This window comes from Mangifera indica, chromosome 16, assembly GCF_011075055.1.
Source record: "Mangifera indica cultivar Alphonso chromosome 16, CATAS_Mindica_2.1, whole genome shotgun sequence".
Taxonomy (NCBI): domain Eukaryota; kingdom Viridiplantae; phylum Streptophyta; class Magnoliopsida; order Sapindales; family Anacardiaceae; genus Mangifera; species Mangifera indica.
Window position 1 is genome coordinate 1 of NC_058152.1, and position 110,592 is coordinate 110,592.

The 110,592-nt window shown below is 35.1% G+C and overlaps 18 protein-coding genes and 1 pseudogene across 34 annotated transcripts; 12 read left to right on the plus strand and 7 right to left on the minus strand.

Annotated features, from left to right (window-relative positions):
* The first annotated feature begins 19 nt into the window (after positions 1-19).
* Positions 20-10,203, plus strand: LOC123199354 (kinesin-like protein KIN-14E). Of its 3 annotated transcripts, none has more exons than XM_044614320.1 (24): positions 20-206; positions 335-553; positions 812-884; positions 969-1,100; positions 1,181-1,419; positions 1,548-1,875; positions 2,323-2,422; positions 2,507-2,688; positions 2,821-2,936; positions 3,139-3,241; positions 4,734-4,886; positions 5,114-5,260; positions 5,362-5,562; positions 5,956-6,120; positions 6,203-6,307; positions 6,460-6,609; positions 6,692-6,886; positions 6,981-7,107; positions 7,509-7,711; positions 7,810-7,992; positions 8,265-8,360; positions 8,487-8,684; positions 8,886-9,157; positions 9,664-10,203. In XM_044614320.1, the coding sequence occupies exons 2-24, from the start codon at positions 396-398 to the stop codon at positions 9,854-9,856; spliced, it is 3,819 nt and encodes a 1,272-aa protein (XP_044470255.1). In that variant the 5' UTR covers positions 20-206; positions 335-395; the 3' UTR covers positions 9,857-10,203. The 3 variants fall into 3 exon arrangements, with proteins under 3 accessions (XP_044470255.1, XP_044470257.1, XP_044470256.1); XM_044614322.1 differs by having other exon boundaries at positions 6,469-6,609; XM_044614321.1 differs by having other exon boundaries at positions 344-553.
* A 3,547-nt stretch (positions 10,204-13,750) lies between these two features.
* Positions 13,751-15,185, plus strand: LOC123199712 (annotated as a pseudogene).
* A 788-nt stretch (positions 15,186-15,973) lies between these two features.
* LOC123198794 (probable L-type lectin-domain containing receptor kinase S.5) lies at positions 15,974-19,359 on the minus strand. Its single transcript, XM_044613568.1, has 2 exons — positions 18,054-19,359; positions 15,974-17,003 (listed from the first exon to the last, which is right to left on the minus strand). The coding sequence occupies exons 1-2, from the start codon at positions 19,279-19,281 to the stop codon at positions 16,195-16,197; spliced, it is 2,037 nt and encodes a 678-aa protein (XP_044469503.1). The 5' UTR covers positions 19,282-19,359; the 3' UTR covers positions 15,974-16,194.
* A 1,687-nt stretch (positions 19,360-21,046) lies between these two features.
* On the plus strand, positions 21,047-22,232 carry LOC123199634. The gene is made up of 2 exons (XM_044614664.1): positions 21,047-21,200; positions 21,655-22,232. The coding sequence occupies exon 2, from the start codon at positions 21,657-21,659 to the stop codon at positions 22,080-22,082; it is 426 nt and encodes a 141-aa protein (XP_044470599.1). The 5' UTR covers positions 21,047-21,200; positions 21,655-21,656; the 3' UTR covers positions 22,083-22,232.
* Positions 22,233-22,762: 530 nt separating this feature from the next.
* Positions 22,763-27,297, minus strand: LOC123199633 (subtilisin-like serine-protease S). 5 transcript variants are annotated; one of them, XM_044614662.1, is made up of 12 exons: positions 27,092-27,297; positions 26,778-26,918; positions 26,604-26,698; positions 26,408-26,505; positions 26,162-26,320; positions 25,636-25,747; positions 25,015-25,543; positions 24,843-24,937; positions 24,513-24,755; positions 24,306-24,420; positions 23,842-24,028; positions 22,763-23,642 (listed from the first exon to the last, which is right to left on the minus strand). In XM_044614662.1, the coding sequence occupies exons 2-12, from the start codon at positions 26,880-26,882 to the stop codon at positions 23,080-23,082; spliced, it is 2,301 nt and encodes a 766-aa protein (XP_044470597.1). In that variant the 5' UTR covers positions 26,883-26,918; positions 27,092-27,297; the 3' UTR covers positions 22,763-23,079. The 5 variants fall into 5 exon arrangements, with proteins under 5 accessions (XP_044470597.1, XP_044470593.1, XP_044470595.1 ...); XM_044614658.1 differs by having other exon boundaries at positions 26,778-26,987; XM_044614660.1 differs by having other exon boundaries at positions 27,049-27,297.
* Positions 27,298-27,956: 659 nt separating this feature from the next.
* Positions 27,957-29,470, plus strand: LOC123198695. The gene is made up of 4 exons (XM_044613443.1): positions 27,957-28,120; positions 28,380-28,745; positions 28,820-28,936; positions 29,257-29,470. The coding sequence occupies exons 2-4, from the start codon at positions 28,401-28,403 to the stop codon at positions 29,332-29,334; spliced, it is 540 nt and encodes a 179-aa protein (XP_044469378.1). The 5' UTR covers positions 27,957-28,120; positions 28,380-28,400; the 3' UTR covers positions 29,335-29,470.
* Positions 29,471-29,621: 151 nt separating this feature from the next.
* LOC123198694 (vacuolar iron transporter homolog 5-like) lies at positions 29,622-32,535 on the plus strand. Its single transcript, XM_044613442.1, has one exon. The coding sequence runs from the start codon at positions 31,537-31,539 to the stop codon at positions 32,467-32,469; it is 933 nt and encodes a 310-aa protein (XP_044469377.1). The 5' UTR covers positions 29,622-31,536; the 3' UTR covers positions 32,470-32,535.
* Positions 32,536-35,951: 3,416 nt separating this feature from the next.
* On the plus strand, positions 35,952-41,234 carry LOC123198748 (diacylglycerol O-acyltransferase 2D-like). Its single transcript, XM_044613508.1, has 9 exons — positions 35,952-36,652; positions 36,739-36,813; positions 36,885-36,949; positions 37,446-37,552; positions 38,228-38,383; positions 39,341-39,427; positions 39,705-39,802; positions 40,507-40,594; positions 40,892-41,234. Exons 1-9 carry the CDS (start codon positions 36,483-36,485, stop codon positions 40,991-40,993), a joined length of 948 nt encoding a protein of 315 aa, XP_044469443.1. The 5' UTR covers positions 35,952-36,482; the 3' UTR covers positions 40,994-41,234.
* Positions 41,235-41,405: 171 nt separating this feature from the next.
* Positions 41,406-45,017, minus strand: LOC123198745 (protein FAR1-RELATED SEQUENCE 5-like). Its single transcript, XM_044613502.1, has 2 exons — positions 42,265-45,017; positions 41,406-41,775 (listed from the first exon to the last, which is right to left on the minus strand). The coding sequence occupies exons 1-2, from the start codon at positions 44,407-44,409 to the stop codon at positions 41,608-41,610; spliced, it is 2,313 nt and encodes a 770-aa protein (XP_044469437.1). The 5' UTR covers positions 44,410-45,017; the 3' UTR covers positions 41,406-41,607.
* Positions 45,018-45,108: 91 nt separating this feature from the next.
* Positions 45,109-48,445, minus strand: LOC123198746 (protein PIN-LIKES 3-like). 5 transcript variants are annotated; one of them, XM_044613506.1, is made up of 11 exons: positions 48,183-48,445; positions 47,837-47,996; positions 47,403-47,482; positions 47,178-47,302; positions 46,970-47,091; positions 46,665-46,874; positions 46,449-46,541; positions 46,260-46,360; positions 46,115-46,167; positions 45,821-46,002; positions 45,109-45,474 (listed from the first exon to the last, which is right to left on the minus strand). In XM_044613506.1, exons 2-11 carry the CDS (start codon positions 47,969-47,971, stop codon positions 45,466-45,468), a joined length of 1,110 nt encoding a protein of 369 aa, XP_044469441.1. In that variant the 5' UTR covers positions 47,972-47,996; positions 48,183-48,445; the 3' UTR covers positions 45,109-45,465. The 5 variants fall into 5 exon arrangements, with proteins under 5 accessions (XP_044469441.1, XP_044469439.1, XP_044469438.1 ...); XM_044613504.1 differs by having other exon boundaries at positions 45,817-46,002; positions 47,837-48,004; positions 48,183-48,431; XM_044613503.1 differs by having other exon boundaries at positions 45,817-46,002; positions 48,183-48,427.
* Positions 48,446-49,640: 1,195 nt separating this feature from the next.
* Positions 49,641-56,810, plus strand: LOC123199347 (AT-rich interactive domain-containing protein 6-like). Of its 2 annotated transcripts, none has more exons than XM_044614309.1 (13): positions 49,641-50,636; positions 50,858-51,818; positions 51,933-51,972; positions 53,207-53,259; positions 53,638-53,683; positions 53,895-53,993; positions 54,700-54,807; positions 54,914-54,956; positions 55,033-55,108; positions 55,250-55,316; positions 55,415-55,465; positions 55,919-56,011; positions 56,381-56,810. In XM_044614309.1, the coding sequence occupies exons 2-13, from the start codon at positions 50,866-50,868 to the stop codon at positions 56,480-56,482; spliced, it is 1,731 nt and encodes a 576-aa protein (XP_044470244.1). In that variant the 5' UTR covers positions 49,641-50,636; positions 50,858-50,865; the 3' UTR covers positions 56,483-56,810. The 2 variants fall into 2 exon arrangements, with proteins under 2 accessions (XP_044470244.1, XP_044470243.1); XM_044614308.1 differs by having other exon boundaries at positions 49,659-50,636; positions 50,852-51,818.
* Positions 56,811-57,471: 661 nt separating this feature from the next.
* Positions 57,472-62,687, minus strand: LOC123199485 (serine/threonine-protein phosphatase 7). Of its 2 annotated transcripts, XM_044614512.1 has the most exons (5): positions 61,940-62,680; positions 61,006-61,500; positions 59,580-59,726; positions 58,024-58,131; positions 57,472-57,847 (listed from the first exon to the last, which is right to left on the minus strand). In XM_044614512.1, exons 1-5 carry the CDS (start codon positions 62,447-62,449, stop codon positions 57,767-57,769), a joined length of 1,341 nt encoding a protein of 446 aa, XP_044470447.1. In that variant the 5' UTR covers positions 62,450-62,680; the 3' UTR covers positions 57,472-57,766. The 2 variants fall into 2 exon arrangements, with proteins under 2 accessions (XP_044470447.1, XP_044470448.1); XM_044614513.1 differs by lacking the exons at positions 57,472-57,847; positions 58,024-58,131 and having other exon boundaries at positions 59,629-59,761; positions 61,940-62,687.
* Positions 62,688-68,040: 5,353 nt separating this feature from the next.
* On the plus strand, positions 68,041-70,279 carry LOC123199788 (thioredoxin reductase 1, mitochondrial-like). The gene is made up of 2 exons (XM_044614845.1): positions 68,041-69,269; positions 69,951-70,279. The coding sequence occupies exons 1-2, from the start codon at positions 68,198-68,200 to the stop codon at positions 70,022-70,024; spliced, it is 1,146 nt and encodes a 381-aa protein (XP_044470780.1). The 5' UTR covers positions 68,041-68,197; the 3' UTR covers positions 70,025-70,279.
* Positions 70,280-70,574: 295 nt separating this feature from the next.
* On the minus strand, positions 70,575-74,744 carry LOC123199305 (3-hydroxy-3-methylglutaryl-coenzyme A reductase 1-like). Its single transcript, XM_044614231.1, is given in 5 exon segments — positions 70,575-71,405; positions 71,866-72,212; positions 72,306-72,487; positions 73,699-74,185; positions 74,188-74,744. Coding segments are annotated over 5 exon segments (1,764 nt in total). The 5' UTR covers positions 74,693-74,744; the 3' UTR covers positions 70,575-71,162.
* Positions 74,745-77,283: 2,539 nt separating this feature from the next.
* On the plus strand, positions 77,284-78,952 carry LOC123199513 (RNA-binding protein 24-A-like). The gene is made up of 6 exons (XM_044614549.1): positions 77,284-77,472; positions 77,548-77,674; positions 77,791-77,929; positions 78,550-78,586; positions 78,670-78,893; positions 78,943-78,952. The coding sequence occupies exons 1-6, from the start codon at positions 77,284-77,286 to the stop codon at positions 78,950-78,952; spliced, it is 726 nt and encodes a 241-aa protein (XP_044470484.1).
* A 577-nt stretch (positions 78,953-79,529) lies between these two features.
* Positions 79,530-85,941, plus strand: LOC123199306 (trafficking protein particle complex subunit 11). The gene is made up of 8 exons (XM_044614232.1): positions 79,530-79,604; positions 80,631-81,212; positions 81,293-81,416; positions 81,545-81,625; positions 81,736-82,077; positions 82,633-82,799; positions 82,884-83,716; positions 84,169-85,941. Exons 2-8 carry the CDS (start codon positions 80,686-80,688, stop codon positions 85,647-85,649), a joined length of 3,555 nt encoding a protein of 1,184 aa, XP_044470167.1. The 5' UTR covers positions 79,530-79,604; positions 80,631-80,685; the 3' UTR covers positions 85,650-85,941.
* A 1,700-nt stretch (positions 85,942-87,641) lies between these two features.
* Positions 87,642-94,370, plus strand: LOC123199307 (MORC family CW-type zinc finger protein 3-like). Of its 5 annotated transcripts, XM_044614234.1 has the most exons (17): positions 87,643-87,793; positions 88,102-88,134; positions 88,219-88,300; positions 88,530-88,683; positions 89,242-89,380; positions 89,581-89,974; positions 90,124-90,307; positions 91,039-91,140; positions 91,255-91,584; positions 91,656-91,739; positions 91,848-92,006; positions 92,383-92,466; positions 92,755-92,892; positions 93,365-93,477; positions 93,763-93,896; positions 94,164-94,256; positions 94,299-94,370. In XM_044614234.1, exons 2-16 carry the CDS (start codon positions 88,110-88,112, stop codon positions 94,253-94,255), a joined length of 2,214 nt encoding a protein of 737 aa, XP_044470169.1. In that variant the 5' UTR covers positions 87,643-87,793; positions 88,102-88,109; the 3' UTR covers position 94,256; positions 94,299-94,370. The 5 variants fall into 5 exon arrangements, with proteins under 5 accessions (XP_044470171.1, XP_044470169.1, XP_044470168.1 ...); XM_044614233.1 differs by having other exon boundaries at positions 94,164-94,370; XM_044614235.1 differs by lacking the exon at positions 88,102-88,134 and having other exon boundaries at positions 87,668-88,101; positions 94,164-94,370.
* Positions 94,371-95,357: 987 nt separating this feature from the next.
* Positions 95,358-99,858, plus strand: LOC123199308 (AT-hook motif nuclear-localized protein 10-like). The gene is made up of 6 exons (XM_044614238.1): positions 95,358-95,505; positions 95,623-96,096; positions 96,721-96,773; positions 97,966-98,097; positions 98,740-98,901; positions 99,195-99,858. Exons 1-6 carry the CDS (start codon positions 95,496-95,498, stop codon positions 99,426-99,428), a joined length of 1,065 nt encoding a protein of 354 aa, XP_044470173.1. The 5' UTR covers positions 95,358-95,495; the 3' UTR covers positions 99,429-99,858.
* Positions 99,859-100,505: 647 nt separating this feature from the next.
* LOC123199332 (RNA polymerase I-specific transcription initiation factor RRN3-like) lies at positions 100,506-107,953 on the minus strand. Its single transcript, XM_044614281.1, is given in 18 exon segments — positions 100,506-101,017; positions 101,376-101,560; positions 101,659-101,778; positions 102,030-102,057; positions 102,059-102,109; positions 102,412-102,495; positions 104,318-104,424; positions 104,609-104,677; positions 104,766-104,891; positions 105,384-105,494; positions 105,585-105,701; positions 106,417-106,575; positions 106,577-106,648; positions 106,735-106,806; positions 106,897-106,968; positions 107,278-107,402; positions 107,626-107,684; positions 107,797-107,953. Coding segments are annotated over 16 exon segments (1,722 nt in total). The 5' UTR covers positions 107,386-107,402; positions 107,626-107,684; positions 107,797-107,953; the 3' UTR covers positions 100,506-100,776.
* Between the last annotated feature and the right edge of the window lie 2,639 nt (positions 107,954-110,592).

Below are 110,592 nucleotides of genomic sequence, written 5' to 3' on the forward strand. Positions count from 1 at the left end.
ATCTGCTTCCACGACGCGAATACCGACAAGAGATCCGTGCTTTCTAAAGCGTGGAAGAAACAAAAACGTTTCAACCTTATTGCTACTGTCTTTAACCTTGGCAAATAGCCAAGTATAGGGAATGTCTGTTTCCTCTTCGGATCTCTGGATCTCTCTCTCAGTCTTTCTGGTAGAGTTCTGGGCTTTCCAGCTATTTGACTCTCGAGGTATTCCTTTCTATTCATTGTTTGAAAGTGGAATGTGTGGATCTCTACTCCTTCATTGCTCAAAATATATTTACCTGTTTGGATTTAGGTTTTTTACTTCCTTATTGATGAATGTTTTTACACTGAAGCTTTTGCAGTTATCATGACATAAAAGTATGAGATTTCTTCAACGGAGCTGATCATTGTACAATGACAATTGATGTGCAATCATCAATGGCGCAAAGTGTGAGAGCAACTGGATCTTCCTTTAGCTCTAGCAATGGAAATGAAGAAACTCCTTCCCATAATCCTGTTTCTGTTTCAAATGGGGATGAATATGATAGTGATGGCTCCAATTTTGCACCACCGTGAGTCTTTTCTCATATTGGTTTCAATTTGTATAATGTTATCTGTTCGCTGTTTATATGCCAGTTTTGGCCCTACAATTAACATGGAATCAAGCCTCAGCTGATTTAGCCGACCTTCCACCTTCACCATTTGTATTTTAGGTTTTAGTCAAAAGTTATTAGCTTTGAATAATCTCTTATCCGATTCTCATCTTTTTACAGCTGATGAATTGCCATATGAAGAAATTTCTATTAAGCTCAATTTTTTCTTCTTTGCAGTACACCTACAACGCTCTCAATGTCTATTCCATCAGAACTTGCAGGTGCTATACCGTTGATTGATCGATTCCAGGTGGGGTAAAATGTTAAAGTTAAAACTTCGTAGGTCACTTTTGTTGTATTGTCACGAAAAATTAATGTTCTTCATTCTTTACAGGTGGAAGTATTTTTGAGGATGATGCAGAAACAAATTCAATCTGCTGGTAAACGTGGGTTTTTCTCTAAAAAATCTGTAGGCACTCAAGTTCGAGAAAAGTTCACTTTTGAGGATATGCTTTGTTTCCAAAAGGTGGTTACATTTTTTCTCTTTTCTTTTGAAAATATATGATGTCATGTGTACAGACTCATGAAAGGTTATTGCTTTCACAGGATCCTATACCGACATCATTACTTACGATTAACAATGACCTGGTCAGCAGAGCAACAAAATTGTTTCAGATAATTTTAAAGTACATTGGCATTGATCCATCTGATCGAGTAACTCCACCGAGCTTAGATGAGCGAATTGAGTTTGTTGGGAAACTATATAAGCAAACTTTGAAGCGTGCTGAGCTCCGAGATGAACTTTTTGCTCAGATTTCAAAACAAACCAGGAACAACCCTGATAGGTAGGCTGAAATATGATTTTGTCAATAATGATCAATTTTGCATAGGTGTATAGTAGTTGCAGTTGGTGCTATAACTTATGTATTTCTTTTCTAGATGTTTGGTAAATTTATTGATTGTGATATTACAGGCAATACCTAATCAAAGCATGGGAGCTGATGTATTTATGCGCATGCTCCATGCCTCCCAGCAAGGACATGGGTGGATATTTATCCGAGTATGTTCATAATGTAGCACAGGGTGCTAATACCGATTCTGAGGTCCAAATCCTATCTCTGAATACATTAAATGCTTTGAAGCGTTCAGTTAAAGCTGGTCCCAGGCATACAATACCATGTCATGAGGAGATTGAAGCTATTCTAACGGGTAGAAAGCTTACAACTATAGTTTTCTTTTTGGATGAGACATTTGAAGAAATAACATACGACATGGCAACGACAGTATCTGATGCTGTAGAGGTACTCTCCCTCTTTTATTTTGATAATTTTAGTGTTTCTCACTTAATAAATATCCTGATTGGCTAATGTCAATACTTTTAATCCTTTAAAGCTCATTTTGTTTGGTAAATCAATATGTGTTTTTTCGTTACATAAAATGGTTTAAAATTCTTGCGACCTCAAGTAGAGAGCCCAATTGGTTAAGATGCCATCTGTCTTCTGGAATTAATTCAACAGATATGTTTTATAGGCTTGGTCTTCTACCAATGTCTGTCTGTTAGTTCATTCAACATACCAGTTCATGCTTTTCAGAGCCTTTATGAGCTTGTATAAGGAAGTAAAGGCATCTTGACTGTCAATAATGCACATTGTGTCTATTCTGGTCACCATCTGTTTTTTATAGGCCCACTTTTTGTCTTTTGTGTTGTGCAACATTGTTGATACTGATCAAATTCATGCCTGATTAAGGAACTTGCGGGGATAATTAAACTATCAGCTTACTCTAGCTTCAGTCTATTTGAATGCCGCAAAGTTGTCACTGGTTCCAAGTCACCTGATCTCGGGAGCGGTATATACTCTGTAAACTACTATGTTCTTCCTGGGTGAGATATTTATGATATTATTATCTAATATGCAGTTTGCTGTAATGTAGAGGAGTATATTGGGTTAGATGATAACAAATATATTGCTGATCTGCTGGCGGAATTCAAAGCAGCCAAGGATCGAAGTAAAGGGGAAATTTTGCACTGCAAATTAACATTTAAAAAGAAGTTATTTCGAGAGTCAGATGAAACTGTAACAAACCCAATGTTTGTGCAATTGTCATATGTTCAAGTATGTATTCTCTCATTGAAGAAGTATTGAGCAATTGAATTTAACTTCTAGAATGGTACATATGCTTTTTCTGGAACCTAGGTTAAATTTTTTACTATCTTGTATTTGGTGATAATTTTCATATGTTTGCAGTTGCAGCATGACTATGTATTGGGCAATTATCCAGTTGGAAGGGATGATGCTGCACAGCTTTCTGCATTGCAAATCTTTGTTGAGATTGGGTTTGTTGGTAGCCCTGAATCATGCACGTTAGTAGATTTCTTACTTTGTTTACTTTATAATGTTCAGCTGCCATTGCTGTAGGTCAAGCATGGTAGTTCTGTTTTTTTTTCCTTTTGTTATACTGGTATCAGAACTAAAAAAATATAGACATATTTTCTGGTGATTTAATTTGAATACCCGGTCGTTTTACATTCTTCGTTGTTTTTACTTTTCAAAGTTGTTTTCCAGTGATTGGACTTCTCTTCTTGAGCGGTTCCTCCCTAGACAAGTTGCAATTACCCGAGCAAAGCGGGAATGGGAGTTGGATATTCTTTCTCGTTATCGATCAATGGTGAGAAACAAATTCTGCTCACCTGTTCGCCATGAAGAGATCAATCAAATTTCAAGAAAGCTAGTGCCACTTTTATAACTATGCTTTTTATCTATTCATGATGATATTTTCCATGGAACATTTGAAGCCATTGTTATAACTTCCCTATAAAATATGAGTATGTTGATATTACATATTATTTTGGTAGGAAACTTCAGGTAAACATAGTAGTGGGAGTAAGAATAAGAGATACAAGTTTGATAGGAAACCTAAGTTAAGGTGAATGATAAAAATAATATATGTTGAAATTCTTTTGAAATTGAGGCCCAATAAGGATATCAAAGTAAAACAAATGCATTTTATCTCACATTATTCAATTATGTTTTCAAAATTCTTAATAGATCATTTATGACAAATGACCAAAAGGGTGGAGCACGCTCCAGACCCTTGTGGATTTTTTTGGCCTCTTTCTTTTTCCAGAAGCATCATTATGCTCCACAATGAGAGAACATGATTTCAGAAGTGCTGCTGAAGATTGGCTTCTTTGCAAGCCTTTGACCACAGCAGGCTGTAGCTGCTGAGCCATTAGATATGTTACATTGATATGATATAGTATGAGGTTCTTTTTTTAAAAGATTGTTGAGTACATAATTTGTTATTAATTCTTATTTTCCTTTTTTTTTTTTTGGTTATTTTTGTTCATAAACATAAACAATGTTTTCGTACTCAACTTAAATAAATTTGTTTTTTGTATTTAAACTAGATCTAGGAATATGACAATTGTTTAGGTACTTTTCTTTTTGGGGGGTGTGGGGGGGAAGGGAGAGAGGAGTGTTGTGGATAACTTCACCTTTAGCCTGCATTCCAAATTTCCCTGTCATTTTCAATCAAAAAATCCCTGTAACTTTACTATTTTTGTGTATAATTCAAAGTAAAGTTAGTCCATGATATTTCATTACAATGTAGTCAGCATTTTAAACTTTATTCCTCTGTCATGTTCTGATGCTCACAATTATTTTATACTGATAAAGTTATTGTGAGAGTTGAACCTGAACTTTGTGCTGCTTGACAAACTTTCACATATTTGATTTTGGGCGGAGTTTGACTATGCTTTGATGGCTGATGAATATGCAAGGTTTTTGTATATACCATCCCAAACCATAAGTTAATACTTGTTTGGTCTAGATAATTAGGCTTTCCTGACTTCTGTAAACATTAAATAGATTTTGTATTTAAAGTTCTTAAACATCCTTGAGTCTTTTAAAACTTGTTCAGAGTTGAAGATAAATTACTTATTTTCTGTTGTCAGAAAAGATAGAAGAGGCAAATTGATCACTCAATGGATGCAACCTAATTGGCCATAAATTTTTTCCCCTTATTTGTGATGGGCTAGATGATTTTTACTTTTTGTATGGCATGTTGGCCATTTTTCATTAGTGGTTCAAATTTTTGCAAGTTTTGTGTGTGTGTGTGTGTTTTCTTTTCCTTGATACATTGTTTTGTTGCCATGTAGGAGCATTTAACAAAAGATGATGCTAGACAGCAATTTCTGCGGATATTGAGGACACTTCCTTATGGGAATTCAGTTTTCTTTAGTGTCCGAAAGATTGATGATCCTATTGGACTTTTGCCTGGACGAATTGTCTTGGGTATTAACAAGCGAGGGGTGAGTCATAAATTATGTGGTATACTAATTGCAAGATTAAGATGTTGGCTTTCCTGATAACTTAGGTGTTGTCACCAACATTCTTTCCCATACTGTTTCGGTCATACTAACCATAAAAATGAAAAAAACTACATCTAAATGCATATAATATGTAAACATTGTAAAATTGTCATTATCCTCTTGTACCCAGCTTTTGGATTTTAATTTCTTTGAACATGTATTTCTAGGTTCATTTTTTCCGTCCAGTTCCAAAAGAGTATCTACATTCTGCAGAGTTAAGAGACATAATGCAATTTGGTAGTAGCAATACCGCTGTATTTTTTAAGATGAGAGTTGCAGGTGTCCTTCACATATTCCAGTTCGAAACCAAGCAGGTTCAAGCAAAGTGTTACACTTTTTATTTATCATGTTTTCCAGGCCTCTTAACCTTAATGTTATACTAAATCATAACTTTCATGTCTCCATTTTTATGCAGGGAGAAGAAATTTGTGTTGCACTTCAGACTCATATAAATGATGTGATGTTGCGTCGATACTCCAAAGCACGTTCTTCTACTAGTGGCTCAGTGAATGGAGATCACTCAAACAAATTTAAGCCTCCTAGCATGGAAGTGTTTGAAAAACGTGTGCAGGATTTATCAAAAAGTGTTGAAGAATCTCGAAAAAATGCTGATCGTGTAAGCCTTAAAGCGGAAAATTGATGTATTCAATTATATTTGTTATGGATTAGGGCCATATCTCACATAGCTGCGGTGATGGATTTTATATGTAGGGGGTAGTAGTTTTTGTCATCATCTTTTAGCTTAAAAGTACCACACGGTATTGAAATTGCATTTGAAACAGCTTTTATTTACTTATTGGGCAGTCCAATAATTTATTAGCACTTGCTTTTTATTTTAGGCACCCCAAATACATCTCTAAAATTTAATATCTTCTGGACCATTCTTGATTCATAGTCGAGTTAGTGCATATCTTAATACTCTCTTGTTCCTGTTTGGAAAATTTTTACAAAATTTGAGTCTGCTTGTGGAAATTTCATCTGTGATAATTTGCTGAGTGTGTGGATCTAGTTGTCAGAAGAATTGCATGAAAAGGAAAAGCAAGAAATCAAAATGCAAGATGAACTGGAGAGCTTGAAAGATGCTTTGAGAACCAAAAAGCAGAAATTGGCGGAAGTTGCAAGTGACCATGATAGACTTAAATTGTTGTGCCATGAAAAGGATACTGCTCTTCAAGTTAGTGTATTTATATCGTCGTATCATCACATTCATCAACCTTTTGAAGTCAGCTTTTTATAATTTTAGTCATATATTTCAGGCTGCATTGATGGAGAAGAAGAGCATCGAAGTGAGGTTGGGCAAGCTGGGAAATCAAGCCCTAGAGAGTCATACTAAAAAGGATTTGGTTGGAACAAACAGCCAGGTAGAAATTTGTGAAAATGGATATTATTGTATCCATATATAAATTTCCATTCATATATGGCTTTAATTCACACCTTCATGCTTTCATCTTGCATTATGGATTGGGTTTTACTATCTTATTTATGATATTAATGATTTTAAGCTGTGGATAAGACAATGCAGGCCTTGCGTAAGCTTCAGGACGAACTAAAAATTTGCAATGAGCAGTTGCATGCGGAACAAGAAAATGCGAAGAAGTTGTTGAATGATAAAATCATATTAGAGCAGAGGGTTCTCAAACTTGAAAAGAAAAAGGCTGAGGAGGTATTATTTTCAATCTTTGAATATGGTTTGGGAATTTTTTTTTTTTACTGAGAGTGCTGGTCATGATATGTATGTATTACAGATGGAAATTCTTGAGAAAAACTTTGAGGAAGATCGAAAGGCATTGAGTTATCAAGTGTTGGAACTTGAAAGAAAGTTAGAAGACACTACACAAGATTTGGCCTCTGTTCAGTCAACTCTTGCAACTAGGAATACAGATTTGGCTGTATTACAGAACAACCTAAAAGAATTAGAGGAATTGAGAGAAATGAAAGAGGTAATCATCTTCAGTAGTGCTCCTCTGCTGAAAGATAATTTTACTGCACTGTTTTGTTGTTCAATATATCTAATGTCTTCTTGCATGTCTTTAGGACATAGATAGAAAGAATGAGCAAACTGCTGCCATCTTGAAGATGCAAGGAGCTCAGCTTGCTGAATTAGAAGTACTTTATAAAGAAGAACAAACTTTAAGGAAACGTTACTTTAATGCTATAGAAGGTCAGCATCACTTATGATTAATATTTTATTTTGTTAATGGAATTAAGGTTAGTTTAATACCATTTTTTAAAACACTTTTTCTTTTCTAAATCTTACAATAGAACCCCCCCCTTCACATTTTCTCCAAGGTACTAGTATGAGGTGCATTTCCACTGTTTTTGTTCATCATCAAAGTTCCTTAAAGATGCAGTTCTATACACATTCCCTGATCTTGACAAGACAAAAACATCTATTCCTGGATTTGATTTTACAACAGTTATTCAAAAAGTAGTTTTGCAACATTTAACAAAACTAGCTTAAAATGTTTAATGCTTTTTTTGACAGTAAAGGACTGTTGCTTGAAACCTTCATATTCATCATTCCTCAATACCATCTCATTATAAATACTAACTACATGACAGATATGAAAGGCAAGATCAGGGTTTTCTGTCGTTTAAGACCTCTAAATGAGAAAGAGCTTGCTGAAAAGGAAAGAAATGTTCTTTCAAGTCTAGATGAGTTCACAATAGAACATCCATGGAAAGATGATAAGGCAAAGCAGCATATGTATGACCAAGTCTTTGATGGCTATGCCACCCAAGATGATGTCTTTGAGGATACACGGGCAAGTTTGATTACTTTTGATAATTTATATCTTATCATTCAGCATCTATACGTGGTAGCGTTTTAATCAACTCATATTATTGTATGTTAATAATGCAGTACCTGGTGCAATCTGCTGTTGATGGCTACAACGTTTGTATATTTGCCTATGGACAAACTGGATCTGGAAAGACATTTACAATATACGGATCTGAGATCAATCCTGGAATTACCCCACGAGCAATCACAGAACTTTTTAGAGTCATAAAGAGAGATAGTAACAAATTTTCATTTTCCTTAAAGGTGATTGGTTTAAATAGGTACTTCGAATATTAAATATAGATCTGAATTATTTATAGAAAAAAATGGAATTATGATGTGCATCTTAAATAATTCTGCAAAGCAGAATCATTATGTACTCTTGATTTAATGGTTATATAATTAAAAAAATTGACTTTACATTTCCCATTTACTTGATAGAATGTCATTTATTCATTTAAGTGACCATTTCATTTATATTTATTACGTATATGAATTTGTATTTGAGTACTTGATGAGGATATGAAATGTTATAGGCATACATGGTGGAGTTGTATCAAGATACCCTTGTAGACCTTTTATTACCAAGGAATGCAAAGCGTTTAAAATTGGACATTAAGAAAGATTCAAAGGTAATTTGTATACAAAGGAGTTGTATCAAGATACCCTTGTGAATTTGTATTTCTATGGCTTTGTTTATTTGATCTTGTTATGAGTTGGGAGCTGAATCCTTTTTTTTTTTTTTTTTTTTGGTTTAGGGTATGGTGGCAGTAGAAAATGTGACAGTGGTATCAGTTTCTACATTTGAAGAATTAAAAAGTATTATCCAAAAAGGATCTGATCAGCGGCATATATCTGGAACTCAGATGAATGAAGAAAGTTCAAGATCTCACTTGATACTTTCAATTGTCATTGAGAGTACCAACCTTCAAACCCAATCTGTTGCAAGAGGAAAGGTAACATCTATTATGGTGGCTTTTTTATTTGATCAAATCATGAGAAAAAAACTCTAAATGTAGGAACATAATGTTAATGAGAATTTATTTGAATTTCTTGTGATTATTTTAACATCTGTTTATGCAAAGTACCTATGGAAGTTGTTTATTGGATGATTTGTTTGGTTATTAACTTGTAACAACTTTAACATTCATTCACAGCTAAGTTTTGTGGACCTTGCTGGTTCTGAAAGGGTAAAGAAGTCGGGCTCTTCAGGTTGTCAACTTAAGGAAGCTCAAAGCATCAACAAATCCCTTTCAGCTCTCGGTGATGTTATTAGTGCTTTATCTTCAGGCAGTCAACACATTCCTTATAGGAATCACAAGTTAACAATGCTGATGAGTGATTCACTTGGTGGAAATGCAAAAACTCTTATGTTTGTGAATGTATCTCCAGCTGAATCTAATTTGGATGAGACTTACAATTCCTTAATGTATGTATCCTGCTCTTATTCTATCATGCTGCTCCTTTTTCTAATGTCTTATGATTGTGATACAACTCATGTTATTATAACATTTTTTGTGCATAAGAAGCCTTACCTAAATTTTACTAGGAATAATAAGTGTGTCCTAAAGGCAGATATTAGATGCAAATATTCACAAAATTTTCTTGTTCTAATGCATGGGAAAATAACTTGTTAACTTTATGTGACGAAATTTATTGTCCCTGAGGCCATCTTAATAAAAAATAATATAGTTCTGCTTCCTTATCTAATCTATGTATCCCTCTATGATTTTGACAAACATGGATTTTAGTTGGTAGCTCTGGATAGTGGTGTAAATGGAGTTTGTGATTGAAATTTTGTATTTAATATGTTAATAGTGATTCTTGAATTATCTTCTCTGGTAGTCTATCTTGTGGCATGTTATATTGAGGAGTAATGATCTTTTGTTATAAGCATTCTGTTCTAATCGAAATTGATTTTTTACTTGTGAATAGGTATGCTTCAAGAGTGCGGTCGATTGTGAATGACCCTAGCAAAAATATTTCATCGAAGGAAGTAGCTCGATTGAAAAAGTTGGTTTCATATTGGAAAGAGCAAGCAGGTAGAAGGGGAGATGAAGAAGATTTTGATGACATTCAAGAAGAACGGCCAATGACAGACAGGACAGATGGCCGCCATTCCATGTAGATGAAATTTCAGTATAAGAAGTGCTGATATTGTGAGTTGGTGGATATGGTTTTGGTTTCATCGATCACACTGGATGTGTGATAGCTAGAGGGCTAGAGTCAGTATTTTGATTTATTGGCTGGAGCGTTTAGTTGTATAGTTGGCATTCTTCATTGGGGTTGTACATATTTCTGATTCAATATTGTTGAATACATATGTATCTGAATATGACTTTTTATTTAGTTTTGAACAAAATTTCACGGTTTTAAATTGTAACATGGATGAAGGAAAGGGATACCTATGTAGTAGAAAATGAAATTGTGAGAAAATGAAAATAGGCAATCGCGGTATACGGCCGTTGGCAATCACATCTGTGCTGAGTTGTTTAATTTCTTCAGGAAGCTCCAAAAGTAGTCTAGCCATTTTCTTCATTGGGGCTTGTTACTTCCTCGTAGTTTGGTGTAAAGAAAAGAGACATCAGGGGCGTTTGGTTTAGGTTTTTTAAGATTACCTTAGTAATCTATCTTTTACTCTTTTGTTTGATTTGTCAGTAATAAAATATTACAGTAATCTTCTATTATCAATGCGAACGTAACAGGTAATATAGGTGGTAATCTGATTAACATTTTCACTTTAAGTATTTAAATTTTATTGAGATAATTTTGATTTTATTATGATTATATTATTATTTACTAATTTTTTGAGGCAAAAATAAATTTATTTTTAATTAATATGATAAATAATATAAAAATAATTAAAAATAATTATATTGAAGGGTATTTAAGTAAAATAATTTATCAGTAATCTTTTACTACATTTAACCAAACATAATAATTATTTATACCTATCAAATTTTATCAAATATAGTAATTATTTATATTCATTTAACCAAACATAATAATTATTTATACATATCAAATTTTATCAAATATAGTAATTATTTATATTCAGTAATCTTCTAAGTAATCTATCTTCAAGGTAATCTTTCTATTTTAATAATAAAATATTACTTAAATCAAACGTTAGCCTAGAGTTTTTATGTAATAACAAATACACCCGAAAATTAAATCATTGAATGAATCTATGTAGGTATCGTAATAATACAATAAAACCCTTTCTCTTAACAAGATCTAGGCACTTAAAGTGAATATATAATAAACTTTATTATATAACATTTGCATGATTAATCAAATTACTTCCTATCTGTCTTCTCTCCCCTTTACAGCTCATTTTTTAACTTCTCTAAAAACCATCAACCATCCATTTTTTGCTGAATATAACCTCATTTCTAAAGCACGTCATTCCAATTTTTTAAACTCATTCCCACAACAGCCACTCCAGCGAATGCAAAAACCCAAAAAGCATCACTATTTATACTCATAATACAATACATAAAGCTCACCATAACAACACAAACCAGTCCACACGTCAAAGAGGACGCCACAGGTGTAACATATCAATTAGCTATTAAGCCTACATCATAACACCATAATGTCTGCCAGTATTGACTTTCCATTATTTTCTTTTGGCCAAAAGGCTTATTCCCATTTAAGATAGTGAAAACTCAAATTCATACCTTCTAATTTTCAAAAATATAAACACACGTCTATAAACAAATTCTTATTAAAAATTTCACTTATGATTAAGGGTAAAACTATCACTTATTAAAAAAATTTTGAAAAACTAAATTTTTATTATATTTTCCTCCTCCAATTTAAAAAACTCATAATTTCTCCTAAATCCAAAGTTTAAAAAGTGATAAATACTCTCGTAAGGTTTTTCCTACTTCTCCGAAGTTGATTCACCATCTCTACCCATCGGTTGTCTTCCATCCACCTTATCTCTCCCTTAGGTCTCTCTCCCTTCCTTCTCTGGCCATCTTCGATCAAGACGAAGATGCATTGTCTTTGTCTTGATTGAAGACACATTGTCTTCATCTTGACTAAAGACAACAGAAAAGGGAAGGGAGAGTACCAGGGAGGGGGGATAGTCGATGGAGAATCATAGCTAGAAAAAAAAAAAAGAACAAACCCTAAGAGGTATTTATCATTTTTCAAATTTTGGGTTGAGAGAAAATTATGAAATTTTTTAATGTAGGGAGAAAAATATGATAAAACTTTATTTTTTTTATTTTTAATAAATAATAATTTTACTTCTAATGCTAACTAAGATTTTTAACAAAAATTTGCTTATGAATAAGTATTTGATTGTGTTTGAAAATTGGAGAGCATAAATTTGTGTTTTTACTATATCTTGGGTGGGAATAAGTCTTTTGACCTTTTTTTTTTCTATTATCTTTTATTTTGAGCAAATCTTAAATTTTATCCCTAGGGGGCGTTTGATTCTTGGTTTTTAAGATTACTTTGGTAATCTATCTTTTATTTCTTGGTTTGATTTGTCATTAATAAAATATTACAACAATCTTATTTTACCAATGCTGACGTGACAGGTAATATAGATGGTAATCTGATTACCACTTTCACATTATGTATTTAAAGATTACCAAAGTAATCTTGATTTTATTATAATTATATTATTATTTATTAATTTTTTGAGACAAAAATAAATTTATTTTTAATTAATATCACAAATAATATAAAAAATATTTAAAAATAATTATATTCAAGAACATTTAAGTAAAATAATTTATTAGTAATCTTTTATTACCTTTAACCAAACACAATAATTATTTATACCTACTAAATTTTATCAAACATAGTAATTATTTATATCCAGTAATCTTATAAGTAATATATCTTTAAGGTAATCTTTTTATTTTGATGATAAAATATTATCCAAACCAAACGTCCCGTAAACGGATTAATTAAACATCTCTCGGGTGATGCAGTAAAGCAGAAATACACATAAAAATATTGTAGCCTATCTCCTTCTCACGAATTATCTCTCCAACCCCTAGCTTGATTTCTCTCTTAAACGATTTAGTGAGTAAAGTAGCGTCTCAACGAGGCGGGCGGGTCATCAAAGCCAAGGAGTGGAGCAGGTGAGGTGTTTATGTTGAAATGGGGTTTTGGATCACAAGATACTAAAATTAGTAAATATAAATAATTGTTTTGTTTGTTTATATAGAAATATAAATATATTATTTTAATTTGTTATTTTTAAAAATTGTTGGATAAAAATAGTACTACATTTGATTAAACTAACTTGTATAAAGTATTTGTTTTGTGCTCTATATTGATAATATATTAAAATAGATTATTATGATAACAATTATAACCTCTAAATCAAACATCTCTTAAGTTTTTAAAAGAAAAAAAAAATGAAAAGAAACACTAAATTATTATTTCCTATTCAAACTTTACCCTAATGATAATTTTATATTTTTTAATGTGAAAATTTCGCTAGCATTAAATTTCTTATAAAATATGTTAAATTTAAAATATGGTGGTTAAAAACAAAAATAATAATTATAAAAACTAAAATTATAATATGTATGTATGTGTGTGTGTATATATATATATATATATTTGACTCACTCTGATGGTTGATTTGATTTTCAAAACTCCTTGTTAATGAGAGTTTGACCTTCAGCGACACATTTTAGCCTAAATCAACTTCCGAAAAACACACAAATTAAAACCCAAACAACAATTAGACAAAACAAAATACACAATAATTCAAACTTCTTTCAAACACAAATAAACTCCAATCAATTCAACTATTAAAACTAGTATTTGAGTTTAATAGATGAGTAAAAAATAGATTTCACTTTTGTAAAATTGAATTTCTTTTAATTTACAATTGATAGAATCTGGCCTTTTATCTTTTAATGTCAAAATTTATTAACGTATGTCAAATATTTGGGTGTTTTTTTTACTTTCGAAACCTTTGCTGTTCATTATTAATCTATAACATTGGTCAAAGAATGTTTGTCTTGTTAAAGCTGTCCAAGTTTGTACGTTATTCTACTGAAATGAATAACAAGGGGTTGCCTAATTCGCATGATAAATTTCGGCAGGTTTTCTCCAGAAGGAAAAAAATCAATGGGGGAGACTCAGACAAGAAGTATACCAACGATTGAACTTCAAAATTTTCCGGCGGAATATAAGAAACTGAGAAAAGCAACCGTGGAGTGGGGATGTTTCAGGATCGTTAACCATATGATTCCGTTGGCCCTGTTGTCGGAGATGAAGAAAGTGGTTAGATGTCTTCTAGAGCTTCCTGTAGAAATTAAACAGCGTAACACAGATGTGATAGCCGGCAGTGGCTATGTGCCACTCACCCAACTCAATCCTCTTTAAGAAGCGGTGGGTCTTTATGACGTAGCCTCATCTGAAGCTGTCGATACCTTTTGTTCTCAGTTAGATGCTTCTCCTCACCAAAGGTAACAAACTGCTCTGATCTGTACATATATATCGGTCGATATATCTCCTTCATCATCTGGCTAGGCCTTCCTAGTTCTTGCCAATTGATCTTTAATTGATATAATCCAAATTGCCTTTGTTGACACAATTTAGTTTCAAGCTTTTATGCATAACAGTTCGGTGTTTGAGTTGCATCATGATATCTGTTTTACTCTGCACTAATAAGCAGAGAGATGATAAGGATGTATGCTCAAGCAATACACGAACTAGCTGTGGACATTGCGGAAAAGTCTGGGGTTGATTGGTTACGTGTTTCAAGGTTGGCCTAGCCAGTTTAGAATTAATAACTATCACTTCACTCCCCAAACTGTGGGCTCCTTTGGGGTTCAAATTCATACAGATTCAGGTTTCCTTACCATACTTCAAGATGATGAAAATGTGGGTGGCCTTGAAGGGATAGCCAAATCTGGTGCATTCATAGCAGTTGACCCCTTGCCAGGCACCCTTCTTGTCAACCTTGGGGATATTGCTACAGTGGGAACATCAACCTTTTTTTTTTTAAATCTATTTATTTTTAATTTTAGTAATTATTTTCCTAATCTATGTGTGTGTATTGACATGATTTAGGTATGGAGTAATGGAAGGTTGTATAACGTGAAGCATAGAGTAGAATGCAAAGAAGCAACGGTTTGTGTGTCAATTACCACATTCCTCTTGGGACCAGTGGAAGCCCCAGCAGAATTTGTGGACACTGAGCACCCGCGCCTTTATTTACCAATTGTTTATGAAGATTATAGGAAGCTCCGGGTCTCCAAAAAACTTCAGGCTGGTGAAGCTCTTGCTCTTTTACGTTCGCACTCCTGAATTAACAAACAAGCAAAGTATATTGCCAGATTTTGGAACTTAAAACAACTCCTGAAATAAACGAATTGCGTTGGTGTTAGTAATTAAACTACAAGTTGGGTCTCCTCTCCTGTCTCTGTTTTATCATTTTATTTTAATAAGAATATGTAAGTTATAATGCTTAGGGTAAATTTTTACCTCAAAGCCTGCCTGGTTTTTCATCATGTTGATATCACGTAAAGTGTCATCTTCAATTATCAAAAATTATTAATTGGGAATGAACTGAAAATGATGATGTTTAATCTAAACAAGATTTTTTTTTTTTTTCCAAATTGTTATGCAATCAAAGCTCATCTTCTATCAAATTCATAGAAATAACTTTTAATAAATGACTAACCATTAATAGCAACTAAATAATATATCACCCATAAAGGTAGAAAACTTTCCTATTTTAGATCATATAAAATAATTAATGATAATTGTGAGATATATAAGACTTGATAGTTATCCCAATTTTCACAACATTCTCAATATTTGAGAGTAGTCTCAAAGTATGGTACCATTTTACCCTTCATAATAACAATTATAATTTAAAGACAGTTAATTTTACTTTTTACAATAACAATTATATTATTTTATCAAGATTACTTTATATATTATGATTTTCATATTTACACATGTAACCCTATCCACCTCTATAACTTAAAGATTGCACAGAGTTAGGAAGATTGACAACTTATGATGATACAAAGCACAAGTAGAATAAAATAGGTGTAGATAAATGAACTGTTGATGATTCATTTCTAATTTATTCCAAACAAACTAGGTGTTTGAATTGTTGATTCATTTCTTAGCATTCATTTTAAATAAAAAGGATAATAAAAGAAAATTAATAATGAAATTCAAGTAGAATAAAAAGCATTCAAATACCCAACATGTAAGTATTTTGTCATTAAACAAATTCTTAATATAATGTAATTTAATAGTATGTCATTATGGCAAAAGATCAAAGAGTAAATTAGATGTACAGAAAAATAATTTGATAATATCTAATGATATAATTATTTAATTTTCTTATGCTTCAAAATACTTAAATCACATTTCAAAAGGAGACAAGAAGAAAGGGAAAAGTTGAAATCAATAGGAGTCAAAAGGTACATATGCCCACCGCCTTCCCTTCCAAAGTTTCTGTCACTGTAAATCTTCTTCCCCTTGGTTGTAGTGGGGGGTCCAACCAGAGCCAGAGCCAGAGCCGGATGTCACATTAGATGTAGTACAACTAGTGCTGATGCTGATTGGCCCTGGCGTTGAAGGCCACACAAAAGCAGGCTTGAAGGGTGGAACATGAGGCACAGGCACAGATCCTGATATTATCTGAAGGATGGTCTGCGTACTAGGCCTTTCACTGGCAATAGGATGTGAACAGGCCAGGCCAAGTAACAGCAGCCTTTTTGCTTCCTCACCAACAAACTCATTAACCAGTCTCTGATCTACAGCTTCTAGTATTCGTCCATCTCCATGCAAAAACCACACCCAATCTACCAAGAGTTGGAAGCCAGAAATTTGTGTCCAAGGCCGCAGACCGCACACCACCTCCAATACCACCGCCCCAAAACCATACACATCCGACTCACAGAAGGCCTTGCCTGTGTGAAGGCATTCTGGGGCAATATACCCCATGGTACCAGGCACTCCCTCCAGCTCCGCATAGGAGGTGTTTTCGTTGTCCAAAGCACGTGCCAGCCCAAAGTCCCCAAGTCGAGCATTGAAGTTTGAGTCCAGCATTATGTTACTGGCTTTGAGGTCTCGATGCACCACTCTCTGGTCGTACTCATTGTGGAGGTAATGTAGCGCAGATGCTACTCCAGATATGATCTTGTACCTCACCTCCCACACTAGAGTGTTCTTTTCTTCTGATTCATAAAACAAGTGCTTATCCAAGCTCCCATTTGGCATATAATCATACACCAGAAGTAGCTTACCGTTCTTGTAGCACCATCCTATTATCAACTCATGAAAATACTTAATGAATATTGCATCCATAAATAATGATAAATGGAAATTTAACTGATCGCGCTTACAGTTGATTAGAGTGTGAATATTATACATGGGAAAAGGCCAATGTCCAACCCAAGTTTTGTTGAAATGACCAATATATATTTATGGGAGATGAAAAACTCAAATACCCATTCAAATTTTAATCTATTAGGACACCTTATATATTTTCTGTTAGGGTTAAAGCACAAATTTATCATTTTATTTATAATATTAAAATAATTAAAATTAAATCTCATTTTCCTTCTTTAGTTTGAAAAATTAATATTTTTCTTCTAAATTAAGTTTTAAAAAATTCACTTTTCCCTTTTTGAAATTCAATCACTTTCTCTAGCGATGACCGACCAACGGCAGATGAGTCATCGTCTTCTAGACAACAATCATCGTCCAAGTATGATGATCGTCGTCCAGATTTAGATAACATTTTGTCATCTATTATGGACAAACGCTAGTTGTTAATTCTCCAATCACGTCAATCGTCGGTGATTGGAGGGAAGAGTGAAGAAAAAATTAGAGATTTAAAAAATAAGAGAAATCACTTTTTAAAATTCAAGTACGAAGTTAAATGTTAATTTTTAAAATTTGAGAGAAAAATAAAATAAAATTATATATTTTTTAATATTATTATTAAATAATAATTTTATTTTTATATTTAATAAAAAATTTAATAATTATTTAAAAATAAATAAATATCTAAATTTTTTATTTACCATAAACATATTTTTAATAAACATATTTTTAAGAAAATAGTCATTGCCCTGATTTATATATATATATATTTATAATTGCATGTGCAAAGGTATCTATGGTAGGACCAGACCACTTCACAAGGACAAGCCTGACATAGCACAGAACACAAGACTTAGAGAGAGACTACGACATGGATTGAGAATATCTCGAGGAAAGGTATTTGACTGACAGCAGAGAGTCTAATCTCAGGGATTGGTTGAAATGTAAGTAAAGCTTACAAAAATTTAAAAAAAAAAAGCACTTACCTAAAAGGCGAACAAGATGTTTGTGGCGAAGACGATTGATGATGGTAAGCTCAGCTAAAAAATCATCTTTGCCCTCGAGGTTGTCCCTAGAGAACTTCTTGACGGCAATTTGGAGATTCTCCTTGGGCAGGACGCCTTTAAAGACCACACCAAAACTGCCTCGACCAAGCTTAAGTTTGTCGTCGAAGTTGTTCGTGGCCGTCTTGAGATCCCTAAAGCTGAACTCCCTTGGAGTTCCTGGGAGACTCTTTAGAGCACCCAGTATATTGGCATCACGCGCAGCCCCATTTTTTTGCACATAATAAACCAACCCTGCAGTCCCTATCACCAACAAAACCAATAAGGGTATAACGATTTCAAAACCCATCTTCACCCATTTGTTATTCCAGTTCCAACCACCGGGCAAATCTTCGACCGTTAGATTCCATCTGAGGACACAGTTGAGTTGTATGGCAATCCCCGTGGAAGCAGCAAAACCAAAATAGGAGTTTTGGTTGACAAGGGTGCTAAGGTCAAGATCCGCAGTCAGGACTGGCATAGGCGGCCTAGAAATGATAAGCCCCTCGCTACCCTCCTTCTGTTCCGCTATATACACCTCCAAAAACTTGTTAGCTCCGTCATACTGCACCCAGACCATATAGTATTTAGCACTAACAGGGGCGATCTGGATGCCAGAGTCAGACAAGGAGACGGTCTTTTTAGAGCGAACGCTATTGATGTCGAGACCTATATGGTTGTCATCAGGATCAAAATCTTGTTTACCAGTGTCGAGCTCAATGGCAACGATGCGGTTGGAGGGGAGACCATCAGTGGTGGAGTTGGTCAAACCAAGGTATTGACCGTGGCTGTTTGGTGGGAGATCAACAGTGGGGGAAATGAGGAAGGCAAAGCCTTCTCCGGGATGTGGAGAACTACTGAGGCGGAAGATGTTGATAAGAAAAGAAGAGTTGAAAGAAGCCAAGTGTGTACCTTGCCAAAGCTTGAAAGAGTCTTTGAAAAATACACGGCCTGACCTGTTGGTAAGGGTAAAATGACCGGCGGAATCAGGAGTGATTTGTAAGGCTCCATTGCTAATAGTAGCGGGCGATATGACTGACAAGCTGTTGTAATAGGAACTGTTGAAAGGCCCGAGTTCATAGTTATGAGTCTTAGCCTCGGATACGGGGATCCAAATCCCGACGACCACAAGAATTACGGTGGCAAGCTTTATCGCAGGAGCAGTGCTCATCGCAATGAATTGCCGGGCCAACTTTCTACAGTACACAGCATTTGTTATATCAGGCTGCTGTCTACGGGAATTATATTAATTTAACATTACATCACATTCACACCATTATATTGGCAAATCTTGAATTTTGGTCGAAAAAAATTAATATTAAGGACTAAACCTTTTATAGTTAGCATTTTGATCTCCATTCCTTATTTTTCAATAAAAATTCTAAAATATTGAGATAGGAGTGTTCAAATAAATATTAATCTCATATTAAAAACTCTTATTTTTAATATAAGAGTCAACCTATAATTATTATTTTTTCAATTCATAAGTTATATTCAAACTCTTATATAAAAAATATAGTAAGAAAGATTGGTAAATCCAAATTTAAGATCATTATATACATGTTTTTTATTTTTATATAATGGATTGTTGTATTATAAGAAAAATAATAAAATTGTATATACTTAGTTATATTTATCTAATTAAATACTATGATAATATATTATCATTTAATTAAATATTTTTTTATTAAAGATAAAGAATAATATTATATGTATCTACTTTAAGTATCTAATTATGTATAAATTTATATGTATCATCACATAATTTAGTGTTATTTTATCTTCAATTCAAAATCACTCAATAATGTAATAACACATATAAATATACACATATTTATATACTTAAAATAAATATATATAATTTTATTAAAAAAGAAAATAATATTCAATCACATATCTTTTATATACCAAATTAATACTTAAAACTAAGTGTTTATAGCATTGTTCTAAGATTTAAGGTAAGATTGTGACATTTCATAAGTTCTAGGTATTTCCTAGAGGTTTAGCATTTACGTTAAACTTTAAATTAGTACACTAAAATTAGATTTATGAGAGCAAATGCAATAATATTCTAAATTATGTGGGGTTTGTAAAAATTTTGTTAGTTTTTTTTTAAGGTTAAATCTATAAAATATAAAAACAAACCATTTTTAAAAGTTAACGAGAACCTTAAATTTTACATTAGAATGTTAAATTTTAAATTAACCCATTAACTTATGTAATTTGCATATTCACCACCAAATTATACTTTCTCCTGCTATCAAAATCACTTAACTCATGTTCTAAAGTTTAATATTTATATTAAATTTTCTTCGTGTTTATCATTAGGCATTAATATAATAAATTTCTTCTTGACCCCCTTATCTTATAAAATTTGCACATAAAATTACAAAAAACCCTAACTTAGAGATAATATTTCCATTGGAGATTGCTGGCTATCAAGCCTGCATTATTTTATATTTGACAGTGTTGCTATAATTAACCGTGGACTTAATACTTCAACATAATCAAAACATCAAATGATGTTTATATATATCCCTTTTAAATATTTAATTAAAAAATTGGATAATATAATATTATATGAATTAATATTATATTTTTAATTTAAAATCATATAATCGTATAATAACATATAAATACCCAATTATATTGTCAAACTAATTACTCATAAATTTTATTGTAAAACATTAATACATGGGGACATAATCAAGACCCAAAAAAAAAAAAAAAGTTGACAAGCTCAACTAATCCAATGCGTTTGTTTTTTAATTCCAGCGAAGAGTGACAAACATCCATCTCTTTACAGATAATTAATAAAATGAAAGCACATGATGAATGCAATGCAATGCAATGCAAGATTCTTTGATAAAAATACTGAAAATTCCATCAATTCTTTCAGATACAATTTGACAAGTTGAGATGGATAAAACTCATGACATGAAATTCTTACTGGGCCAAAGTCCAGTCCAATTATGAAAGCCCCAACTCTACTTGTCCTTTCATTCTTGCTGTAGCTGACCTTAGACATGATCATCTCAGTTCTCTCCATTCAATGATAAGTAGTTGTTTTCCTTAGCCCAGTTTCACAAGGTAAAATTTCTGCTTCCTCTTCGATTTGGTGTCCCGATTTTATGCTTGTATTTAATTTCAGTGGCTGTTAGGGTTCTTCCGTTGAATTGGGCGTGTTGATTTCTGCCGAACTTTGTCTTTCCTTATTCCACATGGAATTCGTTCCATGTTTGTTCTTTTATGAATCATCTATCTGTTTATATGTTTAAACTTTCCTTCCAATGGCCTTGCTGCTGTTTTTGGTATAATATTTTTTTAGAATTGAAATCCAGAGATTTGTTTCTTGGAAAAATTTTAACTTGCTATGCACTTTCTAATTGTGGGTATTACAAGATAAAGTAAGGACTGCAAATTATGCATATGTTTATGCAGTTAAGCCATATATATTAATATTAGAAGCTTTCTTTTTTTTTTTTGGTTTCAAATTTTGTGCTGTTGCCTATTAAAAGAATTTCATCTACATTAACTCCACTAGATATGCAAGACGGGAGCATGCCATCCTCTGATGAAGTTTTAAACCCCAAGCTACGGAAAAAGAAAATGTCATCTCATAAGGAAGAGATTCAAAAAGTGGAGGATCATCTGCCATTAAGAGCAGGGCAGAAGGTCTCCAAAAGAAACTTGAAGAATGAAGTCTCTTCTTCATTTCAACAACCAGAAAGATCCAACTCTGATTCATTGCAGGACTCGTCTACATCTGGAAATGAGTACCGGGTATTAAGAAGGAAATATTTACTGCTAGAAGAAGAAAGCTATGCATTGGGGAGAGAGTTGAAGGATGTTGAAGTTGAAGTGAAGACTCTTGATGATGAGAAGCATGCACTGTTGGACCAACTTGTTGTGTTAGAAGGTCTGATTGATCCTTTAGAAGTGCAGTCCCACCAGGGGCCTCAGTTTCCGTAGATCCTAATTTCTTTACCTAATCAGAGCTTGTTATGATTGTATATTGTTGTGATCACTGATGTTGGAAGATTTTCAAATTATTAGAATAGGAAAGAGGAAATATGTGAGTGTTAACATATTCTTTTTTATAAAAATATTGTTTTTGTATAATGCATGGTTCCTTTGATCTATTAGAAGCGAAGCAAAAACTCCAGCTGAGTTTTTGATGAAATGCTTTCACATAAATGAAGAGCTCCTGGCGATGTGTGTTATATGTATTCAAGATAGCTTAAACTCCTATTTCTTATTTTTCTTATTAAAAGGTTTGCACGTTAGAACTATGTCATCCTGGTTGGTCCTGTGGATTTTGTGTTTGTAGTTTGGTCGTGTTGTAGGCAGGTATATCCTCATATTAAGCTTCGGATAAGTAGGATCAAATGTCCAGAAACCATTTCTAATTGATGCTTACATCTTATGCTCCCCAAATTGTAATTGATTCATGGGAGCTTCATATCAGAGCAGATATGAAATTGATTATCACTTTTATCCGATAATATATATAAAGACTCACGGCTGACAATCACAAAAGTGACATGTGCTGGGTTAAAGCGGCTTGTAGATAAGCCATTGCTTGTATCATCCAACAGATGTACATGCTGGTGCTTCCTTAGGAACCCAACAAAGAGCAGAAAGAAATGATATGATACAACATGTAATGTTTCATTGCTTCTTATATGTCAATCCAAGAAGGTTCCATGCATGTACAAAGAAGAAAAGAAAATAGAAAACCAAAAATTAAAAAACCTCTTTCAAATCATATATCCTATTATATGTTTCTTGTTTGATGGATGAAATTTTACCATAATTCTACTACTTGTTACTTCCAAGCTCAAAGCATAACAGTGTAGGTAAACATGGATCTTGTTTGAACTTCATATCACTCCGCATCTGCATGTATGTATGTTGTATCTATACAGATCTCAAAGTTACTAAGCGGACAGGTACATAGTAAGCATTGTTATCTCATCAATCCCATGCTGGAAGGTGAAACCCGGACAACAAGAGAGCTAGTAACCCTTGTTTTTCTATTCTTCCATGACAAAAACCCAAATTTATAACCCATTGATGGTGAATTCAACTTGAAATGCACAGTGAAATTCATCCTTTGGCCATAGCTGTTGAAGATTAGTCGGTTCGGCACAACTGTAACATTAATTCCAGCAGGTGAAGACACTGTAGCTTTATAAATACTTCTTGGCTTCCCAACATTTGTGACAGTGCGTGTTACTGAGAAATTATCCTTAAGATTGGACAGTGTGATGGATGGATAATTAAGGTCGGATGCCGTTGTGAATGTCTGATCACATGTGCTATTGTCTCTTGTGATCAGACGGAGCAACTTCTCATCATAACCAATTGTGCATAGAAACACTTTATAATCTACTGGCTGCAGTTCATAGATGAGACCAGGATCAAGGGCTCTTCTCGGCTCCACAAAGCCTGCCCCATAGTCAAACGCATTTCCCTTTCTTCCTTCAGGATCTACTGTGATTGGTTTATGGTTCTTATCCAGGACAGTGGCTGCATTTTTCATCCAAAATGGAATGCGTAAATTTAGGGTTTTAGCAAAATGAACAGAGTTGTACCTTCAAGGAAGTGCATATAAGGTGGTTTGGCAACCCAAGAAGGTTTAATAATTTGAAAAGAAGTTATGATTGAGAGTAGGTCATTCAAGAAGCAATTCTAGAAAGAACAGGATGGCCTGCAACATAAAGCGTACCAGTTGTCATGATAGCAGATTTAATAGCTGCCGGGGACCATGATGGATGAACAGCTTTAATCAAGGTGGCAATTCCTGTCACATGGGGGCAAGCCATGGAAGTCCCAGAAAGAATGTTAAAATGTAGTTTTCCAACTGCTGGTGACCAAGCTGCAAGAATGTTCAATCCAGGAGCTGTGACATCAGGCTGCAAAGCTCAACAATCAGATCACTAAAACCACTGAAACAAACCATGAAAAAAAAAATCAAATTAATAATTACATGTTGGAGTCAGCAGAATATATAATTTCCTTAACAATTCAATTATGATTATGGAAATATCATTGAATGAGCTTAAATTCTCACTTAATCATCCATTGGAAAATAGGATATCTAATCAATTAGAACAATGATTTCAAAGTAAAAATTATAACCAGAGGACTTATTGGAGTTCCTGTTTCCTGATTCTAAATGGGAAAATTTACCTTCAAAATTTCTGGGGTCAAGGCATTAGGACCTTTTGAAGAAAACGATGCAATACGAGGTGCAGGTTGAGATCCTAATACAGTCTTTGCAGGGGAAATCTTAGAGATGGGTTTGCTGTTAAATAACAGAACAACCTTCATCAGAGAAACTGAAAGAACTTAAATACTGAATACCAAAATCTCGATCTACAGAAGTTTAGAACAAACCGTGTATGATTAATATAAGATAAAATCTTGTTCCCTATCTCCTTTCCAGTGATAGCCGAAGGGATCAAGAAGGGGATAGCAACATCCTTATCTCCCTCATCAATAAGAATCATCCCAACTCCACCAGCTTCTTTCACTATTACACTCTTTTCCAGCTTTGACTCAGTTGAACTCTCTGCATGTTGACAGACCAAAACTTTCCCTCTGGCCTTGGTACTATTCAAGGAACTCTCCAAACAGTAACTACAGGAACAATAGAAGAGCAAACAAAAAAAAATTAAGGCTTTCAGACATGGAAGTAGCTTTCACTTCAAGTACCTGCTGCTTCACCTGGATTGGTAAGGAGTAAAGTATCCTGCATTTGCTTCAGAAGCAGAGATGATCCTTGCAGAGGCATTCATTCCAAAGAGACTCAGACTTTCTCCCTATTTGATGAAAGAGAACCAATAAGAGGCTTGAAATACTAACAGAATTTCTTATCACGAAGAAAAAATGGCTGTACCGTAAAATTAACACCATTTCCAAGCATGATATCAGATGTAAAATCCCTGTCTGTTGAACTGGCAGCAATAGTGAACATCCATGGGGCAAGATTTGTTGCAGAGCCTTGGTTCCCTTCATTTCCAACTGAAGAAACCACCAAAATTCCACGACTTACAGCATGGAAGGACCCAATGGAGATGGCATCATTAAAATAATCTCCTTGGGGAGCATCAGGACCAAGAGACAATGACAAGATATTAACTCCATCTCTAATTGCATCATCAAATGCCGCTAATAAATCAACATCATAGCAGCCAGAGTCCCAACAAGTCTTGTATGCAGCAATTCTTGCCATAGGTGCACCTCCCCTTGCTCCTCCAGCTGCCAATCCCATATAATTCATGTTTGTCACATACCGACCAGCGGCTATTGAGGCTATATGGCTGCCATGACCAAAACTGTCTCTTGGAGATCTAAATGACACAGTTTCTACTATATCTTCTTCAGCTTCATAACCACTCATGTAGTACCTTGCTCCAATAACTTTCCTAACATTTTACAAACAAGGAGAACCATCATATAAGTAGTAATCCAATAAATGAATAAATGAAAATGAAAGAGGAATGGCTAAAATAAAAACCTGTTGCAAGAGGAAGCATTGAATGCTTCTCCTGACTGGCACTGCCCCTTCCATCTAGGTGGCACTGGAGGCATGTCAGCATCACAGAAACTTGGCGACTCAGGCCAAATTCCTGCATCAGTAGGTAATTATAATTAAACCCATAATTTGTGTTCTATTCAAGAAAAGAGAGCCCAATAAGAAATATTTTCATGTGGTGAGGCATACACATAGGAAAAATCGAGTGTTAAGTCTTAAAGGAACTAATAATTCAGTATATCAGAAAAAACACCTCTCTAGCCTATAAATTGCAACAATAATGTAAGATAAAAGCCTAAAAATCAACTTAACCTTAAGTAAAGTGGACATTATTCAGGAAAAATTGCTTCAAATTCCAACAGAGAGCATCAATTATATTTGCTTAATTATTACTAGAACTCCTAGGTTGTACGAGATAGAGACTGAAAAAAGGGCTTTATGCACATAGGCATTAAATGAAAGGAAGGGGAACTGGTCCAGCGCAAAATAAGTAGTATAGCTGACTCACCAGTATCAATAAACCCAATTATAAGATTGACTTGATTCTTGGTAGAGAACCCAGGAATCTCCATGGTTTCGTCACCCATAAGACCAATGAAATCCCACGAGTGAGTAGTGTGAAGCCTTCTTTTCAAATTGGGAAACACAGAGACCACTCCAGGCATTCCTGTCCATGAATATTATGTTCTTTTTTTTTTGTGTGTAAAACTTTGTCTGGACACAATAAAATAAGCGCGTAATTATAAAAATTTACCAGAAATTAGGGAAGCTTGGTGGTCTGTCAACTTGGCTGCGAACCCTCTGAACCCGTGTTTGTAACTATAAACATGAGATGCTTGTGCTAGCTCCATGCTTTTGTCACAGAGCACATATTTCACTAATAAATAAAAATAAATAAAAAGAGAAGAAGAACCAATAGCGTATAATTAGATGACGAAGAAAGAAAAAACCTTCCACCGTGAACAGCAGCAAGTATTTGGTGATCACTTCTCAGAGTTTCATTTTGGTCCTCGCCACTTCTGCTTCCCATATAAACTACATAAACCTGCAATGGAATGCAATGCAACAGTTAATCATGAGTCACCTAGATACAATATCCTCAAAAACTAAAACAAATTACACACCTTAGCTGAAAAGGAACTGCTAATTTGTGCAAGAATAAAACCCAGAAACAGAATATAGAGGCAACAGCAAGAATTCTTAAAATGAACTCCTCCAACGGAAACCATTTTATTTTTATCCTTTCCAGTGTTTCAGGCGCGGCCCTGATGAAGAAAAGATGTTTTCATAAACAAAAGAAAGAAGGTTGATGGTGGGTGCAGTATGGGGTGTGCCTGATATAAAATTAAAAAAAAAAAAAAGGTCAGATACAGTGCAATACCGCGCTACTAGTACCTAGTGCGGGCTGCAGATGAAAGAGAAAGAACGAGAGTTTTACTTTGCTTTTGAGATAACCAACGAGCAACATTTGACCCTAAATTCCGGAGACCGTTAAAATATTTATTGAAATGGGAAAAATCCCTTTGTCTGTTGAACAGTTTCACAAAAGCATGATTGAAGAGATTAGAGAAATAAATGCATAGAATCTTGTATGTGTTTTACATTCATAGTACATTTAATGCCAAATTCACATTGTTTAAGAGATGAAGGTGGATATGAATATCATAAGAGAATGAATATAATTTGAGATGAACACAGTCCAGTCCAGTCCAGTCCAGTCCAGTCCAGACCTGTCCTGTCCGGTCCAGTGTGATGATAAATGGAATCAAGTGCATCAGTTGAGTACAGGGAGCAATTGCGGTGTAACGGGATGATTAGTTGAGTCTAGGATCATGTGATGGTAATTATTATCAGAATCCATCATCATTCACATCATCATTTCTTTTATCCTCAATCTCATTGCTTGGCTTGTTCCACTTCATCTCAATCATTCTTAGAAGGCAATTCACTTCCTCTATTATTGATGAATAATGATCATTTTGATTGACTACTCACCCAATTCAATCATATTCTTTTCCATCTATCTTTTTATCCTTGTATAAGCAAACAAATGATAATAAAATTAACCTTGAATAAGGATTAAATTAAAATATTTATTAATAATAAAATAAATAATATTATTAAAAAATAAAAAATATTATCAAAAAAATAAATTAATTAAATATAATTAAAACACTAAATAAAATTCAATTTATTCAAATTTAGTATAAATTTAAACTCAAATCGAATCAGTTTGAATCTATTATAGTGCTATAAACCTTAATCAATTGTCTAAAGAATTTGATGAGTAAGGTGTGAATGAAGTATAAGATCAGGGCCCAATTACTGTCGTTTAGTTGAAAGGAGAAAAGAACAAAACCAGGATAATTTCGTAATACGTATATGTGGCTCTAGAGCAACACTCTTTCTCAGTACAGCTGCCTCTGTAATCTCTTTCTCCTTCCTCAGTCCATTGACAGCTTTACAGGTATCGTATTAGCTCTCTCCGTTTCCATTTTTGCTCATTTACCAACTTACGCTCTGTTTTTATTTATTTAACTAACAAGAGAAATTTCTTGGTTGAAAATATGAAATGAATAAAATTTCAATGCACAACTTCTTTCAATTCCCATCTTCAATTCATCGTAGTTAGCTTCCACAGGATGATGATAAGGTTTATTTAACTGGGGTTTAGTTGCGCCATCCAGTATTTGATGAAATTTTATTTTTTTATATATATAATTTAGGTCTCAGAAACTAGAGAAGGAATGATGTCTGCAACCATATGCCATTCTAATATATTCTGCTATTACACAAAGCAAGCTCCAGTACACCCAGCTGTTGGAATACGGATCCAAAATCATCTCTTTTCAAAAACCAACCAAACCCACCCCAAGAAAATTTTATCTCGTAAATTTTTTGTAGTTGCTGTAACGGAAGGTTCAGCTAAAGCAAGTAAGTCTGAAGAAACTATTCCATCTTGGGCTAAACCAGATTCGGATGAGCCCCCTCCTTGGGCTAGGGATGAAGCCAAAGACTACTCATTACAACAGGGCTTTGAGATTCCCTTTTATGTATATTTACTTGCGTCAACAATCACTGCAATTGCTGCTGTAAGCATTCCTCCTCTTAATCTTCACAATCCAAAATCATAAATTAATTGTTTTAAAAATTTTGTGATTTGCAGATAGGTTCAATTTTTGAGTATGTGAACCAGAAGCCTGTTTTTGGAATTCTCAACTCGGACAGCCTTTTTTATACTCCATTGCTGGGATTCTTTGCGATTACTGGCATCCCAACTTCTGTGAGCTCTTTTATTTCATTTCTCTCTTTTGTAGTTGAAAGTCATATATATTGACTTTGTTCCTATGAGAGTCAGGTATTAGACATTTAGTTACTTAATAGACTAGTGTCATGATTCTAACATTTTTGGTGGAGTGAAAATTCTGTATATTATTTTTGGCTAGGAGCGTTGGTCAAGAAAGAAACTCATCAATTCATAAAATGGCTATTAGTCTGCCAAAATCTATAAGAAAAAAAATAATTAGAAGCTTCATATGAATGTATGTTAATTATAATAGAACATTCAACCCTTTAATTCATCCATCTTGACTTTATGGGCAGGCTTTTCTTTGGTTCAAATCTGTTCAAGCTGCTAACAAGGAAGCTGAGGATCAAGACAGGAGAGATGGTTATCTGTAATATTAAATTCTCACTATAAGTTATTTAGGATCATTATCCCTGGGAGATGAATATTTCTCCTTAATTATTTGAAAATTTTTGTTCTTCAATTCAATATTTGCTTTTATAAAAAAGTATAGCAACACTTCATCACAAAGAACAGTCCACCAGTGAAGTTTAGCTCATATTTGGTAATCTTAGAAAGTCACTTCGATGGCTTTGAAAACCAGTCTAATCCAACTCTCAGGTCATTTCATAGAGGTAAAAAATGAAATATATTGGGCCTAAGAGAAAATAAATATTTTTTCTCATGCAAAAGAATACTGTGGCAGGTTATAAGACTATTCTGCTCATTCTGCATTATTGATGTTAGAAGAAATACTTGATTTACTGTGGTTTAAGGTTAATTAACCAAGGCTTTTGTAGCCTGGTACTGGGAGACCAAAAATTACTTTGAACTTCTTCGGCTATGATAGTGGGAAAGATTAAGAATTGCCCCCCCAAAAAAATGATAAGAAAGAAAGAACTAACCACTGATTGCACCACCTGTAGACCATTTTTTATGGCAGTAACTGTGGGATAGCTTTAAGGGCACATAAAAATCATGCAACCTTGTGCATATCTCTGTTAAATAAACTTAGTGAGGTTTACAGGTATCTTCTTCAAATGACTTAGGTTACAACTGGATGTTGATCATATAAACAAGCTTTGACTTGTTATAGATGAAGATATTGTATTATATTGGCAAGATCATCAGGTATAGGTGGTGTCTGTTTTCTGACAATGCTTAGTTATTCTTGTGCTTCTAGTTGATGGATGATTTATGGTATAAAAAAGGTTGGAGATGCAACTTCGTTGGACTATTGTATTCTGCAAAAGAAGACCTTCAAATATATTTGGGTCACAGACTATGTATTTAGGGTGATGAGAAGTACGTTATCCTTTCTGGCCTTACTTAAACTATCGAAGTGTAAAGATCAATTTCCTTCTGAAAGAGATTTTATATTTGGATGGGAATGATCTCTATTATGACTGTCTTAGATCTGATTAACATGGCAGAGAACTGTGGACTGGGAACATTTTTTTGTTTGCCAATATATTGCTCGAAATATTGGAATTTGTACAAGTGTATAATCATACCTAATGCTCACAATTGACAACAAAAGTTGGGGAAGAGAGGAGACAGTATTGGTAATTGTTGTGTATAAAAGATTCGGCAATTATTATCCTTTTCTTATATTGTGGTACTCCCTATTGCAATATTTTGTCTAATTCTTGATATGACATTTTGGTTTTCTTTGCAATCATGAATGGGTATATTGTGGATAGTGGCACTGCAGTGAGTAATTAAGCAATGTTACATATCCAAGTACATTATTATTATTATTATTATTTTTGTTTAATAGCTATCTAGTTTTTGCTTTCATTAGTATATTGATTTGATCAAATAAGTCATTTTATGTTGGAGGTGTTTGGTTGGTGCTGATCATTCCAATTCTTATTTGTTTTCATGGGCCGAACTCTTTTCTCATCAAGTTCATTTTTCATAGATCATATCGAGGTTTATGTTCATATACAATTTCTGAAGAAACAGTGAAGCTTAAATGAGAATCGGGTTCACGAGCAGTGAACAAGGAATGAGAGTGCATGCCTAGTGCTATAGGCATACTTTGGGAAGTTGAAGTGCCTGAAGTGATCAAATTTAAGAAATATAAATGTTTGAATGTAAGCTATTAATCACAAATCATTAGTTGAGGGAAAGTAATGTTATCAAACTGCTAGTAGGTTGAGCTCAATTGCCATAATGGTAGCAAATTTTAATCCAGAAGATTGTTCATAGTATAAGTTGTATGTAAAGGAATCTCTGGGAAGTACCTGAGATACGAACGAGGGTGAGCCTGATGTAGATGTTTAGAAATTGAGAAGAGCAAGTCGGCATAAATGCTTTAGGATATTCATAGTTAATTGTTCACTGATTCTACAGTCAGCTGGTGCCCCTTAGACCTCAACGTTCCTTATTATTCCTGTTTGTCCTGTATGGAACTTTTCACGATAACACCTAAGCATCTCTATATCCTAAGATCCCCAATTCGTTTGGATTGAATGGAATAGAGGGTCTCAGGGTCACTTTCACCCCCTTACACACATTTTTATATATACATCACCACGTGCCATGAGTGTGTCTCGACATCAGAAGCCACACTCCAATCAACCTTTTTTTCCATGGATTTCCCACAAACACTTCAATCTCAGATAGTTGATCATGAAAACTATCAAAGAAAGGAACGAGTGCGACTAGGTCAGTGGATACGAGCAGCTATTTTAGGAGCTAATGATGGGTTACTTTCCACAACAGCACTAATGCTTGGTGTAGGTGCAGCAAAGGAGGACCGGCGCTCCATGGTCGTCTCTGGACTGGCTGGAGCTGTTGCAGGAGCCTGCAGTATGGCTGTTGGGGAGTTTGTTTCCGTTTCAACCCAAAGAGATATTGAGAAGGCATCTGCTGCTCACTGCAGTTCAAAAACCAATACTGGCGGACAAGATGACCATGTAATCAAGCTGGAAATCACTGCCACTCCAACCACCATTAAGGAAACTAAAATAAGTGAGACAGATTTGGGCATCTCAAATGTGCTGACATCCACCAGACATATTTGTTGTCGAAAAATGTCACCAGATATTATTACTGAGTCCAGGTTGCCCCAGATTTTCTCTCCTGGACGATCTCCTATTGTGGAAGTGATCATAGAAGACTCTACTAAGACAAATATAACAAAAGTAACTTCTCCAGCAGTCAAATTGATTTCAAAAGATGCTGCAACAAATACTGTGCAAGTGTGCGAGGTAAATGGAGAGAAAGTGCTGCCTAACCCGTTCAAAGCGGCCATTGCATCAGCTCTAGCATTTTTGTGCGGTTCATTTGTGCCTTTGCTGCCGGCAATACTTTTTGCTCATTATCTCATCCGGTTTGTGGCGATTGCACTACTTAGCTCGATAGCATTGGTTCTTTTTGGGGGTTTTGGAGCTCACCTTGGTGGCTCATCCATCAGAATATCTGCCATGAGAGTTCTGTTTGGAGGATGGATTGCCATGGGAATCACTTACGGTTTGCTTAAGCCTTTTGATGGTGATGACGGCAGTCATGACAAGAATTAACATTATAAGTTGTTGTATTACATGCATTAAAGCGAAGAAGGTTGTCTTATATGGGTATTATATAATTTATCTTTGAAATGAATATTTCCATCAAATAATTTCATGCTTACTCTCTTTCTTTGGATAGATTTATTTATTTATTTAAAATACAATTCATCTGGAGAGGGCGGACTACAAGAATCAGGCCCAATTTTCTGCTTCCCATGAAAAACTGAACCGCAATTCACGGAAGGCCAAAAGACTATTTTCCATCCAAAGTATGCTGTTTTTTCAAATTTTCCTCTACTAATTTTGAAAGTCTTATTTATTCACCTATGAACGGTTAAAATTAATTAAGTTCGTTAGTTATATTATTTCTCTCCCTAACCCTAAAAACTGACAATTTTCTCCCAACCCAAGTTTTCTAAAACATCATTTTGCCCTCTAGGGTTTCCAATTTTCGATTCAATTTTTCGATGACTTTTCTTCCTTTTCGGCAACCTCCAGACCACGTCACTTCCTCTTCAACGCAACCTGTTGGAGAGAAAGAGTCATCTCTTGGACTTCGTCAAAGAGGAAGAAACGTTATTGAAAAATTGAAAACCCTAGGGGGGGAAAATATTGTTTTTGAGAACTTGGGTTAAGGGAAATTGTTAGTTTTTATAGTTTAGGGAAGAAAAATGAATTTAAATTTAAGTTTATTTTTAATATTACAAATAAAATGATGATTTTGTCCTTGAAACCGTTAATTTTAACTGTCCACGGGTGGGTAAATAAGATTTTCAAAGTTAAAGAGGGGAAAACTTGAGAAAATAACATACTTTGGATGAGAAATAGTCCTTTGGCCTTCACAGAACTATATGCATTGTGGTTGTGAACTGGAATGGTTATATGAAGAAAGAAAAAAAAATGTAAATAGTGACAAGGTGAAATTATCATTCTTGGAAGATACAATATCATGGAGCATCAAGAAAAGTCTGGTCTCTCAAGAGTGGATCGCCTTGATGGCTTGGTAGCACATGTTTCTTTAACATTTATTCATGTATTAATCTTATGTAAATCAGATTTGATGTTAGTCATATTGGTGCAGGTGCGGTTGTTGGAAGAAAAGCATTCTTCCAGTCCTGTGATCACAAAGCTGAAGAAGGAAGACGGGTGCTAGAGTTTGTCATATGCACTTGAGGAAGTGAATCATTAAGGCACATTGATGTAGCTACGTGTATGCACAGGTTGGTTTGCGGTTTGAAAGGAACAAGTTGAAAAAAATAGTTTGAAAAATTTTCAAACTAAGTCAAATCATTTTAAATTTTAAATCAAACTGAAAATTATGATTTGATCCAATTTAGATTTCGATTTAAATATATTAAAATTATTTACTTTTTAAATAGATATTATTTAAATAAAATTAATTGAATTATAATTTTCAAAAACATAATATAAACATGTAAAATATATATATAATGACAAAATAAATATGAAAGAAACAAAATATACATTTAATTGTTTATTAAAAAATTCTATCAAATATTGTTATATATATGTAAAATATAATTTACGATTTGATTTAATTTAAAAATTGCTTAAATTGGAAACTGTTTTTTAAAAATTTATTAACTCAAACTAAATCAAACTATGATTTTTAAGCGATTTGATCTAGTTATACGGTTGGAAGCACACCCCTAAATGTAGCGACTAATCATGCTCTGCTACAGGTTACCTACCATCAAAATTCATTGCTTTTACTCTGTAACAACATTTAATCAGTACTGCAGATGGTCATGGTGTTCAAATAAAAAAAAATTTCCCATTCAGTTGAGCCTAGTGATGGAAGCAGGAAATGCATCAAAATCAATTTCTTCTAAAGCTAAGATACGTGAAAAATCTCAACCAAAATAAGTTTTGCATGGTGACAGTCATAAAGAAAGAGCAGTAAACAAAGAAAGAACAGCAGAACTAAGTTAAGTTTACGAGGGATGTTGGTATGAATTGGAAGAAGCCAAAGAACTTACCTTGAATACGATTTGATTATGGGGTTTAAATTGTGAGACCAAGCATCTAAGAGGGCCTCCTAGATTTGTGAAAACTTGTAACCCCATCGTTAAAGCTAACGGTCGTCGTGTAGTATAAAAGGGTAGAAAACATCCTTTTCTCATCGAATTCTTCATTTTTGTTTTTACGCAATAAAACACCCCTCAAATTAAAAATATCCTTTTCTCATTGTCTGCTTAGGAGAGTGATAACGACAGATTCATAAATAAAATTTAAAAAAATCAAACGATAAATAAAAGTAAAATATAAATAAAATTTAAAAAAGTAAAAAATTAGATAAAAATAAAATTTACGAGACTCAAAAAAGTAATAATAAAATCTAGGCCAAAACACTTATTCCCACCCAAGGCATAGTGAAATAACAAACTCATATTTTTTAACTTTCAAAAATTTAAATACTCATTCATAAGGTAATTTCAGTTAAAAATTTCAATTATGATTAAAGGTAAAATTGTTATTTAACAAAAAAAATTAAAAACTAAACTTTTTTCATATTCCCCCCCTTAATTTAAAAACTCATAATTCTCTCCCTATTTTTTCTTAAAATTTTGAAAAGTAACAATTTCTCTCATAAGGTTTTTTCCTCTTTTTTCTGACCTTCGACTCTCTTTTCTCCTGTCTTATCTCTCCCTCCAAGCCTCTCTCTAACTATCAATCAATAGAAATTGTTTGAATTGGTGGTCAAAGAGAGGCTAGAAGGGAGAGATACGATGGAATGGAGGACAATTAACGGTCAAAGACGACAGATCCTTATTAGAGAAAAGAGGAAAAAACTTTAGAAAAAAAATTATTATTTTTTAAACTTTGGATGGAGAAAATTGCAAGTTTTTTAAACCTAGGAGAGAAAAATATAATAAGACTTTAATTTTTTAAAATTTTTTATTAAATAACAATTTTACCCCTAACACTAATTGAAATTTTTAACGGAATTGGTCTCATAGGTGGATATTTAAGTTTTTTAAAATTAAAAGGCATGAATTTTAGATTTTACTATATCTTGGGTGAGAACAAGTCTTTTGACCTAAAATTTAAAGGATTAATGCAGAATTTTAAAAAATATATCCATATTTTGCATGTGTAAAACTAAAATCTGTTCAAAATCTATTACATATATTAAGTGAAAATTTTTCCAAGTGAAGTAGCGCTCCTTGACTGCGCGTCAGTTCACCCTGCAGGGCGTGCCGAGCACATATTTGAAACCGTATTTTTCGTCACAAAGGATTTTAAGCACTAATTTTGATTGTATTTAGAGAGTTTGACACTTTGACCTGCAAGAACTATTTTTTACCGCATAACACGAAAAAGGCAGGAGGATGAAATGTGTTTGGACAAGGATGGCTTGGGATGGGAATGGGATGTTGATGGCAGTTAACTACTATTTCATCTCTTAATTCTAGATTTTTTATAAATGTGCTTATTTGTTCTTTTAATGCTTAATGATTAATGAGTATCCTCATAAAAAATCAAAACTTGTTATCAGGAAAAAAAGAACGATAGAAATTGATGGTGACAACAATGGAAGTTCCAAGTTAGCAGAAGAATCAAAAGATCCAGTCAACACAAACCAATAATACCTAAACAACTTCTACTGGGATTGTGGGCACATGGGTTCATTGAATAACAATCACATGGTGTGAAATCAAATCTCATCAATCAGTAAGTCGAATGAAGAGTGATAAATCTTACTCGTACAAAAGGGGTTAGATGGTGATGAGGTGAACGTGGAGGGTGGAGGAAGACGTAAGAGGAAACGATATGGTGGTCTGGCGTGTCGGTGATGAAGTTCACGTCTATTACTACTACCATTATTATAAATTAAAAACTGGGACCGGAAACCTCAAGAAATGGGCGATGACGATGAGGATTATAAAGGCGTGAAGGAAAAGGGAAAGTGGGTTGGGACTTTCTGAAGAAGAGTAATGAGTTATCAAGAATGTTAGTTGCTGTTGTGAAGTGGGTTTGAGTTTCAGTCCGACATTCAGGTGATGGCGCAGCAGCAAGAGCAACAATATCGGGAAGACCGAGGAGACGAAATATTTCAATCCAATATAATTCATTCCACTTTAGCTTTGGCTTTATGGCTGGGAGCTATCCATTTCAATGTCTTTCTGGTGGTTGTCTCCTTCCTTTTCTTCCCTCTCTCTATATCACTTATGTAGGTCCTCTCTCCCTTCTTATCATAATACTGATTTTAATTGATAATCTAATTTGCTATAATTCTTCTTCATCTTCATTCTTCAGCGTGTTTGGATTGCTATTGGTCTTTATGTTTGTGCCCATTGATCAGCATAGCAAATTTGGCAAACGCTTGTCCAAGTACTTTGAATCCCGTCAATTTCAACTTAATTTTCTGCTTATTTGCTATTTTTTTTCATTTCCATTCCCAGGTACATCTGTAAGCATCCATGCAGTTATTTTCCAGTCATTCTTCATGTTGAGGATTTCAATTACGGTATTCTCTCTTTACTTTAATCGTATAATCAAACTGCCAGGTGTTTCGTGCAAGAAGCATTCCCTCATATAAATTCAATGCTCAATTAATCATGGATTTTCATAAAACATCAAGCTGCTAAAGAGAGTCATACAAGATGTCGTTCAAAATGATATGGCCCAAGAGCTACAACTATCTCTGTACAATATCAAAGTGATACGTATACAACATCTACCATTCCAGCTAGCTTGCCGGATACTTCACAGATTTGGTAGCTGTAGGCTTCATTAACTCAAGGTGTAAACATCAGCAAAGGATTAACACAGGATATACATTAAAATTAGGGAATTATTGTTTGACCCAACTGCATACTTCAGGGTAATCATGGCCTGCGCTTAAACTTACTCAGTTGAGGCGCTTCATTTGAGCTGCTTTGAACTAGCAATTCACTCAAGTTAACTTTTGTTTGTAATAACTTCTTTTAGCAATTGATTGTCTCACTCTTTGCTTCTTGCAGTTTTTGGTTATGAGCCTTGTTCAGTTTGGCCAACAGGGGTCGTTTCACTTGCTGACCATACAGGGTTCATGCCTTTCCCAAAAATAAAGGTCGTTGCTAGTAGCGCTGTAAGATTTCTTTTCCCTATACTCTCTTAGATGTGTATGTTTCATAGAGCATTCTGATAGAACTCCAATTATCAAGACTTATCAGAGGAGGGGCAAAAAGGGAAATTCCACAACACTAGCTATGATAGCAACAATTGAAGATAAACATTATCAAGGTAAGTCTATGAAGCATAGTGAAACTTTTCAGGAAGCTCAAGATAGAGATAACTCAAAGAAGGGAGATAATGATAACTCAAAGAGGGGAGATGAGACTCATCCAGCAGTTTATTCAACTATAAAAAGGGGGCAGAGCAATGCAGAAGATCATCAGGAAATTACACAACAATTGGGTGGGGAAATTGGGGGCCTTCGGCCTAGGGACACTGGTTACTGAGATGGGCAGATCCAGTGTATTGTTTATTCTAATTATCTAGTTTCAGTCAATAAGCTATTGTATTCTGGCACCGCCATATTTAATAAAGCAATTGCATTAGTGTTCGGTCTTTACAATTATATCGTTGCACAAATTACATAACCTTTTCCAATTACACACTAAACTGATACACCTATAACATAACCAGTACACAGAATCCACTCCAGAATCAGCTCGGCAGGTTGCAGCAGTGTATTTCCAATCCAGGTTAGCATCACATTCATCTTCCATCTGTGACTCCTAAAGTGTATGTAAATCACTAGGTATTTTACACACCATTTCTGAGGCATACACGGACATGGTTGGGCCTCACACCAGCAACAAAGAAAAATTTCACTTCTCTGTTGGCTGCCGGTTATAGTTGCATCATAGTGCCTGGTGGAGTACAAGAGGCATTTCACATGGAGCGTGATTCAGAGGTTTCACTCTTTTAGCTTTTCTCTACTTTGACTTCTTTTGTATTATCATTCATTTTTGTGTCAGAACTTAGGATGTAATGCCTCTTGATACTTGGCATTGGCATCTTACCTGGAAAATTCAGGTGTCGTAATTTTACTGGGTTGGCTTAAGTTGTTTTTTTTTTTTATTGCTATTTTTATTAGCCTATTGCTAGTGGAACCTCCAAGGGGCTTACTTAACATGTATATGTTAGGCCACTCCTATTTGATTCTCCACTCATCAGAAATGGATTCTGGTCAAGTCCGGACTACAGGACAAAACCTTCCTCCTGTCGGAAATGTTCCATCTCCCCTGACTTCCCTCTACTCTCCCTCAATTGAATCCCTTACTTTAGCCAAATCCTTCTCTAATATCTCCATTTTTGAATTCCTCCTAGTATTTACCATAAACGTTGAACTCTCTCGTTGCTCTAATGCCACTAATAAGTACCTCTCTGACTTCCTCCAAAAATAGCCTATCAACATCCACCGTAAACCAGCCAACACTCCTTACCTGGAGATACACATTCAACACATACAAAAACCAACTAGCAATATCCCAGCATTTGGAGGAGTCGGTAGCTTCTACTACTCCACAGCAAAAAGATATTACTCACTCTTTTTCCCATCTCTTAACCCCTATATTAATCCTCTATTTCCTTCCTCTAAGTCTTGCTGCCACATTGCTTCAAAACCATTATCATCTTCAGCCGCTTCATTCCTGCCACGTGTGACTCCCTTTCCCTTCCTTCTTCTTGAATATACCCTCAGTGGCCTAACAGTATATCTTCCTCTAGAAGGAAAAACAGTGATTTCTCTTGGAATTACAGCTTTCTCTGTTTCTTTCAAACCACCCCATCAAAAACACTCTCATGGAACTGCAACTCCAAGTAATAGCTCTCGCTGTATTTATTATTTCTTTTTTTTTTTTTTTGGCAGATTGCCTTTCTTAAGACAAGAAGATGGTTTGTTTGCATAGCCATGGAGACGGGCCAAACCCTAGTTCCAGTTTTTTGTTTTGGTCAGGTATTGGTGCTATTTTTTTCTTTTCCTTTTCACTAAGCAGTATTTTTTCTAAGTTCATCTCCCCCGCACTGTTTTTGTGATACCAGCATTATTGTTGTTATGGTTATCTTCATGAATGATCATCCTATTGCCGGTGCTGGTGCAATAAATGTGATCACTTGCTGATTTTACTGGCCCTTTTAATCTATTTCTTACTATTTCTATCTGAAATTTTCTTGTATTTGTTCTATTAATCTTCTGATTAATTATATCTCTCTATCCCTGTTATGTGCTACAGTCATATGTCTATAAGTGGTGGAAGCCAGGTGGGAAGTTGTTCCTCCAGTTTGCTAGACCCATCAAGTTTACCCCGATTTACTTCTGGGGACTTTTCGGGTACATATGAATTCCATATATGTCTATGAATTATAACTATAACAATACCCTCATTTTGCAATTCATCATTTTGTAGTTAGCAAATGTCATCTGTACAAAAAATATTCATTATCATCGTACATCTTCCCTTGGTGAATGTTTTTGTAGTACTCCAAAATATTAATATGATATTGTTTTAATACTGGGTGGACTTTTAACTTTGATATATTGTTGCTTAGAATTTATGATATAGCAGCTGAAAGTCTTTCAAACATGGTGTTGTTTGTATTGCACATATAACACTCCATTATTCCCAGTCTGAATGTTGTTTTAGTCATCTCAAAGGTACATCATTCTAGCCAAAGCTTGTATCAGTCATATTTCCTTTGCATGAAATCTGGGGAGGCACAAGAAAGTTGTCAGTGCATGTGTTTCAATGGAACTTGAGGAACATTTTCACTCCCACTTTACCAAGTTTTGGAAGATTTTTCTTTCTTCAATTGAATATGTTTTCTATCGTTGAAAAGTGTCATTGAATCAAAAGGAAGCTATTGTTCTATCTAATATTATATGTAATTCTGTAGCCAATTAGAAAATATGTTAGGGAATGACTTGACGTTTTGGTTCTACAATCTCCACATTCTGTTCCGAGAGAATGTAGTCATATATTGGAGTTTAGGAGGTTGTCAGTTTCCACACCTGTATTGAATATGTGACTTTTGCAGATCTCCTATACCCTATCAACATCCAATGCATGTAGTAGTGGGCAAGCCAATAGAACTGAAGAAAAATCCACAACCTACCATGGAAGAGGTATTGATGCTACTACTAGTTGTTGGCTTAATGTAGTTTTCTTCCCTGAGAAAACTAACCATCCACCCAAACCAGAAAAGAAAATTAAATCATTATTGGATACTCTCCAATAGTCCCTAAAACAATAGCATGTTATCTACACCCACCCATGAGATGGCTGCTCTATGCCAAAACTAAATATGCCATTTTTTGATAAATTTGCTTCTCTTATGGCATTCTCACGAATCCATATCTAATTGAACACAACATTTGATAGTAACTCTGTATTTTGTTAACATTTCCTTATCACTATTGCAGGTGAATGAAGTACACAAACAATTTGTTGAAGCACTTCAAGATCTATTTGAAAGGCACAAAGCAGGGGTTGGCTATCCTGATCTTAACTTAAAAGTTCTTTGATCAGATTGTAGTTTATTGTATTCAATGAGCCAAGGAAGAAAGTAGAAGTTAAACTGTCCTAAAAAGTAGTTGATTTGATATATCAAATGATGGTGTGTGCCTTCACTGATGCTTTGGAACGAGGTTAGAGTGCACACATAACTTTTCCATAGTTGATCTGATAAGATTGTAAATACTTAGTGTGGATAGTCATCTTTGTCTACCACGTTATAACTAAAGCAGTGAACTTGAATTCCAGAAATATGCTCATCTCTACACAATTTACTATATATTTTTCTGCAACCAATCGAATCCTATACATCTACCAGACACTGCTCATACTCCTCAAAGGTCCTAATTCAAATGCCTTCATGCTGAATGGGTAGATTATGAGTTCTAAACAATGATCTATTAAGAAAAAAATATCAAAAAGGGTCATAAAAAAGGAAGGTCTATAAAGATAAGAAGGAGCATCCAACCCTACTTAACCCATTGCCTAGAAAGCTAGATGAGAAACATGACTAAGCAACACTATTGTTAACTGCAAATAATTGTAGTAGTGATTTACATATCTGGGATTTATGAGCAACAAGTTCTACCTCACTGCCGATGAAGACGGAGAGCATCACTAGATTTCAGTCTTTCATCCCAAGTTTGATGCTTTGAACTTTAACTGACAGCTGCAGTTTCTGCTCCTCAATATCTTTCAAAACTGAAAGCAAGTTAGCTCGATACAATTCACATTTCCTTTGTGCACGCTCAAGCTGTCGGGATAATTTTTGGATTTTCCTATCTTGGTCATCCTACAAAAATAGACATTGGCAATGAGAATTTATAAGAAGGTAGTAGTAAAGACATGTTAGGTCAAGCAGGAATCAAGAAAACAGAAGTAAAAACATTTTAAACTTCCTTAAATCGGTGAAGCAACCAAATCATATGAATAGACTGTTACAAGCTAAAAACTATCTTGCAGGGAATTTCCTAAAGTAATTTTGCCAACAATACAATCTCTTTGAATTCCAACAGTCTCTTCTAACTGTATTAGCTCACAGCTATATTATTACATTGGTTCCTATTTAGTGAGCAACCCTCTTGTCATTTTGTCTACCAACTAGAATGGTGTGGTAATAAAGGCTGCAATAAAAATTGATCATTTCCAGGCTGACTACTGTCTAGATTGAATCTGACAATTAGAAGACAAGACAAAGATGTCTTACTGTGCAGTCACCATTATTGCCTAAAGGATAAAAAAATATGCAGCTGATAAAGTAATGTAGCAGTAAACAACTTACAGCTGAGGCAGGTTGCTGTAGACCCCATTGATGATCACAGCTGGTAATATTTGTTTGACTTCCCTGAAACTGATGGTCTTCTCTGCTAGTTCTATTCGAAACAGCAATTATCCCACCATTCTTCTTAGCAAGTGCAACTTTATCAGAAGCCTCCTGCAGGGCGCCCATTACCACATTGTAAATATCTAGAGATTTAAGTCCATCATCAACTAGCTTAAAGGCCTCATGACGAAGATTATTGTATCTAAGTGTAAGAGATTCTTTTGAACTAATCAACAAATCACTGGTACGATCTTCCAATATCAGACCACTCTTGGCATTCCTTGTCCATCGTTTCATAACATACCGGGAGGGCAGAGTTAGAACATTTGTTACCCTAAAAACTGTCAATATGTGCCTACATAGGAGGCCACAAAATTCAAACAGCTGACAACTGCAAGACACTTTCATTTCTCGAACATTAAAATTAACATTATAAGATTTGTGAATCTCTCCAAATTTAGCAACCTGATATGTTGTGATTTCACCTTCATCCTCAACTTTTGTTGAGAAAGTTAATGTCTCAACCAACTCCTCCTGAAATTTCATGAACAATTTCCTTGTGTAAAGCTCAGCCGCCTGTTTCTCCATGGGGGATGGTGTTTTCAAAACTGGGGCAGTGTTTATGGTATCATAGTCTGCCTTGACTTCTTTCTCATAACGGCTTTCCAGAGCCTTCTCATACTGCTTAACAAACAGCTGAAGGGTTGTTGATGCATTGACATATCCATCAAAATAAGAGTTTATGCTATCACTGTGTTGAGTTATAGATATTTCAGCAAAGAATGTGTCTCTCACATACACCGGAACCCACTGCCGCCTATCAGCATAAATTGCTTGTAACCACTCATTGTCCCTAAGATCATATCTATCTATCATTGACAACCAACAAGACTCAAACTCTTCAACTGACTCCGTAAAATTGACACATTTGTGGAGCTCCGCTTCAAAATTGGGATGCTCTAAAAGCACATGAGAAAACTTCTCTTGGCATTCTTTAAAGATGTGCCACTTGCAGAAGCGGTGACGAGTCTGAGGAAAAACCTGGGTAACAGCCACACGAATCACTCGATCATGGTCAGTAGTAACTGAAACAGGAGGTCTCCCAGACATGGCCTCAAGCCATGTTTTGAACAACCAAACAAAGGATGCTTCCGACTCATTGATTAAGAGGGCACACCCAAACAAAATAGGCTGTCCATGATGGTTAACTCCAGTGAAAGGTGCAAAGGGCAAGCGATAGCGATTTGACCTGTAAGTTGTGTCAAAGGTAACTGTGTCACCAAAAAATGTATAGTTAGTCCTTGCCTTGGGGTCAGCCCAGAAGATATTGCTCATGCACTGGTCTTCATCACCTTGAACAGCATAGAAAAATGCAGGGTCTTCCAATTGTTTATTTCTCAAGTAGTCAAGAAGGAGCTGGGTGTCTCCGCCCAGAGTCCTCTGCCGACTGCTCCTCATGTAGTTCCTACAATCACGTTCAGTGAAGCCAACATTGATAATTCCACCATATTCTTTAATGAGAGCAGACATTATCCCACTTGGTCCAATTCCAGCACCTTGCAAAGTATCAATCAAAGACTTAGCTGAACCAGAGACATGGCGATGAGAACGAAGGCAATGAACCTTATCGGGGGGAACCAATTCATGGTTGTGTTCCTTAACAAAAGAAGAAACGACCCATCTACCAGAATCTTGAATTTTGACAACCAACATAGCCTTACAACCAACACGAGTCTCGGCACGAGGACGCTTCACTCTAGCATCACTTCCAGCTTTGTCTTTATCTTTATCTTTATCGACCCTAAACCCCTCCTTGGCGCAAACAAAGGACCTCTGAATGATGGCACCATCACGGCGGGAACGACGAGACATACTAACGCGAGTGCTGAAACCAACACGCCGAGCGTAAGAGTTGTAGAAGGCCTTGGCAGCCTCTTCAGATTCGAATTGCATACCCTCGAAAGGTTCGAGATTAGAGTCAGGTTGAGGTTGAGGTTGAGGGAGGGAAATAGAGAAGTGGGTTGAATCTTGAGGGATGAGGTTGTCATCATAGATGTTAATGCTCTCATCAAGAGTATGCATCTCCATTTGCATCAACTCCATTGGAATTAATCAATCAAAACCCAGAAATTAAATGAAATTTTAAAAAAAATTACAGAGAAAGAACACAACTGACCCGTAAATCCATAAACGTTAATCCTTCAGCAGTAGCTTCATTCATAATTTTTTATTTAGTAACTAGAGAAGTTGATTTGCTTGGGTCTTGCGTGTTTCAGTGGATATTTGCAGACTGAATCAGGGGACTGTACTGAGAAAAATTAAAGGAAAGAAGGACCAAAGTCTTCATATATGGATTGGAGTCAAACAAATATTAAATCATTCAATATTTTATTAATAACACCAATCCATTCTCATCAAAGGCTTCTTCATAATTTCCTTACTTAATCTGCTTAATTCTCATTAATAAGTTGAATCTAGACAGTCCAACTTAAGCTGGCAAGGGTTTATACAAAAGGGAAGAATAAGGGTTGGCTAAGAATATGAATTCGTTGGCATGTCAAACAAAGTGGAGAAAGTGATGAAAAGTCTTTAAAAAAAAGAAAAAAAGTGAATTTATGGATGAATTTCTGGTTTTGAACTTACTCAATTCAAATTTAAAATAGGGTTATTCCAGTTTAAGTTTGAATTTGTTTAAACAGAGTATGTGTGGATTAAGTTTAAATCAAACCCTAATTTTTAAAAATGTTTTCTTTTTCAATCTTAGGAATTAAAATTATTTAAATAGATAAGTCAAAAAAATGATGAAGTGCAAAGTACAACTTTATTAGCTTGGCAAACAACAATGATGAGCCACTAAAGGTTATCTCCTACCCTAATTCCTCATCTGCCAAGTGTACATCATTTTCTAACAGCCTCTTTCAATGCATTCCATTTTTAGAATGTTACTACACAGAAATACAATGTCTGGTATTGTTGTTTTCATTCATTTTTCTGCCACATGTACAGGATAATTGTTTTATAGTAGGTAGTCTACCAAAACAATTTAACTCAGAAGCCACATGTAGAAGGTTGTCCAAAGCGTAATAGCTAAAGCAGCCACAGCATATGTCCATAACATAATCACAGAGCATTCACTCTTACTACTCTGAAATAACTGGGTCATTGTACCTGCCAAGTTGTGACAGAAACAAAGAAACACTTAGTTCATTATAGAAAACTATTCATCCAGAAAGTAGGCTGTTCTGAGATGACATGCTTTAAACCACAGGGATGCCATATGAATGCAAAGAAACTGGGTCATTTCAACTGAAGCAAACACACAACGCTCCACAACCAAGCTAGTTGTAACATCCCAATCTAATTCATGCCCAACATCTCTTTCATATTTAATCGATGTGAAACTTGCATATGGGTGTTACATCAGCCACTCCAATTGCATCTAACTACAGTATAGTGGTACAAAGCATATTACATATAACTTTGCTATTGAGCAACAAGAAGTCATCGTACCTACATTCATTGCAGGTGGAAGAGTAAACTGAATCAGAAGAACAAATTGATATAATAAATCCGATCCCACCAGCCCAAAATGATGAGCAGCTTTAACTACAGCAACGCCCAAGAGAGGCAAGATTATAAACCGTACTGCTATAATCCCTATAATCACTGAAATACTTATTCCTGATCTTTTTAAACCTGAAAGCATAAATTTAACACCAGTTACTGATATTAAAATTTAAAACTTCTTCTCCCAGAAATCTTCATGGCCATCTAGTCTCAGGAAATGGAATCAAAGTTATAAAAGTACCTCCAAGGAGATTTGCTCCGATTATCAGGGTCATAGATGGAATTGATGCATCCCTGTTGATCAGATTGAATTTCCAGAGTTGAAGAATTTAGTGATCTTAAAGCCAGACACAATACACAAGAATCAAAATGCTAAAATGTTTTACCCCAGCAAAGATGCAGAACTGTAAATCACGCGAAGAGGAGCACTATCACCAACTATTGACTTTCTGATGGGAGACACTGTCCCAATGATAAATCCAACAGCCTTATAGAAAAATTATATCAAAACAACAAATATAGAAAAAACTCATTGACTGATTTTGACTTTTTTACGCAAACAGTTCTTGGCATACCGCTGCAATAGTATTCGGTGCGAGCACCATTTTCAGGTTTATCTTTGCTGCAACATTCTTAATTTGGTGGATAGTAGTATCCAGAAATGGGACCTGCCAACAGAAGTATCAAAATCATCTCATTTCAGAAGCAGCAGCATGTATGGCTAGTGGATATTCCAATATATATATGCGTAGGTTACAGGATTACAATACAAATTATTGGCATATCAATACCCCAAATATAGTGCTAGGCAGTCCATCTTGGTTTGCAGACTCCTCAGAGGCAGAGCCATTCTCTGAAGGTAGTAGTACCTCTGTGCAAGTCTCTGAGAATGTTTCCGAGGTTTCTCCAGAAGATTGTATGCTTGTAGAATCTTTAACATTCTTATTTGCATATATACCCATGATGACATACACGTATGTCCATATATAAATTGCTCCAACCTTATTTACGTACCATAAAAAATGCATGTTACTGCTGCCGTGAGACATATATTACAAGTCATAAAGGCAAGTAGAGAAGCAGAGAGAGATCATACTGCCATAGAAAGTGAAGCATAAGACTCCCCATAAGTGGAGCAGGTAGATGAATCTCCAAATGGGCTGTTTGACTCTTCACACACTGCTGGAACAATTATCAGAAGCAAGTTTCCCAAGTTCCCTGAGCACTCAGTAAATAAATCAGAAATTAAAACAACTTGGCTTATGAGGTGGTTAAGTGTAACCTAACCAATAAATGTAATGTACCAGCAGAACAGCAACCAATAACAAGGCCTTCAAGATGTGGAGGAGTGCGAGTGATTTTAATAAGAATCCAAGCAAGTGCAGACCCAATTAAGAAAGTGAGCAAAATATTCACTGGCATGAACCACCTTCAAACCAATGCAAGTTAACCCAAAAATAATCAATTACAAAAACGAAAAATGATACAGAATAGATACAACAAATGGTAATAGAAACAAGTCGACTCACAGTGTAGCCAAACTTTTCAAAGTAATAGTGTCAGAGAGGTTGGCAATGATCAGTGCGGGACTGAACACATAGAAAACAATCTGATCAAGTAAGAGAGCAACAAGTAGTTATATAGGATGTAAAGAAACAAGTATAAACAATTGTCCTAGTAGATATCCAATTACACGGGAACCCAAAATTCTTCTGTTTTGAGCCACCATAAAAAAGATCAGAGGGCTCATATGAAGCTACTGTGTTTCTAGTGAATTGTTTCTTCAAGAATATTTTTAAGTTATGATCATGTTTAGGATTAGGCAGCAGGCTCAAAGGCTTCTGACAAATATAATTCAGATAGCTAGCAAAGTCTCCGGGAGCTGGCATCTTCCTGAACCTGAATTCCTTATTCTAGAACAAGACAACGACTCTACGATTAAAATAAACTATAATTTACTTACATTATTTAAACTGCTCCTCGCATTTGGTCCCAAGAGATCAATGCGATCAGTTGCAAGCAGCAAGCCAATAGCAGTAATCAAAAGGACCTCGAGAACTGGCACTAATGCCGTAGTCAAAAGATTTAGGAACCCCATCGCTAAGCAAAAGTTCCCTTCCCAGCTGCGAAACTCCAAGCACACACAACCAGTAAGCAGAGTTCACAATATAAAATATGATGTGCAGGTTAAACTGAATACTACAAAACAACAATCATTACATCTATTATCTATAAATGCAGAGAGAACCAAATGGGTTGTAACATGAACATGTGCAAATATTGGTATTGGAGGCCATTCTTAAGCTTACATATGATGTGAGTTTCCAGGGGCGTGCAATTTCGCAATAGGAATATTAGTAGAAGGAAATTTATCCCTAGCTCTTACAAACTCGTGCTGTGCTTCTGTTCATATATATGTGTGACGCCATGAGCAGTTCCATTATGCAACTAACTCTTTGTGCACAAAAGATGAAGAATGGAATGATTGTGAGTTCATTACAATCTGGGAAATATTATTAGCAGCATATATATGCGCTTTCAACTAACAGTCTTCTCAGCTAGTCCAAGTGAAATATTGACTTTTCTGAATTTGATGTACGCCTTCTGTGAGTGGGTAAATGGCTGCAATTGAATTCATCTGTATACATTCAATGTCCGACATAAATATTAGGCAAAGACGTTGCTAGAAGGAGTTATGAATCTAGACGCAACAGACTTAAAGTTTGTTTTGGCCTTCTCGTTGTTAATCCTCTTAAATTATATTTGTCTGCTTCTGGTGGAGTTGGTTTTTGACCCAAAATAGAACCAGCGCAATTGGAGATTTATAGCCATGAATTATTATCATGGATGGAGGGACTATTAGGTAAAACAAATAAATTCCTACGTGCTTCTTATGGAGTAAGAATCAAAAACCACAATTGAATATAGCTTGACTATTTGTTTTTTTGTCCACCACGGCATTGGTATATCAAGGTCACAAACAAGATTAACTGATCAGAGCAGCAAGTTAACGTAAATACAAGTGAAAGCGCTAACTACATATTAAGATATATCTTACATCAATTTAATAGCCTCATATTCATATCCAAAAATGATTTGATTCAAATGAAACAGGTAAAGAAGAGTGTAATTACCAAATTCAACTAATAATGATTGAGAAGGCAGCCACAACATTTATTATATTATATACTGTATAAAACAAATTGATTTGCATAATGTTGTCAGTATAATGAATCCAAATGGTTGGGCGAAAAGTATTTTTTAATATAATTCAACTTTTGTTTATGATATTAATAGCTTTACAAAGATTATAAAAAAGAGCAATACTATGTGTATCTACTTTGGGTAAACAAATATATACACACTCATATGTGTTATTATATGATTGTTTATTGTTTTATTTTTAATTCAAAATCATCAAATCACATGATGACATATATAAATGTGTACATATTTGTATATTCAAAATAGGTAGACATAGTTTTATTGTTATAAAAATAGGTGTCAACCGTTTGGACACTTCATATATCTTTGTCCACTAGTCAAAGCACAAATAACTTCTTCCCTACCCAAAATGGGGTTTACTCAGTTGTTGAAAGTTCACATTGATCATCCTCTTTCCCTACCTCGCGATTGCATCAAAGAATGAAGTATAAACTTGGTTGTGGTCCAACGCTTGTTAATTGAACTGACCAGGCTAGAAGTCCAAAAGTTTTGGCCGAAAAAGTGTATCAATTCGGACCTGAACCAAGTTTGAACGCCAAAAGTATCATGGAAAATGTTATTTAGGCTAGCACTTGAACATATGTTGTTCAAGCTCGAATGACCAGAAACTAATCGCAGCCCAATAATGGTTGCTTTTTCAAAATGCTCAAGCTACCCAGTAAAACAACACCATCTTTTCCACCGGGTAAAAAGAACGCATTAACATTTGGTTCATTGACCACCAAAACCTCCCAATTCAAGCCATTTAAAGGAGCAGTCGCAGCTTTTAGCCCTCCCCCATGATCCTTCTTCCTAGCGTGCTTAACCAACTTATCATCAAGAAATTCATCTTCTTTACGCCAATCTCCCTCAAGATTCCTCCCTTCAACAGTCTCACACTAGGCCCTCAATGTTTCATGAGCTCTTCCCTCATGAACTCAGGAGAAGTATACCCCGTATCACTCCACACAGTCTCATGATGCAAGCTGAGGCGAATTCGTGAACAAGAACGTCACCGCATCACGTTATTACTAATACCGACGACTCCGTTTTAATCTCCAGCTAACTTGGCTTCTTCTCTTCTGCTCCAGATCGGTCTTTTGCGCCAAAACATTCCAGAAGTCAGTTCACTCTGTAACATCTCATGATTTAACCCTTTTACTAAATCCCGAATTGCATCATTCGACATCAATCCAATGCAATCATCCGAGATGAGAATCAAGAAAATGGTGTCGCATTACCAGTTCGAAGAACAAAAATAATGCAGCGGAACGGGAAGCCCCATAGATAGGAGCATAAATGGTGTCATATATCCAGATTTTATTTCGGGTCTGGGTTGAATAAGCTGGGCTCGGTCCATTAGGCCCGATTGAAATGACGTCGTATTGTAAACCGTGTTGAAATACAAAATGAAATGCACGTGTGCGTTATGAAAAGGGAACCGTCGTCCTCTCCTGTCGTTAAGATTCAAAGATTCAAGAGCGGAAAGGAGGATAAGTTAGGGTTTATCTGATCATCAACATCTTGAGGATCTATTTTCACTTCCTCAATCATCTGTCGTAAGTTCGCCAATTCAGCTATTAAATCTCACTGTCGATTTCGCTTCTATTTTTTTTTATTCTTCTTTCGAAATACAACTTAGGGTTTGTTTATTTCTGTAATGTAAACAAATTTTGCTATTATGAAACATTTCTTCAAACAGCTTGCATGCTTTCTCTTACTTTTATTTACGTTTAAATGCTGTTAACTTATGTTATATTATGTCATGCCTTAGTTTTAGACTCCGAGATGACTAGTAATACGTTAGATAAGGAGAACGAAGAACCTGCACAAGGTGTGCCTGTTTCTTCTAATAATGAAGGACAAAATTCCATCAATCCACAAGTTGAAGCTTCTCGCCCTGTGCCCTTGGCTGTCGAAGTGACTAACCCTGTTCTCCCTGAGGATCAGCATCCTCTAAATGGTACCAACACAGCTACTGATGCTAACAACTTTGAAAAAGAGTCCACTTCACATAAAGAATTATCAACCTGTGTTGCTTTAGGAGCCACTGGAGGATCAGACAAGCCTGATATTCAACTGCCTCATGTTGTTGTCAAAGCTGAGTCCAATGAAGCGCCTGGTGATAAACCCCAAGATCAAGTTAATGAAGTTCCTGATATAAAAACTTTAGCTCACGCCAATGAAGTTCCTGATGCTAAAACCGAAGTTGAAACCAATGAAGTTCCTGTTACTGTAACCCTAGTTGAAACTACTGAAATTCCTAATAGTATCAACACCGTTTCCACAAACTCTGAAGCCCCAAACAACGCCTTTCCGACTAGTTCTGAGCCCCCTAAAAACACCATTTCCATTAATTCTGAACTCTCTGTCTACACTGTTTCCTCAAATTCGGAGACCCCTGCAAATCCTGAGGCTGAACGTTCTTCCCAGGCACTGCAAACTAAATTTGAACCTGCTACACCTAAGCCTGATGTGGTTTCTGCTGACATAAAACCTGATAATGCAAATAGCACAGAAATCAAAAGTGAAGTCAAGAAAATAGAGTTGTCTACACCCACAGCAAATGAGAACTCCAACTCAACATATTCATTTCTCTTAGATGATAATTATGAGGGTAGTGAATCAGGGACTGAGGAGGAGCAATCTGCATTCATGAAGGAACTTGAAAAATTTTTTAGGGAGAGGAGCATGGAATTTAAGCCTCCTAAGTTCTATGGAGAGGGATTGAATTGTCTAAAGTAAGTTCCTACCAACTCTTACTTCCATAAATTGTTTTTTTATATATCAATTTCAATATCGCCAATTTAGACATTTCTATTTTGGGGTTAATGTAAATATTTATGGGAATATAGGTTGTGGAGAGCTGTGACTAGATTGGGTGGCTATGACAAGGTATGCACTGTAACTTTTATTTCATTTCACTGGCATTTAGTAATTTGTTGTTGTTTTTGTGTTGGTCAATTTTATAATTTTATGATTTAGGATATTGATTGAAACATTGCAAATGAGTAGTTTAGCCACTGTTTACAACATTAACCTTTAGGCTTACTGGTATTAGATACTTAGATTGTCAATAGGTCTCACTTCAAGTAACCATGTCATGCTATATGTTGATATACAAATAGCAGCTTCCTTGATGTAGTAACAATATTAATCTTTTTTTAAAGAGTCTTTTTTGCATTCATTTTCATGTTATGTGCTCTCTTTTTTAATTATTACATTGGGAAGCAATTAGTTTTTGCACAGAAATCAATTCAAAATTAGAAATCCTAGAACAAGGAAATTAGAAAAACCTGTGTACGACACAATTAAAAATTAAGATAAGGAAATCATCTTTTAGTTGTTTTGCCTTTTTTTTTTTTTTCGCTTTTCCTAGGCTTTATGTTAGATTTTTCACTGTTAATACAAAAACATTATTACTATTAATGGCAGACCCATTTTCTCAGTTTTCATTTCTCAGTTTAAAAAATTGATAATGAATGCATGCTTAAATTTGGAAACAGAATATCAAGTTTCTTATTTCATTTTCAAATTCATTTTTAAGAACAATAACTGTAAAATTAATATTGAACACCACCTAAGTTGTGTGCATCAGAATTATTTTTAAGTATGGCTCAAGCTCATTGATTTTTGGTATTAATTAGTCTGTGTTGAATGCTCATTTGATATTCCAACATGCATATGCACTTTTCAAGATAAAAACTTATATGGATTATGTTGTGTGAAGAATAGGAACTTTAATAATGAATTACATGGTATTATTATGCTTTGTAAGTAAGGTTGTTGGCAATTAAAAATGACCTGTGGCATTTTTATAAATAAGTTTAGATATCTTCTTTCCTCGGTTGAGAATGGAGATTAATTTTACTATGAGGTTTCAAGAATTTAATGATGTATTTACTAGGTTTCATCTTTCATGCTAAAGATAATTTTTATTAAAAACATTGTCTTGTCTGTCACAATGATTAATTGTGTTATTAGTTTCGTTGAATTGCTTGCTGAGGTATGTGATAATATTTGCCCTGACCACTATAGTATATTGTAGGAATTGATTTTCCTCCTTTTAATGCAAATGCATAATTTAGTCAAATTCTGTATAGAATAACTGGCTTCTGATCGTGGATAGGTTACTTCATGTAAATTATGGCGGCAAGTGGGAGAGTCCTTCAAACCCCCAAAGTAAGGAGCTGAATATGGTCTTGCTTTTAAATCTTGTTTTTGGCTTTCGTATGTGGATTCTATTGTGCAAGTAAATACAAGGTCTTGCTTTAAATCTTCATTATTTGGATTTTATACACTGACTCCATTATGTAAACAAATATGGCAAATAGCTCTTCTTATCTTTGTGTCAAGAGCAAGGAGTATTTTTGTAAGAAAATTGATTGATTGTTCGATGTTAAACACATTAGCTGTAAATCATTGATGAATATGAGACTTTTGGCTCAATCAAGTGTACTTTGTATACACTCCATCCACTGGTTGGAGCATGTCTCTATTACTAAAGCACTCAGCCCATCTACTAATCATATTTTTTCCTCCTTTTCTATCGCTGTGCAGGACATGTACAACAGTTTCATGGACATTTCGAGGTTTCTATGAGAAGGTGATCTTAAAGTCATGAATTGTATTGGACTATGTTATAAATGCTTACATTTTTGCATTTTATTGTAATTCTTATATTGCAATTACTTCACATCTTTCTGGGGGTGTTCTGGGGCAAACTATTCTTTACTGCTTGTTTACTTTCTTTTAGCTGCAATATTTTAAAAGCTTTCTTTCAGCTTCATACACTTATTGTTTATATATTACTTTAGGCACTTCTTGATTACGAGAGGCACAAGACATGTGGTGGTGAACTTAGTTTCACCGTAGCTTCTCAATCAGAGCCTATGAATATGAATATTGATAATCAGGTAAAATAAACTAAATTCATGAAGTACTGTGTGATTTTCCTATTTGATTGTAGTTGGCACATATTATGTCTCTCTATCTCATGAAAATATTTAAATTTATGAGAAAAGGTGATTTGTTAATGTTCTGATCCATGGGAAATGGTTCTCATTTTAGTCTAACTATTTCTAGTTCACCAATCTTTGCATAATTTATATTCTCCTGGAAAGGTAATATGTATGAAGACTGAAGAGTTAAATATAATGTTAGAAATTCACAAAAAAGAGCCTATGGTTGGGTTCAGGATATGTCAACGTTTTTGGCTAAAGAACTGTGTGTCTAATGGTCAAGGCTCATTATTTTCCCTTGGCTACATGTAAATCTTCTCATTTTTCTCAGATTTCCGTTGTATAGTCGAGATTTGCAAAATAAATAAAAAGAACTGTTTAATTGGCTGGTGTGAAAATATTTCAAATAGAAAAAATAGTTATGCTGAGGATGAATCCTGGTCGGCTAGTATTCAAACAGGTCCAAAATTATGTAACTGGGAAGCTTCTTGTTAAAGCCATTTTATCTATGAAATAACATAATAATGCCTTGACCTTTTTCAATTCTTACCTTGAGAGCCTGTTGGGGTAAACTGGATTGCAACAGATTCTGCTACTACTGCTCACAACTCTCTCTATTTGACTATTGTTTTCATTATTTGTGCATGCTTGTGGTAATTAGGCTTCAGGATCTGGCAGAGCAAGGAGGGATGCTGCTGCCCGTGCCATGCAGGGATGGCACTCACAACGTGTTCTTGGTAATGGTGAAGTCAGTGACCCTATAATTAAGGTCTGGCAATTTCAACTCTTACAAAAATAACATTCAATATCATTTTTATTTGCATTTGTCTTCTTCTCATCATATTATGTTGATGCTATTAATTTGTAATATGTAGGATAAAAACGCTATGTCCGTGCAAAAGCGTGAAAAGCAGCTTGGTATGGTCTTCCAACAGAATAATCATTATTGAAGTGTTGTGGTTGACAAATTATCTTATCTTGCCTATTGGATCAGGTTTACTTAAACGCAAGAAACCATCATACATTGAACAACCTGTGAAAGCTGCTCGCACCAAACCATCTAAGCCACAGTTGAGGCTCAGTCACATGTTTTTTTGGTTTTACCTATGAATATTTAAGTGTTTGTAGGAGGTGTCAATAGTGATACTTGTTAAAATCTCACTGAATCTGGTGAATTTATTTTCTTTTTGTTCCTCATTTGTCATTGCTAGATTGGACATAGCAATAGTTGATATTGGACAGCCGGCCGATTGGGTGAAAATCAATGTACAGAAGACTGTAAGTTTATATTGCTCTTGATTTAACCCGAAAAAAAAAAAAGGATAATTTCTTTATTTTAAAGTTTCTAATCTTTGGAAGCGAATTTAATGTCACAGAAAGATTGTTTTGAGGTTTATGCATTAGTACCAGGGCTACTCCGTGAAGAGGTTAGTGTTTGTACTCAACCATATGTGTCGTCTTCCCTATTGCTTGATTATATTCTGTTCCACCATGATGCCCTATGGATATAATGTTTTAGAAGCTGTTTTGTAATTATGAGCCAAAAGTTTCTCAAAATTTTTCCTTAAGGTCTGCTGGGTGGTTGTGTAGGTTGGTGATTGCCAATTGCTTACAATTGATGTGTTTAATCGTTATTCAGTATTGGCTTTACTGATGTCTTTAGTGCGTACAACTGATTGCCAGTTGCTTTATTTTTTTTTTCTTGTACCAATTATGAAGTCATGGCCTCCTAATAAGGTGGTGCTATTTATCTTGTTGTCTTTCCTTAATGTTCTTGTGGGCTTCCAGTTTACTCCATTGTAAAATGATACTTGCTTGATAAAATTGTTTGTTTCTTAATAATAAGTTGATATATTATATGTCTTGTTTGGTAAACTCAGGTGCGTGTTCAATCAGATCCTGCTGGACGGCTGGTTATAAGTGGTGAACCTGAGCATCCCGATAACCCTTGGGGTGTCACGCCCTTCAAAAAGGTGTTCATCTGTTTGACAACAATTATTAAATAATGTATTTTGATTATTGAGAATATCTCATGATTTTCAGAGGATAGATTGTGCACACCACATAAAGGGGAATATAAATGAAATAGCTGTTGTGGCCATTCTGGATCTAATTTCTTGATAACATACCCCCAGAGCTATGGCCATCAATGCATTTGGTTTTGACCGTTTTGAGTAAATAGCATTACTATGCCTTCCCACTCCCGATGAGCATTTTGCTGTGAAAGTGAACCCTTACATGGCTTGAAAGTGCAACAAAGTTTTTACTTGTTTTGTTTTGCTTTGTTTTATGTTTAGAATTGTCTGGAGTTATGTTACTAGAATTTGGTTTTTTGATGCCAGGTTGTGAGCTTGCCAGCGAGAATTGACCCTCATCAAACATCAGCAGTTGTCACACTGCACGGGCAATTGTTTGTTCGTGTCCCATTTGAGCCCTCGGACTAGTAGTTTCGGTCAATATCTGGAAGGGCATGAAGCATTTTAGCAGAATCATTAACCCTCGACAAATGTCCAAATTTTCAGTTAACCCGTGTATCCAATTTATACTAGTAGGTTAATGTAGTCTTGTCTGCCAAACTGATGCTAGTTAGTAGAGTCTTTTCTTCAGGTCTTCAATTGCCTTTCGCACGCATTTTATGTTGATGGAGACAGCGAAAGAGGCTGTATGATGTTATATTTTAAATAGTTAGCTTGCGCAAATTACTTGTAACTCTTAATTTGGCTGATGTTCTCACAAGCGTCCTACCTTCATTTATCACACAGTCTGTTAGCTTTGGTGGGTGGAAATGGAATTTGGTTCTTGAATGAGATTGATTTGGGAGACATTGAGGAAGGAATCAACTTAATATATAAATGAATTCAAGATAAATAAGTAATTATATTATTATGTAATTGAGTGATATAATTTTTTATTTTATTTTTGACTTTTAAATCAACCCAAATGTCCTATGCAATCGGAGTTGCACTCCAGATAAGTCAATTTTATTTGTTGTATGACAGTTTATTTCAATTTTACAATCTTACAATGGTAGCATTTCATAAGAAGTTTCATTGAATAACAGTAAATATGTAAGCTAGAAGTAGGGTAGGATTCAATCTAAAATGTTAAAAGTTCAAATCAATATTTGCTCAAAGTAGAACTCTTTCGCCATGATGGTATCACCGCATTGATAATTCTTTTTTCTTTTTTATCTTTAACAATTCTTCTTTGACAATCCTTCAACGATTATTCATCTTCAATAATTTGAACAAATTAAATAAAATCTCAAGCTAATTGTTCTAGATTTCAACCAAGTTTGAATTAATCCTTATTCAAGTTTGATTCAGTTGGAATTTACTCTTACAGCTAGGCGTGTCGAATGTCTATCCTACAGCTAGGTCTGTTGTATGCCATCAAAGAAAGGATTATCATTTCTCTAGGAAAATAATTCAAATGCAAAAACATATGCCAGATGAATAACAAAAAGATATTACACTTTCACCGAACTGTATTTTCCAGCGCAGTACTAGGCACCGAAAACAAGTGAGACAACCTCACAAAAGAAACAAAAATGTGTTTGAACCATGTTTTAAGCACAATTCTATGTTTCAATTGAAAGGAGCAGCTACCAAGGGAAATAAAAAATAAAAGTGCCCCCTTGAAGCAAATATAAATGAATGTACAATTTAGATATCGTTTTTACACATTTCATATCCAATGGAATAAATATTAAAAAACAAATAGAAACTTTATGCAGTGGTCTTCATTGATGCCAAATCCAACTCCTCATCAGAATCAATGACATCTTCAAAATCATAGTATGGTTTCACCTGCAACAGGGGATTACCCAATATTAAATATTAATCACATAAGTTTCTGCAACATCATAACATTCCAATCACTGAGCATATCATGTTAGACTAGTAACTGATAAAATACGTATGGAAAGCTGCCCACTTATAGTCAGGCCACTATCATTGAAATGCAACTAACTACAATCTCGTACCTCTGGTCTCGGAGTGACTGCTTCAAAAATATGGAAATCTGGATCATCAAAGTTAGGAGGACCCAAAACGATATATGCCGCTTTGTTTCTATACCTTTCTTCTGTTGCCTGTATAATAAGACAGATATTGTTATGGAATCTGTGTCAAAGGCAATTAACTAAAGAAATACAAGGATATACGAGAAGGGTGACAGGCTAAAAGAATAGAAGCACGCATGAGACGTATGCATGGAAATCCATTTTCCACTATAAGTTATGCTCTGCTCTTTAATTATTCAACTCAAATAGACACTAGTCAAGAGCTGAAGTCTATTGGTCCCAAGAATATAATAAATAGAAGAATCTCACTACATATACAAACTGATACGCTTTAATGTGATCAGAGAATTTAAATAAATCAGAATAGATGATATGTAAAGCATCTAGGGTTGCCACATCAGTTTGTAGGAAATAGTTTATAATTAGTTTGTATATATAACATTACTCTAAATAGAAATAAGAACTAAAATCTATCAGCACCAACTCTGAGTTCAATTTTGACCAATGATGTATATTTACTGCTGTAAGCACTTATACTTTTCTATATAGTAAGAAGCATCCACATCATTTCAGAATATGATAGAAAACTATACGGGTAAGAAATCATCATGAGATTGACAATGCACACCAAAGTTGCAAATAAAAAACAACATCACAAGTTACAAGTCAAAGGCAAATAGACTCAGCTTTCCTACCACAAGTACATGCACCATTACATATCTCTCTCTGTCAAGCCACCAAATTAAGGTCCTCAAAATATCTCATAGTCTAAGTGGCTTAGTCCAACCACACAATTCGACTCCTACCACAAGTCACAAGTCAAAGGCAAATAGCCTCAGCTTTCCTACCACAAGTACATGCACCATTACATATCTCTCTCTGTCAAGCCACCAAATTAAGGTCCTCAAATTATCTCATAGTCTAAGTGGCTTAGTCCAACCACACAATTTGACTCCTAACACTAGTTTAGATAATTCTTATAAACTGAAGGCTAACCGGAATGCATCCCCTTGTGTATAAGAGTACTCAAGGAGATTGCTTTAACTAGAACACTTCATTGCCCTCCACACAAGGGATCTATAGTCCATTACCATACATGTAAATCAGCCAACCATTAGAATCTCAAGCGAGTTCATTTATTCTTTATCACTATATATTGAAGGAAGCAACACCTATAAGTTAAAGTCCCAACTTTCAATCTGACATGGGATGTCTCAAAATATACATGTGGAAAGCTTCAAATGCTTAAGCCTGGCAATATGCCTTTATAACCATAATGCAAAGATTTTACTCAATACGGAAAGCCCAAACAAGATCTTAAAATCGCTCAACATGCTAAAGCAATTATATGAATTAAAATTCCAAGTGATATGCAAATGATAGTTATGATAGGAAAATGACACAAAAGGATTTAAGATAGAATACAGCAGTATTCATGGCATAAGAATTTTGTGTAGAAACTAAAATACAAATTAGTTTTAGCAGGAATGAAATTTATAATTAGACAATGAAAGTACCTGAAATTGTGGATAGTCTGGAGCACTAAACAGAGTAATCAACTTCCCTGATCCAACTTCATGATCTATGGTGTATCCATTATCCATTCCTGCTAAACCAGGCCTCTTTTCTCTAGCATCTGGACCTTCATGCGATCTGATAATTAACTGATGAAATAAGAATGACCACTGCAATATTAGAACTGCAAGTTTGCAACTCTATGCATCAGCCAGCTTCTTAAAACAGCTTACAGAGATCAGTAAAAATAGCAGAAGAGGAAAAAATATTTACAGTCAAGGGAATACAAAACAAACTATAGAATCCCAAGTTCATTTATCTCTAAGAAAATACATCATATTGCACAAAGCAAGAAAACACAAGAAGCAGCTTGAATGCTATGCAGTTGATAAATTATTGAAGAAGAAGAAAACGTTAGCTTCTGTATCAGGTAAGTCATGAAAGAAGGAAAATAGAAACTTGGACCATTCTAAAAAATTGAAGATACAAGGGCAAGAAGATAAATTTTAATGCAAAATTGTAGACAAAGCCATATATCCATTAAAATATATCAAAGAAACTTGCATCCACACATATGATTCTTAAAAAGTAATCGCCAGGCACTGCGGTTGCTACTAGTACAAAGACGTGATAATTTAATAAAATCCACAGCAGCAAGATCAACAATCCTTACAAACTAATCACTCATCTATATGTTAGCTTTCACCAAATTCATTATAAACAAATTTAGGCAATGTATTCCCCATATCAGGTTTAGGCTCAAATCAATTCTAGATCTAGAGATGTTGTAAAAATACTGACTTTAATTTCTCCAACCATCAAACCGAACTCTCTTTTTCTGATAAGGTCTCTGGCCACCGATAAATTTTGTTTAATATGTATCAATTTATAGAACAAAGGTACTTAGTTTCAGAAATTGGGTAGTAGATATAAATTTTAGGATAGCCACAATTATCACTTCACACTAAATCACCAAATTAATGTGTTACTTAAACAGGTGAGCTTCCTTCTAGAGGAACTTAAAGTAGATTAACAAAAAGGAACATAATCCATATACAGTAAGTATAAAGTTGATAAAACCAGAAGAAGCAAGAGTAAAGAATCAGATCACCAGCTACTTCATTTATAAATGGGAAATTTGGAGGCTCTGTATATGAATAATGATCAAAATATTAAGGTATCCTTATGTAAATAAGTGATGCATGTAGAAAGTTAATAGATCCTACAACATAGACCAAAGCTAATACACTTCACTTCTCCCCCACAGTTTGATTTTGCAAGTTATTGATTATGTTTCTTCAAGTATAACAAAATTGTCAAAAAGCGGTTCTAGAAAACTAGTTAAAATTAAAATTGCATGCCCAAGTTGAGAGATAACAAGTATAACAATATCAGCCTCAAAGATAAAATTTTGGATTTTGTCAATACCTTCAAGTCAAACTTTTTCAAGAAGTCCTCAGTGCAATCGGGTCCCCACAATAGGCCGATGCCTCTCTCCTTATTTGGTGAAAGACCATATTTCATTGAAGGATCTGACCATAGTACATCACCAGGAATCAAGTTCAAACCTTCCCATGGAGGATCAAGAACTGATCTCCGAGCTTTAGATAATTCCTCAAATGAACCAAGAGTTAAAGAATTGTCCTCGGGTCTAAGAGTTATCCGGCGGTTCTTCTTTCCTTTTGATCTCTTCGATGAAGGAATAGAAACACTGCGAAAAAGCCCCCCGTGGGCTGTATAAACATTTCCTGCTATTATAGAGGCCAAAGGAAGCCCTTCAAAGCATCCCAAACATTTCCGGTATACATGTTTTCCTTTATCACCATACTTAGCTAAAACTTCCTTCTCAAAGCCATAGACAGATGTGCAGTATTTAGATTCATGATTTCCTCTAAGTAGATACACTCTATGTGGCAAAAAAACCTTGAAAAAGATACAGTGTCAAAACTTATTTCTTGATAGCAAAAATTGGTTCAATAATTAGACAAAAGAAAAAATAAGAACAATATGTTTCACGGAAATTTAGTATATTCTTGATCATCAATGCATAAATAGTTGTCATCTCATGCACCATGGAAGAAGAATACATGTAAAAATATCTGTTGTATTAACTAAATAAATATGTTAAAGCTTTATATATTAAGTATTTAAATGAAATTTATTGATATGGCAACATATATGCAATGCATATTATATACTAAGATTTTCCCAAAAAATTTTGCTTTGACATTGTGGGCAGTGGCAGTGTGAAAATTATACTAGATATCCGGAGTATTAAAATGAAATATATTGATTTACACACATATTTGCATTGCAAAGAGGATTAGAAATATGAAACACAGAAGGATCTTCAAAATCATACCTTCCAAGCCAACAATAACAAGAAGGTTTCGAGACCCCAAGCGCCTCTGTCCACGTAATCACCGTTGAAGACAAAGACGCGATTTTCACAAGGAAAGTCAGCATCTCTGAGAAGAAAAAGGACGTCATGCAATTGCCCATGAACATCACCCACAACAACAACACTTGATTCGGGTTGAAGAGCGTCGATTCTCACACAATTAGGCTCTTTATGAAGAATCTTGGAAGCAGTGAGGACCAAGGTGTCAAACACATCAACAGGTAAAACGGAGGGAAAATCAGAAGGAGGAAGATTTTTAGACGACCAATCGAAGGTGAACATGAGATGCTCGATCCATTCAATTGATAGCTTTCCATCTTGAGGCCAGGCGAGAGGGATATGGGCTTGCTGGGACGACGGAGAAGTGTTTCCGTTTGTATTAGAGCAATCGACAGTGGCAGCGGTGGATAAATCGAGCGGAGGCGGATTGGAAGAATATTCCCCGAAATCCGACGGCGACTCAGAGGACATAATTTATTAAAAAAAAAAAAAGAAAGAAATTTGTATAAAACCCTGCACTCAAAGTAAAAAGAATGTCTACAATTGACTTAAAATATGAAATGGTTAGCTAGGCGGCGGCGGTGGTGGTGGCGGCGGTGAGTTGTTTCCAATTCCAACTTTTCTTCACACCACTTATCTCAATTCAAGTGTTATCTTTGCTGTTTGGCAATTTGTAACTTGTAAGTTTGCATTTTCTACTTGTATGAAGATTCACAGTAGCTTTTTAATTTAGCAATTGCATTATTAGGTTTTTTTGCTGTAGGCCAACAACCTGTGTCCCACCCAAGGTTTGGTGCAAAATCCTTTCCCGCCCAATAATTTTTAAAAATTCAAATATCCTCCCTTCTGTTAAATTTTGAAAAATCAAAATTCTCCCCCCCCCCCCCCCTTAGGGTTTTTGTAACAACCACCAATTATCGAAGATGATAACGATGGTAGTATTCTCTCTCCCTCTCAGCTTCCCTCTTAGTCATCGTCGATTTTCGATCTTCATCAATTGTCACCGACCAACGCATGGGTCTCTTCATCGAGCGACGAAGAGACCCATATATCTTTGTCGCACAACAATGCAACAATGAAACTAAGATCTATTTGTCGCTTAATGAAGAGACCTAGATCTCCTTGTTGCTCGACAAAGAGACCTAGATCTCTTTGTCGCTCGACAAAGAGACCTAGATTTGGGTCTCTTCATGCACTAGCCAATGATGACTAATGATGGTCGGAAATAGATGATGGTTTAGAGAGAAGCCGAGAGGGAGGGAGATTGCCGCCATTGCTATCATCTTCGGTCACCGGTGGTTGCTGCAAAAACCCTAAGGGAGAATTTTGATTTTTCAACCCCTAAGCAAATGTTAGGTTTTTAAACTTAGTAGGGTAAAATATGATTTATTTATAGTTTTTTAAATCTTTTTATTAAATAACGATTTTAACCGTAATAATAACAATACAATTTAACAAAAAAGTAGATATTTAGATTTTCAAAAATTATCGAGTGAGAAAATAACTTTGCATCAAACCTTGGGTAGAAAATAGTCGTTTGGCCTTTTTTTTTCAAAGTCTTGCACTATTAGTCATTACAAATATTGTTACAAATATTTGTAATATAGTTTAATCAAGGCCAAACGACTATTTCCCACCCAAGGTTTGATATTTTTTCAAATGTCCCCCTTTAACTATGAAAACACCAAACACCCACCCATGACCGGTTAGATTTAATAAAACCCTAACGCTCGAAAATTTTATCTCTTTTTGCCCTCCTAAACTTTAAAAACTAAAATTCTCCCTTAGCCTAAGTTTTAAAAAATAGCAGTTTCACCCTAGGGTTTGGTTTTGAAATCTCTGACAACCGTTTCGGCTCCATTGCCGACGGCCTCTCCCTCCCGAAGCAGCCTCTCCTTCCGGCGAATGCTTTCCTCCCATTTGGAAGCTCGATCGGCTTCGTCTTCCCCTTGGGAGACGAAGAACTTCGTTGGGGAAGACGACGGCTTCGTCTTCCCCGACGAAGTTCTTCGTCTCCCAAAGCGAAGACGAAGCCGATCGAGCCTCCAAATGGGAGGAAAGTATTCGCCGAAAGGAGAGGCTGCTTCAAGAGGGAGAGGCCGTCGGCAATGGAGCCGGAACGGTCGCCAGAGATTTCAAAACCAAACCTTAGGGTGAAACTGCCATTTTTTAAAACTTAAGCTGGGGAAAAATTTTAGTTTTTAAAGTTTAGGGGGGCAAATGTAGATTCTATTTTAGTTTATTTTTAATATTATAACGAAAATGATGATTTTACCCTTACCACCGTTAGGGTTTTATTAAATCTAACCGGTCATGAGTGGGTATTTGGTGTTTCTATAGTTAAAGAGTGAAAACTTGAGAAAACATCAAACCTTGGGTGGGAAATAGTCGTTTGGCCTTTAATCAATGGTTTTAGACTCGTTTTACATTTGCCTAGCTAGTTTGGAGTCTCATTGTTTACCATATGTTTCATTAGTATCTTTTGTATTTTGAGTCATTTTGACATTTTTTTGCCGTTAGACTCTTCTAATTTTGGAGTCTCATAACCACGATGTTGATGAAACACGCGATTATTTTGCTCGTACCCCAAAATTAGCAGACAGAACCAGGAAGACAAGTTTCTTCAAGACATTCTCCAAAATCAAGTGCAAACACATTATTCTAATTATTATGGGTAAAAGGGATCTTGGCATATGCTTCTCTAGTTACTGTATTGTTTCGTAAATTGAGTATGCCAATGCAGGCATCTTATCCTTTATCTTCCATCTTCATCCTTTCAAAATAGTTTCCCAAGATGTATTTTTTGTATCCACCATTTACATTGATTGATTGTAAAGTTAAGGTGATGAGGTTTGTTCTGTTCATGTGAACACAATCTAATTGGTATTAGAAAGGATTAAAAAGTGACTGATAAAATGACAGTCCAGAATTTCAATGCAACCCAAAATCAAGGCAACACTAGAAAATAAAAGTTAGACGGCCTCTGCAACTAACCCTTTTCCCTTGATATAATATATTTTGATGAATGCCACTTGGGAGTTCCTTTCACTCTGCAACATAGCAAGAGAATAGTTACCAGACAAATTTATGAAAATGTAGCTAATCAACCAGACAGAAATCTGATTATACTAGTGAAAATATGTAACTATTCTCAACATTAATGTTCAGCCTCTATACAAATGTTGGGTCTCTTCCATCCCAAAAGTTAGTTCAAAAGGGTGAGGTTTTTTCTCAGACAACTTAGTAATCCTTCTCTTATCAATACCCCACTTAATTCCCACCAATAAGGAATATGAAGTCTCCCCAATATGGGATATTTGCGCCCTACAGGAAGTAAGGGGTATGAAGCCTCCCTAATGTGGGATGCTTAATAATCCTTCCATCAACCTAAGTTTATGCCTCGTCGGGAGTAAGGTATATGAAGTTGCCCCGCAACTGGGCCTCAAAGATGAAAATTTACCAAAACTAGAACTAGAATAGGTTAGACGAATACCTTCTCTTAGACTTTGGACGGAATTATTTTAACTTTGGGTTCTCATACCACTTATTGGGTAAACACAAAGGTGTTATTAGGTCCTCCAACCTTACAAGCTAGATGAGGCTTTCCTCAAAACTTATATTTCCAGTCCCAACTAAATTTCCAAGCAACTTAGGATACTTAACAAAGAAAGTAGTCAGATTATAATAATAATGCAAGCTTGACTGATGGTGGAAACGTTGTAGGAGTGAAAAGATGAGAAATTAGTAGTATGCATCAGTGTGCAGGGAAGGCTGAAGAGTGTGGTCAAAAGTAAACATCTTGTTGTGCATTGTGCATCTGAAACTTCTTCAGGTTTTTCCTGCCTGCAGTGCCTGTTCCTGCCTACCTACTCTACTTTTCTTTCATAAAACAAGTTTGATAACCAACTAGCTATTCCATCTATATTTGACATCTTTTCCTATCCTCTTTCTTTCTAATTTTTCTTCAGGTTTCATCTCTTTCTTATTCAGGAATATGGATTCCAGGGAGCACCCACCAGACCACAAACACATATGAAAAGATTTAAAGCCGTTTCTCAAGTTAGACTTTGTATTATCAAGTGTAGTTTTTAATCATAATTACTCGTTTATCACCACAAAATCATGCTTAGATGCCAATCTAGTCTTTCTTAAATGCCCACTTTATTCACCTAACTTGAAAACAAACACTCAGCAGTTGCTTTTGTCTTGTCCCTTACGGTCCTACCATTACAATTATTGCTTAAACTTCTTAATCACACTCCCATTCCCATTCATTTTCCCATACCATTTAATGGTTAACCTCTCCATCACTATAAACTTCCAAATCCAAAGCCAAAAAGTCCTCCTTCACCCTTATATTTATATTCACGCATATAACAAAGAGAGAGACAGTCGTGCTTTTTTATATTTTCTAGCTTTCCAGAAAAGATGAGACACTTGAGCTACAGCAGGGTTCATGGATCAAGGAGAGGTTTTAAGCTCAACCCCAGAAGATTTTCAGTGCAAGGCCTACGTGCAAGGTTTGTATACTTGTTCAAGCTCTTAAGCAGGTGGAGATTTTCATATGGGCACGCTCTAAAACCGTTGAAGAAAGGCATCAACAGAAGTAACATCAAGAGAAATTACAGCAGCCGGAGAAGTTTAGTGGTGGAGATACCAGAGTCTTCCAGGCTCTCATCTTTTGGAGACACCAATTCTTTCTACTCAGAAGCCATTGCAGATTGTTTGGAGTTTATAAAGAGGACTTCTATTTCTGTGGATGAAACGCCGGATTAGTACCCTCCATACACACACACACACACACATATATCTTTTTCTGTTGTACATACAACAAGCTTCATTTATACATGTTGCAGCGTTTCTTTCTTCTTTCATTTTGATTTGTTTTGCTTTGTCTGGCTCATTCAAGGATGCCTGTAGTAGTGAGACTGCTTCTCCTTGTTCTTAGTTTAACATTTCTGTGAGATAAGAATGACGTAAATGAAAGTGCAATGTCAGATTAGATTTGTTTTTGCACTGAATCAATGAATATTATTTTGCATTGATGATGATGATGAATTGAAGCAAAGCAATGTGGCTGTGGGGGAGGCTGAGTTTTCATACAAAATAATCAAACTGCAATCCTCTGTGAGGCAATCTTGGGATGGTCCATAGACATAGTAGGTAGAAATTAAAGATTCTGAAAAAACTTTGAATTAATTACCACCTAATACATTTGTCATTATTTGACTAATAAAATTTATGTTCAATTGTTAATTGTAGAAGCAAAATGTCATAGAATCGTTTCGGCCAATCCCCTTTATGTAATTTAATTTTAGGTTGGACTATCTTTTTTTTTTTTTTTCCGGTAAATGCGGTTGGACTATCTTTATCATCCTTAATCATGTTGAATACCCACTTTTCAGATTCTCTAATGGACCATTCTTTCAACCCTAAACCCTAACATCTTGGCCCAGAGCCGAACAAAGCTTGCCGACCTTTTCTCTGGAAACCAGATGTTGATTTAGCCCAAGCAAGGCAATCAAATCCAAATTGACTTTCATGCACAATAAGACAATGGTTGATGGACAAAGAAAGCCATTCTTGTGTGGGTCAGCTTACCTCCCAAGACTTAGTCTTAGGTTAGTGTCTAGTCACTTGATTATGAGCACCCAATAGAGTGGCTAGCAGCGAGACTTGTCGCCTTGGCATGCAAAACTCCAAAGAGTGGCTATCCCTAAAATATAATTTTTATGTTTGTTTTCATTGCGATATTGTATGGCATAGACATCGTATGCTTTCAATTTTATTTTATATATATATATATATATATATATATATATATATATATAAAAGAATAATTATGTCATTGTGTTAGTATAATTTTCTGCGTCAACAATGATTATTAAAATACAAGTTAAAAAACGAGGCAAAGAATGCAAGGCTGCCTTGTGTTGTGACGAAAATAGAGAAGAACAAGGATGTGCCATTTCTAATCTTATACAAGGTTCTCTATCATTTTGCATTCCAATCGTTTCACAGGAAGGAACGTAATGAATAACGTAATACAGAGGCATGGAACAATGGGAATCAATCTGCACCATCAAGCTTTGAACGTAATGGAAATGCATTATTAATTCAACTCCCTGGTTCACATTTATTTATTGACCATCGTAGATGTCTAGAGAGGCTGCCTCTGAACCCCGTATATATATCACATAGGAGAAACATATCTTCAGTATGACCTATGCTGCAGAGCCCACCAAACTCAAATCGCTCTTTACTAAAGCTCGTACTTTTCTACGACTCGCAACAACCACCTCTGCCGCCGCCACAGCCGCTGCATCTCTTTCCTCTGCCGCCACCACCTCCTCTGCCATGGACGATCAATCATCAAGCCTCAAGACCAAAGTTTGCATTATTGGTAGTGGCCCTGCCGCCCATACCGCTGCCATTTACGCTGCCAGAGCTGAACTCAAACCCATCCTCTTTGAAGGATGGATGGCCAATAATATTGCGCCAGGTGGACAGCTCACCACCACTACTGACGTTGAAAACTTCCCTGGATTTCCTGATGGCATTCTCGGCATGGAATTAATGGACCGCTGTCGCAATCAGTCTCTCCGTTTTGGTACTGAGGTTTTAACCAAAACCGTCACCAAAGTGGATTTTAAGTCCTTCCCGTTTAAAGTCTTTACAGATTCCCAGTCTGTTTTGGCTGATTCTGTGATTGTTGCTACTGGTGCCGTCGCCAAAAAGTTAAAATTCACCGGTTCAGGAGATGGGCCTGGAGGGTTTTGGAATCGGGGAATTTCAGCGTGTGCGGTTTGTGATGGAGCAGCTCCCATATTTCGAAACAAACCATTGGCCGTGATTGGAGGCGGGGATTCAGCCATGGAAGAAGCAAACTTTTTGACCAAGTATGGATCAAAAGTTTATATAATTCATAGGAGGGATGCTTTTAGGGCTTCTAAGATTATGCAGAACAGGGCGCTTACAAACCCTAAGATTGATGTAATTTGGAATTCTGTGGTGGAGGAGGCTTATGGAGATGGAGAGAAGGGAGTATTGGGGGGATTGAAGTTAAAGAATGTGGTGACTGGACAAGTTTCTGATTTGAAGGTATCTGGTTTGTTCTTTGCCATTGGACATGAACCTGCTACCAAGTTCTTGGACGGCCAATTGGAGCTTGATTCGGATGGCTATGTTGTCACTAAACCAGGAACCACACAGACCAGTATACGTGGGGTTTTTGCTGCAGGAGATGTTCAGGATAAGAAGTACAGGCAGGCTATTACGGCTGCAGGCACTGGTCAGCTATCTCACTTTGTTCTTGCTATGTTTATATCAATCACATCATTTGTCAATGAGTTTTGCTCTAGTATATTTGTGATTGTATGTACAAGAGTTTACTGTTCCGTCTGCATAGGGCAGATGGCATACGTAAGATAGAACATCAGAACTTGTATGATTTGTACTATTCACACTATTGGTATATGCTAAAAGCCTTTATAGGTGATTAATGATGTCAATTTGGAGTGACTGCATTACATTGAGCTTAAATGATGCCCTGCAACCTGAAGTTTTTAAGATAATATTGACTAAGAACTTCTTGTTTTTGTTTATTTCACATTTTAGCTTCTAAGCTAGGGGCATTTGGCATTTTGAATATGCCATTCCATGTAGGCCTGAAGGTGATGAACGTAGTGCAGTGCAGTTTTAACCTTATTTGCTAACTCTCATACACATGATTTTGAGACACAGGTGTTATGTTTCATCTTGTGCTATAACCAATGAAACTGTGTTCCTTGTTAGTGGCATATTTGAATAACCGCTTATTTGTTATGTTGCAACTTTGTTGCAATACTCTGGGTTGACATACCAAACGCAATAGTTTTTGATGATTAGAATAGGCAAAATCATCTTTTCAAATGAATACATTGTGTTTCATCAGCTTGTTGAACACCTTCATTTGTTCTGTTTGACATTGTAGGGTGCATGGCAGCCTTGGAGGCCGAACATTACTTGCAAGAGATAGGATCGCAGAAGGGTAAGAGTGAGCCTTGACTGTAGATGTCCCAGGAGTATGGAAGCTTCTCTACTGACAAGCAAAGTTAAAGCTTTCTCTGGAGATATTAAAGTGTTGGATTTATTAGATGAAATGGACTTTTTTAAGTATTTGGAAAAATGGATTGGCCAATATGTCATGAACGTATGTTTTAGAGTGTAATTCATGGATGGAATCATTATTAGAACTTCATCTTTTGTGTGTTTTTTCCTAGTTGAATGAATTAAGATATTCTCATGAAAAGTTTGGATGAATTGGCTTGGGAAGGTTGTTTAACTCGTACTAGTCATGGGTGGCGAACTTGTAGACTATTAGATATTTTGTATAATATCTTTGGAGTCATATCTAATACGAGTAATACTATATATACAAACAAATCTCATTAACTTATTTTTATAACTTGATGTAATAATATGTGATTGAGTGGCTTTGAAATTAGAGAAAAAAATAAATAATCTCATTTCTTAATCACATATTATTATTTCAGTTTGTATGGTAATACATAGTTTTATTCTTAGTACTAATATAGTGCAGCACCATTAAGAAAAATTAAAATTTTCAACTGTAACATATATTTAGTTGCCGTAAATTAAGATAATGTACAAAATAAAATAGGACAATGAGCTATGGTGGGCTCTGGTAGCACAAAAGGGTGGCCAGCTTCAAGACACCAAAACACAATAGATCAAGATCTGATTACAAGATGCTAAAGAACTCAAACATTTTACAGCAAATTAAATGAACAGGGGAGTCATTAACCTGCATTTTATGATACCGGATATTGGGTTTATGAGCAAGACAGATTGAAATGTGGAAATAAAGACAAGCGAACAAGGTACAGCCAGGCCAACAACTCTCCTCCAAAATATATTGCAGGCTTTTTTCATTTTTTATACATCTTGAACCTCACAATCACATGCCATTGTACTTTAAAAAGCATGGGTAATTTACAGCACCAACTACTCAAATTGAAACAGGCTTTAGATGCTTATTTGGTTGTTTCCTAGCTTCTGTATCACACGTGCCCTTTTTTCTAATGAGCTCTTTTCCACTTACCTAACACAGCTACTACTGCTATTACTACTCTTAAAGTTGGCCATTCAAGTAAACAAGTGGATATGTGGATGTCCTCTCTCCCTAGGATGAAATATTAGTGATATCTTTACTAGATCTGTTGTATTTCATGTGACTCTTCACCAGCTGCCCAGCTGCAATAGCTGACATTAGAGATAGCTCCCCTGCCAGAACTGAACCAGCTACTATGCTCGCCAACACCCTTGAATTTGAACCTGGTTTATCTTTGTTAGCACCCTTTACACCAAGTAGGTTCAGGCAGGCTGACTGAGATGCTAGTTGGGTACCACCTCCAACTGTACCTACCTGATATAATATTATATTCATTCAAATTAAACTCATCTTTCTCATAACATCAGTACCTATTACTCATATTTATCATATAGATAATATATATGCAGAGAATCAGAGATTAATTATTCATAATTTTATGCAAACATGACAGAGTGGGTCAAAGTGTTCAGTGGAATGGACCTGACTGAGAGTTTCAAGGGATCTTGGCTTCAAGTTACTTGCCATTGAAAACAAGGCTTGTATTGTATTTCAATGTAATGGGACAAAATCTACCTGTATTTTTAATATATCCTGTTGGGATGACATCTGATTCTTTCAGTACATTTTATTCAAAAATTTTAGATCTACAGAACTTCTTGTTTTCTAATGAACATTAACATACTTTAACTCAAATGCCAATCTAGCAACTTCCATTTGATCAAATATCTCAATTATAAGCGATGAGATAGGAAGGAAATTAAGTAATTATTACCTCAACTGAAGGCATGGTGACAGAGATATGAAGGTCCTTGCCATCATTTATAGGTTCCATCATGGTGATGCAGTGAGAGCTTTCCACATTCTGAGCAGGATCCTGCCCAGTTGCTATATAGATTGCAGAGACTATATTGCTGGCATGGGCGTTGAACCCACCTAGAGCCCCAGCCACTGCTGATCCTGTTAGGTTTTTAAGCATGTTAAGGTCCACTAAAGCACCCACATTTGTCTTCAGTACTTTCTTCACCACTTCTTCTTTTATAATTGCCTCACATACTACTGACTTTCCTCGCCCTTCTATCCAGTTTACAGCTGCAAGTTTCTTGTCCGAACAAAAGTTTCCTACATAATTCCACACATGAATTAAATTCTAGTCATTATGTATAGTTTGCTAAAACAAGAGACTTGATGAAGTTGATAAATATATGTACATACCAGAGATGCCAATCACATCCATGTCAGGAAAATCATTGTTTAGGAAATGAAGGACATTTTGGACGCTTTTTGAGATCATGTTCATTCCCATGGCATCTCCTGCGCTGCAGCTGAACCTCATATACAGATTCTTTCCTGCTACTGCGCATTGAATCCCTTGTAATTTTGCAAATCTGCTGAATCTGCTTCCACCATTTCCAAAGGTTAAGATAAGATAGAAATCTGCATAAACAGCTATAATATAAAGGAAAATCTTACCAAACTTGTAATTATTCTAACTAAAAATTAAGAATAACCTATCAATATCAACAGAAAGAAATAAGAAATATATGAAATTGAAAGTTGGGCCAATACCCTTGTCAAAACTGAAGTGAGAACAAAATCTAGTTGAAGTGGCTCACCATAACAAACTGTTAGGATCTCAAGTGCAAGATATGGGACTTGGATCCCACATTGGAAAGTATAAGCAATTAATATGGGGTTTATATGGCCTTGGGCTCTCCCATCTCAATAGCTAGCTTTTGAGGTGTGGTTCTCCTAAAGTTCATATCATTCGGTATCAGAGTCATCACCATGTCTCCCAATTACAATTGTGTGGCGTGAGTGGTGATGTCGGCATTGCAGTGTTCCCCCGGGGCTAGTAGGGAGCTAGCGCACCGGGGCTGTGGAGCGTAGTGGTATGTTAAGATCCCAAGTGCAAGGTATGAGACTTGAATCCCACATTGGAAAGTATGAGCAACTAATGTAGGGTTTATATGACCTTGGGCTCTCCCATCTCAATAGCCACCTTTTGAGGTGTGGTTCTCCTAAAGTTCATATCATTTGGTATCAGAGTCATCACCATGTCTCCCAGTTGTAATCATGTGGCGTGGGTGGTGACGTCGGCATTGCAATGTTCGCCCGGGGCTAGCAGGGAGCTAGCGCTAGGGTTTATATGGTCTTGGGCTCTCCCATCTCAATAGCCACTTTTTGAGGTGTGGTTCTTCTAAGGTTCGTATTTTTTAATATCAGAGTCATCACCATATCTCCTAATTGCAATTATGTGACGCAGGTGGTGACGTCGGAATTGCAACGTTCGCCTAGGGCTAGTAGGAAGCTAGCGCACAGCCAGCCTGCGTGGGTGTCAGGTATGGGACTTGGATCCCACATTGGAAAGTATGAGCAACTAATGTGAGATTTATATGGCTTTGGGCTCTCTCATCTCAATAGCTAGCTTTTGAGGTGTGGTTCTCTTAAGGTTTGTATCACAAACTCTTCAGCGGCTAGACTTTAATAAAGTAATAATTTCTTTTTCAAATTCAATAGATTCAACCAGAGTTAAAGACTGGAAAGTGTTGAAAATGGTTTTACAGAGAAAGAAAAATAACAATAACGAAGGCAGTAGAAGCAAAACCTGTTGAAAACAGTAGCAAGAGTGTCAAAATTGAGTGGATCCTCCATGAAGAACTTCAACTCAGCAGCTCTTTTGGCAGAACCAAATCTTACAACAGGAGCTCTGGTCATTCCATCTTTGAGCAACACTGAAGTCGCTCCTCCTGAAGCGTAAATAGCTTTGCATCCTCTGTTCGTACTGGCCACCAAACACCCCTCAGTGGTGGCCATTGGCACAGTATACTCCTTTTCATCCAGCAACAAAGGGCCGGCTACTCCCACTGGGATCTGAACGTACCCAACTGGCATCTCACAACACTGACATAATATCGACTCATAATCAAAACCTTCTAAAGGCATTCCCTCCAAAGACTTCCCTGTCATTTTCTGCAAAGCCTCGCGTCTGATGGCTGCAGCTCTTTTACAATCTCCAAGCTTTGACTCTAGAGAGTATGAAGGAATAGTCCCGGATACTACCGATTTGATAATCTCTTCATCTTCCTCGGATAGGGTTTGCAACTAGAAATTGTAATGGGTGCTATACAGGGGTGATGATGAGGACCCACCTGAGAGGAGTCGAAGGAAGCTGGACAAGGTCCAGGTGGACGACTGTCTTCCTCGAGAACATATTGTTCATCATCAATATTATTAGTTTGATGATCATCAACAAGCCAAGCATGGTCTTCATGTGAAGCGGGGCGGGAAATAAAGGACTGAACGAAATCAATGCCAAAGAAAGCAAGAAGGTAGATGACAGAAGCAACCAAGCAAAACAAGGCAGAGATCTCGGAGAGGGACAAGACATGGAGAGGAGTTGAAGTATGAATCTTGTCACGCCATCTATGGAGAAGAAAGTAAGCAACAGAGAGGAATAGGATGAAGAAGATTCCGTTGGTTAAATAAAGAGGAAGTGGCAATGCGTCGGAGGCACGCTTGAATTTGACGTCCTCAGGTGGGTGGTGGGCATCAGAGGCTGAAGTCTTGGTGTTAGGTGAGCGGGGAAGGTTGATGTCCATGTGGGATAGATTTTAGTTAAAAGAGAGCAAATATTCGGGGTAATGAGAGATGAACAAGAGCTTCAGGAGCACTGTATAAATAGGGAAAAAACATTACAATAGCAAAGCATGGCGCGCTGGAGCTGGAGTTGGAGTTGAAGCTATAGCCAGAGCTGAAGCATGACCAGTGGGCAGTTTCTAACACCTTCTATACGCCATGCTCGCTACTATTAATCTCTGTGAATTCATATAAGAATAGCATTTTGCTCCTGTATGATGTTTATTCAATTTTTGTTATGCATATCATTTTAAATCGATCGGATGACCTTAATTACTTGATAAACATGCATCTATGTGATTCAACAACATTGTAAAAGTTTTTTGTGATGATTTTTCTGATAACAAAAATATTATATATGTAGAATTGTCTAGTGTAATCTCCACAGGTTAGGCGCAGTGTGGTGGTGATGAGTACTAGTTTCAGTAACATGATGAAAGTATTGAATTTGGGAAGAAAGGTTTTGGAATCTACTACCTTCTTAACAATTACTTCAACTATTTGGTCTTCTTGGCTTGGTAAAGTATTTGTCTTGCGATAGACACCATGCATATGGGCTGGTTATCTAAAGCTATCATGACAGCAGAAACAAACGTAGGAAGGAATCAAACAATGGTTATGGAAAAAATTGATTTGATCATAGATATATAAAATATTTTAGAGAGCGGGAGGAAGGACAAAAACAAGGGTGGATGCAATTCATCAAATCCATGACTTAATTTAAACAAGTCAATTTCGAGTTAAAACTTCAACCCAGCAATTTAACTTGTTTGTCTATCTGATATATTATTTATCTGTTTGTCCTCCAATAATATTGTTCACTTCGTTGGCGAGGTGATAGTATACAATAATTCAAACAAACTCAAATAGACATTATGACTTCGATCCAAACATGAGCTGACTTCAAGCTTTCGGTTTAATTCGAATCCACCCCTAAATGAAGATCAGGTATGCATGTAGTAAAGATTATATGCAATGAATGAATGAAATTTGACAAATGGGGTATTCATATCAAGCTCTAACTGCCTTATCACTATGGATTGTATCTATGACATCATCAGCAAAATCCATGAAATTAAATTACTGTTGTGGTTCTAGAACCAACTGTATAAATCATTGCACATTATTAAGCAATCAAACCTTAATTCTAGTTTAAATTGTTGACATTTAAAAATAAAGGAGCAATGTAATAATGCAACAATCATCAACATCATCTTTTATATATCACAGAAATGAAGCACACTGCAACCTCACAACAGACATAGTAATTGGGAACAACCTTTAGAGATGTTAGCTTTTTTATTTTTCTTTCTATGCATGCATATACAAGCATATAATAACGTTTGGTAGTAAAGAGGTTAGTTGTCCCCTATGGACAAAAAAAAATTTCTTACAAGCAGCGACGGAAATATATATCTTCCCACCTTGACGCAAAATGATCCTCCTAGAAATTTACTAAAAAAGCTTTTGCATTTTAAAATATAATTACATGAAAGTCATTCATATGAACTCTAATCATCTTATTTTCTACTCTTGTCTCACCACCGTCCTCTGCTACTCAGAGATCTCGGCGGCTTGCCACCTTCCTCCTTTGCTTAGATCTTTGCTTTTGAATCCAAACATTCAATTGGGAATGAGAATTCTCCGTTATCCTCTAACGAAGTGAAGGCAAGAAGGAAATCAATATTTTCTCCGTGGGGTAGAGATAGGTTTTTTAGCCATCCACGTAACAGTAACACAGAAATATTGGGAATGTTTCTATCTCATGGGGATAGAGATAAGGACGAAAAAAGGGAAATTAGACACTACTTCACCCCGCTGCCATTTCTCATTGGTAGCTAGATATCCTACTGATATATAAATTAAAACATAGTATCATTTTCCTTCTTTAGAAGACCTTGGTCACTAAGCTTTGACCTTGTTTTGGTGATTAACTTTATTATATAACTTTCTTAATCCATCTAATAATTTTGATGCTTGCAATTCTCACCTCATCAATGATCTAATCCCATCAATCGCAGTGATTTTGAAAATTATGAAACAGAAGCATTTGATTATACAAACATTGAACATGAGTCAGTTGACCAGCCTAATGGGTAGCGAGCAATGCCTGAATTTATTAAGAAATTAGTAAAAAAGGAAAATTGAGAGCGACATAATTTGTATGAATATGAATACGAAATAACGATGTTTGCTGACAAGGGAAGTACCCCATTTAGTCTCCTTCACCTACTTTCTTATTATTATTATTTGTATTCTGATTGATAATCTCAGATCATCTTTATCCACTTTCCTTTCATTATTTATTCATTCATTTGACGTTGAAATTAAAGAATTCTATCGAATTTTGGATTAATTAAGTAATATAATGTCTTGTCATGTCTTGATTTTTGATTTACGGAGAGATGAGAGTCCGAGTCTGACTTCTGGCAACTCTGATTGACTACCCAATTACCTTTTACATTATTATTTTTCTTTTTTCTTTCTTTTGAGTGTCGATCGTTCTGTAAATTTTTTTTTTTCATTTTTTTGGGTTTTTCGCTATGTTTTGAAGATGGCCTGTGGTAGTAGTAGTGTTGTTGGTGATGGAAGTGATGTAACTTATAGAAAAATATTCGTGGGAGGACTTGCCTGGGAGACTCAGAGTCCAGCTCTGCGGCGTTACTTCGAGCAGTTTGGCGACATTCTTGAAGCCGTCGTCATCTATGACAAGAACAACGGTCGTTCCAAAGGCTACGGTTTCGTCAGTACTCCTCTATTATTCCCTCACTTTTTAACTTCCAAATGAATTTAAGCTCATCGTTTGTACGGCTATTAGGTTACATTTCGTGATCCAGTCTCTGCTGAGAGAGCTTGCTCTAATCCCAACCCCTTGATTGATGGTCGCAGAATAAACTGCAATCTAGCCTACTATGGCCGAACCCGGCCTCCTCCACCTTTTCCAGGTACTCTTTTTTATCTCCTTGACCTAAATGAAAGTTTGCAAAGTTGGTGTTTCATAATTGGGGAAAGTTTAGTTTATTTAGTGTTTCATTGGTCTCATATGTCAATTTGGGGTCAGGCCGTTTCAGAACTACAACTACAATTCCTGCCATTGAAGGTATTCCCAACACACCGTCCAGCTATGGTGGAGCTTTTGCTCACTATCATCGACCATTTCCCTATACTTACCCATCTGGGTTTGTGTATCCTCATTACGGGTAAGTTCTTTTCAACTTCACAATTTGAGTTGTAGGTTTGGATTATGTATCTGTATTGTGTTCCAGCTTTCAAACCAATCCATTTATAAGTTTAGTATCATTCCATTCACATTTTCATGACGCCTGTTGCTATGTTCCTCCCCAACACTTTAACCCTTAACAGCTGAAACTAGTGATAGAAGTAGAACCCTTCTTTCAAAGTGTTTCAACAATTGCCACAATTTGTAGGGGTGGTTTTGAGGCCAACCAAGCCTGAATAATGGTCTGACCAAATTAACCCGAATGGTGAACAATGATACCAAAAAGAAGTAAAAGAGTCATCGGGAAAGAAGATTCATCAAAGGAGAAGAAGAATTGCTTGAGGAAAAAAAAAAATCTAATGTGATAAACACTGACAAATCATCAAACTGGAGTTTAGCTGTTGATAAAAAATTTTAACTCAAGTTCAACTCATTTAAGTTGAACATGGATTTGAGCCCAAACTGCTTACGCTCAAATTCACCCCCAGACAATGTTTATATACAGATTCAATTCATGATATTATAATTTACAATTTTCTAGTATTGTAAGTCTTTTTTCCTATTCACTTTATAAACATTAAAATCATCATTTAAATGCAGATACCTGCCATATGGCCCAGGCTATGGGTATCCTCAGGTAACTATTTCAAATGAAATATTGTATATTAAGATTTGAATGAGTATGCTTACTAATTTGCCAAATTGTTTCACTGTTTGCAGGATGTGTATAATCGTTATCCAGGTCAACAGTACCTTCAAGGATATGGGGGTCCCTCTGCTACAATCAGCTCTCCATACCCGTATGGACAAATTGGTCTTCCACCTCATCCGTCCACTCATAGTCATCAAAACATACCTCCATATCCAATGCCGGCTCGCAATTTGGTGCCTTATGGTGGCATTCCTACGATGCCATCACCATATTATGCTCATTCCATTCCGAGGTATCAATCATTGTTTCTTACTAACTGACTGTAATTTCTGTTTTTGAAGCTTTATCTGACATGAATTTGCAGTATCTTTACACGTTAAAATACAGTAATATAATAACATGTTAGGAAAGTGATGATGTCTTTGGAAGAGATTTGATTGAAACTAATCATTGTTCATCTTTTCTCTTAAATATGCTTCATTGTTAACATTTAGGAGGTTACTATGTACTTACTACATCTCGAATCTGTTTGTTTATACTTATGTTCATTCTATAAACATCTTCCAAGGCCGAGAGGGTTATTAGCAGGGGCAGATACAATCTGAGCTGCTCAGACTTGGATCGATGTTTGGCTAGGCTTAAATCCTCTTGCCGTGTTGGCATCAGCTCACTGGAAAATTAGCTTGCTGGTGATTCTTTTTCTTCTTTCTCCCAAATAACAACTTCTTTGACAATTTGAAAAAGTCGAGCTTAATCTCAATTTGACCCTTGTTTGGTTTAGCAGTGTTTCCATATTTGTTAGAGAACTAGAGCTAAAAGATATAAGACTTTCAATGGTTGTCTCTATTCCAACAAAAGTTTCACATACAAAACGCATATACATACTAAGAGTAATTTCTGTGTTTGTATTTTGCAGCAGCTCGAGGACACAGCCTATGTAGGATACACGACTTATCATCTAAATTCTTATCAGCTGAGCTTGATTCAAACTTCGTACATTCAGGTATAAATCATCATATTTTCTTTCTTGTGTATGTATTAGATTTTAATACTTTCATGTATAACAGTTAAGTATTAATGAATACAAATAAACTGTTATGTTATCACCTAATTGAATTATTTTAAATTAAAAATAAAATAAAAATTAAATCACCAATAAAACATCACTTTTTATATTCATTAGTATATATTTTTTCTAGGTATAGAATTACTATATATAATTGTTACCCATGGAGATAAATATCATTATAAAATGAAAAATAAAACTAGTATGAAGGGAGAGTTTCTCTTTTTATTTGGGTGTTGCAGGTTCATCAGGAATTACAAGATGTCAAGATGCACAACTTGGGAGATATATAGGAAAGTTGTAAATAATTATGTACTTTTTTCAAAAATTAATATCTTACGCTATTCAATGTAATTATATAGTATCATTATCATTGTAAAGTATAAAAATCAATTATTATCTTCTTTTTTGCCCTTTTTCGAAAGTATAAAATAAATCAATTTATTTCAATATTATTTATAGAAAAATTATTATTGATTAGGGCATGAGTGAAATACTAAATTGTGTTAGGTATAAGTTATAAGGCTTAGATTATAAATTTCAAATCAAATTTTGACATTCATCAAGATGGGTGGATGCAATCTAAGTCTGTATACATTGACATTGCTATTCAATTTAAATAAATTAAACTTAAACTGAAATTTCAATTTATCGATCTTAAGTTTAGCTTGAGGTGATATTTTGTCAATAATTCCTCTTCTTTTTTTTCTCTTTGACAATAATTTTTTTTATTCTTTTATGACTCTTCTTTATTAGCATTATAGAATAGGGTGACTCTTCTTTATTAGCATCATAGAATTGCCAATTAAATCGAGCCAAGTTGATCATTTTTTTTTGTTAAATTGGATTTGAGCGTCAATAGCAAAATCAATAATGGAAAAACAAGTCATTTATTTTAATGTTATGGGCTAAGGGTTATGAGCACGATGAATGGGCTAAATTGGGTGGCCTTACCTGGTCTAGATCTGCAAAATCCTTAAAACGAGTTTCAGGAGAAAGAAGGCGAAAATAAACGGAAATGGAAGATTACCCTGAGGAGTTGCGAACGCCACCAGTGAGTTTGGTGTCACTGGTTGGTTTTGCACAGCATCATCATCTCATCTCAACACACTTGCTCTCTCATCAACCGCCAATTAACACCTTAGCCTTGCCTGATTTATCCAAACTATTACTCTTATTACCCAAATCCAATAAGCCACCTCTTCCTGTTGACTCACAACCCCAAGGACAAGCGGGCATTCTCAAAAGAGACTGGCTCGTCAAGCATCGCACTCGAATTCCTTCCGTCGTTGCCCCTCTTTTTTCTTCCGATCAGCTCTCCGGTGATCCCACCAAGTGGCTTCAGGTCTGCTCCGATCTGGACAATCTCAAAGCCGTTATTCGTCCCAGGAACATCAAGTTCCTTCTTATTATTATCCTCAAAGATGGTGATGATATCAATGAAGATCGTTTTCTTGCTCTCCGTAGGCGTGCTGAATTAGATGCCAAATACATTCTTACCTTCAATCCTGATGATGCTTCTCAATTGCAACATTCTCTTAACAGGCATGCCGCTCTGTATTTATTTTTTTTATTTCAAGTTATTGTTACTAGTATCACACTGAGTTCGAAGCATTTTTCTTTAGGCTGGGGAGCACTTTTGCGGAATTGGCAAACATTTATTACAGGGACGAAGGAAAAAGGATTAAAACGCGAGTCGAAAAGAAGGGCATCAATTCTATTGATTTCAATATTCGTTCTTGCTTCAAAGTATGAATTTTTGCTTTCTTTCAAATCATTTCATTAAACTGCTTAATTTTGTTGGTTGTGTCTTCCTTTAAATGGGTGTTGGAATAAAGGATTACCTGATTGCTTATTTAAATATATTCTGTTGCTAGACTGCAGTATATGCAGAGTTTCGAAGAGATTGGGCTGAAGCTGTGAGGTTATACGAGGATGCCTATCATGCATTGAGGGAGGTATTTTTTCATTCTTGTATATTTCATTGCTGTCTCTTTCACTTATTATGCGATTCATAGCCGTAATAGAGATTTCTAATACTTAGAGTTTTTCTTGATTTTGTATACAGATGATTGGGACATCAACAAGGTTGCCTCCAATTCAACGCTTGGTTGAGATTAAAACTGTGGCAGAGCAATTGCATTTTAAAATATCAAATTTGTTGTTGCATGGTGGAAAGGTTAAAGAAGCTGTTACATGGTTCCGTCAGCACAATACTTCTTACAGAAAGGTTGTTGGAGCACCAGAAGTTATCTTCCTTCACTGGGAATGGATGAGCAGACAATTTTTGGTGTTCGGGGAATTACTGGAGACAAGCTCTGCTTCGATTCAAAACATTTCATCTCTAGTTTCAGGTACTACAGAAAGACCTTTGACTGAGTGGGAACTTCATCCATCTTATTATTATCAGGTCAGTAGCCATCTTTACCTTTCTAGCATCTTAGACTTTTATGTGTATTCTGCTTAAAAATAAAATGTATCTCTCTTTGTGGTGCTTATGCCATGTGTATTTAATTTCTTCTTTACCTCTCCAATTAGAGTAAATGCAAATTGCTTTATGGATCAATTCTTCCTAGGAAAATGTATGTATTTTATTGTTTTTATGCAGTGTCACTATTCAAATGTAAAGGTTCCTACTTTCTTGGCAATTGGGAGATCTTTGTTGGCTTGTGATATCCATCCCTTTGTTTAAGGGCTTTTTGTGCGTGTGTTTGATTAGAATATTACTGGAATTTACCAGGAATTCCAAAGCCTGAATTTGTGATTTTAACCATGGAATCTCTTGCTTACTCTCATTTTACAGACAATGTTATATTCAGTGCAAATGATTCAGCCACATATTATGCCACCCATCTGTCCACATGTATTGTGTTCAGTGATTAATCTAGAAGTTCATTTAACTATTTCGGTTAATTAGGCTATACTTTTTTATGGATCTCAGTCTCAACAATTTATCTTGAAACAGTTAGCTGCAAATTACTTGAAGGAGAAGAGATCATCTTTGGAACTTGCTCTGTCAATGTCAGAAACTTCTACTGAGATTGATGCTAGTGCTGAATCTGTTGTGCCTTCAGTTTATGTGGGTCAATTTGCTCAATTACTTGAGCTAGGGGATTCTGTTACTATGAAACCGTAAGTCTTAGAAGTCAAATATGTTCAATTTACAGTTTTCATTATTTTAAAGCAATATCTTATAATTTTTTTGTCTCCTTGCAGTCTTACAGATGAAGAGTACACTCGCTATGCTATTGCAGAAGGGGAAAGATTTCAAGATTCTTTTGAAATTATTGCTCTGCTCAAAAAATCTTGTGAATCATATGGTAATCTTAAAGCCCGTAGGATGGGTTCCTTTTGTGCATTCCAGATGGCAACCGAGTATTTTACTGTGGGTGATTTCAGCAATGCAAAACAACTTTTTGATGGTGTTGCAAGTCATTATAGACAAGAGGGGTGGGTTACTTTATTGTGGGAGGTATTGGGTTTCCTGCGAGAGTGCTCTAAGAAACAAGGTGTTGTGAGAGATTTTGTTGAATACTCCCTTGAAATGGCTGCACTGCCAGTGTCATCTGGTACTGATGCCAGGCCTTTCAGATTTAAAGAATATAGTCCAGCTGGTCCCCCAAGTTTCTCACAGAGAGAAGTCATACATAAGGAAGTTTTTGGGCTTGTCTGCGGGGAAGCAGGGTCAGCCTCAGTTGAAGACAATAATGCAATCAAAATTGGAGTTACTCCACTTCATATTGAGATTGATCATGTCAGTCCCCTTAGAGTAGTACTTCTTGCTTCAGTTGCTTTTCATGAACAAATAGTTAAGCCTGGTGTATCCACACTAATTACAGTGTCACTTCTATCACAATTGCCCCATACTGTTGAGATCAATCAATTAGAAGTTCAGTTCAATCAATCTGAGTGTAATTTTGTCATCTTGAATGCTCAAAAACCTTCATTTGCTGCAATGACCGATGAGGAACGGGGTCACCAAGTAGAGAGTGCTCCTCTTAGACTTGTCACAAATAAATGGTTGCGGTTGACATATGGCATCAAATCTAGTAAGTTAACTGTTCTGTTTCATCTGCATAAGCATGATTTCCTCTATTTACATGATCTAATTGAGTCTGATCCTGTAGGGGCTTACATTGAAAATTTTAGTAAGGCTTCATGATGTGCTGATATACCACCAGTTCATTTGACCCAGTTCTCAAACTGTATATACAACAAACTATTACCACCTTAGTTGATTTGCAACAGTCATATGGGTTTTGGTTTGGTGGCTGCTAAATATACTTTTATTGCATCAATTATCATCATTTAATGCAAGTAAATGTCTTCTAATTAGGAATTTCAAGTTGTTACGAATGATCCTGCTACAAATACAATGCTCACCATTCTAAAGCTCACTCATTTCACTTATTTTCTCCTTGCACTGCTGGTTGAATCATCAATAATTTTGTTTTTCATCCCTCAGCATCTGATGTTTAAAATGGCTTCTGTATTCATCCAGAGAAAAGTGGAAAGCTTGAATGTGTCTCTGTAATTGCGAAAATGGGACCACACTTCACTATTTGTTGCAGAGCTGAAAGTTCTGCTTCAATGGATGATTTGCCTCTTTGGAAGTATGAAGATCGTGTGGAAACTTATCCAACTAAGGATCCTGCTATAGCATTCTCCGGTCAGAAGGCTATCCAGGTTGAAGAACCAGAGCCCCTGGTAGATTTGTATTTAGGTGCTTCTGGCCCTGCATTTATCGGAGAGAGCTTCATGGCGCCTGTTACAGTGTCCTCCAGAGGCCATGACATCTACTCTGGTGAGTTAAAGATCAACTTGGTGGATGTAAGAGGAGGTGTTTTGTTTAGTCCAAGGGAAACAGAGTCGTCCTCTATGGATAGTCATCATGTTGAGCTTATCGGCATTGTTGGGGAAGATGAATCTCAGTTGGGTTCGGAAAAATTTGAGAAAATTCAGCAATCCTTTGGATTGGTTTCTGTTCCATTTCTGAAGAATGGAGACTCATGGTCATGCAAATTAGAAATCAAGTGGCACAGACCTAAACCAGTTATGCTTTTTGTGTCTTTAGGCTATTCCCCACTTAGCGATGATTTGAATGCACAGAAGGTCAACATCCACAAGAGCTTGCCAATTGAAGGAGTGAGCGCCATTGCGATAAGCCACCACTTTATGCTGCCTTTCCGCAGGGACCCCTTGTTACTGTCAAGGATCAAGCCCGTACATGGTTCTGAGCAATTGGCATCACTGCCCCTGAATGAAACTAGTTTGCTCATTGTTTCTGCCAAGAACTGCACTCAGGTCCCATTGCAGTTAAAATCCATGTCTATAGAGAATGAGGTTAGCGAAAGTGAAAGTTCATGTTCTGTGCAAGATGGTGGCAATGACCTTTTAAGACCAGCCCTTCTGGTGCCAGGTGAAGAGTTCAAGAAGGTATTTACAGTAGTTCCCAAGTCTGTTTCTTCGATGTGCAGGCTGGGAACAGTTTGTCTGAGATGGAGAAGGGACTCTGAGAGTGGTGATCCTTCAAGTTTTAACATAAAAGAAGCATCGGTTTTGAGTAGACATAAATTACCAGATGTAAAAGTAGAGTTATCACCATTAGTTGTAAGTTTGGAGTGTCCTCCTTACGCCATTCTCGGAGATCCCTTCACATATATGGTCAAAATTCAGAACCAGACACAGTTGCTTCAAGAGGTCAAGTTATCTTTGGCAGATTCACAAAGTTTTGTGTTGGCTGGGTCTCACAATGACACGGTTTTCATACTCCCAAAATCTGAGCACATCCTTAGTTACAAAATTGTGCCACTTGCCTCAGGTTCCCAACCACTGCCTAAAGTTACAGTGAGCTCAGGGAGATATTCAGCCGGGTTTCAGCCATCAAACACAGCATCAACAGTGTTTGTCTTTCCTTTGAGGCCTGATTTTAAGATGGATGATGTTGGTGAGAGAAGAATAGAGTCGATCACAAGTGAATAATTCCAGTCCCCGGTGGTGCAGCATGGAAGCCATTAGGGAAGTAATTGGCATGTTGAAGAGGGGAGCTTGAGATCCATTCCTGACAAAAAAGCATTCGGATTAGTGGAGTTACAGTGTTTTGCTTTCATAATAAAGTTTTGGTTCTGTTGGGAAATCATTTAATCAGATTCAAGTGATTGAAATGTTGGAAAGTGTCTGGATAGGAAATTTGTACAAGTAAATAGCTTGATAAACAACTGGTTTTGTTGTATTATTTACCAATTCAAGTTGTTTGGATACCAAATTTAACTTATTTATTTTTCATGAAATAATTTATGAATTAATCGAAAAAGCATTGTTTGAAAACCCAACCGAGACCATGGACCGGCTGGTCTGATCTTGCAAGGGTTGATACCATATCTCAAGGTTTCATCTATTAAGGAATATGCACCGTATGTCACTGGATCACATACCAATTCAAGTGATTTGGATACCAAATTTGATTATTATTATTATTATTATTTTAAATTTGAGAAACAAAGTGACTGAATAACATTTAATAAGCAAATATTTGTTTCAATTTGAATTTGAATCATAAAATTGTTGTTGATTAGTAAAATCATATAATTTATAAATTAACTGATAGATCATTGTTTTAAAATCCAGACCGTCTGTGTTTACAAAGCATGGACATTATATCACGAGACAACAACTTAGTAATTAAATTGATCTAATAAATAAAGAATATGCATCATATATATATATATATATATATATATATATATATATATATATATATATATATATATATTAATGTTAGTTTGGTTATAATTACCATTATACCCTTATTGGATATAATTTTATTGACATCACACATTACCAAACAAAACACAACTCTATTAAATTAAATACTTTCATATATTTATTTAAAGGGAGAAGGACTATTTCCCACCCAACTTTTGATGCATTTTCAAAATGTCACCCACGCCAGATAAAAATCCAGTTTTCCCACCCATGACCAAACCGCCGTCCATTTTTTCAGTTAGGAACAGGGGCAAAATCGTCATTTACTATTTAAAACATTAAAACTTTAAAATTTTACCGTTTCCCCTTTCAGGTTTTAAAAAGTAATAACTAACCCATCCTCAAAGTTTGAAAAGTTTAATTTCACCCCCTAGGGTTTGCTTCCTTCTCCGGCCACCACCGACGGCTGCTGCAATCGATCGATGGGAGATCTCCGACTACAAAGGACGACGAAGGACGACCCTTCGTCGCCCAGATCTAGACGACGAAGCGTCGTCCAGATCTGGAAAAACAGACGAAGGACGACGCTTCATCGTCCTTCGTCGTAGCGTCTGGACGACGCGACGAGCGACGAAGAGTCATCCTTCGTCGTCTGGGTGGAGCGACAAAGAGATCTCCGTCTCTTCGTCGCACCGTGCACCAGGAGAAGGAGATCTCCGTCTCTTCCTTCTTTGGCCACCACCGTCGTCGCACCAGGAGAAGGAGGAGGCAGGTGACTACGCCGGAGACGACGTCGGGAGATGAAGTTAAAGAATGGGGGTGAAACTGCTAGTTTTGAAAGTTGTGGGGGGCGACTGTTTTTTTGAAAAATTTGGAAACCCTAGGTTTGGGGGTGAAAATGTTAATTTTTAAAGTTTAAAAACTTTAGGTAAAGTGAAATGTTAGTTTCTAAAACCTAAGGAGGGTGAAGGAAAACCCTCACATCAATTTTGGGATGAATTTTACAGAGAGATATTTTTGTTATTTCATCTAACAAGGGTAAAATGGATATTTTACCCTTATACAAACAGAAACCATCCACATTAACAGCTCATAGGTGGGAAAACTAGATTTTCATCTGACATGTGTAACATTTTGAAAACGTAGCAAAAGTTGGGTGGGAAATAGTCCTTCTCCCTTATTTAAATCCCCTAACTAGTATGTATGAGGGAGACAGACAGATCCAAAGCGCAGGAGGGCAAAAGAGTAAATAACGATTGGGATGTAGGAGGATACTACAAGTTTTTCAGTTTTTAAATAGGGGCAAGACCACAGCCTCCACGACACACGCACACAAAACAGAAACGGAAAAATTACTGAAGGCTTTGTCGGTCGCACAGAGCCCTTCCTCTCCGCTTCTCTTTCCCTTTGTTTTTCCGACGGTCTCTTCTCTTCTCTTCTCTTCTCGTCTCTTCTCTACTCTGCTCTTTACCTTACTACATTTTTCTTCTCTTCTTTCATGTCAGCATCAACAAAAAATTCAAACCTCTTCTCTTCTCTTTTTGGCGGCATAACTCAACATCACTCCTCTTTTTCAGTTTTCTTTTCCCTTTTTTTCTAAAGTGCACTTTTTTTTTTTAACTCGTGCTTTCTAGGGTTTAGTTTTTCATTCTAGTTGCTTCACGCACGCACGCACGGTCGCTTGCTCGTCTCGCTTCCGAATTTAATGTTTCTTTTGTAAATGTCACAGGTTAAACAATGGGAGATCAGAACCCAAAAATAGGTTTCTTTGCCTTTTTTTTTTTTTTATGAATGTGTTGATTGATGTTAGATATCTGCATTTAAATTTTCATTCCAATTTCCGCAGATGCTTATACCCCTTTTATCATGCTTAGTAAAGATGACAAACCTATATGTCGAGCACAGTGCTTAAACCCTCCTGGAAAACTGTATGTATACTTTCTATGTTTATGATTTTGATCGACCAAAATGGATATTGCTACCTCTGCTATCATTGTAACCTACATAAAAATGGTGTCTTGCATCCAAAGTTATTTGTTTTAAGAGTAATAATACATTCACTAATAATGGCACAAACACGGGTACAAAATTGTTAGTACATGAATTTTTTTTTTTTTTAAATGCAACATGAACTCGCTGATGTGAAATCCTTAACAGGCCTGGAAGATGGCGTTTACAAAAAATTGTTCCAAAAACAGAATTACAATTCCTTGATCACTTGTCATATTTGTTCCTTTGCCCTGCACCTGAGTGCTCTCGGGATCAGAAAGAGTGGGTCAGGTTTTTGAAGTATCTTCAGAAAAACAACATGGTACACTGTTGTTGCTCCATTTTAATGATGTTTGTCATTTGTCTTAGGACTTCTATGTTGTCTCCTCATCATCCTCATTCGATTACCATTCATACAATTTGTTTCCCATTTTGACTGGAAAATTATGCTAACAAAGTTGTTTCCATCGTTTCCTCTTGCCAACCATGTGGGAAATCAAATTCAGGCTGCATTTAATATTTTGATGGATGAAAAAATTAGCTTTCAATTTTTTTCTTATTGGAAATTATAGTTTTTATAAGAATGCAATCGGCATAATATGTGGGTAATGTTGTGGTGGTGGTTCACTAGTTTGTTTATTTTACCTTTAGAAATACATACAATTGATCTTTTATTCAAAATGATCATGGTTGGTTTTAGCTGCCTCTTTTTTCTTTTGAATTTCTTTCTTTTTTCTGAAAAAAAAATTTAATATATCTTGTTGTGGAATTAAGACAAACCACTTGCAGAATATCATATATTGGTAAGAGAAAAATGTGATACTGTGTTTATTGTTTTTATGGAGAATAATTTATGAAGTTTTGAAATCATACTGTTAAGGTGGCTATTGCAAAATTGGAGTTCTGGACATTCTACATACTTCCACCCAATGAAGACTCTCATACTAGCCATGTTAGAGTTGCATATCAGATGGAGAAAATATGCCATAACTCTAATGTTCAAAGGCATAAGCAATCAGGTGACCCTTTGTATTCTTTTAAGATTTGTTGCATCCTTCAATGTTACATTGGTTCACTTGTCCTATAAGTTCTACCTTTATAATTGTTTGAGGAGTGAATACTTTTAAGTTTCAATGGTCATGGTGTGTTTATTCATAATCTCAATTTTAGACTGTCATGGATGGTTTTATCTTACAATATTTTGATCTGTGTTTCACAGTTGTGGATATTATGATTGACACTGGTGAGGCAGGTATTGTGCAACCACTTGCAAACAAGACTTTCATTACTGGTAGTCTTGGTTCACCGGATCAGATGGTCAAGGAGTCTACTTGCAGAAAAGAAGCATCTATTCCTATGAGAGCTTCAGAAGATAATTTTACTTTTGATCTCAAGTTGTCACCAGCAGTTGGAGATCACCTTGCTTGTGAGTCATCAATTGAAACTTGCAGCAGGACTAAGCCCTCTGTTTTGAAAAAGGATGGACTCTTGGAGAAAAATTATGTTAAGACAGACCCAAGTTATCTCCAAACTCTTGGTCAGGCACATTCTGGATGGATTTTTGGTGCCATAGCTGAGCTTGTTGATAATTCCATGGATGCAAAATCATCTAAGTAGGCACAATTTTTCTTGTCTTTATTTTTTTAATTTTCTGTTCATGCTTCTTTTTGTCCTTAACCTTGTGCACTATTTATATCAGAATTCAATTTGGTGATTGGAATTTTTCATTCAATAGGCTGGTTATTTTTGTGTGTTATGACAGATTGGAGATCTCTATTGAGGTCATATTTTTTAAACAAGCTGGAAGAAATATCCCAATGTTGTCAGTTATAGATGATGGCCATGGAATGACTCATCAAGATGTAGTGAGAATGACATACTTTGGGCACAAGCAACCTAATGCAGATGATCCAGGTTGTATTGGAAGATTTGGAGTTGGATTTAAGGTAGACATTATTATTTTGTTATCAGGATGTCAACCACAATTTTTTTATTTGCAAAATAATAACTGATGGTGTGTTTAATATTTTAACTCGAGTTTTCTCGAAGGTGGTAGGCCTAGCTTGGCATTATTGTGATAAATTTGGAATGCTTGCTTGTGTTTTATGTAAATTGTGGGGAATAATAACAACCTGGCTTTTTCTACTGATAATGGTTTTTTTTCACTTTATTGGTCATTGTATTTTTCCACTTAAACCTAGTCTTTTCATAGTTAGTTCAGTATGCTGATAAGTGAAGGTCAAGAAATGAAAAGGAAAAAGAAAATGATAGAATTGGAATTAATTTTCTCTTTTCATGTTTGATCTTAGTTAATCATAGATGATGGTAGGAGAGAGAATTATGAGAAAACTCATCACTGTTTTTGGCATTAGGTTTTACCTATATCTGTAATAGAAAACATTGTAAGCTTTTCATCAACAAATAAGAGTCAAACTCCTTCCATTTTATCAGGCTTGGAAATCTATTCTTCTCATGTCTTTTTTTTTTGGTCAGTTATTCTTCTCATGTTTGTTCCTCCTTGATTTGCAAAACCATTTTTGGACTAAAATTTAATGTAACTAAGTTATTTTCTTTTAGAATTATCGGTTTTAAATGCTTGTATGATTTTAATTGACATCTTCTAAATACATTGGATGATTGTGTGGTGCCTTATACTTATCTGGATATTCATTTTTAGACTGGAGCAATGAGGCTTGGTAGGGATGCTCTGGTTCTTACACAGACTGCTGAATCCCGATCTATTGCTTTTCTTTCACAATCTTTAAATCAAGGGAAAGATGTAAGCTACAATCTATTTTTATAAAATCTGTTCTTCTATTTCAAGTTGCTTTGATCATGACTATGAAGTTTGAATACATTTACATTATAATCATTTGATAAATTGATGCTGCAGAATCTTGAGATTCCCATAGTAAGCTACTACAGGAAAGGACAGTTCATGGAACTGGATACAAGTGTCCAGTCCGAAGCTACTGCAAAGTACAATTTGAAAGCTATTAAGGAGTTTTCACCATTTAACAAGTATTTGATTGGAGAAAAAGCTGGTTTCTTTCGTGATAAGCAGACAGGAACACAAATATATATATGGAATTTAGATGAATGGGGTTCAAACTATTGTTTGGAGTGGCAAAATGGTTTGAATGGTGGTAGTTCTTTCCACCAAGGTGACATATACATCCGTTCTAGGAGAATAAGGTCTCGCCCTGGCCAGATTAGTCAAAAGGTTGGCATAGCCTAGTTTCTACAGAATTTGAAATTAATATCTAGCTTACAATATCTCTTCTTTGATTTAAGGTTCCATTAGATTATTCACTTCGTTCTTATCTGGAAGTCATGTTCTTGGTTCCAAGAATGAAGATTTATGTTCAAGGGTCGCTGGTAATGCCTTTTACCTAGATCTCTTTTTGTGGTTTTTGGGTTTTTAGTTGCCATATGAGCTTACTGAAACCAGTTTTATTATTTTGGCCAAATACTTAACTTCAACAGGTTAGAAGTCGACCATTAGCAAAATCACTGAACAAAACAATTGTAAAAACTGGTACCATTATGGGAAAACCTGTTCATCTAACTCTGGGTCGCTGTCAGTTAGAATGGGAACAGATAAACTGCGGAATATTCTTGTATTGGCACGGCCGCTTAATTGAGGTGGGTTTAGGATTTTTTATTTGATTTTATAGTTAAGTGTTTGTTAGCACATGCTTTAGTTTGACTTTGAAGATTCCTCTTTACACCTGAATCCTCTCTAATCATATTGTGGCTGTTTATTGATCTGATTTACTCTGAAATTGTTCCCTGTAGCTTTTCCATTAACGTTGATTGATTAGTTTGCGTAGTTTCTCATTTCTCACTTTTTATCTTGCAGCCTTGTTTTTGGATCTCAAATATTATCCAACTGTGGCATCACTTCCTTCTTCAATTAAGCTCTAGCTTTATATTATTTCAGCTTGTCTTATTTGAAAAAGTGTCTGCTTTTGAACAGTTAACCTTCTTTATTAAGATATTGTTTATTGTACCTTGTTAGGCTTACAAGAGAGTTGGCAGCATGATACATAATGGAGATGTGGGTCGAGGCGTGATTGGTGTCATAGATGTTACTGACTTAATGGTTGGCTCTCTCCTCTGAACTTGTATTGGGCTCTTTTAGCATTTTTTATTTATCATATTGAATATTTGAACTTATCAATGTTACTGGCAGTAAGGGACGTTGGACCCTATTGTTTTGACATACTTGTTGAAAGATATTTACTGAGCAGAATTAGATTGCTTTGACATATGTTTATAGTTTGGATTTAGGTTTTTAGTTTGTTGCTTTCCAAACACATTATGAAATATCTCTTCTACATTTTATTTCTATATTCTTCATCTGTAACATTTCTTTTCTTTTTTGGAACAGGATGATGGGAATGGACGTGTTTGGGTGCATAATAACAAGCAGGGATTCCAAGATTGTGAACCTTATGCTCGACTGGAGGAGTGGCTGGGGAAAGTAGCAGATGAATATTGGGACACCTATTTTGATTCACTACAGTTGGTAAGTAGTTCTATCCTTGATTGCTCAGGTTTTCTTTTTCTTTTTCTTCTTGTGAAAGGAACACTTCAATGGTTGCATTTGATTAATATAAAAGCTTTCGGTTCCAATCATTACCTGTGGTAATGATTGCACTGTTGCTGATAATTTAAACATAAATGCCCATGAATTCCATTAATGGGGAATTACTTAGTACCTACGTTGTCAATCAGTCACCTCTCCTATGAGACTGTGGCACCTGATTATTGAACTTCAACGCTTCTCTGGATCTAAGTGTTCTTCTTCTTCTAATGTCATTTTAATTTCTGAAATGATTTATTGAGATTTAGGGAAAAGGATTTCGTTTTTGCTTAGAACTGCAGAGTTATCATTGTTTTTGTTTCAAGTCCTTTATCTGATAAATATGCCTTGGAGGATGTTTTTAAAGCAAGTGTACCTTTTTTTCTTGACATGATATAGGTTATTTTTCTTCCAGGGCAAGGGTACTGTTGTCTGCAAACCTGATCAAGAATGGGTACAATGTAACAAGTGTAGGAAGTGGAGAATGTTGGATTCTGATTTTAACACCAAGAGTTTGCCACTCGACTGGTATTCATGTTCATGTCAAAATAAGTTTACTTAGCATTATTTTGCTTGGATCCTTCTACCTCTTAGTTGCATTTGACATAGATTTGATGTCTATACTTGCCTGTCTTCTGAATATAACGCTACCAGTAGCAAAATCAATGGAAGTTGAAATCATCTGCCCCATTTTTATGGAAGGGTAGCATTGGCATGATAATGAGCATTATAGAAGGAAAGAATTGCATTGTGAAGGATATAATATAGTTTGCAATTTGTAATATATGAGTGTTTTGAATTTGATGAGGATAGGTTCTGTTATATGGAGCCCTTCAATGGAAAATGTGAAACACCAGAGGCAAAGGTTGACAGGGGAGTGATTACGGTGTCAACAAAGCGGAGTGGATATGATGAATTGAAAGATGATAAGTACGTCAAAATGGAAGGTATTACTGCTATGATAAATTAGTAAATATCAATACTTCATAAACAGAATGATTGGATACTATCGAATATAAATAAACTAACGTATTATCATATGATTAAATGAAATATAATTATTCAATCATATAATAATACATTGGTTTATTTGCACTTGTTAGTAGTCATCATTAATACATATAGTATTCCTTACTAGTAAAAGTTGGTGGTATTGAAACAGAAGATGTGATAGTGTTGGGTTACGTATGATATTTTGAATGTGGGGAATGCAGGGAAGGATGAGAAAGAGAAAGAGGAAGAGGCAGAGAAGCGTCCTTTGAAAAGAATCAAAAAGGGACTTCCAAGAGCCTGCAAGAAGGTTTGATTGTATATGTACAATATGAACCATTAAGTCCATATTATGTTAGTGTAATGAATATGATGTAGTCTGTTTATAGGATATGAAATTGCTCCACACCCACCTGGTTCTTTCTTGCAAATGGAGCTTAATTTATAATCTATATATATATATATATATATATATATATATATATATATATAACCTCCCAGATTAACTTGTGTGATTGTTATAAGGATAATGTGGCTATATTATCCTTACATAAAATAATCACTTCTTGAGGGTCTATAAAATAACTAGCAACATTAACTTAATTAAATATGATTTTGAGCTTGTATATTTTATCCAAACGTTAAACTAAACTTTTAGCTCTGTCAATCTTTTAACTCTCATTCTCATTAGTTTGGAATGTCATATTCTTGTTCTTACTCTTCACGCTATCAAAATCTTGGACAGACCGAATTCCCTAATTCATCTTCATTACCATCACTTTCCCAGAACAAAATCTAATTTCTTTTATTGAATTTGTAACATCTTTCCAGATTTCATATGTATACCCAACTATTTGTTTTTATTGTATCACTACTCTTTCTTCACTTTTCTTTTATCTATGCATAAAAAATTAATCAAATTCTACGAAAGAAACTTAAATTAATTTAACAGTATATTTATTATTACGTGATTAAATCTTTTTTAAATTAAAAATAAAATAAATTATTCAATTATATAATAATTCATTAATTTATTTATATTTATTATTGTATAATATTATCTATATATAAATAAATTTTATTAATTTATTTATATAAATTGATATAATAATATATAATTAAATAATTTTAAACCAATTGAAAAATAAAATAATTATATCATCTACTCATGTACTATCATGTTATTTTATATAAATAAAATTTATTTATTTAATAAAATTTATTATCTAGTTACATGACATATACTCGTTAATATTCCCCGATCATATCTATAATCTTGCTGGCATGATAATTGTGGGCTGATGTGAACAAAGTCTCGTAGGGGCAGAGAAGTCATAATACCAATATTTCCCTTTTTGGTCCCCTTCTGCTTCCCATTTCCCGATTTCCCATATTTTACAAAATAAGGAAATAAATTATAACCTTTTATTATTATTATTATTATTATTATTATTATTATTATAGACTTTTATTATTAAAAATTTTCTGCAAAAAAAAATTCTCACCGGCCAATTCATCCACTTCTTCTTCAAACTAACCCTAATCAATCTTCCTTCATGTTCTCAGGTAACCCTAAATTTCTTCATTTCCTCTATTTTCCTTCTTTTTCTTTTTCATTTCGCCGAACATGGTATCGAATTCAATAAATTAGGGTTTCAAATATTTCTATAATTTATAATGCAGATAGAGAAGAAGGTGAAGATATGAACATGGCGGCGAGCATGCGGTTAGCGTTCAGTGGTGACGGTGCTGTTGTTTACAAGCCAGTCATGCCAACTGATACTTTTCAACAATCACCACAACAAACTCCAATTGGAGACATCTCTTTCCTTCATCAACATCATCATCAAGAGCATCACCAGCCACCAGTTAATAGTCTTAGTGTTAGCGGTTCTGTTGAGTCGGCGAAGAGGAAACGCGGTCGGCCTAGAAAGTACGGTCCTGATGCTACTAACAGTAACACCACCACCACCAATAACAATAATAATAATAATAATAATAATAATAATGGTATCGGTGGCCTCAACTTGGCATCTCCTCCGTCTTCAGCCATGGCACTTGCGGTTACAACAGTAGCATCCTCTTCTTCAAATTCCAACAAGAAACCCAGAGGACGGCCACCTGGTTCTACTTCACGCAAACAGTCTGTTGCCTTTGGTAACTACCTAACCTAACTTTCTATTTTATCTCTTTTATTTTATTTTATTTTATCCTTTCTTTTTCATCAACACAATAATATAGAATAATATATTATTATTATAATATTTGTTTATGTTTATGGTTTTGTTTATCCATATTCCATCTACCTGGTGTCTCTTTCTCTTCCTCTTTCTCTTTCTCTCTGTTGCACTTACTTTTATGCCCCTGCTGTTTATTTCTCCTTTTTTTTTTTCCTGTTGATTTTTTAATTTCATTGTTCAAGAGGAATTTCTGTTATTGCAGCCTTTTTTTATTTCAAAGAAGAAAAATATATTTTGTTTATACTTTTTTTATTAAGCTTCGCAAAAGAGGGTTTATCCTTTCCCTTTCTTTTTTGTGGGTTAAAAACTTCATAAATTTTGTCTATTTGTACCAACTACTGCCCAGATACAAAGAACAAATCCGGATAAATAAAAGGGGATCTAAGTTATGTTTGATTCTCTCTTAATTTATCAAGTGCAGGAAAGTTTTTTAACTACTGAATTGTTCTCCATCTTATTGACCTGTAAATGAAACCACAGGTTCAAATGTGGATTCTGTTCTTAACTTTATACTCTAATTTTTTTAATATGTATTTTGCAGGCTCAACTGGTGTTGGATTTACACCTCATGTTATCACTGTGCAAGTTGGAGAGGTATGTTCGCAGTTTCCAATTTCCCCATCTATAAATGTGATTCCTGATGAGATTATTCTTTTGTTGTAGAACTATTCATACGGAAATTCAAGTAGAATATGAAAGATTGTCCTCCAGATAGTTAATTGGCACAAATGTGTGTATCTATTCGAGCTTTTTTTGTTTATGCATGCAGAGGGTGATACTATTTGATTAAGTAAATAATAAGGACAGTTTTAATTTAATTTAATACCTGGTTTAGAGGGAGGTTTACTTTTGGCTACATACTTAAAAACATAGTTATCAAAAGCGAAAAGCGCCAAAAGCCGATGAAGGGTCCTATTACCTAGGCAAAAAAAAAAATGAGACGAGGGTGTCCCTTTTTTACCTAAAGCTATTAAAAATTTCTATTAAAAAATTTTCCTATTTCTATTAAATTTAATAATTTTTTTATAATATACCGGCAATAAAAAATTGATTGACAATTTCATCAATAGTTTCAAATCAAACCAGCAACATATTATCATGTTTTGATCTCTCTGACAACTATATAAGGGTTTAGTGACAAGTAACCTATCTGACAACCTTAAATCTCTCTAACAATTTTAAAACTCGTTGACAATCTCTTCGACGACCTTAGAACTTATTATCGACCTCTCGACAACTTAAAACTCGTCAGTAATATCTTTGATGACTTCAAACCTTATCGAAGATCTCAAAAATTGCTAATAACCCTAATTTCCCTAATATCTAGTTGAAAATTACCCAAAACCTATCAGAAAATCTACAACTATGCCTAAAATTGTCCAGAAATTGTTGATAGCCCTCAAGTCTAGTCACAGAGAACCAAGGTGATAAAAAAGCTTGTTTTTCCAACGCTTAAAGTTTCTTCAAAAATGTCAAAAAAGCACTAAAAGCAATCGTCTTTAAACTTTTAGTTGCCTTGACCATACTCAAGGAGATGGCAACATTGCCTTGAGTAAAGCGCGCCTTAGGCATGCCCTTGATAACTATGCTTAAAAGTATGATGTAGATGGTAAGTACTTATTTGTTTAGCCTGTGTATGGTAACTAGTGTAATTGGTGTGATATGTGTCCTAGCTATCTCACTTTCTTCCTTTTGGGGAGTTGTAATCTTTGCAGTTCAAATGCTTAGCCAATCTTTTATTTTGCCAGAAAGATCATATTTATTTTTTGTCCAACTTACTTTTCAGGATGTATTGGCGAAAGTGATGTCATTTTCTCAAAATGGCCCACGAGCTGTCTGCATTTTGTCAGCAAACGGTGCTATATCTAATGTAACACTTCGTCAAGCAATGACATCCGGTGGAACCGTAACTTATGAGGTTAGTTAAATTGCTATATGTTCTATATTTTTGTCCCTTGAGCCTCAGCGCAGACAAGGGAAAGGTGGTAGAGAAAGGCCTTATGTCCAGAATGTATCAATTTGAAAAGGAAAAAAATAAAGTCATAAATTTAATAATTTCAAATGGGACCAATAGAGGCAAATCTTAAAGATCCTTGTTAGTTAGAAATTCTCATGACAGCCGTCACACAGTGACTATTGTGATAACGACAGATCACGTAGTACACCAGTTCTAATAAAGATCATCTCATTATAAAGATTCAAACAATTATCAATAAGATCCTGAATTTTTCTCATTGATCAATTGTATCACGGTCTCATAAATCCTCCTGCATATAGTATTTTCTTATTGTTCTAAGTTTTGATGAGCACCAGGCAGTTCTTTCCAATAAATGCTCTAGGTTAAATTGTTTCAGATATGCATATGAACTATGATTTTGACTGCAGTCTTGGATTTTTAAGATTAGTCTTTCAGTCTTGAACAACATGAAATCATGCTCATTACTTGGCAATCTAAGTTCCAATCTTTAAAGCTGATAAATAATTGCAAATTTATGAATTGAATTTTATCATTGAACATTTTTTTATCACACAACGCTGTCCAATACTCTTTATCGTGCAGGGACGATTTGAGATCTTGTCTCTATCTGGTTCAATTCTTCTATCTGAGAGTGGTGGTCAACGAAGCAGAACAGGTGGTTTGAGTGTGTCCCTTGCTGGGCCAGATGGTCGTGTTCTTGGAGGTGGTGTGGCAGGGCTTCTAACTGCAGCCTCACCTGTTCAGGTTTCTTTTTTGCTTCTAGATCACATGGATCCTTCCAACATGAAATACGATCTTCTGTATTTGTTATCTTCAGGGTTTTCTTTATCAATTGAGAGGCTGGGACTTTTTTTTTTTTTTTTTTGGAGTCTAAAGAGTAACTGACAAATCTGTTGTAAGCAAAAGAATATTAAAGAATGTTTATAAGAGTGTTACAGACTAACCTTGATCCTCTAAAATAGATTGATTCAAGTGCACACTAACAGTAGAGTATATGAAACTGATTTTAAGTGTTGCATGTGGTGCTACCATGGCAGGTTATTGTTGGTAGTTTCTTGGAAGAAGGTTGGAAGGATTCAAAGTCAGGAATACAAGCAGAACCATTGTCTTCTGCACCCAAACATGTGGGAGGAGTACCAGGAGTTGGAAGCTCACCATCACGTGGGAACCTTAGTGAATCATCAGGTGGGGGTGGAAGCCCTCTTAACCAGAGCACTGGAGGTTGCAGCAACAATAATCCAGCAGGAATGCTAAATGTGCCTTGGAAATAAAGACAAGACTTCAGGGCTGTTGGTTTTGCATGATTGACACATGTTTTCAATTTCTGAAAGTAGGGTAATTATATATAATGTTATTAATGACTTAATGCTGAGTTTAGTTGGAGATTGTAGTGATAAGCCAGATCAAACAGTATGACTGGAGTGCAAAAACTAGGTAGAAATTAGTAGTGATGGTGGTGGTGGTAGTAGTAGTAGTAGTAGTTGTTGTATTAGTGGTGGTGGCTTCTTCTGAAGGTAGGTTATTTTATAGAAAGGGATTTAAAAAAAAAGAGTTAGGCAGCTTGTGTTTCAGGTGGTTTTAGAATTGAGTTTAATGTTCATCTAGTCTGTCCATTTTTGTTTATTGTGTTTTTAGGATCATTTTCTAACCTACTACCTACATGTTTGTTTATTTTGGTTTGAATTACTTTGTTTTTGCATATATTGTTGTGATGATGTTATTATTTATTATATATATATTGGTAATATGTTTATTTACATGGGAACTTCCTTTGCCATATTCAAATAGCGTTGTCTGCGTTGGTAGATGGCTATTAGGATTGGATTTGGGTTCATCGACAATTCTCTTTCTTTTCGCTTGACTACTCTTCTTCTTCTTCTTCAATGTTTCAGTTTACTTATCTGCTGACTATTTTGAATTCAAATAAAGCTAGCTTAAACCAACTATTGTTTGGATCAAATCAAATTGAATCCACCCCTCACATAGCATGGCATGGCATGGCATGCTAGTAATTCACAATTCCTAACCTCATCAAATATGTAAATACAATAATGGTTTTGACAAGTTGAAAATATCAATATCAATACCAATGTCAATCTCTACTTCCCAACATAAAAATAGTTGATGACTCAGCCACATTGTCCAAATTGCCTTCATTTATTTTAATGGCTATAAAACAGTATAGAAACAACCTTAGCAACTGTCATTGAATCAAATAAAAATAACAATAAAATTATATATATAAATAATATCTGTATGTAAATAATGATATATTATTTTATGATTGAATATTTTAAAAATAATAACAGTAAGATTATTAATAATTCCTAATGAATGCACACGTAAACTACTATATAACATTTTCATTCATTGATAATATAGAATTCTGGGCTTGAACTAATTGATGCACCTTCCCTACCTAGTAGTGAACAAATTATCAACTTTTTAATTATTTACAACAAACTTGAATATTTAACTAAGGATATTATAAGACGATCAAAACCATGGGGGGCAAATGCCCCCTCTCATTTCAAATGCTATACCATACCCCACAGTGCACTGGAGCATAAAAAAAATAATAGGTTACTCCTCTCGTTAGTACCAGGAGCATTGAAGCCTCTATTTCACCACCAAACCAACACAATTCTTGGGTGTTATGGACATTTTGCTTAATGCATTATAGTCAAATTCACCGTCTTCGTCAGGATCCTCCTCATCCTCATTGCCCCTTCCCATTCCATCGTCCATAACATCATCACCGTTTGCATCCACAAAATCTTCATCACCGCTATCCACTTCGTCATTGTCATGATATGTAGTTCTAACCATTGACCAGTACACAAAGTTCGGACGGATATAACTTTGGACAAAGAAAAAAAAAAAACATAAGGAAAATAAATGCGTATCTCAACAAATACAGTACCAGGAATACTTACTAACATCACTTTTTTTAGTCTATATATCAAAACTTACACTTCAAATGTTCAAATGTTCTATTGCTATTTTTATAACAATTATAATTTTACTATTTTAGAAGACTGTTTTTATAGCATTCTACAAGAGGCCGTGGCAACTTTGACTCCCGCTTTTAGAATCTCAAAAGCATACAATTTCTTTGTCCCCCAGACCCATTTACCAAAGCAGTCACTCAAAAAAATAAAGAAAGAAAACTTGTGCTCATGCAATATTTGACATCAATTATACGCATGTATTCATACCTGTAACATTTCTTCAGCAAACATGGATCAAATGGGAAGAAAGTGTCCAGCCTTTCTGGGCCACCAAATGCCCGGGAAAGTTCTGACTCCAGAAGATCATTAAAGCTGAAGGTTTTAGAGACAGTGAACAGATGAGCAGCTTTAGATTGCTTGAGAAACTCAGACACTACCGATGGTAGGCATACCTGTGAACAAAAAGTAATTAACAATAGTATAAAAATGATATAATAAGTAGTGAATTTTTTCAATTATTCTTGAGATTGTGGCCCAAAAAAATACTGACCTTAAATGGGTTCAATTCATGCTTCATAATTGTCTCTAGGGGCATGAGAAGAAGCTGAGATTTAAGCCGAGGAATATCCATTATTGTTCTCATTCGAAAGCAGAGCACATACATAATAGCCTGTTGACAGATTCAACCATCGACACTCAGGTTCAGCTGTAGATTCAAATTAGATAAATGGTAACACAAACTGAAGGACAGACTAAACAAACTATTCTATAACAATGCAGAATGATCAGAAAAAGGAATTAAGGTATTTTAAAACAGCATGAACATTTTCACGTGAATCAGTTATCACAGCAATATTTATTTCCAATGAAATTATTAAATCTAAAAGTTGATCTCACAACTTGCTACCAAAAAGCACTTACCTGGCATCCTGAATAAAATACTCTGTGATTTTGGGTCACCACCATGGATATTCCAATATTCCAAACACCAATCCACCAACCTGAAAATACATATTTAATCTAAAAGCAACATGTATTCTTTAAGCAATTTCAAAGCACACATTTCTTAGTTCAAAATATTCTGAATTAAGAGAGATGATTGTGATTCTCACTCTTATGTGAAGAGGCTATGAGTTTAACATAAAATGTTTTTACTTCATGATGAAAAAATAAATTAACCTTTTTTCCTCTTCCAAATGGTGACAGAAAACCAAAGATAAATTATATTTTGAAATAATCAGTCCAAAAATATTTCTAAATCTTTAAAAAAGCACAGCACATCAAACCTTATACACTCTCATACCTTTTTAACACACTAATGACAAGAGACGCTGACAAAAACTTTGTGCGAGACAAGAAACTAGCAAGATAAGACACCGCACTCATCCTGCAAGCAAATATAGATTCAGTTAAAGCAAGCCAAAACAATATCATAAACTATGACACAACATTACAATGAATTTCTATTTTATCAGCTGTACATAATAGATGATTGTAAATGTAATTTTGTTTTATGACATTTGCGTCATGACATTGTTTCAAATATTTGTGATGTGGTTCGTGCTAGGAGCATTGACTTGGAGCCGAGGTATGAAATCTCACCTCAATTTCAAGCTATTTGGCAGCTATTTAGTTAGTTTCTATGGAGCCTATGTGTTCATCTTGTCTTTTTCTTTTAAGTTTTTGTTATGACATTTTCTTAGTTTGTTTTCTAGAGTTTGCGTGCTCATTTTTTGTTTGTGAGTTTTTTGTGAATTTTGCTTAGGGTATGTCCCTCGTATTTTTGTACCATTTTTTTCTTTTATAAAATTTCTTAAATTTTCTATAAAAAAAAAAGTAAATGTAAGTTTGTGATACATACAAGAGCAATTTATCTTATAGTAAAACTCGTAAGCGTAAAAACTCTACATTCGCTATGGACCTGATCCATCTAGTTTTAGTTTCTTGGGAAAGCTAGATAAGTGAGTTGATAGTCAAATAGAAAAAAAAAGGCAGAACATGTTTTTGATAGACTAAGCAATAGACTGCCATTCTAGGAAAAGCAAAATTAGAAAACTAGTAACAGAAAATAATCAACAACTAAAGTTCATATTTGACATGGAGATCAAAACCAAATAGAACAATAATGGGGAAACTTAAGAACATGGTGTACAAGATTCTTCACCAAGTACAGTCCAGAGGCCCAAAGGATATAAATACAATGTCTGATGAGATATAGAGAACATGATGTTGCAAATAAATTTTAAGAGAAAAATAGTTCCAACTTTATCAAGTAGCCAAAACATCTGACCTGATCCATCTAGTTTTAGTTTCTTGGGAAAGCTAGATAAGTGAGTTGATAGTCGAATAGAAAAAAAAAGGCAGAACATGTTTTTGATAGACTAAGCAACAGACTGCCATTCTAGGAAAAGCAAAATTAGAAAACTAGTAACAGAAAATAATCAACAACTAAAGTTCATATTTGACATGGAGATCAAAACCAAATAGAATAATAATGGAGAAACATAAGAATATGGCGTACAAGATTCTTCACCAAGTACAGTCCAGAGGCCCAAAGGATATAAATACAATGTCTGATGAGATATAGAGAACATGATGTTGCAAATAAATTTTAAGAGAAAAATAGTTCCAACTTTATCAAGTAGCCAAAACATCTGAGTTAACAAATCAATGACACATCAACTAAGGGGGCGTTTGGTTTGGGTTTCTTAAGATTACCTTGGTAATCTATCTTTTATTCCCTTGTTTGGTTTGTCAGTAATAAAAGATTACAGTAATCTTCTATTACTAATGCTGACGTGGCAGGTAATATAGGTAGTAATCTGATTACCACCTTCGCCTTAGGTATTTAAAAATTACCAAGGTAATCTTGATTTTATTATAATTATATTATTATTTATTAATTTTTTGAGACAAAAATAAATTTATTTTTAATTAATATGACAAATAATATAAAAAATATTTAAAAATAATTATATTCAAGGGTATTTAAGTAAAATAATTTACTAGTAATCTTTTATTACCTTTAACCAAACACAATAATTATTTATACCTACCAAATTTTATCAAACATAGTAATCATTTATATCCAGTAATCTTTTAAATAATCTATCTTCAAGGTAATCTTTCCATTTTGATAATAAAATATTACCCAAACCAAACGCCCCCTAAGAGTTATTCATTTTCAACAAAATAAGAATTAAGGTTACCTGGTGAGTTGAGAGTGGACACCACTAACAAATATATCTGCCAATATAGTGCTAAATCTCACACCACAATTTTCAGGATCTAGTGCACATGCATAAAACATCACAAACTGCAATCATGAAGTAACAAAGCCTCAAGAGCCAAATAAGCAAAGAATCCATGTTTTTAAACCAATAATGGAAAAAAAATGCTCATAAAATTGATACAATTAAACGGTGGAAAACATTAGAAATAAATCACCAAATGAATGTTTCTTATAGACAATAAGAAAAATATGGGAACTCATACATCACCAGAGCAAATTTTGACTTGTGTGCATTCAGAACTGTTATCTGAAATGACTGCAGAAGAATATCAAATACCTAACAGAACAAAAATGATTATTCAGATAATGTGAGCCATATACTGCAATTTAAGCAAGTTAATATAAATAAAAACATCACAATATACCTCAATCAAACGACCGTCACTTTCACATGATTTGAAATGCTCAAAAGTTAGCACCATCAAGCTATCTAATAATTCAGCAGCTATTTGTTCTTTTGCACTCTTCCAAGTCAAAATTCCTTTTGTAAGCTGTAAAATGTTTCACATTAGTTTAAGAAAAGGTTATTTCCACATCAATTAGAAACATAAACCAACTTCTTATCCACTTATTTTCCATCAAGGAAGAGATTTGGAAATGGATGAGCCTCTATGCACACAACAAACTGCTCTCCCATCCACTTTCTAAGCACACATGCCAAAAATATTGTTGAGAAATGAAGAGAAATATCATTACAAAATTTTTAACAAAGCATGTACTTAACAAAATTGGAGTGTAGAGCACTTCTATGGGTTCACAAAACCCATAGAAACCCAATTTGTTTCAAGAACATTACATACATCTTCATTTACATTTACTATACTTTACAAAGGCTTTTATGTTTCTTATCCTTTAGAATACACATTTCAGCATAATGCAATTAAATATTTACTATAACCTGCTACTATTTGTAACTCTTTCTATTTGAAATGGTGACAGGCAAATCAGGAACCATGCAAAAAAGGACAATTCACAGATTGTACCTCATCTCTGTCTTGTTCAGCATGATCAGCCTCTTCCACATCTTCCAGGTCTATTTCAAAAATGCCTTTACCAGAGTCATCATGTGAATTGTCATCCCATCCAATCTCCACCTGTGAGAAGCCTCACTGTATCAGAATTTACATATAACTGCAGAAGGTATGTTCAAGCACCAGTTTACGAGGTAATCTCATCTGACTTACATCCAAATCTATCAGCCTATCCACCAGAGCCATTAGCATTGGGCATCTAACAAGTTCCCCTAGTTTACCCTTTTCCAACTCTAGCATGTTCTCCACATATATTACAATCATCTTCAACTGAAAAAGGAGAAAAATAGATGACATTTGAGACATAATATCCATTACCAAATTTCTGATAAGCACTTCTTGTGGCAACATGTAATGATTACTGACAACATTAACAGACTCGAGCATAGCTATTTACTCAGGAAAAAGTTCGAACTAGCCCACTAGAAGCTAGTCAATATGTCACTCGGAAAGACGTGCACATAACACAACCCCAAAAATAGTTTAAGGAAAATAAGATAATGCAAGAATTATCAAATGCAAACATATATGAACATAAAGCATGCCATATGAACACAGCACCGCTTGTCAATGGACTCTGTCAGGGAGACTGCTCAAGGAAACTCATACAAACATGTATGACACCATCTTGAAAATTTTTTAGTTGTGTTTTGATCTCTCCAAATGAAAAACCAACATGTTAAACACCTGGAAACACATAAATAGCAAGACATGTAGCAGCAAGGAAACACAAAGACAAAAAAATTCAAAACCAACTGCTCACCAGAACAAAAGAAGTTTCATCACAAATGAAGAGCAAAGAAAGATTTGAGAAAGAAAACATAAACAATGTAACTAATCCCGTGGCAATCATCTGTAGTGCAACAAGAGAAACATACAACAGATATTCTACAGCATGGACATAATCCAAAATATTAATTACAGCAGACACCAACATCCTTATTTGACACAAAAATTGAAAATTGAAAAGTTATATTAAACTTACAGAATCATGCTTACTATGGACTGTTGGCATTCCCTGTAAAATGATTGGCGATAATCTCAATGGGGCAAGGGGTACCAAATCAGTTATTTTTTTCAAGGCTGCATGCACCCGAGGAATGACTTGGTTCTTTTTTCCCATACTATATGATTTATCATTTTTAGTACATGGGGGGCATGAAATTAGCGACAAGCATGGTTAAACATGAATCAACAAATTTTCCATTTGAAGCAGCCTGTCAAATCATAAAACTAGAAATAGTCTCAAAATTTTTTATGGATCTCTGAAAATTTGAAGAAAGGGATTTGAAAACTGACATACCAAGGATATAATCAGAGATATCAAAGCATCCATCTCGTAAGGTTGATAGACCCACATGTTCGTATGAAAAATCTGAAGAACACTTTATCAAAAAATAATAATAACAACTATGATAATACCTAATAAACAAGAGAAAATACAGAAATTCATATAACAACTTACAGAAGTGAGAAGAGCCTCATGGTGAACAATGTCTAAATAAGAAGCTGCGGAAGATAGTGCCCTCAAACTTGGCTGCAATTAGTGAAAAAGTGGAAACTTAACGCTTCCATGCAGAGAAAAACATAGTCATTAAACTAAAGGGTTACCACAAGCCAAGCCCTCTCATCAGGGTCAAGAGACAGTACCTAAAGCACATCCCTATCCCTCTCAAGGTGCATGACACCAACAAGCAATTCGTAATTGTGACAACCACCCTATTCCAATAAAATTAAGCTTAATGTAAGAGCAACTCATATTGCAAAAAGATGAATATGGGCCAAAAGTTACCAGAAGGATATCATTCATTAAAAAAATTCTAAAGGACCAGGCTAGAACGCTTACCGAGGGTACAGCTTTAAGAGTTTCCTTTACATGGTAGACTAGTTCAGAATCACTAATAATCCCCATCTCAAGAGATTCTATTTTGTGATTTTGCAACTCCATTCCCATGGTCCCAAAGTCAGACCCTACAAAATCCCCAAACAAAAATATTCTTCTATAAATCTTACAAAAAAACCACAAAACAAATTCATAAACGAAATAAAAAAGTCAAACCCACTATATATGATAATTATTAATGGAATCAATACATAGTCGTCTACAATCATGGTAATCAAATCAATTGAATTCAAGATATATTAACTAAAAACAAGAATTTTTTTTTTTTAAAGTCAGCATCATGAATTGAACCTTTAGCTTTCGGACCCTCTTGACGTCAGAGACTGGTTTGGCGGCTTTGCTTCTTCTTCCTGTAGACGGGAAACAGAGTGGAAACATAGTCGTTTATATTCAATTGAATTCAAGATATATTCACTAAAAAGAAGAAGAAAAATAACAGCAAAAAAGCTTCATGAATTAAACCTTCAGCTTTTGGGGCCTCTTAGGAACGTCAGAGGAGACTTGTCAGCGGCTTTGCTTCTTCCCGACGGCGGGAAACAGAATGACGGTTCTCTTCCTTTCCCTTTTATACCGACCACTGGACTTGGCATAATTGTTTTATAATGGCTCTATCACCTGTTTCTTATTGACCATTTATTTTTTTAAATAAACCACGCAAACAGAAACCCGCGCCCCCCCAAAGCTTTCAAAACATCTTTTTTCACCCCTAAAAGGTCAGATGTTTTTATTCCATACTCCCTCTGATATTGCAACAAAATTAGAAAAGAACTACCCAATATGGGCATAAAAGTTATTTTAGCTTTTCTTAACCCTAAAATAAAAATTTTAAATAAATAAAAGGCCAACGACTATTTCCCACCCAAGGTATGTTGTAATGACAAATTTCCACCCTTTAACTATGGAAACACCAAATACCCACTCATGGCCAGTTAAAAATAACGGTGGTAAGGGTAAAATTGTCATTTTCTCTATAATATTAAAAAATAAACTAAAATATAATCTATTTTTACCCCCCTAAACTTTGAAAACTAAAATTTTCCCTAGTCTAAGTTTTAAAGAATTTTTCGTCTCCCAAGGTGTCTCCAACGCCGATCGGCCCTCCAAATGGGAGGAAAAAGATCGCCGGAAGGAGAGGATGTCTCGAGAGAGAGAGGCCGTCGGCAATGAAGCCTGAGAGGTCGCCGGAGATTTCAAAATCAAACCCTAGGGTGAAACTGCCATTTTTTAAAACTTAGTCTGAGGAAAAATTTTAATTTTTAAAGTTTTGAGGGGCAAAAAGAGATAAAATTTTCAGACGTTAACGTTCTGTTAAATTTAATCGGCTATGGGTGGGTATTTGATATTTTTATAGTTAAAGGGTAAAAACTTGTTATTACAGCATACCTTGAGTGGGAAATAGTTGTTTGGCCCAAAACTAATTTAATTCATGACTTTTTTCTAAATAAAAATAATTTTATAGCATAATATCTTATTATTTTTCCCAAAATAGACCCAAAAAATAATTAAACATAATCACGTCTTATAAATAATAATCCATAATTACAATATTCATAAATAATAAAATCTAAACATTAAGACTCTTTAACCTCTCAACTCATATTGAGTTCATTTTATTCAACTCTTTTGAGTTAATTTAGAAAACTTATTCTGCAAAAATAAAAGAGACGAGGAGTGAGCCGTCAACTCGGTAAATAAAAACAAACATAATACATAACTTTTTAATAAATAAACATTGTATTATAAAAACTTCTTTATTTTCAAAATTATTAGTCATAAAGAACCAAAAAAAAAAAAAAAACGCTTGATATTCTTTAACCGTAATAAAAATAAAATATTTCCATAAATTATAAGAAAAACAATGTAAACAAGTTCAAATTCATTATCATAAGAAAAAAACAAACTTAAATATTTTATATTCACCAATTCTAAGGACAAACAAAATTATCATTTGTCATAAGATAATCTTACAATAATTCGTAAACATAACTCATAAATAGAAAACATAAAATTTATACTTAGCTTGTATCATATAGTGTCACATATATCCATGGTGACTTGGTCTGATTCTTATTCATATTCATCATAAGTTCACAAACTTTTCATTATTCATATTTTTATTTGTGTTGGTCCGTAGACTCTTCATCGCATTTATATTCGTAACAGGTTTGCAAACCCTTCATGTTTATTTTCATATTTATATACATAATTGGTCTGCAAACCCTTTATTATGTTCATATTCATAATTAGTTCGTAAACCTTTCATCATTCAATATATGTCCTCGAATGTTTTATGATCCGGTCATATTTATTGGTTTATAAATCTATCAATTCTTTATCTTAGTATGGTATTGACAAAAATAATCTTATAAAACTTTTTTGCTAACAAATCTTTATCTTTGAAAAATATTCAAAAATATTTATTCAAGAAATTCATTAAAATACTTTTGTCTTAGCAACAATATAATATAATATAAGTTTTCCTTCTAATAGAAAATATCAAAACACTTTTCAAAAGTATTTTAGATTAAAAGAAAAAGATTATATCATTCTAACATATAGTCATAAAATAAAATCATAATATAATTTATCAATCTTAATAAAAAGAATTTTATAACATAAATAATCATATAAATATTTTTCATATAGAATAAAAATCATTACATATTATGTAAGTTTTTACTTACCTCAATAATTTCTAACTACGTCTTTAATCACCCAACAAGATATCAATATCTTCATGTTGTCCAAGCAATCATAATTCAAATTTAATACTATCAAATCTTAATCTTAGTAGTATCCATTAATAGCTTATAAACCTTACAAATCATCATCCTAGTGTTAAATCATACTAAACTCCATTAAAACCAACCGTGCATATACAAACTCTTCATTGGATAGTTATGGTTACATGATTTTTAATAAATTAATCACTTATCATAAATTCACAAAATTTGGACAAATTAAAGTAGACAGGTAGTAAAATAGTCATAAAAAGTTTCAAATGAAACAAAGTTAAATTTTATTTTCAAAAAGTTCAATAAAGAGAGGGCATCAATACTGTCAAGGAAACCAAATCTTTATGGGACAACTCTTTTTACTCGATTTTTAAAATTTTTTATAGACATTGAAAATTTATGAAATTTGGGCATAAATGACTAGACATATAATACAATTTACAGAAAAATCCTCAAATAAAATTGAGTTCAAATACTTTATTAAAACGTTCAAGAAATTCAGATAATTAAATTGCCTTGAATA

Coding starts and splice junctions, on each gene's coding strand:
- LOC123198745 (XM_044613502.1), bottom strand. CDS start 44,409: ATGGAGTTGATGCAAATGGAGATGCATACTCTTGATGAGAGCATTAAC. Junction 41,776..42,264: donor TACAGCAACCTGCCTCAGCT/GTAAGTTGTTTA, acceptor CTATTTTTGTAG/GATGACCAAGATAGGAAAAT.
- LOC123199485 (XM_044614512.1), bottom strand. CDS start 62,449: ATGTCCTCTGAGTCGCCGTCGGATTTCGGGGAATATTCTTCCAATCCG. Junction 61,501..61,939: donor TGTTATTGTTGGCTTGGAAG/GTATGATTTTGA, acceptor ATCTTTTTCAAG/GTTTTTTTGCCACATAGAGT. Junction 59,727..61,005: donor TGAAAAAGTTTGACTTGAAG/GTATTGACAAAA, acceptor TTATTTCATCAG/TTAATTATCAGATCGCATGA.
- LOC123199308 (XM_044614238.1), top strand. Junction 96,774..97,965: donor TCACTGTGCAAGTTGGAGAG/GTATGTTCGCAG, acceptor CTTACTTTTCAG/GATGTATTGGCGAAAGTGAT. Junction 98,098..98,739: donor GTGGAACCGTAACTTATGAG/GTTAGTTAAATT, acceptor TTTATCGTGCAG/GGACGATTTGAGATCTTGTC.
- LOC123199634 (XM_044614664.1), top strand. CDS start 21,657: ATGCAAGACGGGAGCATGCCATCCTCTGATGAAGTTTTAAACCCCAAG.
- LOC123198746 (XM_044613504.1), bottom strand. CDS start 47,971: ATGGGGTTCCTAAATCTTTTGACTACGGCATTAGTGCCAGTTCTCGAG. Junction 46,361..46,448: donor CACCGAATACTATTGCAGCG/GTATGCCAAGAA, acceptor TTTTTCTATAAG/GCTGTTGGATTTATCATTGG. Junction 46,168..46,259: donor AGTTCTGCATCTTTGCTGGG/GTAAAACATTTT, acceptor TCTGATCAACAG/GGATGCATCAATTCCATCTA.
- LOC123199513 (XM_044614549.1), top strand. CDS start 77,284: ATGGCCTGTGGTAGTAGTAGTGTTGTTGGTGATGGAAGTGATGTAACT. Junction 77,675..77,790: donor GCCTCCTCCACCTTTTCCAG/GTACTCTTTTTT, acceptor ATTTGGGGTCAG/GCCGTTTCAGAACTACAACT. Junction 78,587..78,669: donor CAGGCTATGGGTATCCTCAG/GTAACTATTTCA, acceptor CACTGTTTGCAG/GATGTGTATAATCGTTATCC.
- LOC123198694 (XM_044613442.1), top strand. CDS start 31,537: ATGGATTTCCCACAAACACTTCAATCTCAGATAGTTGATCATGAAAAC.
- LOC123199354 (XM_044614320.1), top strand. CDS start 396: ATGACAATTGATGTGCAATCATCAATGGCGCAAAGTGTGAGAGCAACT. Junction 2,423..2,506: donor GTCACCTGATCTCGGGAGCG/GTATATACTCTG, acceptor GCTGTAATGTAG/AGGAGTATATTGGGTTAGAT. Junction 6,308..6,459: donor TGGTTGGAACAAACAGCCAG/GTAGAAATTTGT, acceptor GCTGTGGATAAG/ACAATGCAGGCCTTGCGTAA.
- LOC123198748 (XM_044613508.1), top strand. CDS start 36,483: ATGGCGCAGCAGCAAGAGCAACAATATCGGGAAGACCGAGGAGACGAA. Junction 36,814..36,884: donor TTTGGCAAACGCTTGTCCAA/GTACTTTGAATC, acceptor TTCCATTCCCAG/GTACATCTGTAAGCATCCAT. Junction 39,803..40,506: donor TACTTCTGGGGACTTTTCGG/GTACATATGAAT, acceptor TGACTTTTGCAG/ATCTCCTATACCCTATCAAC.
- LOC123198794 (XM_044613568.1), bottom strand. CDS start 19,281: ATGAGCACTGCTCCTGCGATAAAGCTTGCCACCGTAATTCTTGTGGTC. Junction 17,004..18,053: donor ACATCTTGTTCGCCTTTTAG/GTAAGTGCTTTT, acceptor AGTTGATAATAG/GATGGTGCTACAAGAACGGT.
- LOC123199347 (XM_044614309.1), top strand. CDS start 50,866: ATGACTAGTAATACGTTAGATAAGGAGAACGAAGAACCTGCACAAGGT. Junction 53,260..53,637: donor GAGTCCTTCAAACCCCCAAA/GTAAGGAGCTGA, acceptor ATCGCTGTGCAG/GACATGTACAACAGTTTCAT. Junction 53,684..53,894: donor TTCGAGGTTTCTATGAGAAG/GTGATCTTAAAG, acceptor ATATTACTTTAG/GCACTTCTTGATTACGAGAG.
- LOC123199306 (XM_044614232.1), top strand. CDS start 80,686: ATGGAAGATTACCCTGAGGAGTTGCGAACGCCACCAGTGAGTTTGGTG. Junction 81,213..81,292: donor TTGCAACATTCTCTTAACAG/GCATGCCGCTCT, acceptor ATTTTTCTTTAG/GCTGGGGAGCACTTTTGCGG. Junction 81,417..81,544: donor ATATTCGTTCTTGCTTCAAA/GTATGAATTTTT, acceptor TTCTGTTGCTAG/ACTGCAGTATATGCAGAGTT.
- LOC123199307 (XM_044614233.1), top strand. CDS start 88,110: ATGGGAGATCAGAACCCAAAAATAG. Junction 88,684..89,241: donor ATCTTCAGAAAAACAACATG/GTACACTGTTGT, acceptor CATACTGTTAAG/GTGGCTATTGCAAAATTGGA. Junction 91,585..91,655: donor CTGGCCAGATTAGTCAAAAG/GTTGGCATAGCC, acceptor CTTTGATTTAAG/GTTCCATTAGATTATTCACT.
- LOC123199788 (XM_044614845.1), top strand. CDS start 68,198: ATGACCTATGCTGCAGAGCCCACCAAACTCAAATCGCTCTTTACTAAA. Junction 69,270..69,950: donor TATTACGGCTGCAGGCACTG/GTCAGCTATCTC, acceptor TTGACATTGTAG/GGTGCATGGCAGCCTTGGAG.
- LOC123198695 (XM_044613443.1), top strand. CDS start 28,401: ATGATGTCTGCAACCATATGCCATTCTAATATATTCTGCTATTACACA. Junction 28,746..28,819: donor CAATCACTGCAATTGCTGCT/GTAAGCATTCCT, acceptor TGTGATTTGCAG/ATAGGTTCAATTTTTGAGTA. Junction 28,937..29,256: donor TTACTGGCATCCCAACTTCT/GTGAGCTCTTTT, acceptor CTTTATGGGCAG/GCTTTTCTTTGGTTCAAATC.
- LOC123199633 (XM_044614662.1), bottom strand. CDS start 26,882: ATGGTTTCCGTTGGAGGAGTTCATTTTAAGAATTCTTGCTGTTGCCTC. Junction 26,699..26,777: donor GCAGTTCCTTTTCAGCTAAG/GTGTGTAATTTG, acceptor ATTCCATTGCAG/GTTTATGTAGTTTATATGGG. Junction 25,544..25,635: donor AATGCTTCCTCTTGCAACAG/GTTTTTATTTTA, acceptor GTAAAATGTTAG/GAAAGTTATTGGAGCAAGGT.